The sequence below is a fragment of the Trachurus japonicus genome, chromosome 5 (genome assembly GCF_045865225.1).
Source record: "Trachurus japonicus isolate A0001 chromosome 5, Traja_1.0".
Taxonomy (NCBI): domain Eukaryota; kingdom Metazoa; phylum Chordata; class Actinopteri; order Carangiformes; family Carangidae; genus Trachurus; species Trachurus japonicus.
The window spans coordinates 19,337,686-19,481,864 of record NC_140911.1 but is presented as its reverse complement, the minus strand read 5'-3'; the positions used below and the strand labels follow the sequence as shown (position 1 = coordinate 19,481,864).

The window sequence follows — 144,179 nt, the reverse complement described above, 5'->3', positions numbered from 1 at the left end:
ATCGTATATGTTATGTAACGTTATCCACCGCTACATTTATTGATTTTTCACCGGCTTCGTATGTAAACAGATGCACATGGAGGAGAGGAGCAGAACCAAAACAGCTGAAAAGCGAGCGGACTTGCACAGTTCCCGACTGTCTTTCTGTGTAAATATCTCATGTTACAACATGAAAACCTGACGCTTATATTCAAGTGCGGCCTATATATGTATTTTCTTTTAAAATTTAGCTGGTGCGGCTTATACAGGTGCGTCTATAGTCCGGAAAGTAGCCTACATAATCTCACGGCGCACTCCTCCTCTCCCAATATTCGCAAAACAATAATGAATGGAAACGGTCATAAATTCGCATTTGCTTTTTGCGCATTTTCACAAAATCCGCTTTTGAATTCGATACGACTTGGATGGAAACCCAACTTGTGATAATGACATCATCATGGAACATGTCTGGTCAGTTGAGCTGTGAGTCTGCATCATCTGACACGTGTGTTGACCTGAACCTACACCTCACACATGGCCGTTCACTTCCTCAAGTCACCGCATGGACAATTCACGAATAAGCCCCTGACCCTTGCCCTTGGGTGGCAGCCATCTCATCTTCAGGTTGTCCATCTCCTTCTCAAGGACACGATGGCGAAATTAAACGCGGCGAACGCTGCAGAGGAGATGGATGAATAAAAGAAAATGGCATAAAAGGGCTCTCACACCATCCCAACAAATTAGAGATGGGATTTATGGCTCTTTGAGGGGAGCCGGATCTTGGTGAGCCGTTCCTTTCAAAGAGCCGTTCAAAAAACTGGCTCATATGACTGATTTTTTAAAATATTTATTAAGTTTTAAGAAGCCAGCCTGGTGGTAGCTCATTTTATCTTGGAAATAATGGGGTGAGATTTGGAACAAAATAATACAAAATTAGATATCCCACTAATATCTGAGTTTGCACGGCACTTACGTAGCCAATGGAGCAGCTTCAATTGACTGTTATGAACACACAGAGATGTAAAAAAAAAAAAAGAACGGTTCCCAGCTGTGACTCGGTTCCCATCGTTCATGTTAACGAGCCGTTCAATAGAATCGGTTCGTTCGTGAACGTCACAACACTACAACAAATAATAAGTACACTGGACTTTGCTCTCTGTCGATTGGACCATTCTGTGACTTTGTGACATGTCAGGCTACAAGATGAGACTGTTGTTCACTCAGGATGGACAAATATGGACACATGTGCAGACACACACGTAATCTGTATGTACTGTCTAGAGCTAAACTTCAGCTTTGTTTACTACCTACTGCTGTAACATGTTATGTCAAAATGTCATAAGTAAAAGAATGTTATATCAAAATGTAAAAAAAAAAAAAAAGCAAAAAGAAAAGAAAAGATTATGATAAAGATTTTTATTCTGTGGGTAATGGGGGCGGGACTAGATAAGCTTTTGCTTCTCCCGCTTTCCCTTTCGGCCATGTGTATTGTATTATTTGAACTAAGATGAAGTGTGATGATGATGATTTAAATTGACATGCCTGAAATAAACAAATTGATTGATTGATTGATTGATTGATTGATTGATTGATTGATTGATTGATTGATTGATTGATTGAATGTCTCAGTCCTTCCGTCTTCACGTCCTCGAACAAACAGTGGACTTGGACTTATGGAGTAACTGAGCAGATTTCGGAGGCTTAACGTCACTGTGGACAGTGGACGTTGTCCTCGTGTCCTCATGTTCTCTCAGCACAACCGAAAAACGAACACACATTCAAATGGGGCGGGGCACAACCAGCTTCACTGACTAATGCATCTTGGCACACTCATTGGGCACGTTTAGTGGACACGGGTCGGGTACGCTCCTCAGGCATGCCCTACACTGCACCGATGCAACATTACATCTCTGTGTGCATTTACTGTGTTACATAACATGAAAAGACACACAACGGTTGAGCTTTTAAATAGAGGCTGCGTGATATATAGTCGGACCATACACAGTCTTGCTGATTGGCTGCTGTATAAGCGGAGTGGCGCCATCGTGAGTGGACGTGGTCATTGACAGTTACAGATCACAATACTGATGCATTTCTCCGTTAAAACAAAGTAGCTTCTCTGGAAGTGTTTGATTTGTTTTACGACCAATGTAGACCACACACACACACACACACACACACACACACACACACACACACACACACACACACACACTCTCTCCCTCTCTGTGCAGACTTGTCCTGTGGTGTGAACATGTTTCCAGTCGTATGTTGTTTTAATAGAATAATAATAATAGAATAGAATAGAATTTTATTGCCTGTTGCACAAGTATGTCACATTACAGGCACCATTCTTGTGCGTCTCAGAGCTGTAAATAAACGTTTAAATAAAGTAATACAATACAATAGAGTTAAAAAACAAACAAACATTTAAAACAAGTAAAAATAAATCAAAATAAAACTTTTTTTTTAAAACACACAACTTATATGGAATTTTATTGCACATGTTGTATGGGTGTCTGTGTGTATGTAGGTATAGGATCTCCAACTCTACCTTTAAGGTAAACATCTTGCATAGTTCCTCTTTAAACCCAGGGCATCACTGACAGACTGAGCCCGTCCCTCTTCTTTTCAGAGAGTAGGTGAAATGGACAGATTCAATTCTGCCTATGACTGAGTGAGGGGTATTATTGGACCAGACCACCAGAACTGAGTAGTGATGTCACGATTATAAATTTTCTTGGTATGATTATTGTCAGAGAAATAATCACGGTATTACGATTATCACGATTATTATGCATTCATTAATTTCACAACACTATGAATGTGTAAAATCAAATACAGTCAAAATATAATTATATTACTCGTTGTTTACACAAAATATTTCAAGTATCTATTAATATAGGACCAATTATTAATCCCCAGAGGAAATGTTTGAAATATTCAGGTCATAAATTGTCATCTATACCAAATGTTTGCGTTTATTTGAATCGTTTTTAATTAAAAATGACATACTAACATTTAAATTCCTACCAATTCAATGTTACGTTAGTTAAATGGACCAGTATTGGTGCATTTTTTTTACCTTTATTTTGGTGCACATCTGCCGATACGGTTCCAACATCATTTTTTTGGGAAGTGACAGTATTTACTTTGTAGCCAACAGAGTGAACAGCGTTGTTTGACCTTCTGTCAGATCATTCTGCTGTGTGGTGAGTTTAAGGTCACTGTGTGATAAAACGCTGATATTGTCATTTACTGTGGAATGTGACTGTATGTGTTGATGTGTGATTATGTTTTATGTGCTGCTTCTGTATGTTTTCATTATGTGTTGTGTTTGCATGATTGTACTGATGTTTCACTGTTCTCTCCTACCTTCATTGATTTATCTTGTCTCCTCGCTGTCCTAACGCTCTCTTTTAATCAATGTGCTGTAATATATTGTTTTTGTTTTTCGTTTTGCTCTTTAGAATGCCTATTGTCATCTGGCTGGGGACTACAGCAGGATATTAGCCATGTTGGCTAAGCTGCCCTTTTTACTGTTATTGATACAGTTGATTAATTGGGATTGTCTTCGACATAATAAACTAATAAACTAAAACTAAAAACTAAAAACTACTCCCGTTGTGCTGCTTCTCTCAGGCTGTGCACCAGGGCCGGTTCTAGGCAGCATATATGAGGGGGCAGTCAGAAATGTGAAGGGGGCATCATGTGAACACATCAAGCTCCAGCACTTTGTTTTCTCTGTGCTCATAGTAACTTCATTGAGTTGGGTTGTTGGCTATGTGTCCAACCCCAACCTGGAGAAGTGGATTGCACTTTGTCAGGCCTCTACCTTCAGACCTGTCCAACTCGGGGCCGGGGGGCCAACCAGGGTCTTAGAGCCCAAATTTTGTATTGTCTTAATGCAAAGAGCCACATTATATGGGGGGTCAGGGGTGTATATACCTGAAGATGCATTGCAAACCCAGAGGGGGTGAAAAAGGTGAGTAGCTAAACCCCTCTCGGGGGGGTCTGGGGGCAACCCCCCCCCCCGAGAAAATTTTTTGTGATTTTAAAATGTGAGTGAAGCATTCTGGTGTACTCTGAGAAGAGGGGGGGTCTACTATGGTCAAGATTTACAAAACTGAAAGGTAGTCAGTAGGTGGATTTTTGTGCTACTGCAGATAATTTTGTCAACTTGTAATATACAATTTTTTTGAGTATATTAAAATGTGCTTTCTCAACTTCTAAAACATTTATTTGAGGGGGCGCTGCCCCCTCTTGCCCCTGCGTAGAGCCGGCCCTGCTGTGCACACAGTCTGGTGAAAGAGTTACTACTGTATGGTTTAGCTGTGTGTCAGCCGCTCTGCAACTTTCTCATAAATTCAAGATAAGGTCTTGACATTAGAGTGCTTGAAGGTGGTTGAAACTTATTCGGTCGAAAAATCTACGTGTCCCTTAATGCCGCCCCTCTAATTTTATTATTATTATTTTATTATTGTTATGCAGCTAGGATCTTCTCCTCCCACAGCTACGGGTGTTGAGAGTCGTGAGATGAGTGAGATGCAGTACGTCTCGCAGGCCAATCAGACACATGGTGCCGTCTGTCATCGCCACGTTCCTCGGGAGATTTACAGTACCAGGATCAGCTGACCTGACCCACATGCCTCAGCTCTGCAGCAGCAGCAGCAGCGACGCCTGCCTACAATGCTCATTATTAACGGTGGAGTCGAATGTCTGTGACCTCTGTGACCCGGAGAGACTAATAATATTGGGCATGCCCCCCCCCCTCCCTCTCCCCCAGCAACCTCCCTCCTTCAGACATTCTGTTTAGGGTGGAGTTTATCGTCAAAGTCCAAGAGGCTAAGTCTCTGTCCCCTTAGTCAGAGGTCAGAGGTCAGAGTGTGTGACTTAGATTATAGTCTGAACTTTTCACAATGAGAAGAATTCACACATTTTATAATGAGGAGCTGTTTTGTGACCTGTGGCTCTGAAACTTTGATCTGCATTGTTTCACACAGCCACTGGATACTGATCTGGAGGCTGTTGATGATGATGATGGTCAAACTCATTCACAGCAAATGTTCTGTATGAGCTGATTCTTGGATAATACGAGTTGAACACACACACGTAAGAGAGATATACTGTATATCGGACTGGTCCCAGCCTGGTCTGATGCTACATGAACTGATGAAGCCTCTTGGATGAGAGGTGAAACGTCTTCCTAGACAAATAACCAAGTCCAGTTGCGTTTGATTTAAATTTCTTTGGGGATAGACCTGTCACTTTTGACGAAAGGGATATTATATATCTCTCTCACGTATGCATGCACACACACGTACAAACGCACGCGCACACAAACACACACACACAAATTCCATCTCTGTTGGACACTGTCTCTACCCCCAGCTGTGACCAGTGCAGATCAGTTACGCTAATATACGTGTGAGTGTGTGAGTGTGAGTGTGTGTGTGTGTTTGATTGTCTTCCTCATGGGGACAAAGAATGGATCCCAATCTAGTACAAACACTGTAAAACATATTTTTAAATCCTAAACATAAATGAACCTTTTGCTAACCCTGCTGCTGCGTCTGTGTGTATTTACAAGCACAGGTCTCGTTGATTAACATGAATTTTTTTTCACATTTTTCTTGAGAGAGTGTGAGGGTCAGATCTCAGTAAGATGACGTCCTGCTCTTTCTTTAACTGTTTCTTCCCCTTATTTCTCATATCTTCGTATGTTACAATTTTTTATTGTTCCATCTCATTTTACATCAACATCTATGTTTTACATCATCATACATTACATGGACTTGATTTGTTTTCATATGACACCGTTAATCCAGGACTTTATAATGATTGATGATTTTATGTGTCTAATTCGACCAAGGTACGTTTTATCAGTCTGTTTTCTGGGAATAATTGACATAAGGAGAAACCAGAAACAAGCCGATTTTTCGTTTTTTCGTCAAACATCAACTAGGCTACACTGAAGTCATCATAACTTCATAAGTTCTCATTTTCATTATGAATAGCCTACTATTATTGTTATTTGAAGCCATGTCAGTCTTGACTGTGGGTGATGGGGTCCTCTATGTCTGCTAGTGTCTGTAGCCTACTAGCCTACAGTAATATTTTTTATCAAATTGAGGAACTTTTATTTTGAAGGGCACAGGGCAAGGAAGCACACTAGCCAATCAGAGGACCCTCCCACCCACGGAAACAAAATATTGAGTGGTAAATTTGTTTTGTTAAATAAGAACCAAAAATGAGAAAACAAACTGAAATTTTAATTTCCGTTTTTTTTCCAAAACGAAAAAACGAAAAAACGGCTTGTTTCTGGTTTCTCCTTATACCCAGAAAACAGACTGATAAAACGTACCTCCGTCTAATTCAACCTGTTACTATCAACATATTTTGCCATTGTGCCTGTGATTATTAATCGCATAATGACGGAAACAGAATACCTATCCCAGCCAGGGAAATAAAATAATGGATTATTGAATTTGAGAATAAAATGGAGCCTCAGTTCCTCAGCAGTATGACTGGTTTCACTGTGGATGCTTTATGTCTCCCTGAGGTTGTGAAACGAAGCTTTGATGAATAGCAAGATGCCACTAATACATGTGGGAAAGAGTGTGTGGACGCATGCCTCAGGGCTTTTACTGCTCCCTCTTAATGGAAGAAGAATCGAGTGCAACATCTTCTATAAACAGCTGAGCATCTGAAGAGTTTCACTGCAACATGAAACCACGAGGAGAGAGAGGGTGTGAACATGATCCTAAGTCAAGAGGATGAACAAAAACACACAACTGGTCATGCAAATTCACAACTGCTGCACTTTGCCAACTTATGTCACAATTCTTCAGTATCACTTATGCAAGGTCACAGTTTAATGAGCAAACAGCACTGAGTCTGGAGCTTCAGGTGCGGCTCAGGTCTCACATTACACCTTTACACCACCAACACCATCTCCGTGAACAGACACTCAACCCCAAAACCAGACAACACAACGACGTGACCTCAAAGATGAATTCACAGAGGAATTCAAACACTTGAAATGAATTCCACCATGCAGGTTTTGACCCTTAACCCGCAGGGCCGTCCCTGACCAAAATGGCCGGGGCCCTAAGCGAAAAAAATTTGTCGGGCCCTCCTATAATCAATTATAATCGACAATAATGCAAACTACAGCCACTAATACTGGCAGTTTAGCAGTTTTATACTTATACTAATATTAATTAAAAAAACTATTGCTATTGCTATCTATTATTAGGCCTACTATAGGCTACAACTACAATCCTAATAAAACATACTAATTCAGTACCAAAGAGACTGATATTTCAAACTGTAGCTAGTTCCTTCTGTCAACCAAAGTATCAAATACTCATTTCTATCAATATTTATTTCTAATATCTCCTCCAAAGCTGCCTGTCATAGATTAAATTCACCAACAGATCCTTGTGTGGAGATCAAATAGATTATAAAGTTTAGCCGAAAATACGACCAACAACTGATAAATGTACCACTGCCTTTCAACAGAGGTGAATGCATAAGCAGACAAAGGTGTTAACAAGACATTTAATAAATGGTAAGGGCCGCTGGAAAATGACTTTCATCTCCAGACCACAGTCCACATCTACTGGAGGCTAGCAGCATCTCTCCTCCTACCTGCAGCAGCAGCAGCCGTGCTGAGCATGGAGGTTTAGTGCTTATGCCACAAAGTTTTACATTTTTACTAGTGCCAGGGCCGGCTCTACGCAGGGGCAAGAGGGGGCAGCACCCCCTCAAATAAATGTCTTGCCCCCTCAAATCCAAATTTTAGAAGTTGAGAAAGCACATTTTTAATATACTCAAAAAATGTGTTTATTACAAGTTGACAAAATTATCTGCAGTAGCACAAAAATCTGCCAAAAAAGGGACACTGTTCTTTTCTAAAATGTTCTGTTCTTTTTTCTTTTTTTTTTTAGTATTCTTAAGACTACCTTTCAGTTTTGTAAATCTTGACCATAGTAGGACCCCCCCCCCCCCTCTTCTCAGAGTACACCAGAATGCTTCACTCACATTTTAAAATCACAAACATTTTCTGGGGGGGGGGTTGCCCCCAGACCCCCCGACAGGGGTTTAGCTACTCACCTTTTTCAACCCCTCTGGGTTTGCAATGCATCTTCAGGTATATACACCCCTGACCCCCCATATAATGTGGCTCTTTGCATTACGACAGTAACAAATTTGAGCTCTAAGACCCTAGTTGGCCCCCCGGCTCGTAGTTGGACAGGTCTGAAGGTAGAGGCTCTAAGACCCTGGTTGACCCCCCCAGCCCCTAGTTGGACAGGTCTGAAGGTAGAGGCCTGACAAAGTGCAATCCACTTCTCCAGGTTGGGGTTGGACACAGTCAACAACTCCAACAAGTTACTATAAGCACGGAGAAAAAAAGTGCTGGAGCATGATGTGTTCACATGATGCCCCCTTCACATTTCTGACTGCCCCCTCATATATGCTGCCTAGAACCGGCCCTGACTAGTGCTGGCGTTAACACCATTAGCAGCGTTAACGGACATTAACGGCGGTAACGGCGCCGTTAATAAATACGGCCCAGCAGCACTAACTTCAACATGTCCACCTTTGAGAGAAGCACGAGTTTACTCTTGTTTTGCCCCCCCCCCTCTTGCTTGCGCCTGAGTCGTAGGTTCTTTTCGAAGCCACGATCACGTCTTCACCTGCAGCTGCTTGACAAGTGCCTGCAGCATCTGACCAGTGATTGGTCAGATCGACGCGTGGCGGCGCGTGCGGTGTCAGATTACAAAAAAAAAGGTCTCTTCTCCCTCTTCTCCTGCCTCGCGCTGACAGCTGATCTAGTAGCGCACCACGGCCGTGCATATACGCATCCTTTGTGCAAAACGGGGCCCCTGTTGGCTCGCGGGGCCGGGGCCCTACGCACTGTGACCTGCGTGTAGGCAGGGGGCGGCCCTACAGACTCCAGGGTGCTACAGTGTCGTCTCTCTGTCAGTCACCTGTTGTCCTTCACCGTGACTGGACGAGGTGGGACAGCGACAGATACAGAGGGGGCCGCGCAGGGGAAAGTGATCCACCGCCACAGTGTAACTACATGAATAAGAGAATAAGTGCCTCAGTCAGTGAAGTGTAAGGTTATATCTGCAGGGCCGGCCCGCTGACAGGTGACAGGTGAAGGACCTGTACGACACAGACACTGACACCAGCGCCGACTGTGAGACATTCGATCTCCTGCAGAGAAAGAACTGTCTGGCGCAATTTGATTGAGTAGCTACTTGAGTAGTGATTTCACAGAGGTGGAAATGTTTAGTTTTTTTTTTTTGTCTATGAGATTCACTCCAACACAGAGGAGGAAAACAATTTAATTTAAAGCCTTAAAGAACATTTAACAATACAGTAGTGTCCCTGGATGATCAACACCATGAGCACCACTGTAGAAAGGAGCTGTGACACTGGACGTCTCTTGTGAAATAACCACCTTGGCCACAAGGAGCAGCAGCACGTTTCACCCTGTAACATCTCAGCAGGTTTTAGTACTTAACTCATTGAGTGCCATTGACATATAAATCCAACACTTGAGTGCCATTAGCTGGGTTTCCATCCAAGTCGTATCGAATTCAAAAGCGGATTTTGTGAAAATGCGCAAAAAGCAAAGCGAATTTATGACCGTTTCCATTCGTTATTGTTTTGCGATTATTGGGAGAGGAGGAGTGGTGCCGTGAGATTACGTCATAAGAGAGCGTGAATGTATCATGACAACAGTTGACACTCAGCTGACACTCAACATCATGGACAATTTACGTACTTTCCGGACTATAGACGCTCCTGTATAAGCCGCACCAGCTACATTTTAAAAGAAAATACATATATAGGCCGCACTTGAATATAAGCGTCAGGTTTTCATGTTGTAACATGAGATATTTACACAGAAAGACAGTAGGGAACTGTGCAAGTCCGCTCGCTTTTCCGCTGTTTTGGTTACGCTCCTCTCCTCCATGTGCATCTGTTTACATACGAAGCCGGTGAAAAATCAATAAATGGAGCGGTGGATAACGTTACATAACGATGTTACGGCGTGTGTTTGTGTAGTCTTAACCGTCATAAACAAAAGATTACGGGTTACGGAGCGTTTGTGTCGCGGGGTGCAGAGAGGAGAGCTGGGACACCGGGGCGTCGCTGGGTGAAGTCCAGCAGCTTCACCCACAAACTCTGGCTCAATTCGCATCATCTGTTTCCATCACAAAAAGTTGCATTTTAATTTAATCGATACGCTGACAAATCCATCCCCCCAAAGCGCAATTTTTGAAAATGCGAATAAAAAAAGGTGGATGGAAACGCAACTATTGACGTATATATACGTCAAACGCAGTTTTTTGCCGTGAGTAATTTTGGGGCTTCTGGGATGCGTAGAACATAGAAGAATGTAGATCAGAGCAAGAAGTGAAGAAGAAGAAGACTCTCAACTGCAGCAGGAGAAGTAGGAGAGCAGGCATCACTCTGCAGAGTAAGACTCCTACTTCTTGTATTTTAGTTTTTTTTTTTTTTTTTTGTACAATGAAAAAACACGTGAAATGAAATTTTCAGATGTCTTACATGTTTTTGAAGCCAAAATTAAAACGAATAAATCACTGTTTTTCTTGAGAGACTCTCTTTCACAAAAATGCATTTTTCTCAGCTTTCTAGTGGTCTTTTTGGTGCAACCAGGCTCTATTCAACTTACGATAAATCAAGAATGGAACAAGGTACAAACAAATGTTTTTTTCCCCTAGTTAAATAGAGAGTCTCCTCTTTCCTTTGAGCCATTTGGTGTTTTCAGAGTCATAGTACAAAATATTCTGTGGGTCTTGAAATATTACTCAAAATGCCCCGAAACGCTGGCACATGGCACTGACCATTTTATAAAAGGGCTGGCAGTCAATGAGTTAAAAGGTATGGAGAACACAGCCCTCGTATGTGGTAGTTCCTGCACCAATTCAACCACATTCTCCCATGATCATAATAATAATGGACATAATGATACTATGACTGTACAGCACTTTTCGATTCCAGTGTATAACATCAGTCATCAATGAAAAATTAAAAACATCAAAACAAATGAAATGAAAGGAGCGATATTGCACAATGAAAGCTTTTATGAATAGAAAAGGTGGAGGAGATGGAACTGGCCAAAAACGTGACCCAACAACTGTCTTCACCTTAGGTTCAAAAACAAAACTGTCTTACAGGTGAGACAACTTTTACTCCATTGTCTCAGCTGGTCGACGCCCTCCACCATCTGGTCACAGAGAATCAGACTGAGTCTTGGATCATCACGCTGCTGCAGGCACAACACAAACCAGTTAAGTTGTTTCTGTCTGCAGTTCCCGTCAGCGCTGCACTGTTTTACAGCCCCAACTTTACTGTTACTGTGGATACCAAACCACAGCTAAAAGTAGAGCTGACACTCACTGGACCTGTCAGGAGGAACAAGTGACTGACCGACAACAGTCTGCTAATACGCAACAAACTGACAAAACTAAAATACACAGTTTAAAACTGGATTATTAAAGGAAAAAAAAGCTAAATCTCCCCCCAGGATGCATAATAACCTTCACGTACTGTGTGTTTTATTCCTGAACTTCTCTGTCTCTCTGGACACCCTCACTACCCTTCCTGTTGAGAGCCAGATATCAAATGATTTGTTTAAACATCACACACAACAGGATGAAGAGGTCAGATCCACAAAGAGCTCTGCAGGGAAGGCCTGTCTTTATTCTGTGTGTGTGAGTGTCAGAGTGAATGTGAAAGAAAATCTTATCTCTTCAGTGACCGTAAATCTGTGCAGGTTTTTCTCAGCAGATAAGAGTTAATGGAGCCGTAAAGATAACAAATAACATATATGTTATTTATTTCATGTCTATAAAGGGTTACTGAAATGTTTTTACACACAATAAACACACGTTGAGAAATCAGTTATGAAACTATAGGTCAGGGTTTGTGCCAGGTCAAGGTTACACCACCTGAATCAGGTTGTGTGTTCAGGTTAGGTCGCCTGGTTTTATGCATCAGGGTTCCTTCTATATGTCAAACGTACAAAATGTGTTAGTTTTGCACAAGATGATGATTTTGGTGAAGGTCGAGGTCGAGGGTCGTGCTGGTCCCGAGGTGATAGGGTGCAGTCTCGGGAGACTCGACAACGGCAGGTGGACGAGCAGAGACGACGACATGACTCAGTCACACAAGCTTCACAAAGCTAACACAGCCAGGTGATGGTGGGGGGACAGCAAACATAACACGTAGGCGCTGTGGAGGTGTCGCAGACAAACACCCTGCCCCGCCCCGCCCTCTGACTCACATACTGATTTTAACCTTTTTCGTGCGAAGGGCTGAACCGAAACATGTGGTGTTGTTGGAGCTATTTGTTAATTTTGTAATATCTAATCACTAATTATTTAGTGATTAGTGATTTAGTGAGTTTGAAAGTACTCGGTAGCTAGATCGCACTGGGTGGGCTGATGGTTTTTTACCAGGGCAAGAGGCGTCAAAGGCCATTATTCTGAAACTTCAGTTTTTTGCCTGGACAATGGACTCTGTTTTCCTACGTAATTAATTCCCTCAGTGGCCGTTTGATTTGATTTTGTTTGATTTTAGTTTTTTAATATTTTTTGAGTTTTTGATCAATGAACTGTTACAGGTGTCAGTAACAAAGAATTTAAGTTGCGCAATCACTGCAACGCATTGTTAGCATCCTTGTCATTTATATGAGAAAAGATGTGACAAACTTCCTGTAAGCCGGTTAGAAATTCGTGAGAAATGAGTTTGCATGTCACAACAAAGACTGCAAGGTGCGTCACTGCTGTTGTTATCGTCAAAAACACGTGTGTTATCATCAAACACATCAGGCAGTGGACACGCCAGTCAGTAAACACATCATAACTCAGTTAACATATCAGTCAGTTAACACATCCTCAGTTCGTAAACAAATCAACCAATGAAAAACAGTCAGTAAAAACAACAGTCAGTCAACAACACATTATCAGTTAACACATCCTCAGTAAGAAAACACCAGTCAGTAGACAGATCACGTTGTGGTGGAACAACAACAGGTTTGAACATTATGGTTTTCCAGTCATAACAATATCTTCAACTGAACTTTTTTTTTTTGCAAATTCTGATAGTTGGTTTGGTGTTTTGTGAACTTTAAGGACCACCCTCACAAAGCAGTGGAAAGTTGAGATGTCAGTGGTTTTAAGTCGGAATAGCATAAGGCAGAGCTGCCCAATTTGGGGCCCGCGGGCCAACTTTGGTGTGTGAGAGGAGCAGGGAGACTGGGCACTAGCTGACTGGGCCACAGCAACAAATTCACATGCTACTCTGCTTTACTGGGGACGACACAAGTAGCAGACAATGCCCTTATCAACCAGAGTAGGCTACCAGTACCAGTAACTTTGCTTTGTTTTAACAGCAGGGCTCCACACTAACAGTCTTCACTAGGAGCACAGTGGCCCCTAACTTCAAATTTTAGGAGAGCAAGTAGAAAATTTAGGGGAACACACTTGTAAATTGATTTGCAGGGAAAGTATTCACAATACTCACACACATTGACCTGCCACCTGTAATTACAAACATCAGATTTTTTGAGTCTCCCCTTTCATGTTTCACCAGCGTTACAAAACAAAAGACAGGCAAATTCACTGGTTGCACATGTGCACAAGTAAATGAAAAATTTACTGGCACTGTCCCAAATTTTAGGGGCAAAATGCCCCCATTTAGGGGCAGTCTGGAGGCCTGTTTAACAGTGAAACACAATAATCAATATTGTTATTTAAAAAATACTTTGTATGAGTGTTTATTTTGCACAATAACCTATGTTATAGGCATATTTAATTGGAATGTTTAATTTTGGCCCGCGACCCTCCACCCCGATTCATTTTTGGCCCTTCACTGAGAAGAATTTAGGCACCCCTGGCATAAGGTCTTCAAGCTAAAACTGAATTTTCAAAACCTTTTATACAATTTTTTATTAATTTATTACAAAATAATATGTTTTACAGGGAAAATGTGTAATTTCTAGGAACACAATGATTGAGCTGGTTCTTGCTGCAGCAAAAATCAGCTGCTGCAGCAAGAACCAGCTCAATCATTTAGTAGTTCAATCAGATGACGACGATGATGATGATGATGATTGGTGACTCACCCCAGATGACCCCAGGGCCATGTATGACAGCCTGTTACTTGAATATAACATCATGGATTATGTGACATTAACTGCTCTCTGTGTGCTTGGTTTAGAGGTGTCATTTAGTTGAAACTTTACTTACGTGGTGGTGGTGGTAAAATGGGGATATTGGTGTTTTTCATCCAGCTGTGAAAGTGCTTTTGGATGTGTGTGTTTCACTCCATGTTTACAGATGGAGATTTTAAAAACAGGCCACACCCAGCTGAGGCCTCAGACAAACCGGGGAGTTTGATGTTGACCACGAACATCTCTTTCTTCTTATCTTCATCTTCGTCACCTCCTGCCTTCATCGCAACCTTGTCTTCTTTCCATCGCTCTTCTCTCTCTCTTAGGATGACACTAAAACACAGTTTGAGGTAAACAGCCGAGAGATTGTTTACATCTGGTCTGTGGCGGACCACGTCGTTAACTGCGGTCTGAGCTCAGTGACTCAGACCAAAGCCTCAAACCCTCTCGGTCAAAACAACTCCATCAACTTCATGTTCAGAAAATAGGATCAGGGCTAGAGGTTAGAAGATATGAATAAGAATATGAATACGAATACGATAGGGGAGCGCGGGGTAAGTAGTGCCAATTTTTACTTAAATTGCCTTTAAAGCAAGGGGATACTGATATATGTACATATAGTTTAGGATGTTGTGCATCCCTGGGAACAATCACTTTGAATCTTAAATTAACTGTTTCAGAAATACAGCTTTAGAAAAAAAAGTGGTTTTGTGGCACAACTTGCCCCCGGTGCGGGGTAAGTTAGAGAAAATACACTGGGGTAAATTGTGCCATTGATAATTGAAGTAAAACAGATCATTTTAATCTCACAAATGATAATGCTATATAAAAGCAAGACATTCAATACAAAATTAAAGCCAGAAGCGGCGATGATCGGGCCCTCGCTTGTCCCCATGCAGTCGCGGAGGCCTGAGCCACGCTGGGGGCCGTGGCGCAAAGAAACACAATGTTTCGTTCATCCACCAGGTGGCGCTACGAGCACAACCAGACTGGGCAGGTGTGTTCAGGGGCGGTCCCCCATCACACATGTTAAGTTTCAAGCAAATCCGTGCCCACTGCCATGTTTCTCCTATACACAGACAGCACTGCCACTGGCACAACTTAACCCAGGCCCTTTGGCACAAATTACCCCAAGCCCAGCATTTTGAGAAAAAAGGATTCCCCAGCTGTTTTGAGCTGGCATCATGCTAACTGTATAGACTCATGGTGTAGCTTAATAAAGCACTAAAACGTGTGAACTGTTTTCAAAGTTATCTATAATTGTTCAAACACGGCAATCAAAAAACCTTGAAAAACCTCGAAAAACTTCTTTTTTGAACATAAATATGCTTTCTTCTCAAGCCATGTGTCTCCCTTCTTGATAGGATGAGTGAAATGGATGTCCCTTCAAAAATATGTGGTCACATGACCAACTTCTTCTACAGGGGTGGAACTACTTGCCCCATGGCACCAATTACCCCACTCTCCCCTACTACTGATACTGTCAGCTCATCTACCATTTGCAGAAGAATGAAAAAGTCTGATGGCAGTGGCTATAAAAGATCTTCTGTATCACTGTCCTGCAGATAGAAGAAAGAGGAGCTGTCCACCACCGTTACTTCTTTGGTCCATCAAGGTGTTATGAAGTGGATGATCCATGTTGTTCAGGATAGCCTCCCTCCACCATCCTCATTGTGTATCTCTCCACCACTTCCCCCAGAGAGTCTATATACTCTAACCACAGAGCCAGCCTTTTCTCCCAAACCTCCTCCCCAGCAGACAGCAGCATAAAATAAAACACTTGCCACCACAGACGGATAAAACATTGGCAGCATCTTACTACAGATGTTTAGGGGTCTGAGTTTCCTTAGTAGAGTGCATCTTGTTATCCAGGTGTACTACACCTAGATATTTATAGGTTGTCACTCCACAAGGGTTCACTGGCCGAAGAGGGGGCTTGGACTTAACGGAAATCCATGATCATTTATTTCCTTTGTGGTGTTCAGGATGAGGAAGTTTTGTGATTTTGAGTCACTGAAGGCTTTTATCAAATCCCTGTATTCAGATTGCTGTCCATTCCTGCCACAACAGCAGTGTCATCCGAGTATTTCTCGATGTGGCAGGACTTATATTTAAAGTCCGCTCTATACAATATGAATAGGAATGGAGCCAGGACAGTCCCCTGTGGAGCCCCCGTGCTGCTCATTAAAGGACAATTCCGGGCAAATTCAACTCGGGGCTGTATTTTCCTAACATTTTCAGGTCTAAAAGAAGGAATCTGAAGATTTTCAGTTTAATTGCTCCTGTTTTGCGGTAGTTGTAGTAGTTGAATGGGAGCGGATGCAAGTTCCGCTGCTTAGGCTGTTTACATCCCTCAAAGCCGCAATTTTTTTCCACAGACAGCGTCAGATGGCGACTCATGCAAACATGCACCGAGAAGTTTGTTTACTTAAAAAAAAAAAAAAAAAGAATAGAATATGAATATAGAATGAATGCTTTTCTTTTACAGTGGCTGGTCACTGTGATGAGTTAAAGAAAGATGAAGGAAAGCTTTAAGTTGGACCACATCCTGCACTTGTTTCCTGTCTCGCTCTGAGGGTGGAGGTTGGAGGCCAAGCAAAACTCCACATCTGCACACAACCAGCTGCTGTCCAAAAAGCTCTGAGTCTGAATGTACATATTAAAATCATACAAAGAAATAATGGCATAACAAATAAACATTCATAATTATAAATGATTAATGTTATTATAAATTATTTGGTTTGTTACAAACTGCAACTCTCGTTTACTATGTTCAAAAGTAAAGTTCAAATAAATGCTCCAACTTTGAGAAGTGAGATTTGACTTGAAATGCAAATGAATGCAGCTTGTTGGAGTAGGGATTTGCTGAAGTTTTTGTTGTATAGACCTTTTCAGAGAGTATAAACAAATACAGGTGTTACCAAGAATACTAGACTCCATTCCATTTAGTGTACCAGAGCATTTTCTAATGAGCCACACCTGTCTTTGTTTAGGCTATACTCTCTGAGGGTCTATATAAAGAAATTAGCCTATTGTCAAAACATTTGACAGTGAAAATATTTGTTAGCTGTAGCACTGAAATTCACTGACAACTGTTCACCTTGGCAAAGCTACGGTCAGGCCAGACCAGGTCATGTGACATAAGAATTTTTCAGGAAGTCATGAACTGTGTGAACACGTCTTAATCCCTAACCCTCACCCAGACACAGACCCACTTCTTCATTTGTTTTATTCTGTCTTATTGGCTGAGTATCGAATCGCCTTGTTGTTTACATTCTACTTCCTGGTAGAAAACCAGCACGTAATTTGAATGAGATCAATAGTAACGAACGAGAGTTTAGCTATATATCATATTTTTCACGCCCTATCACCGTTTAGACAAATCTGAAATGATTGAAGAAACATTACTATTTCTGTGTGTGTGTTTTGTGTTGCTATGTGTTGTATTTATTCAGTTTGGGGGAATCACAGTGTCTAGAAAGCATTAGTGGCTCAGCTGACAGGGACAGCTAACGGTAGCTAAGCTAACGGTAGCTAAGCTAACGGTAGCTAAACTAACGGCAGCAGAAAAGCTAAAGGACGTTAGCTGTTAAAACCCTCCCCTCCCGTTGTGGGACACGACATGAAACTACCGTATTTCCTCTAATAGAGGCCGAGGCCTTTATTTACTTTAGCTGCCCAGGGGAACCGGCCTGTATTGGAGACCGGCTTATATTTGAGAGAGGCTATTATTTCTTCCTCTGTTTCATGCTGGTGCTCAAATTTGACAGTTACCGTGCTCAGTTTTCATTCTGCCTACAATTAATTATATTTTTTTACACATTACTGTAGCAGGTACCGCAACAGCAGCGATCAGCTGGACAGGATTAGGCTAATAAACGCTGGAGCACAAGTGACCAGTTTTGTCACAGATTGGGTAGCGTCGCAAATCGGGTAGTGACACGCCATGCTGCTAAAGCTCTCTTCGGTCGAGTTGTCAGTGACTGTTTCCTTGAAGCGTGGGTTCATGTGGCACTTCAGATCTAGCTACTGCCATCTGCTGGCACTTGTGGGTTACTGCATCCGTGTTTGGCCGCCTGAGACCAGTGCATCCACAGTGACTGAAATTCAGGTTTTTTCTGTTTGTTTGTTTTTTTCCCATTGACCCGGCCTGTATTTGGGGCCGGCCTTTATTTGTTCGTGTAAACCACGCCCCCGGCCATTATAACAGACCCGGCTATTAAATAGATACCGGCTACTATTAGAGGAAATACGGTACTCCAGTTAGCTCAGTCATGTTGGAACTCAGATAATATTTATATTTATATAATAGAAAATATTTTTTTATGGATCGTTTATTGAGTCACTGAGTTATTAAAGTTAAACATGTAGCTAACCGTTAGCCCGGCTAATCTATGATAACCATGACTAATTACAAAAATGTGCACACGTAAATAGTAATGTTTGTCCAGTCATTGGTTTTAGACTTTACAAACATCAGATTAGTCTAAACGGTGATATAGTGACATGAAAAAGTAGATATAGTGAAACTCTCGTCCGTCACTATTGTTCGAATCCTGGTTTTCTACCCGGAAGTAGTTGTAAACAACAAGGCGATTCGTCCTATTATTGACTGTTTAACCCTGACCCCAACCCAGTGTCCATGTTGACTACCTCCTTTACTTCATACTAACAAATGAGACAGAACCACAGAGTTGTCGACCTCACATACAGCGACCTCCAATGACCTCTAGTGACCTCTAGTGAGTGTTTTTTAGACCGTGTGATATGGTTGCAATACTTCAACCAGAGCTATCCTGACGATGTTTTTACACTCTGACAGTTAGAAAATGTCCACAGTCATTTGGGCTGGGCGGAGTCAGCGGGACCACTGCTGAAAACACATTTCCTGATAATCTCAGCAGACGTGAATTGATCCTGCTCACTGTCCTGTGACCGAGACAAAAGCTCAGCAGCATCTAACGATCTCCTGCAGACTCACTGTTGTTCCTGTGACCTGTGTCCGTTAAAACCTCCCACACCGCACGCTGCCGTGGCGGCGTCAGACAAGAGGCTGAAAACCCTGTAACAACATGTTGATGTGTAAGATTGATTCAAAGGGTGTGCTGCCTCCAAGCTATAAACAGGGAGCTACCGACGAAAATAAGCTCATCTCTTTTGGGCCTTAAACTTACTTAGCATCACTTTAATATAATAACTTTGAAGACTCCAATAAAACGCTGGAAAGGGATGGATCTGAAGCAGGCTCGTCTTTTATTCACTCTCAGACAAAGTAGACACTTGTTAACGCCCCGAGTCACTCTACAAGATATATGAAAAAGAAAAAGTGTCGACAGAAGGGTAGAAGTGACTGACTTTCACATCATCTGAGTGTGGCTCATGGTGTGTGTGTGTGACTTTGGGTAGGGGAGCGCCGGGTCGATTGATACACTTTTCATTTAAACGTCTTTTTCAAAGATGACGTTATGTACACAAACATTTTTATCATGTGATCAACAACTCACATGTGTATTCTCTTAGTTACAACTGTAATTTAACACATATGTTGGATGATCGCGCTGTTTTATAACTTTGAACGTAAGTTGACATTTGTCTCAAACGCCCCACCTATGCGGGTCGTTTGAGACACAGAGGAGGGACGGTTGAAACAGCATTTTAAACAGAAACTACTGACATTACTCTCGTTTTTATGCAGCATATCAGACAACATACTAGTGTACTCATCATTGCCAAAATGTCACATCATTTCTCACAATATAAATAGGTCAAATAAATATTTTTGTCCCGTGCGTAATTGTCAAGATCCGCATTTCGATTAAACTCACCTTTCTTCTTCTGTACGAGTTGTTGGACGACTGCATTTTCATTTTATTTACTTATTTCCCTGTCCTAAGTCATGTTTATGGATACACAGTTGAACATATTGTCATTTTACCCTCGGCATTTTCCCCTCACTTTGCTGAATATCTGTTGATTCATGTCATAAACACGTTTTGTTCATTAAAAATATCTGGTGTTTATTAAAAATATGTTGTTCATTCAAATCGGTTGTTGTTCATTGCAGAACAATAGGGTATTAATTCAGTGATTTATAGATATTGATCGCGCAGTGTGACCACAATCACTATGCACGGTGGCGTGAGGGACATTTGAAACAGCTGTATCAATCGTCCCTGCAGCGACTACTGACACTTCAACCTGTTTTGCCTCTAAACTTCAAAACTATGACATTGCATAGTTTAGGACCTGTTTGTGTACAAATTCATCTGTTGTTAGGTCGTATTATTATTGCATGAACCACACAATACAACTTTTGATCACAAAAAAACTACCGCACGTAACATTTTACTTTCCGTAGTAAAAAACAGGTTCGCGCTAATAACTTTTGAACGGCGTGACGTCATTTCACAAGCTTTCCCAGGATTGGTCGGTGTTGAGTGCTGAACATAGTGACAAAATCTGACGGCTCAAGCTTGTGTGGTTTTCGAGGAAATCGCTGTGTACCAATCGACCCGTGTATCAATCGATCCCCTACTTTCCCATGGCTTGACCTTATCTTCAGCTAAATCCGTGATTTTAGCTAACATGCTATCCAAATGAAGCCCTTCTCCCAATGTATTCGGAGAGGCTGCCCATAGACTTACATGGGATTTTGTGATCCCGTGTTTTAGCCTAGCATGTTAGCATTTTCACGGATTTGCACTAGCATAACAACTTTCAGCATAACACCAGGTGTTACAGGGGTCACACACAGTTCACTCTTGTCTCATGACTTTGCACTTTTGCCTTGTACTCCAAAAGGGCATGTTATGGTGTTTGTAGGCAGATAATAATGAATCAGTGATGATAAAGCCACGGTGGAGTGAAACAACATAAAACACAAGAAATAAGTATATTCTAACTATTTAAATCAACACACAGTAACATAAATGGTGATTATTAATGACATAATAACACAGTTCACACTCAGTCTTTAAAGGTGGCATAACTTTCTTTTCATTGGGCTTGTTGTTGTCAGGCTTATATGTCATTTCTCATAAAAAATGCCACCACACTACAAGGTTTTCAACTCACAGGTATGAGCAGAAAGGGTCAAGAGGACATTATCTTCTTCTCCTCAGTGTGTTTTGGGACGTCAGACTGAGGGAGAAACTACATTTTAGCTGCTGAGGAACAAACATGGAGCGTGTTAGGGTCAGTGATCCATCAGCTCTCAGGATCGGCCTTGGTTATTTATCATTTTAAGTAGTTTACTATTTACTGTTTACATTAATCTAACCCACTGAAGGGCCCATCAGTCAGCAGGCTCCATCTCATGCCATGTGCCTTTATTTTAGAGTGTATTTACAGTTTACACAGATTGTTTACTTATTACATTAACCTTAACCCAGAGCAGAGCTGAACCACATCACAATAACAAATGTTTTACTTCTTTCCATTTAAGTGTGTCTTCGATTGTTAGCGTATAGACACATTGCGTAGTTCACTAATAGACTGTGTTGTTTACGTTGTGTTGAAGCGGCGTGGTCTGCTTTTCCTGCTGCGCTGCTTCTTCAACATCATTTAGTCAAACATCATTTGTAAGCGAGTTCAGCTCAGTGTTAAACAAAATATTGACCTGTGAAAATATTCATCTGTTTCTTGATCGTCTGTGTGTGTGTGTGTGTGTGTGTGTGTGTGTGTGTGTTTGGTTAATTTGCACATCACATGTTTCCTTTTCCTGACACGTGACCTTCTGTCTCTGAGGGCCGATGCTCCGCCTGTTGCTGTGACCTCAACACACCTCCACACCTCCACACACACACACACACACACACACACACACACACACACACACACACACACACACACACACACCTGGGTCCATGTGTGATCTACAGAGAGAGATATTGTGTAGGCTATGAACCAGTTTTATAATAATAAATTCAGTCTTTCTCTTTTAAGCTGTTTCTTAAAGGTGTTTTTGAGCCCTGTGGGTCTTAACATTAATGTAATAACTCATCTATCAGACGATGTAGCCCAAACATCGAAAAATTCTATTTTCGAATAAATCCGGGATCAGAAAAAGAAGAGTTCCCGCACACATGGCCAACTTGCAGAATTTATTATGCAACGTTTCGGTACTAGACCTTTTTCAAGCAAATGTTTGCGCCACCACAGGAAGCCATCTTAAAGCAGATATCAGTGGAATGTTTTTGTTAATATAAGTCCTAAATAGTCCTATTTTCCGTCAGCAATCACTTACATGAAGTATTTCAGCCTAAACACGAGTCTCTCCGTCACTCTGCTCTGCTGTAACCCGAGGAGAAAATTTTCCTTGTGGGATACAAGTGTTATCCAATGAGGGGAGAGAACGGCATGAAGGGCTGTGTGTGCAGCCAAGGGATGCGCGTGAATGTGGTGACGTAGCACGAGGACCAATTGATGCCTGACAAGGGCGGGGGCTGCTAACTCATGGTGCGTTCAAGGAAACTCGTACTTTGTGTTTTTCCTTCCTGTGAAGTCATACCAGTTCGATCTGGTACGAGTTCACGGGTCGGAAGTTACGAGTGGCCGTTATAGGGAACTTTCACAGACAACAGGACGGTAAAAACACGAGCTACGGGTTACCTGGAACGCTACCAAGTCGTAGTTGTGACTTGAAGCTGTAACTTACGGTTTCAAAAGCCTGCCTTGAACACAGCATTAGCCGAAACGGCCGTGCCGCTGTTATCTGCTTTAAATAGGAGTGGCTGTGTGACACAAACCAATCACTTTCCCACACGTCTGGATGTGAGGAATTCAAATATTAAATATCAACATATAAACAATAGAAACAGCATCAATGTAGTACAAAGGTAAAGAACAATGAATATATAATAAATACTAAGCTGCCGTGACTGGATACATTAAGTCCTAATGGAAGGTAATAGCTAATAATCACAGTCAGAAACAATAAATACGACAGATACAATAGAAAAATAGAAGACAGAGGGACTTGCAATAAAAAGTGTGCAAGGCTACAATAGAAATCTGAAACAGTCTGAGCAAATCATGCAGAGTCTACCTACATATGTAAATGAGCACAAGACCAGAGGTCACATATAGATTCTTAAGTCTGGTGATGTGGACATAAACATACGTGGCTGCATCTTCTATAGACATAAAGAATATTATCAGTAGCAATATTAACATGAAAACTGTAAAGTCTGAGGGATCACAGGAAACATCCCGGAGTAAATCCGGGATGAAAGTGGGGTATTTTTCATCGCATTGGATAATGCAGGCACACAAATTAGCCTATATGTCACCCTGCACACGATTCATCAGCCACTGATATTGGATCTGTCATCCGTCAATCGAACGTCTGAGACACACACACACCGAGCTCGTTCTCGTCCCAAACATTAAATATCCCACCTGCTCGATAACGACCAATTAAATCCGTTTCCCTTCCTTAATCCGCTTTGAACTTGATGACTGATTAAGTAATAGAAATTGAACGCCACTCTCTTGTGTCACATTCACCACCTCCATCTCCTGCTGACATGGACGTTGTCTTGACATTTTGCTGCTGTCATAATCATTACAACCACTAGATGTTGCCTAGCAACAGAATCTAAGGATGGGTCAACCTGTGAACTTGATTATACAGAACCAATTAAAAATGTGAAACATGTTGTCAGTATTTATTTTTAAAACATTTGTTCAACCTGAGCCATGAAGCCATGAAATCACAAGCGAGTTTTTCCTTTAGTCACTATTGGCTCATAGTGAAATGACATCAGAGGAAAGCAGAGGTAAAATAACAATAGTAGACGCAGACAAAAATGTTTAAAGGATAATTACCGTTTTTTACAATCTGGACCTTATTTCTAGCATAAAATACGATCATTTTACTCACCCAGATAACTTTGGTGTCATTACAAGTCGTTCCAGCCGAGAACCACGTATATCCGTATAATGAGAGAACACGGGGCAGCGCAATGCAGCCTCTAAATAACACATTATCCACCGCAAAACTCGTTCATTTCACCAATATTTTGTTATGATACACTAGTGCTATTCCCCTCCGAGCCCGTGGTGGCATGTTATCAACATCCGGGGTCTGTAGGTTGACCTACTGACCTCTGACCTGGATGATGTCATCTCCGACCGCTGCCCGGCTCATTCTGATAATAATCATTCTGCTTTGGCATTCGGGTCCATTTTTATCTCAACTAGCCGGAGCTTTAGTGAGTCCAGGTTGAGGAGAGGAAGCCTGTGGAAGCTGAACTTCATCCAGCTGCTCATTTTGTTCTGACAAGTCAGAAACACGCAGAAACCAACCATAGCATTAGCGGTAGCAAGTTAGCCGCGCCGGGCAGCGGTCGGAGATGACATCATCCAGATAAGAGGTCAGTAGGTCAACCTACAGACCCCGGATGTTGATAACATGCCACCACGGGCTCGGAGGGGAATAGCACTAGCATATCATAACAAAATATTGGCGAAATGAACGAGTTTTGCGGTGGATAATGTGTTATTTAGAGGCTGCATTGCATGCCCCGTGTTCTCGGCTGGATCTTATTTCATCGGAACAACTTGTAATGACACCAAAGTTGTCTGGGTGAGTAAATGATCATATTTTATGCTAGAAATAAGGTCCAGATTGTAAAAAAAAAAACGGTAATTATCCTTTAAGAAATCTATGTTAAAAACACTTGACTCTCAACTAAGGAAAAAAAAAAAACTTAAGTGAAGTAGAAACTGAAATGGTTGAGCTCCGCCCTCCCTTAGCTCCGCCCCTCTGCTCCTGTGTGTTTCTGCTGTGGAGAAACAAGCAATATGTTTATTCCTCATGTCATGTGATTATATAACAACTGTAACTCAAACTGCTGCGGCTGCTTCTGGTCCTGGTTCAGCTCAGTGTTGGTAGCGTGAGACCAGGAACCAGCAAAGAAACACTTACAGACACACACACACACACACACACACTCAGAAAGAGAGAGAGAGAGAGAGTTGGCATCATAAAACGATTGTGGCCTCGTGGTATTTTCTGCTGCTTGTGTAACAGATTCCTCTGGGCTGTTGTTGTTCTCAGCTTCTACAATGGGTCACTTGTTGGAGACACACACACACACACACACAAATGATGTGTGTGTGTGGTTTTTTTTTTGCATAGTAATTTTCTTGGGTTTCTTGGTTTTGTATGTTGGCATTATGCACGGTCCCGGGTGCTTGTGCATGCGCACTCTGTGTATGTTTACTGAGCTGCAGCAGGTTATAACCACATAAACACTGTGTTGGTGTCCAGCACATAAAACACTAAGACAACAGCCACAAAAATATTCTGTTTGTCCTCTGAAGCTGAAGGTCAGAGGTCACAGGATTTATTAGATTTATTATAGCTCTAAATAGGTAAAAGGTAGATCAGGTAATGTTTATCTTTAAAGCAGAAGTAAGCAGAATGTTTGTGTTAATATAAGTCTTAAATAGTTGTATCTTCCGACGGCGATCACTTCTATAGAGTGTTTGGTCTGAAACACGGGTCTGTCAGTCACTCTGCTCTGCTCTGAGCCCAGGAGAAAACTTTCCTTGTATCCTACAACCTTTATCCAATGAGGAGAGAGAATGGCATAAAGGGGCAGTCCTCTCTGTGTGTGCAGCCAAGGGATGCGCGTGAATGTGGTGACGTAGGGACGAGGGCGGGGACTGCTAACTCCATCGGCTGACAAGAAGTTAGCCAAAACCACCGGATCGCTTACTTCTGCTTTAAGCCCCGTACAATGTTAAAGCAGAAGTAAGCGATCCGGTCGTTTTGGCTAATGCTGCGTTCCAGGCAGGCTTTTGAAACCGTAAATTACAGCTTCAAGTCACAACTTACGACTTTGTAGCGTTCCAAGCAACCCACTTGTGTTTCTCCGACCTGTTTTACCGGTGAAAGTCACTATAACGGCCACTCGTGACTTCTGACCCGTGAACTCGTACCAGATCGAACTGGTACCACTTCACAGGTCGGAAAAACACGAGTTACGAGTTGCCTTGAACGCACCATAACTTCCTGTCAGCAGATGGAGTTAGCAGCCCCCGCCCTCGTCATGGATCTATTGGTCCTCGTCCCTACGTCACCACATTCACGCGCATCCCTTGGCTGCACACACAGAGAGGACTGCCCCTTTATGCCGTTCTCTCTCCTCATTGGATAAAACTTGTAGGATACGAGAAAAGTTTTCTCCTGGGCTCAGAGCAGAGCAGAGTGACTGACAGACCCGTGTTTCAGACCAAACACTCTATGTAAGTGATTGCTGTCGGAAGATATAACTATTTAAGACTTATATTAACACAAAAATATCACTTACTTCTGCTTTAAGGTAGATGTTTATATTGCAATTCCATACAATATAATGGTAGATGTTTAAAACAGTGGCACAAATAGTGTTGTCATAGTAGTAAATTGTCGTGCTTTGCTGAAGGACAAGCTACACATTTTATTTTGAAGTAACTTTCCTTGTGTGTCTCTTTTTCTTTCTTTTAACTTTTATTCTCTTTTGAGTTTCCTCATTATCTCGTGCTGCTGTTCAGTTCTTCTCGGTAGCTATGGGAGTTTTTGTTTACTGTTTGTCAGTTTTGACATCGTCTAAATGTGAGTCTGTGTTTTTGTTGTTGTCAGAGTTTGGGTAAGGGTGTTGTTGTCTGGATTTGATCCAGATATCCTAGAATGACTTAAGTTTGGAGGCGTGATGACAAACCAGCCCATCACTATCGGGCTTTCATTCATTCATTCATTCATTTATTAATTCATTCATTCCTATTTCACTCCTGTGAGCCAGTGAGAGATCACTCCCTTAAGACACAAACCAATATCGACACAAACAACTTGATGTACTTCTAATAAAAGACACATTTAAGTATCACACGCACACGCACATGCACACTTCCTGTTACTGTTACTGAAAACAAGCAGTTGGAGCCAACGCTGCATTTAAGGACACTAGGAATTTAGGAAGAATTTAGTTTTTAGTCCAAACACACAGATGAATTACATGAGTCAAATGTGACCACTGCAGGAACAGTGAAGCCCAGTATGAAGTGGTTTTTCTCCACTGCCCAGTGTCAGATACAAAAATACAGAGACGGTGAAGTCAGTGGTGGTTCTGACACCTGCACGAGAGGAGTGTGTGTGACTGTGTGTGTGTGTGTGTGTGTGTGTGTGTGTGTGTGTGTGTGTGTGTGTGTGTGCAAGTAGCCTAGCTGAGGTAACATTTGAAGGTGCCCATCCATCCACTTGTCAGGCTGCTGCTACAGCTAAACGTTACAAACTGGTGAAACCTGACACACTGACAGTGTTTTATTTACCGTCTCATCACCTCCAGTCCCCTCAGACTGGACAAGAAGTGTCTGTTAACTGTCACCTTCCTGTCATCTCTCCACAGGTAGACATAGACCATGGGGGGCTGAGATTGGACCGCTTCAGGGACAGACAGAGACCTGAGTGCTGAAGCTTCAGGTCTTTCACGAGCTGGTATCAAACAGGGGCCGTATTCCTAAAGATTCTTAGTGCAAAGAGTTGCTCCTAGTGGCCAAATTCTAAGAAAATTCTTAGAATCATGATGTTTTCTTAGAATTTCTCCTAAAAGTTAAGAGTAGATCCTAGTAAAGATAAAAGCTATTCCTAAAGAATCCTAGCTCTTAAGAGAGCTCCTAAGGTGGGATCTGTTAGTAGGGAGGAGGACTTTTAAGTGGCTTAGGAGTTCCCTAAGCAGAGGACAAAATGGTGGACAGAAGAGGCAGGAGAGATTATTCTCCAAACACTGGATGACAGTGAATTAATGAAACGCTACAGATTGTTCCTGTTCCTCTGTCCAGTTGGGTTTCCTTGTTCTTTTCTTCTCCATTGCTGTTCACTGGTTTGTGGTAGATTTCAAAGCCAACCAACACTGCTTCTTACAGGCCGGTCAGCAATCACAGACACTGATTAAAGCTGAGCCATTTTACCCTTGTTAATACCAAATTGAGTTGGAAAGTTGAAAGTGCAAAAATGACCAGCATGGTAATTAATATAAGCAAATAAATCTAAGTTTCACTATGTGAATACTGTGCAAGTTTTCACACATTTTGTAGGATAATTTTAAAGTATAGCTTACTATTCATTTAACAGATATTTTCTTTTATGTGAAATAATTTTTACAATTACACAGTCTTCATAAGATTGGATTTTATGGTTAAATTTATCGATTTGAGGGTCCATCCTTTGCCCATTATCACCAAAAGTATATTTTTTTATCTAGCTTTTTTTTAAAGTATATTTTTTGGGCATTTTGGCCTTTAATTGACAGAACAGTTGAGAGAGAGACAGGAAATGGGAGGCAGAATGACATGCAGGATAGGACTGCTCGACACAGGATTCGAACCGGGGCCACCTGCAGTGAGGACTATAGCCTCAACACATGGGGCGGGTGCTCTTTACCTAACTTTTAGGATCAACCAATCACAGCGTTTGAAATGATGACTCATACCTAGCAACGGGGGTCAACCACACCTCCTCACTAAGATAGGAGTTTCTGTCCACTTCTTGCTCAGAGTTCTCTGAGAGTGTTGTGGAATCACTCCTAAGCCAAGACTCCTTGCTAGGAATTTTTAGGTTAAGTTAGGAGCTCTCTGAGAGGATTCATCTTTAGGAATACGGGCCCAGGTCTCCTTGGCTCTGACTGGATCAGATTTTCTTCAGGGACCTCTTTGTGTTTGTTTTATTACCAGTTCTCCTGCCCCTGCTGCTTATACTATTAGCCTATTATCATGCCTATTAGCATGATAAGTTGGCATTAGGGACCTCATTGAGTTCAGTGGTGATTTAGAGCAACATAACTTCCACATCTGCTTTAATCAGATCTGATGCTACATTATTATTATTATTTTATCACAAAATCATAAACTACAATTATATGTATAAGACACGTGTTGGTGTGGTAAAGGTAGCATCATGTCACAGAGTGCCCTTTCCTTCCCCTTTACACCATGTTGAGCCTTTGCAGTCGTTCACACTCAGTCACTGAGCAGGTGAAAGGTAATTCACTCTGTGAGGAAGCGAGCAGGCTAATGTTCAGCAGGTGTTATGTTATGTTATGTCATCTTGTTTAAGTGTGTTAGCATGTGAATTTTGCTAATTTGAAGGGAACATGTTTTTTATTGGAGGCACCTGATCGAAACCGAAAATTGAGAAATTTTGAGGGACGCTTCATTAAACATCACAAGAAGATTTATCCATGGAGCAACAGACAGACATTTCCATTCTTCTCTACGATTTGCATTAAATTCCAGTTTTTTTCATAAGAGATAACATAAGCATAACAAGCAATCTAAATTATGTCTATCAACTATTCAGACTCTGTACAAATTCTCATAAGGTATAAAAAATGTCAATAAATGTCATACTTCACTACTTTATTATTGACTTCTCGTATAAGCAGATGAATGTACTTCAGCTGCAAATAATACACCAGCAGAATATTATTCTTATGAAGACGAGCAGTCTATTCAGTTGGATGCTATAGATGGTTTATTAATGGTACACTGACATCTAGTGTTGAAAACAGAGCACTACAAGAGGTTAAAACATTTTCCTTTTCTTTTTTTTTTTTTACAGAGTATAGTGTTGAGGTATTTATATCTTTACTTGACAAATTTACTGTCATGCTTCTACAGAAAACACACAGTGTGAATATTGTACAGTTAGGTCAAAATGTTCAGGAATAGCAAAACATTTTTTCAATCTTTATGATGTTACAAGACTGAAATCATTCTGGACCATGGGTTTTCTCTGCCAGTCACCTGGAATCTGTGCTGTGTTTGGTCGGTGTCTCAGCAGTGCAACCTTAAACGGGTTTGCCAGAAGATGTTGTATTTTGGGCTCATCTGGTTTCAATAGCATGATAATGATTAAGAAATTACAAAAATAACCCTGAGGCTGCCGTTGATTTGATTCAGTTTTGTCTTGGTTTATAGTAATAAAAAGATCGTGCATGTACACAGACATGGCCTCAACAGCATGATGGCAATAAAACTGCAGCCAAGAGTGCGGCTCGGGGCCTTGGCCATAGAGCCGTGGTTAAGGATCACTAATAGGCATTGCTAACAGCGTGGGGCTGAGAGCTCAGCATAGAGAGAATTCAGTGAAGTATTGGAAAATTAAGAGCAGGGCCGTTGTATAGGGGAGAAAGGTGATGATAACTCTAGGGGCCCAGCGCCCAGTGGGGCCCATAAAAAACCCCAGTAGTCTAATCTTTGTATGACTGATTTATTCTGCGTAAGACCCTGACTAATACTCATAGTACACTGTAAAAACTCAACATCTTTCCAAGAATATTTGTCGTATTTCTTGTCCAAATGTCTCATTTCTAGTCAAAACTAATCTCTTTCCACTTCAAATAAGACTCATTACCTAAAAATTAACTTGTTTTTAGATCATTTTCACTTAAATTCACAATAAATAGAAAAATCTGCCAGTGAAAGTAAGTTTTTTTGTGTTTGTAATAAGAAAGAAAAACTTGCTCCACTATCAGATTTTTTCTACTTATTCCAAGTGAAAATCTGCTTGAAAGAAGTAAAAAGTGTCTAAAAACAAGCTACTTTTAATATGATGAGTCTTATTTTAAGTAGAATGAGATTTGTTTTGACTAGAAATTACATTGACTAGAAATAAGACAAATATTCTTGCTAAGATACTTTTGTTTTTGCAGTGTAATGCTGCATTAGCATCAAAACAAAGAAGGTTAAATAAAAAACAAAGGAGAAAAAAAGGAAAAGTTGGGGGAGGGGCCCACTTTAGTATTCTTTAAGGGGGCCCAGAATTCCTAGCAACGGCCCTGGTTAAGAGTAAGCTAAGCTGAGCAAACTACATTTCAGTGGTGATACCCTCTTCTCCTTTCCTATTCCTTTTGAAGAATGAATTATCCATTTTGAACAAGTGACACGCTTTTGCAGGTTATCCAGGTTCTAGGTTTTGCAGCCAGTTCGTACTAATTGATTAGAGAAATGCACTAACTGTTGTGCAAATGTTAATAGTGATGTGAGAAATGCACCAAAGTGACTGAGAAAAACTGTATCCTTACTCATCCTCAAACTTTCACAGGCAAAGTTTCGGCCACTGTGAGAATAGGAAGTGCTTCATTTCGAAACATCGACTGTTGATGAATGAATTTAAGACAAACTTCTCCATTAGATTAAAGAGTTCCTGTGGAGGATGTTGACTAAACACTTCTAGGTCAGTGAAATGGTTAAGCTTTAGAAGCTGTAGACATGGATTTAGATAGATAGATAGATAGATAGATAGATAGATAGATAGATAGATAGATAGATAGATAGATAGATAGATAGATAGATAGATAGATAGATAGATAGATAGATAGATAGATAGATAGATAGATAGATAGATAATGTTGGAAGTACTTCTCATTATCTCAAAGAGTTTTAAACTTTAAAGCCTCCACAGGCTGCATCCATCATGACTAGAGTCTTTGAGGCCATCTAGTGGTGATTTGATTTGATTTGATTTTTATTTGTCTCAAACAAGCACATCAAAAGACAAACAATCTATGTAACAAGAAACAAAACAATAATGATACTGTGCAAAGTTTGAGAAGGGGCTGAAGGAAGCAAAGCTGATCAAGTTCAGCCCCCCCGCCACATTGTGATTCATGTCATACATCTGTAGTTCCATACAATTCAGAAGATTAAAAACATATTGCTTTAATATGAAATAAGACCATGATTATAAATAAAAAGAGTAAAATTATCTGTCCAGTTCTTTATAGCTGTCCAAGAGTGTATGTTTGTACTTACTTTTAAATTGTTTTAAGTTATTGCACATTTTTATATCCTCATCTAGTCTATTCCACATTTTAACACCACAAAAATAGATGCTAAAACTTTTCAGGGTAGAATGGATGGTAGATTGTTTAAAGTTACAGTTCCCTCTTAAATCATATATGCTTTCTCTGACCATAAACATTTTTGGGATGTTTATTGGTAGCAACCTATTCCAGGCTTTAAACAAAATCTGACCTGTTTTGAATTTGACTAGGTCCTCAAATCTGAAAATACCCGATTTTAAAAACAACGGATTTGTATGATCAAGGTACCCAGCATGATGAACCATCCTTATGACTCTTTTTTGTAAAATGCAAATCTTTTGTAAAGTGCTTTTATATGTGTTTCCCCATACTTCAACACAGTAAGATAAGTACGGATCAATGAGTGCATAGTGCAGCATTTGAAGTGACTTCTGATCTAAAACATGTCTAGTTTTACCCAGAATTCCAATACTTCTGGATACTTTGGAGCACAAATATTTCACGTGAGATTTCCAGCAGAGCTTGTGATCTATTAAGACACCAAGGAACTTACTTTCGTAGACTCTTTCAATTTCCACATTGTGGACATTGGTGACTGCAGTGATACAGAGAAGCAGCGGTTCATTTGATTCCACTGTGAATCGATGAGTCTTTGATCAATGTTTGCTGTGTATTGAAAGATCAGGTTACTTCGCCGCACTGATGGTGTTCACCAACAACCAGGTGTTGTGAATCAGTTACTAAAACAAATCATGACACTAAATTAAGAGGCATAACAGACAAGACACAGGACAAATACTCCTGAAGAAACACCAGCTGCCAGGTTCGAGGCCTCTGACTATCTTGATTTGTTCGAAAAAGTCTTTCAGAACAGAAGTCATGTGAACTAGTTCCAGCACCAGGAGCTTTGTTGCTTGATCCCGGATGTGGATTCATGCCTTGAATCCTCAGGTGCAGTCATTTAACAAGGTTTTTCTTCTTCTGATATTTTTTTTCACAGCTTTTTAGCATCCAACCTTCTGGTTTTAGAGCACTTAAGCTCAAGTTCAAGTTTCTTGGATATGGATACATTCAGTTTATTAAAACTTTCATTCACAACCCTGGTGAAACAGCCTGAGTGTCAAACCCTGCACGGTCAAATATTCACCTGAAGTAACACATGTTTGTAATTCTTTTGTGTCTCATAGTAGCTACGATCAAATCAAAATTCACCAAGTGAGACTGACTCACTGGTGTAGGTTGGAGAACACTGGGGGACTTGAAGACACAACAACAATCACAGAGCCACCACTACACTAATTATGAAAGAATATAGTCATATTATATGTCAAATTAAACAGCAGAAGCTGGCCCACAACGTGTGAAAACCATGTTTAGCTATATGACCCAAACACAGCCCAAACACTACTCAAATAAACAACTAAACATCAAACGTCATGAAGCACCTCTGTGTGGACCCAGTCGCCACATTCCTGGCTACTGTACATTTATGCAAAACACATCAGCTACCGCTCATATGAAAGAGCTACAAAGACTGGAACGATACACGTTAGCAGCTAACACAGAAGCTACACAGAAGCTACACAGAAGCGCGGCAGAGACAGAAGCCAAAAACCAGCAATTAAAGGGATAGTAGCATTTTTTTAAAGTGGGATTGTATGATCTACAAATGGCCTCTAAGTACTTTAATTGCAGTAGAAAACTCTCTGCACTCCTCCCGTTAGCAACGCCAGCCCATAATAGCCCTGCCCAGAGATTTACAACATACAGTGTTGTGAATGGACCCAAAGAAACGGCCTATTTTCGCGGCCTAAAAGAGGTTTTACCTGGAAAAGAAATACACAGTTCCATTGTTCACTATAATATAATTTTTTCCAGCCCTTCAAAGTGCAGGAAAAACACAGTTTTTATTTGGACCTAACCAACTCACGTATCCCTCCGCCCAGGGTTAGCGCCCGCCGATCAGCAGTTGGTTAGGTCCAAATAAAAACTGTGTTTTTCCTGCACTTTGAAGGGCTGGAAAAAATTATATTATAGCGAACAATGGAACTGTGTTTTTTTTTTTCAGGTAAAACCTCTTTTAGGCCATGAAAATAGGCCGTTTCTTTGGGTCTGTTCACAACAATGTATGTTGTAAATCTCTGGGCAGGGCTATTATGGGCTGGCGTTGCTAACGGGAGGAGTGCAGAGAGTCTTCTACTGCAATTAAAGTACTTAGGGGCTATTTCTAGATCATACAACCCCACTTTAAAAAAATGCTACTATCCCTTTAAGTCCAGCAAACACAGACACTGCTTGACCAAAACATGGTTGTAAATTTCCTCTTACCTTTGCTGTTTTGCCGTGAAAAGTTTGTTTTATGGGTAAATCCCATAGACTGTATATAAAAGATAAATCCACAATCAGTTTGAACTTTGACCGGTGTTACATCTAAATCGGTCCGGACGGGATTTAGGAGCGGCGGAACCTTTGTGAGCGCCGCACACATCAGCCTGCGCGTCAGGATTTGGCTGATTCTTTCTGATTGGCTGCCAGTCAATCACGTCAACGCCTCATTCTATTGACTCGGGGTTCGTTCGAATGAGCTGTCAATCACTCGAATCAACCAATCAGCTGCAGAGATAGAGCCAGGCTAAGCACCAGAGCAGAGCCAGTCTATTGACTATCTATATACTATATATCAATATTAGAAATTCTCTGACTGCACCCAAATAAGCAGGTCCAGATCAGGGTAGAGCACTGGAAAAGAGAGTAACGACACACATTGGTCCAATGGCAGCGCCTCCTGGTGGAGGAATATGGGTGTTGCAAAAGCGCCCAAGAACTGACATCTCTGCATTGTTGGTGAATGAGCAAGTGTGGTGTTTTCAATAATTTAAGGACATGTATAGATCACCCACGTTAAGGATCCTTTACAGATAAACATTAACACATAGGCGAGTAAAAACAAAAACACAAAAAAAATAGTTGTCTACATTAATGTTTCAATCTACATTTTGTAATAAACAAATTATAAGTATAGTCTGATATGACCAAGACACCTAAAAACAAAAACACGGCCGTTTTCATCAATTTACAAGCAAGTGGGCAACACACATACATTGGAGTGAATGGGTTTTCTGGGCGCTTTTGCAATACCCAAAATCCTTACCATGGGAGTCAATGGTGGTGCCATTACTCTCTTTTCCAGTGCTCTAGGTCAGGGCAGCTTTACGCAGAGGGACACAGAGGGCCTAGAAAGTAGTTGTTATTTAGTCCTGGTGGATTATTTTTCAGTTAATTTATGCAAATTGTGTGATAATTAGATTAAACAATGGTTTGGTGGCAGGTGGTTCCAAGCTGTGCCAAAAATGGACATTTTGGAAAGCTTGCCTGAATTTGTAGTAAAATCTCAATAATTTTGTACTGCTTCACTTTATCAGAATCAACCACTGCAGAGATAATGTTCATACATTGTACAATCATTTGATAGAAGTTTTGAGCTTTATTAGCATCATTCTGAAGGACACTCATCTAAAATATGATTTTTTTTTTTTTTTTTTTTTTGTCAGCCGATGGAGTTAGCAGCCCCCGCCCTCGTCATGGATCTATAGAGGGTATGCACATGACGTCACGGTACTCTGAAGTCGATGTGGAACGTCCACTGAGTGGCAAAAAGACGAGTGGCAGAGCCGCCAAAGTTTAAAAACGAGCAAGTAACGAAGCGATTTTCTCCGAGCCCACACAAGTCTGAGATGTCTAGCTATGCCAGCATGTAAAGCAGCAGCATGACCTAACAGAGCTGCTAGACATCTAGAGGATACGTCTCACTTTGACCGAGTTACATTCAACAACCTGTTCTCAATGACGGAAAGTAAATTCACTGGAGCGGTCATTTTTTTTCGATCGATCAGCTGTGTTTACAGTTTCAGGTGTCATAGTTCTGATGTTTAGACAGATAAATTAGTCCTCTAACACATCCTACAGTTTGACTGGTCAGAGTTTTTCAGAATAAAAGCAGCTAGTGTTTTAGTGTCGGGAGTCACTGTCAGAACGACAGTAGATAACAGCTGTAATCTGGTCCCTCTGCACAGTAACAGTGAGCCTGTCAGTCACTTTGCAGGTACCGCGGTCACACTGCGTGTTACCATGGTTACAGGAAGTGTCTGTGGAGCAACGCCAGCCCATAATAGCCCTGTCCAGAGATTTACAACATACATTGTTGTGAATGGACCCAAAGAAACGGCCTATTTTCGGGGCCTAAAAGCGGTTTTACGTGGAAAAAAAATACACAGTTCCATTGTTCACTATAATATAATTTTTTCCAGCCCTTCAAAGTGCAGGAAAAACACAGTTTTTATTTGGACCTAACCAACCGCTGATCGGCGGGCGCTAACCCTGGGCGGAGGGATACGTGAGTTGGTTAGGTCCAAATAAAAACTGTGTTTTTCCTGCACTTTGAAGGGCTGGAAAAAATTATATTATAGCGAACAATGGAACTGTGTATTTTTTTTCAGGTAAAAACTCTTTTAGGCCGTGAAAATAGGCCGTTTCTTTGGGTCCATTCACAACAATGTATGTTGTAAATCTCTGGGCAGGGCTATTATGGGCTGGTGTTGCTAACGGGAGGAGTGCAGAGAGTCTTCTACTGCAATTAAAGTACACTATATTACCAAAAGTATTCGCTCACCTGCCTTTACTCATTCTATGAACTGAAGTGCCATCCCATTCCTAACTCATAGAATTCAATATGATGTTGGTCCACCTTTTGCAGCTATTACAGCTTCAACTCTTCTGGGAAGACTGTCCACAAGGTTGAGGAGAGTGTTTATAGGAATTTTTGACCATTCTTCCAAAAGCGCATTGGTGAGGTCACACACTGATGTTGGTCGAGAAGGCCTGGCTCTCAGTCTCCGCTCTAATTCATCCCAAAGGTGTTCTATCGGGTTCAGGTCAGGACTCTGTGCAGGCCAGTCAAGTTCATCCACACCAGACTCTGTCATCCACGTCTTTATGGACCTTGCTTTGTGCACTGGTGCACAGTCATGTTGGAAGAGGAAGGGGCCCGCTCCAAACTGTTCCCACAAGGTTGGGAGCATGGAATTGTCCAAAATGTTTTGGTATCCTGAAGCATTCAAAGTTCCTTTCACTGGAACTAAGGGGCCAGGCCCAGCTCCTGAAAAACAACCCCATACCATAATTCCTCCTCCACCAAATTTCACAGTCGGCCAAGTGATTAGGACACCTGATTCTGATCATTTGAATGGGTGAGCGAATACTTTTGGTAATATAGTGTACTTAGGGGCTATTTGTAGATCATACAATCCCACTTTTAAAAAATGCTATTATCCCTTTAAGGTCTGGACTCTGTGGTCACATTAGACACATCCTTGAAGATGATGGTTCACCACTATCTGGTTTCTAACCCAGTTTTAGTAGTTTGAGTGATCTCCTTAGATGTTTTATTAGCTTGATGCATGCCAATAATTTGACCCTTCTGAAACAGATTAAACGTGTTTTCCATGACCACAGGATGTATCTACTGACATGGTTGTTTGAGAAATGAGACTGCATCAGTTAAGGTAAAATAAGTTGTCGTCCGCTGAAACATAATCATCCATGCAGTAATTATCCAATGGGAGGCTCTCTCACCTATTAGCTTTGGTAAATCCAGGAGCTGACTTTTTTTTTCCCGGATGGGCAGTGCAGCTTCTATTTGTAGTTGTCTTGTTTCTGTTTGGTGACTTTCCAATGGGAAGAATTGACACTATTCAGGGTGAATGGGACAATTTTTGTAAATTCATTTTCTGAGCCAGTTTTTGTCATCAAGATGAATAAATAACCCAACAAATGAGATATGTCTGGATTCCTCTAGGTGTCTACATCCTTTATGTGAAACAATTATGTACTAATTTTCTTTTTGCAAGTTTGGTACATTGGGACAGTAAGTTTGGTAATTTGGGACACAGGCCTGTGAATGTAGGATATTGCATGGAGCTGCAATTACATAAAAAAACATTAATAGATTGCTTAATAATGTATATTACTGTAGGCCTATAGCCTATTATATTTATGTTATGTATCATATAATCTCGTTATTTGGTTACAATGTGAGCAGACTATTGACCTCAAGTGAAGCAATGTTTTGTTTTGTTTTTAAAATACATTTTTAAAATATAAATATAAAATAAAGATAACTCATAACATAAATGGGGGTGCCAGAATCTGACTGATTTTTTAACCTCACTTCACATATTCTGACTGTTAGCAACATTACCCGCTGAGTTGATATTCTGAAATGTAGGCTACAAAGTTTACCTGTTTTATGTGTGCAAATTCCTCACTTTTAAGCATGTAATACATGACTACATTGAAATATTTCAATATAAACCCAGAAACATTGTCCCAAATAACCTGAACATGCAAGAAAATGTCCAAATTAAGAAATGTAGACATCATCACAAAACAATGTTTGTTTATTCTACACCATTGCATCACAAATCTTAATATAACTTACAGTACATACCTATAGTAAATTAGTCATACAAATTTAATAGCCTTATATTAAATTCCAACAAAAGCACATGCCGTTTTCCTCCTTACCTCCAGATATTTGGGGTGAGCTTCCTGTTTGATGCTGACCACACACCCCTCTGTGATGTCACCCAAAATAATGTCATCTGACTTTTAATGTAGCTAGACATCCAAAGAAATGTATCAGCACCTTTTACTTTGTCATAGCCCATTCAAGGCAAGTGGAAGCAGTGTTTTTCCCTATCTGTCCCAAATTACCTGATGTCCCAATATAGCCTACCTGAATTCACCCTGGGAGGGCACATAGCCCATACTGCAGTTACACACCTGTAGCCTATAACCACATCAAATAACAGCAAGCAATCATTTCACACTATGGGACAATTTAAAAATAAAATCAGCAAAAGGAAATTTCCTTTTGCTGATGATTAATTGGCTGACTTGATTAGGCCTATTGATTTTGTGGGTGCTTGATCACGGTAGCTACTGACCCGCAATCATGGATGAATTAATATTTCATTTTACAAGTCTCTATTTTGTTGCTTGATTAATTCACAGAAGGTCTGATTAATCTGATGAATAAATGAATGATTGTATCTAAAAGTAGTTTTATTGGTTGACCGACACTTATTTAATGGCTCATGACTCCACAGCATTTCTATGAAGTAGGCTACCTGCACTTTGAAGCGTTTTAGTCAGAGTATTAATTCATTTTCTTTTAATTTGAAAATTTGGTCACACACTGTCACTATGCGAAAAACACATTTGAAGTTCAGTGTCGCTACATTAATTAAAGATGAGGCAGAAAATCTTCAAGCAGTTCCCTTTACTATTAAATGTTAATTTAAGAATGTGTCACTATTTGCCATCCAACTTCAGCACATTGTGGTAGGCTAAGATTCAAGTAGCCTAATTGAAATGTGAACTTTGTCCAGATTACCAGGGCAACAGTCCCAAACACAGAGACCATTTAAACACTATAGGTTATCTAAACAAATATAAAATGATATAAATGGTCACTAGCCTATGTCACTTTGACAAATTTAAGAGGGATTTTTTGCTCTAAATTTGAAACATTTCCAAAAACTTGTGAGTTGACTCTATTTGCAATTTGCTGTAGGCTAATTGTTTAACCTACTTTTTTTGTTTAACTTCATGAGTGCTATCCTATTATGCATATTTACCGCAGTCTTGTAGGCTAAGTGTAAATAACATGTAGCCTAGCTTAGAGTAGGCTATGAATTCTATGAATAGCGCATGATTTGAAAAGGACGATATGTTTTTAAAAAAAACGTTAAAACATTTAATTCATATAGCCTAGGCTAATTGTTTACGCAATGCTACTACACTTAGCCTATTTTGGACATCCGCATCAATCACAATTCATAACCAGAGATGTTCCCTAGGCTTGTAGAGGACTAGAAGGGCTTTGTCATAATCTATCCGAGTGTCGACTGATATTGAGTGTTTATTATTAGGGAAATACTAAGAAGAGCACTGTCTGTCTGTCTGTTAGTGTCTTTTTATTCTGAGATAAGATGATGATTGCTGGAGGACTAGGTTTTTACTGTCGGTGGTGGCTGTGTAGGTGTTATCAGACCTGTTTGTTATAAAGAATGAACGCTTGTAAAAAAGAAAAAAAAAGAAAAGGGAAAGAAAAATCTGTTGTAACCCCACATAAAGCTCTGTTAGCTGACATGATGGTAAACTCAGAAACGACGGCAGCGGCCTCATGGAGACAGTTGCCTCGGAGACCGACGTACGTCATCCTGTAGCGGTTGCCATGGTCCGCCTTGACGTCAAAGCCCCTCGCTTGATGCTTAGGAAACCCCCTGGCGCGGTCGTCATGGATACTGGCGGGGGGAGGGGTGGGGTTTAGAGGAAGCGGAAGTGTCAGAGCAGGCGGAAGTGGTACTGCCCTGAATACCCTGAGCAGCGAGCGGAGGACGGCTTGATAAACTCCCATCGTTCAGAGAATAAAATCGGGATTCCAAGTACACTCAAAATGTGAGTTCACTTGCATATCAGTCGATTATTGTCATGAGTACGGGATAAAGGGAGTCTTTCGGGGGGAATAGTTACCCCTGCGGTGGCCCCATTCGCTGCATCTGCGGCGGAAGGTGCCTATTGTGGTTTGGGGCTGGGTGCGAGGATTTAGGCCGAGACTTGTGGCCAAATCGCGAGAAATAACCCTAAAATTGGCCCACATAAGCGCGTATCTACCCTTTGTGTTGTCGAATATGCTACATATCATTGGTTTTCGTTTTTGATGTCCAGGCTCCGCTCCGTGCCATGCGTGGTGGTGCGCGGTGCCAGTGAAGGGAGGGAGAAGAAGTATTCAAGTTTGGCCATTTTGACAGCTTAGCAGCAGCAGCAGCAGCGGCAGCAGCGGCAGCCGTGCCCCGGCCGTCGTGAGAACAACCGAAGCATTTTAGCCGCAAGTGCTAATTACATTGCATATAATGTAAAGCAAGCACCGAGCCTAGCACGTATTAACACAAACAACCGACCTATCCGACCTCATTATTCGCACTAAAGCGAAATTGTCGATGTCTTAAGCCGAGGTCCGTCATGGCGTAGTGTAACGATATGGAAGCTAACACACCCTCCCTTCCCCGTTACCCGGGAGTTTGCCCGTTACAACGCGATTCCGTTCTTATAAACGTTGCTTTTCGACATCTAACGACCGGGGGGTGGTGGGGGGGGGAGGGGGGGGGGCAAACATGCGAAACGGAACATACGGTGTATTTTTTTTTTTTTTTACCACTGTAGCCACCCGAGCTAAATGGCTCGGTGTCGGCACGTATATCGTGTCGCCAATCAGACTGAACTGGGTCAGATCCTGTTAGCAGCTAAGCTAACCGTTAAAGTCATCGGCCGTGCCGTGACGTTCGGCTAGCATGCTAGCTAGCAGGCGGTAATCTATCTCTCCATCTTAAAATTCCGCAGGGGAATGCGACAAGGAGGGCGTAGCTGTTAGCAGGCCGACCGACCGCTACAACGGGGGCGTTAATAATTGTTGGACGTTCATTTAAATCGTTTAGATGTTTTTTAACGTCATTTAACGTTTATCGGGCTTCTATTTAAAGATTATATTTCCCCCCTTTTGTCGTCGGTGCGCAATAGCCATGATTTAACCTTAATGGTGTGTTAAGAGGTTGGATAACAGCGTTGCTAATAATGTTGAGAGATGAGGAGGTGCGGTGCCTCGCCAGATGAGTGGAGGCGACCGAGGAGGCCAAGCTGGAGCAGTATTTTATTTACCGATGTGCGGATCACTGCTGCGGTTAACTAACGCTTCATTAATGCGCTTGTAACAGCGGCAGGCGACATTTCACCCGCTGCTAAATGCTAACTCAAGGATGCTAAAAGTTGCCTAGCGGACATGGACACGCTTACATACATACAGCCCGATGATTCACTTTCTGTTTAGCCATTGTTAAAGCCTTACGTTTCCCTGGTATTAAAACTGTACTCGGCTTGCTGGGAGACTGGGAGATTGTAACACTGCAAAGAGATGTGAGTGGAGAGAGCACCGCCCACGCAGAAACACGGCAATATAATGTATTTTTTGCATAGAAATGTAATTAATTACATTCATTAACTTAATTTATCTTATCTATCTATCTTTAATGTTTATCTATCTACATACACACACTCAAAATAAGATCATAGTATGGTCTCAGTATTCTGAGTACTATAATCCATAACATTACTGTTACCCCTTTGCCATTAAATCATTATCTTTACTCCCAACCGGCACTAATGCATGCGTATGTCTCCCTTTAAAGAAATTAATGCACCAGTTGTAGTACACAAATCAATCAACCCCTGAAATGTGGCAGGGCTCCAATTATTAGATATTTTCTTGGTCAAATTATACATTTTGTAGCATAAAATGACAATCAGTTCTGATTTGATAAGAATTTGATGTATTCCGATTGTTTTACCCAGGCCAGATATTTTATATACCACCATTATTCTGATGGTAATAATGATGATGGTGGTCGTAAGCACAATAATTTTATTTATGCCGCCTATTTCAAAACGCAACGATAAATTAAGGCTTTACAGTCCAAACAAAGCTTCAAAGCAATGAAATTAATCATAAACAAGATACATGAAGCATGGAAAATAATCAAGGCAATTGAGCATGGCAAATGATCAAGGTCATGCTTTTTTTTTCCGGAAGTGACCTCAATTATTAACAGTGTGTTCAATCAATTACTCCACAAATTTTTTAAGTTTAAAATGTACGTCATTTGGATGTTTAAAGTAATATTTAGCTCATTTTAATTGTTTATTTTAGGGTTGTAAAGTCTATGAATTAAACTTAGGTGAACTCCATGACCTGAGTTTGACACAGAATAACTTCAATAACTCTCCATCTTCAGTAGTTTTTAATAATAGATTGAAAGCTACTTGTATCCAGCAACATGAAGATACAGATGCATCTTGCATAAATTTGAGACAAGATAACTGAGCAGAAGCGCAGGTAGAGGACAGCGTATCAGGGCTGCAATAATAAATCCATTAACAGTTAATTGATGTGCAACCAAGTTTAGACAATGAAATGATAATTTAAATAGCAAACATTTGATGAACTAAACATCTCAAATGTGAGAATATGTTTGTTTTTTTCTTGTCTTAGCACATGTCAGTGTGAAAAATGATATATTTGAGAACATCACAGTGAGATTCAGGAAATTCTTTTGGACATTTTTGGAGATGAAACTCCGAAGCCTGGTGCTGGCAGGTCACGCTGTGATGATGCTGCCTTTGAGCAGAGAGAAAGAGAGCCATCAATGCAATAAAACAGCATTCCTTGACTAAAACATGGATTTAGGAGATTTATTTTTCAACAAGAAAACGACTCAAACTAAAATACAAAGCCACACAGGAATGGCTTAAAAACCAGTATTGATGTCCTGGGTTAGTTACGTCAACCTGACTCGAATAATCGGTCAGTGACACTGTTCAAATCAATACACTCAACCAATATCCTACATGAAATATATTTAAGGTAAGATTGATTGTGAAAGTGAAGACAACTAAGTGTGAAGAATGATGTAAAAAAGAAGATGGATTCAAATCACACCTTTAAGTAAGGATTTAAGAAATAATCTGAGAGCAGAAACAGAATATTGGATTGTGATTAAGATTGTGGATTCTAATCAGTATGATCTTTTGGCCCATTGCCCACCTCCTAAGAGCAATAATAATACTACTATCCTGATAATACTGTCCTGATTTAAAATGCTGATAAAAATGTATTCAGGAGACAAATGGCCAAAGGTACTTTTAACCTGAGGGGATCAAATACTTAAACAATCAGCTGTTTTGTCTCATAAATTATATTTGGTTTGAATAAAAGGATCCAGGATGTAGAAAGCAGTTTTTAGGCTCTGCATTTATATTGTTTTTAATAAATGTTATGATATATTTTTCGTCTCTCACCAATTGATGGTATGAAAAAAAAAAAGCTGGGTGGCTGTTTTATTTTCCTGACATGGTGTGATCATTGATTTTCTCTTGACCAAGTAATACTTAAAGGGATACTTCACCCAAAATCGATAATTCACCAATTTTCTACTCAATGTCATGCCAAGTCATCAAAACGCTTTTGGACTTCCGGGGGCGGGGGGGGGTGGGGGGTCCGTCTGGCAATGGATTTTCATGTAATGGCGGCGGATAGTGCTCAATTTTGAATCGTCCAAAACACACACTATGAAACATCCAAATACCTCCATACTGCTCGTCCGTACTGACCCAAGTGTCCTGAAGCCGCCACATGAAAAAGTTGTTTGGGAAAAATTAATTTGATCTCTGTTTTTAGCCTCGTCGTAGTACCAGCTCCCAGTGGCTCTGTTGATGTTTGTGCTAATGCGCAAGATTTGCTGTGAGATGTTCTCACGTGTTTACATCATGCATCCAATGGTTCACAACGACGGATGAACATCTTTGGGGCGTAGTCGGGCGAAAAGGACTCTGCGGACGTACACGTTGTGTCCGCCACAAGTACGCGCGGACGTCCGCCGGACAATTTAAATGTGACACCGTACACTCGACTATGAAACCTTAAACGTCCGCGGACAGTGCGCGCGGATTTCGCACCGCTCACAGTACGCCCGACTCTATGGGGCCTTTAATGTATTTGCCCAGAACTTGGTATCTTCAGCGTTAAGCAACCATGATCATGTTCAGTGAAATACTTTGGTATCCAAATCCCCCTGGGGGAAAAAAAATTAATTTGGTTGAAAATCTACATTTAATTGATAAAGATGCAAACCGATCGAGAAATTATAATATTGATTTGTTACAACTTCTTATGCCCATTTTATGCAATGCTCATCCACTTCACTCTGCTTCCACGGGGAGGTCAAGGGTCAGGAAATCTCCAAGGGGACATGAAACACAATGTAATGGTGTTTGAGTTTCCTTCAGGTGGATGGGTGACTACCATGTGAAGCACCCGGAACTGAAACATACCAAACCTGTTAAGTGAGAAGATAGGATGGATATGAACAGTTTTCTATAGTGAATTTATTATCAAGGTATTGGTTGCCTGATTACATGTTTGTTAACTGTTCAGTTAAAAAAAAAAGGGTATTTACAAGTCATTAAGATTGATTGGATATGCCGATGTCAGTGCCTGAAGCTGGTCACAGCCAACTGTGGAGGGTTTACAGAGTGATATGTGGATATGTACTATGTGAGGATAAAGGAGCTGAGATGAGGCTGTGGCCTACTTAGACCTACAGATTCATCTGGAGAGAAGAAAGCCCTGGGGATGAAATAACTGGGAGCAGCCATTTCACTGGAACTGAAAGGGTTTTTAACATTTTATGAAGTGCTGTTATGTCTCTGCCAGTGTATTTGATGTGGTACTTTTTTGCATGGACAGCAACAGCAGGATTGGCCATATAGTGCACAAAATGCATAACACAGTTGTCCATGATTGACTGACGGAGTGATAGATTTGAGTCATCGCGTTGCATAATTAGTCAGCGGAAAGTCATGTGACTAAGTCCTAAAAGTTGCACCAATGCTTGGATGAGCATTGTGTCTACTATTGGCTGTTGCTCTTTCAAATTCACCATACAGTTTGGTGGTATTGTAGTATGGAGATTTATTTTGGTTTGCCCCAATTTGCAACTTCCTGGGATCATTTCAAATTAAAAGACATCAAACATTTCAGTGGGTAGAGACTTGGAGACCATTTTTTGCAGTACTGCAGGAAGTGTATTGGTTTCCTTTCCATTTTATTCTGTTGTTGCTTGCTCTTCAGATTGACTAGCACCTTTAGCTTAGCAGTTAATTAGCTTGTTTGGTGTGCCTTGTGTTTACTTATCCCTCTGCTTCCCTCAGTAGTGCCTATAATGTGAATTTAAAGAGTGACTGAGTGAGTGCCAATAACAATAGGCGTAGGTCTGATGCTAAAGTTCACATGGTCCAGTCATATAGACGGTTTGTTTGTAATGATATTAGGAACCATTCCGTTTATCAATTAGCTTTACCATGTTTCAGCTTTTAAGCAGTTAAACCCTTTTCGCATAGGACGTGGTGAGCGCAGGCTGCGCACAGCTTACCACTCATTGTGTATGTTGCGCGGCGCAGACACGCACCACTCTTGCACAGAGGTTGAGCGCAGCATTCTGTGACGACCTCCATGTGTCCAATAAGACGGACTTCCTCAGTTTCCTGGTAGAAACCGATCATCGTTGGGGCGGCGTTTAGCTGTGAAAAGGGCTTATGACTCAATTTGACTCATGTAAGGCTGCACAATTAATTGCAGTGTAACACGACTCACATTATGGCCTAATTCAATTTCAAACTTGCAGAAACTGCAGTTTTGTTTAATCAAGGTAATATGTTTCACAACATTGTTAAGCATGGTTAGGATTGTAAATGTTGCATTGCCACAGAGGCACCCTGGCCAACAACTCATATTTTCACACATTGTGAAGGGGCACGTCATTTGGTACAAGATTCAACCAAAATCATATAAATTTTACATTATGAAAGGAATAAACAACCTTTCTAACTTAAATTTCTTTTTTTTTTTCATCTGACCATGTAAGCACAATATGATGGTATTTATATATTGTTCTGCCCTAATGGATCCCTGACTCTTATTTCCCCCTTCACATTTGCTTTATGGGGACCCACAGATCTTACACACATACTTTTCACACTTGTTCTTCAGTTTTTGTCATTGCCTCTTCACTTTCCAGCATTGTCCTTTTTTTTTTTTGCCTTTCCCAGCTGGTGGATGAAATGTCCAAATGCTGATTTCTGTCTCCCGTTCTTCTCCTGTAGCTGAAAAGATGGATAAGAACGACCTCGTGCAGAAAGCCAAGCTGGCAGAGCAGGCCGAGCGCTATGACGACATGGCGGCTGCCATGAAGGCTGTGACGGAGCAGGGCCTGGAGCTCAGCAATGAGGAGCGCAACCTGCTCTCTGTCGCCTACAAGAACGTGGTAGGTATCTCCACAAACACCAACTGCGACAGGAATCATGATCGTTACAATGTAAATCATTCAGTTCCAAATTGGTATTTTTAGAATCTTTTGCTGGCATGTCATGTTGGGGCAAACTCTGAGGGAACAAATAAATTTGTCTTTTTTGCAGTTTTGCCCCTGTACAGATATCAGCAATGGCTGGTGAGAGGACTAATGGTGACCGGTCGGAATTAACAATAACACATAGCTCCAATATCAGACAAACTAAGTGCATGAAAAAGGAAATGATGCAAACGATCACAGATAGTGAGGTCAAGACGACTCTACGTCCATATATAATTGAATGTTTCAGCTTCAGTAACATTCTCTCTCTTACAAATATCCTTCGAGGGAATTGACCATCAACTTCACATGACTAAAAATGGACAGAAAATGTTTCCAAGGCAAACTTCTTGCTGTTAAGTGTTAGTGGTGTTGCAGGATGCACAGATTTAACAGCTACAGTGTTCACTTATGCACTTTGGACATAGGAACTCCCTATGCTGCAATTATTTTTGTTTTTTCCATGAAGACTTTATAGTTCTACTTTGAAGCACAAATTTTGTAAAAGCAGCCTCAGGTTTTCCAGCTCTGCTGCTCTATTTATCGTTGAGGTTTTACTTCATGTTTTTTTTTAGCTTGCCAGCATCAAGTACCAGTCAGTCCTTTTTTGTTGCATGTTTCAGTACTCACTGTAACCCAACCAGGAGAACAGTGAGTCACTGCTGTGGTATGTTTAGATGGGACATACAGTGGGAAAGAGCATAAGCTGTCTATGACTTGCACAATTGTGTCACATGATCTGGAAGCATTACGTGTTCTAAAGTTAGGATAGTTTGTTAGTATTTTGTTTATTCAGTTAATCTAATTCAGACTTAATCATGAATTATAATTTTCCTAAAATTCATAAAAATTTAAGATACGATCTCTCTCTCTTTTACAACAGTAGAGAAAAACTGGATTTCCAACTTCTCCATCCGTCGTGGTTTGTTGTACTGTAGCCCAGCATGCTAACATTAAGCGAAAAGTGAGCAGTTATGAATAAATTGAAAGGAAAACTTAATGTCTTGCCTGCAGCTTAATTTAAAAACCTATTATTACAGCCGCAGCCTCCAGCACCTACAGCTCAGATGATCCCTGGGGACCATTGTTTACTTCACTCAGCAAAACTCTATATGCATACCTCAGTATTTCTTTATCCCAAGTCACAATATTTCCCCTACAATTATTTATTTTTTGTCCTGGTGGCAGTCCCCTTTCAGTGGGCCAGGTCTTTTGGCTCAGTTCACCAACAACAGCCAGCTCTTTCGGCTCCCGAACGACTCTTAGTTTTTCAATTTTTCAATTTTTCGCCCCTTTTATTAGTGCTGTTTGTCTGGCATCACACGATTGGTTGTATGGCACACATGTCATTAACACAACATCCTGCCTTGGTTGGCATGAAAAAAAATCAAAAGAAAAGAAAACAAACTCTCGGACAGGAGATGGTCAGAAGATGATCACTTTATTAATTTGTGACCGAGACAGCACAAATTTGGAAAAAATCAAGCTGTTTTTGCAACTATTATGTGGATTTAAAGATTGTAATTTTGCACATTTTTTAAGATAGATGTTGTTTTGTTACAATGTTTTGTTATAATTAATAAAGGAACTGACACATTTCCCTGAAGTGTGTAAGTAAATAACACTGTCAAGAATCCATTTATCCATCAACTTGATCATATGTTGTGTATATGAAGTCAGCAGCAGGTTGACAGTGTATTTGTTGCCTTCAGGTGGGAGCCCGTCGTTCATCCTGGCGCGTCATCTCCAGTATTGAGCAGAAGACGGAGGGGAATGAGAAGAAACAGCAGATGGCCCGCGATTACCGTGTGAAGATTGAGTCTGAACTCCAAGAAATCTGCCACGACGTGCTGGTAAGGGGAGGGACGGGTAGAGGCAGGCATGGAGCAAGGCAGTGTGAAAATGGTGAGGCATGGGCAGGAGTAAATAAATGGGAGGAGTAGGACAGAAGCTATAAAGACGGAGCGATGAAGGAAGTCGGAGGAAAGAGCTGATCCCTCTTGGCTGAGGGAGGAAAAACAGTCACATGGCGTTTCTCATGGAGCCACTAATAATGTTGCTTGCAGCAGCACTGGCAGCTGTTGAAAGAGTTGTCAAACAAAGCTTTAATTTTCTTCTCAGTTTTTAGCATTGCTGCCCAACACAGGCATCTGGCTTCATGCTTCATTTTTTTATTTTTTTATTTTTTTATTTACCCGGTACAGAATCAAGAGATTCTTTGACTAAAGCGGCAACACAGGGAGTCATGAGAAAACACCTACAGTTGGTGTGAGCACAGAGGAGGTGGTGGGAGGGATGGGTACCTTCCACATTTAAACCAATACGGTACCAATACCGGGTCCCTGGAAACTGGTCCCCGTATGCCTACGCTACCTGGCCTGACCTGACCTGACCTGGGCCCAAACCGCGGTTGTTGAAGCCTGGATCAGTGAGGTTTGACTCACTAGCATTAATTCTCAACCTGAAGCCGTGACGAACCTGGCCAAAAACAAAGATGAAGGCCAAGGCCAGGTCCAACCAGACCTGAGTCATTTGTATATTGTATATTTAAGCAATATATCACTCCAGTCCGTGGTATATGTTCATTATACCACGGCTAAGGGGCGTTGTTCGGCCCGACGCGAAGCAGAGGGACGACAACCCCCTTAGAGTGGTATAATGAGCATATACCACGGACTGGAGTGATATATTGCTTTTATAAAACGGTTACGAATAAATGCAATATAAAAGAGGGATACACAATCAATTTCATGTAGTTTTATTCAACCAGAAATACATGTTATCCAATAAAATAGCCTCACTGTGAAAAAAATAGTCCCACCTCTCCAGACGTTAGCTCCAAATTAGCTCTGCATCTCGTCTTTTCCTCCGCTTTTTTTCAGGTTAATGTCACTGCTCAGTCCCCTCTACCATTGTTAACCCTCCCCGCAGGTGAAAGTTCACCTTAAACATGTGGATTCAACTACTTTAGTCTGTTTTTTAACATCGTAAAAACATCAGCTGTCTGTCCGTTGTCATGGATACATGACAACAACTTCCATTCATACCAGTCATACGTGCCTGAGGCGGAGTGATAGCCTACGCTGTGATAAGGTTTTAGAATAGTAGCCGTGGTATATGCTCAATATACCACGGCTAACAACCAATCAGATCGCCGGATTTCACCTTTCCGTTTTATAAATTGTATACACATTTTGTGTCCCCGTCAGCCAGACACTCCTCCAGTACACAAGGGTGCGTTCAGGTACCGAAATGTGGTACCATCTGATTTTAAGTGAATCAATATGTGGGAATTCTGCCGGTACCGAATTCGGTACTCATCCCGAGGTGGTGTGTGTGTGTGTAGATGTGATAAGGTGTGTGGAGACATTTTATAACTAAACAACTTTTATATTTGACCACAACAACCCTGATTGTGACAGAACATTTCTGGTCAGTTTCTCCAGTTAAGAACATCACTTAACATGAGTTAAGTTGCCGATTTAATCAGCGTCAAGAGACTAAAGTCTCGTGAAATGTCGCTGAGACAAACATCTCTAGCTGTTCAGCTTAGGCCTCATAAACAACCCCCCCGCTCTCTCAGGTCCCGAATAGGTTAGAACATAAATTGAATCAAGGTCAGAGCAGACTCAAGATTTTTCAACCCTGAGCAGACATCTAATAATATCTTCAAGGTCAAACTGGAAGCCTCTGCAGTGATGTGATGCGGTAGGAATGAAGGGAGGGAAGGACAGCTGTCTTCAGGCAGTGGGAAGCTGGGAAGGGGAAAATATGTCAGATCTTGCATGTGTGTGTGTGTGTGTATATGTAAAATATTATATGTGTGTGTTTATGGTTGAATTTGTTCACATGCCACTGCCATATATTATTATAATAGTCAGCAGATCGAGCCTCTGTGTGGTTGAACGATCTGAATGTGTAACCACCGGAGAGACAAAGCTGGTCTCAGTGAGGAGATGCTCTGTGGTAACACTGGTCCTTATCAGATGATCTGGGTAAAAGCCACTTAGCTATCAGATGAGGATAGGAGAGGACAAAGTGACACATGCTGTAAGTTAGTGATGCCCCACCACCCAGCAAATGTTATAAATTCATATAAATGGGCTGAATAATGCTTGTGTGTCATGTCTCAAAGTGACATTTATCTGTAGAAATTTATATTTGCAACAACACAGAAAAAAATACCCCTGCTATTCAAATTACTTGTGCCGAACTGGATATGACAATGACACATGTGTTGTTAACGGCCTCACTAGGGGAGATGTTCGTTAGGAATAACCACTTTGCTCTGCCAGCAGTTGGAGAAGCAAGCTACAAATTGTTCCTGTTCTTAAGACGTTGCAGCATTGCTAACCTTTTCTTTAAGGAATGCAATGCATGATATGAATAATTTCAACCTATTCTGATGACCGATAATTAACTGCTTCTTATGGTTGATAGATACGGGCCACAGTGGAAACACCCATAGAGAGGAGAAGCAGTGCAGGCAGAGGTCAGGCTAGGCTAACAGGCTAGGTAGCTGAGCTAGCTTTCATCTCCTGCTCCTCTCTGGAAGCAGCACAAGCTTTAGTGTAACAGACTGACTCTTGTCATGTTTCTGTGGAAAAACATCACAGACACAGAGACAAGAAGAATGGCAGGATGGTTTTTTTGTTGTTTTTTTTGTATTTTCCTGCCTGTTTCACAATGCATGATTGATATTTGGAAATGAATCAATATGCATTCAATCTCAATGTCAACTTTGACCATTTGATCTGTTTTTATAAGCTCTACATGACATGCAGTTTAGTGATCAGGTTGTAAACTGTTTTCAACTGGATGTGATGAACCACAGATATTCTGATTCATCGGTTTCAAGGAGGGAAACTGACGTAGTGGCCACACTGACGTCCATATGACAAGATGTCAGGTGGATCTTGGGATTAATAAAGTGATATTACCTTATTAAAACGAATAACAAGATGGGGCAGGGTTTAGCTCACTTGGTAGAGCTGCTGCCCCATGTCGAGGCACTATTTCCTGTCTCTCTCTCTCCATTGTGCTATCAATTAAAGGCAATAAAAAGCCCCAAAAATATAGGCTAAAAAAAAAAGAGGAACAAGAATCATTTGAATCTCCCCCCACTCTTTGTCTGAGTGATTGTAAAGCCTTTCGGTGGTCTTTTCTGTTTCAGAATCTGCTCGACAAATTCCTCATTCCCAATGCATCTCAGGCGGAGAGCAAGGTGTTCTACCTCAAAATGAAAGGAGACTACTTCAGATACCTGTCAGAGGTGGCCTCTGGGGACTCAAAGAAGGGTAAGTATCTGGGATTCAGTCGTGAAATACAACTCTATTTTCTCATTGATCTTTCATTCTGTGACTTTTTCTACTTGATCCCGATTTAAGAACATGCTGATCTTATCAGTGTTAATCATAATTTAGTATGAGCCCTGGAGCTTAATGGGATTCAATCTGATGTTTGATTCAGGGCCTTGATCACAGTCAACAAGATGATTCTTTCAGGGTCCCTACACAAGTATGGAAAGTATGGAATAATATGGAATTTGATTTTATACATTTCCAGGTCTTGAAAAGTATGGAAAATGGAAACTATTGTATGGAAATATATTTATCTTAATACTTATTCAGTCTTATTCACATTTTGTATGCGCTATTGTAGGCTACCTAGCTACAATCTCCTGGAAATTATTTGGTTACATAATGGCATACAAATTCGGAATAATGAAAACAAATTAATTGCATAATTTATTAGCATGAAACACATCTATTGGCTCAAATGTCACAAATTATTTGAATTTTTTTACTGAGACACTGCAAAAACTCAAAATCTTTCCAAGAATAGTTGTCTTATTTCTTGTCAAAATGTCTAATTTCTAGTCAAAACTAATCTCTTTCCACTTAAAATAAGACTCATCACCTAAAAATTAACTTGTTTTTAGATCATTTGCACTTGTTTCAAACAAATTTTCACTTAAAATAAGTAGAAAAATCTGCCAGTGAAAGCAAGATTTTTGTGCTTGTAATAAGAAAGAAAAAACTTGCTCCACTATCAGATTTTTCTACTTATTTCAAGTGAAAATCTGCTTGAAAGAAGTAAAACAAGCTACTTTTTATGTGATGAGTCTTATTTTAAGTAGAATGAGATTTGTTTTGACTAGAAATGACATTTTGACTAGAAATAAGACAAATATTCTTGGTAAGATTTTGAGTTTTTTTGCAGTGGAAGTCTGGAAATTAGGGTCTGGAAAAAGTATGGAATTTGGAAATTTAAAATGTGTAGGAACCCTGAGTCAGACTACAGATCCTCTGGTCAAAGAGAAAACTGTTTGTTTAGTACTGTCTGGTCTTTTATTTTGAAACATTATATAAGATAAGTATCCTACCGCCATGAGCAGTTTCAAAGGTTTATCTGGAGTTTAATAAACATGCTCTCAAGTTGGATGGCAGATATTAGTGGGCTGTGATGAAGTTTGGTTTAACAGCAAACAAAAGGAACCTCTTTTTTTTTTTTAACCCTAATAACAGACCTCAGATCAGATCACGATCTCTGGTAAAGAATAATCTGCCTCATCTTAATCTGACGTAGCATCATTAGGACACTGAGAAGGTTCAATTATGACTGACAGTGGAAGGCTGTGATTGTGTTCTCTCATTTATATTCATTCGTTTGACTTTGATCATCGTAAATATCGTCCCCTGGCATAAACCAAGTCATGTTATCTGATCTGCCTCTTGGCTCGGAGGAAATCAGGAGAATAGATTTCTAATTTGTTCCAAAACTGGCACGACATGTGGTTGATGACAGGACTGACCAGGGTCACTGAGACTGATGTCGAGGATCCGAGTGCAGCAGAGTAAGTGACTGGTGATTGATTGTGTCGTGCAGATACAGTGGAGAACTCTCAGCAGGCCTACCAGAACGCTTTCGACATCAGCAAGAAGGACATGCAGCCAACACACCCCATCCGGCTGGGCCTGGCACTCAACTTCTCTGTCTTCTACTATGAAATCCTCAACTCCCCTGAGCAGGCCTGCTCCCTGGCCAAGCAGGTGGGTACATCACACTGTTCATGGATCTGGTACAGACAGAGCAGACGCAATAACACGAAAAACACCCCAAGTTTCTATTTAAGTGCGGTATGCTGCAGCAGTATTAGGCTGTCTCTACACTGCATGGTTCAAGTGGCCCAATTCCCATTTTTTCCTCTCAAGTGGCACAGATCGGATCTGTAACGTGAACACAGGGACAAATACGCATGGAATCGGATGTCCCCCGTTATATGTGGAAATAAATCAGATACAAATATTGGATATCTGCCAATACGTCTGCAGTCTAAACAGACAGATCTGATCTTTCCTGGCAGTGTGCGTTGTACGTCATTAATGACAATATTAATTCCCGTGCCCACACGTTTCGCTGAACCTCTGTAGCCTGTGATTGACACGCAGGACTGACCTGAACTACCATTTTTCCTCACTAGTTCTTGTTTTCATATAACATTCATTTATATGTGGACCAAGGGCAAGCGAGCGAGGGAGTGTGAAAGAGAGCACGCGCAAGAGAAACACCAGATTTCACGTTTGCCAACCGGCAAAAACTGAAACGAGCCGATTAGAAATCAAGAGAGGAAAAACAATGTACACAGATGTGTCCAAGAGGCTTTGTCCCGTCCTCACTGAGCGACGGAGGATCGGACGGTGACACAACTGTTCATCTCACAACAGGTCCACTCCACGCAGACACTTCACTAACTTTATTTTGTAGGGACAGACTAGGTGTTCACTGAGCACCAGACTCGCCTTTGTTTATGACTATTATGGAATCATAACGTGACCTAATCAATCTTCCGTCTTTAGAAAAAACCACTACCGTATTTCCTATTCAGTGGGTTTGTTTCATGCAACCACAGCAGGTGTAAATACAGCTATCAGATATGGGTCACTTCTGATAGAACATGTAAATGGACAGTAAGAGATCGCCCATCTATGTTTAAACTAATTTTGTTATTACAGTCTGATAAAACAAAAGTTATTTATAAGCTAGGTGCCTTTCTGAAACATGTTCTTCCTCTGTTTAAGTGATAGTTTTTGCTCTGTCCTGGTCAGAGATGTATGTACAAAGCATGTACAGCCTCCACTGCCTCTTGCTATGTCTGATTATTTGTATTGTTTTATTGTTTGTGCTCCAAACCACTTGAGTGGTCGTGAGAAATAAAGTAAAGTAAAGAAATCGGATATAGGCAAGAAGTCAGAATTGGGCATCAAGCCTGTAGTGTGGTTGAGCTACGTTTTGAATGAAGGCATTTTGCCCACAGTGGAGGGGGCAACCTCATAGCTGAATAGCAGGGGAGGTGGATTTTTTATAGTGATGTGCAGATCGATACTGAAATATCGATACTTCCGATACCAGGTCTGTGTGCTCTAGAATCGATACTCAAATGAAAATATCGATACTTTTGATACTTCAGTCATTAGTAGTTATGCATATCATTAACAGGACACAGTGGAAAGTAACTAAACTATTCAGATCTTGTCTAAATGACACGCGGTTGGTAGGAACTACTTTTTCTTCCGCCTGCTCACAAAGTCAGTCTGTGTAGAGTCGATGGCGGAGCGGAAAGGAGTCAGGTGTGGAGCTATTTCAGTCAAGACGAAGTCTGTAATATCTATGGGAAAATTATAAATAATATTATAAATGAATGAATTAAAAAAATATATATGTTTGTTTATCATATTCTTATTTAATTTATGGTTTTATTATTTTACTTATGTTCTTTTTTTAGTGTTTGAAACACTATTTTCAGCTATATTCTAAACGAGGCCACTACCTCAATATAGTTCAGAGTTTAAAATAAATACGTTACTCTGAAGTCTTGTATCCTTAGGAAGCTATGACTTAAAATTACAGTACTTTTTTTTATTTTATTAGATTTACCAGGCACATTAGGTGTAGAAAGTATCGGTATCAGATCGGTATCGCCGATACCAGCCTGAATTTTACTCAGTATCGGATCGGAAAGGAAATTTGTGGTATCGAACATCACTAATTTTTTAAGTAATAAGTGATGTGGGTCAATGAGGATCGCCTGCTGCTGTTTCACGTGACCTCCTTCTCTCCCGCAGGCTTTCGACGAGGCGATCGCTGAGCTCGACACCTTAAACGAAGACTCGTACAAAGACAGCACGCTGATCATGCAGCTACTAAGGGACAACCTCACTGTGAGTAAACCCTCAGTCACTCACTCACTCACTCATAACACGAGTCGTGGGTTCACTGTCGGGTAACTTGATCGGTTAATGATCTGCGGATAGAAACCACAGTGAACGCAGCAGGAGTTCATCAGTTTGGTTTGTTCTTTTCCTCTGCACAGATCAGATCTGATCAATCACTGAAACACATTTGGGTTTTAATGTTTCATATCACTACAACGAACATCTATGAACAAGCATGAAGGTTCTCACGCTTGGCTGCCAACAAATTTGCAAGTCATCCCATAAAAACCAATGCAAAAATGACATGACAGTCAGGTCTCTAGATGATGATCTGAGAACAAGGCCTTTCCTGCTTTTGCTTTTCTCATTTCTAGATGAAAATGTTGTTAGTAGTACTAGGCCTACCCTGTAACTTCTCGCACAATCCTCAGTCAGTTGATTTACTACCACCACAACCACTTCTTTATTCTACTCAACTGGAAGAATCACAAGTCCTCTGTAGGGATAGATATCAAGATTTTAACTTGCTACTATTTTTATCAATATTGATAAAGCACTTTAACAGTTCTATAATTGGTGCATTTTGTTAAATGCAAGAGAAAATAAACAAATAAACACAATTTAGATGGCTTTTTTTTTTCTTACATCCATTCAATTAATGTTCTTTAGTGGAAAAGGAGTCAATCTTAGGTTAACCCATGTTTTAAAAAACAAAACAAAAGACACACCTGGTAATTTCAGTGGAAAAGAGGTTGATGATTCAGTGTAAGACTTTGACTTTGTATTTCTACCTGGCAGCTGTTGCTTTTTAGAGATTGAATCACATCTCCATATCTATATTGGTTATCATTTGGAGCTGATTACGTATCATTATCAGTGTTGTGCATAAAACAAACTGTATTTAAGGGGGTGGAAGAGTGAAAAGATCTGTGTTACTAATGGGTATCAGCCGTAGGTTGAGCCACATTGAGGAAAAACATTATGCAACAATAGTGGAGGAGTCGTCTCATGATGATGAAGAGCGTTTAGTAAGAAACTAGTTCGTCAGTCAACAGCTCAATTTCAGTACTTTGTTGTTTATTATTTCATTATTATTTACATTTAAAAAAACTAATAATAATTTAGTGTTGCCAGGTGTGTAAGAGTTGCCTAGCAGCAGAGGTCATTGCCTCTGAGCAGAGCCTGTTGGCCCTGATTAAGGGAAAATACTGGATGTAACAATTTAGATTTCTTATTTACACAGGGTATCCGCGGGGTCTTGAAAAGTATTAAAAGGTGATAAATCAATTTTGGGAAAATTAAGACCCTTAAAAAGTATTTTCATGACTTTATAAAGTCTTACATTTTGAAGGTATTTTTTCTGAATTAGCTGTCCAAGAGTTTGAGTCCTAAAAAACATTGCGGAAGTGTGTGAATTTATTTGGTTTATTAAAAAACAAAGATGAACTGGTTCATGAAAAAGAAAAGAAGATTGTTGTTTTTGTTTTTTTGAGAGTTGAGCAATGTTTTTTTTGATAAACTTTGCTTTGATTTATTATCCTGCAGCCTTTTTTAAATTATGTTGTATCATAGTGGTCTATAGTCTTTATCACAAAAACTAAAACTGTTCAGTTATAAGTGTCACTGATGTAAATGGTTACAGCTTGATGTGGCGGTGAGGTGTTAAAAAATGTTGAGAAGGTCTTGAAAAAGTCTTAAAAGGGTATTGAAATTAACTTCAAGATTCCTGTATATACCCTGTTATATTCATTGATCTTACTTTATAACTTTGTAACCTTCCTACCCGTTGTGTGATTTATGTATGAGATGAACATGAATAAGAGAGAAAGAAACAGGACAGTGTGTGTGTATGTGTGTGTAGATGGTGACAATGCATCAAAGTGTCGGTCAAGGCATCGGTTAATAATTGAATCCAAGGCAGCGTTATTGTGTTGAAATGACTGACAGCTCTCTCTTCTCTCTTCTCTCTACCTCCAGCTTTGGACATCAGAAAACCAGGGAGACGAGGGTGAGACCGGCGATGGAGAGAACTAGAGCGCACTTCACTGTTGACCCATCCCCACTCTCTTCCTCTTCCTTTTATCTCTCTTCCTCTTTCTTCTCTTCTTCCTCTCTTCGTACATAAACAGCCCATTCATTCCCTCGAGCCACTTGTTCCAGCCTCCGACTTCCCTTCTGTATAACCAACAGCATGAATAGCACCTGACCCTCACAATGAATTTTAAAACAGGAGGAGGGGGGGGGAGGGGGGATGGGGGGGCGGGGGGGCACAGCAGAAAATACTCCATCATTCATCCCTCCTTTCCCTCGATCATGGCACTCCACGGCTGAGACCAGCGGCCTCGCAGCAGCAGCAGGGTGGATTTTATTCAGACCACCAGATGAATCCATGTTTTTAGATGCAAATCCCCCTGTTTTTATCCTCCTCCTCCTCTAATCTCTCCTCCGTTTCCCTCCTTCCTGACATCTCAGTGCATCCTGTCCTCCTCCTCCTCCTTCCTCCTCCTCCTCCTCTCTAGTGAATTAATGCATTTCTATAGTTGTCCATCCATCCCTTCTCTTTTGGCTTTTCTTAGTGTGACCGGCTTCACGGCCGGTTTTATTCCACTTTAAACAAAACAAGAAAAGGTGATTAAACTGTCCATTTATTTTCAACAAACACTGTGATGCTTAGTTTTTCCTCCATCGGCTGGTAGGGGGCGTGTCTGAGCAGCAGTGCCTTTCTGCTGAGGCTTATACAGAAGGGTCCAACAAGGCTGCATATTATTATTATTATTATTATTAATTATTGTGACACTGACGAACCTAAAAACAAAGTGTTTCACCTGCTGCTGTTCAGTTTCTGAAAGGAGCCCACGTTTTATTCACAACGAACAAACGACAAACATTCCACCTTCGTGTTTGAGAGCCAAGACTCAGACAGGACCTGGATCCACCTCAGACCATCAGAGCTGAACTTAACCCCTTCACCTCTGTGTACATTCATCCGCCATTTCCTGTTCCTCTTCTTTTTTTTTTTTTTTTTTTAAACGTGTGTAAAAGAATTAAAACTCCTCCTTTCCATATTTTTTGAAAACTGTAAAATTGTAAAACATTTTTAGAGCTTAACTGTAAATCCATCTTAAAGGAAAAATGAAAACGGTTTGTCGATGTTGTTCGGCTCCTGGCGTATACGCTTCGGCTTTTTAGTACTCTTCCTCTTCGCCCCCCCCTCTCTGCCCGTTCACTGCTTGCTTGTACCGACGCGTCGAGAGAAGTCCTGAGTTTGCACTCGCTGCTGAACGCACGCCAGCATTTATCACCAAGTGAATCTACCACAGGCTTCATGTGGGGAGAGCTGCACTCTGTCGAGCATGAAACAGGTGAAACAGTGGTGACATGGTCTCAGACATCTGGAGTTTGAGTTGAGAAAGCATAAAGGGTTAGTTAGTTAGTTAGTTAGTTAGATTGGAGAAATAATTAGCGATTGATTAGTGATTTCGAGCGTGTTGAAGGAGCCAAAAAATCCCAGCAGCCGATCAGCCAATCATCTGTTTGTGGAAGTGAGATCACGGTTTCTGTTTTCAGGCCGGAGAGGAAACAGTCAGCAGCTCTTGGTACATTTAGCTCACCGTTTTTTCCCAGACGACAAAATATCCTGAACCTGATCCCAGACCCATCTCTCCAGTCCTGAACTCTGAGAAGCGTTTTTTAATTACGAGTCAGCCAACGGTCGAAGCTCTTCTTCTCAGTGTCACAATAACCTTGTCATGAACCATCTCGACATTCCACTCTGTAGGTGTAGAGAAAGTCATGTCTCTGTTTTTTTTTCTTTTGCCGGGGACAAATGTTTTCATGCACTGACGTTACAAAGGTTAAAAAAGAGAGAAAAAAAAACAAAAAAAAGCAAAGTTTCCTCCCTGCCACTCTTTTCTCGTTAGCTGAACAGACGAAAGTTTATCAGTTATCTCTGCTCTCTAAGGAAAAAAATGATCCCATGCAGTAGTGAATGTGGCACCGAGCCTGTCTGTATATCTGGTATCTCAAATCATTTTGTTTTTACTGACCAGTATTCTGCTTAAAATAAAAAAGGAAAAAAAAAAAAACTACCCAAAAAAAACCAACAAAAAAAAAAAAAGTTTTGCTTCTGTGACGGTTTTATTGCTTAGCGCATGTGGTTGTGAAAACTTTAGACTTTAGCTTTGGGACCCCGATTAAAAAAGAGAAAATGACAAAAAAAGGAAAAAAAAAAACAACCCTCGTCACCTCCCTCCCCCCCACCACACATTGACGTAATACTAGATTTGTGTATGTCTTTAAAAAAAAATTCCAACTCTAGTTTCACTTTACATGTCATAAACAGGACAAAATGTAAAAGACAATTTAAAATGAAATAAAGGTTTTATCAGTTCTGAACCAGCCCTGTTCTGTTTCTGTTTCACACTGAGCTCTGTGGGTGAACGTGGACGCGGAAGAGGACCGACGGGAGAACACACAACGTGACGGGTGTTGGGAAGACGGGTTGAACTTCCCCCGTAGTTCATGGGCAAGTTTAGTTCTACAGTTAAGACGAATGCAAATGTTCATCAGGCGAGAGGAAAGATTAGCATCCCTCTGCATTTCCATACAGAGAATTGAACTGTTGCTTTGAAAGAAGAGTCAGATTCAGGCCGTCTACATCCATCTGTTGCATAAAGTGCTTCTACAATGAATTCTGGGCAAATTGAGAAAAAGAAAAGCTCTGTTTATTTCACCAGCAAATGGTTTTACTACTCTAATTCAGTAGTGACAAGCAAATGTCACTTAACCCTCTATGGCACGGGTTCTCAACTAGTCTCACTCTGGGACCCACATTTTCCCATGGTCATTAAGTCGTGACCCACTTTTATAGAATTCAAACCAAGATTTATTTATTTTTTAAGCCTTTAAAAACTCATTTTGCTCTTTATTGAGCAAAGTGCATTTCAGAGCACATGAATAAAACTGAGGAGTTACCATGACAACTGCATGTACGAAAGTGAATAAAAAAATATCAAACTGCACAAAATGGAGACCAACAAAACAGTATATTTGATTTCTAATGCATCTCTGCATTCAGAGCATGTTCACAAAAGTGAATAAATATCAAATTGCACAAAATAAAGACCCACAAAACAAAACAAGATTCACTGCATCAGGCCACATTAATAAGAAACTGATATCTTTGCATTCAGAGCAAATAATCAGAAAGTGAGGAGGAGCATTACAACTGCATGTGTTCACGTGTCTCGTGCCTTTCAATATAAGTTATTTTTCAAAATAAAAGACATGTCCAACATCAGATGTGCATTAAATATTATTTACTTTTTTGATCAGCTGTCCGCGACCCATCCAGAACGGGTCCGCGACCCACTTTTGGGTCCCGACCCACCAGTTGAGAACCACTGCACTATGGTACCATGTTGCCCTCAGGCAGCAACATACCACTTTCTGGCCTGTCACATCTCCACAATTCATCCCATTTAATGCTGTAATACTTTAAAAAAGAGAAGAGACCTTAGAGAACCAATAACAATGCTTTAACAATCACATGACTTTCAAGAAGCCACTGAAACCCTTTTTTACAGACTTTTTCAAAGGAAACAGGTTTGCCATTTTGCTCCACTAAAACGGTCTGAAAACATACAGGAACTTCCTGGCCCTTTTTCATCTGGAAATTTTTTTTTTTACACTAATAGATTAGTAAAGTTTAATTTTTAATAGTTCCATGCAATTTATTTACTTATTAAATAATGGAAACTTATTAAAATGCACCTGTTGCCCGAAAGCAACAACGTACCATTATAGAAAATTGCAACGTTGCCTTGAGGCGACACTGGACCATTATGGAATCAATATTGCATTATGAGACTATGGTAGTGTGTGTTTAGATGTAAATATAATGTTCAAAAACATTTAATTCATCATCATTTTGTTTTTTATCCTTAATAAATTTGATTTTGGATGCAGTAAAGTAAACATCAGGCTATTATGAGGATGAGGCCAGTGAAGGTGAAAGTCTACAGAGACTGGTCGGTGTTTCTAATACAGTAGATGATGAACCGTAATGGTACAATGTTGCCTACAGTCAACAAATCCCCAAAACTTCCAAAAATAAATAATTTTTAAACATTTCTTTAGATTATGTTTCTTTAGTCTATTTTGAGACATAAAAACTTTTTTCCCCCACTGGTATCATCATTAAAACTGAATTTTAAAGAAAAAATCTTGTTTGGTCTCTTAAAAACACTCAACTATTTCTTTGCCCCCTCTACAACAACGTTGGCTGGGCTGAGGTAAAGACCACACTTCACCGTTATTGCCTAAACCTCAATGAACCACAGGCAAACTGACCCCCCCAAAAAAGAAGAAACTGTAAAATAAACCCAAATAACACGGCATGGACTGTAAATCAGTGGTGATTTTAGCATTCCTGATGCAAACATGGTCTGCAGTACTACAACTATCAACAATATTAACTTCTTATTAAGATTAAGATTATACTTTATTATCAGATCACTCTGAAATTTGTCTTGCGTCCCATGACGTCCAAAGTTTCACATAAATAATAACAAAATACAAAAAACATACATTTACAGAAAGCATAAATGTTACCCTCAAAGGTCACATTTAAAGAAAAACACAAACTACCTCCTAACTCCTCACAACATAAATCCAACATTACAAAGTGTCTTGGTGCAACAGCCAGTGCTCAGTCTGTACATGAACCTTAGGGTCTATAGAGACCAAACTCTGATTTAACAGTTTGACAGACTGAGGGACAAAAGAGTTCCTCAGCCTGTTCAGTCTCTAAACCTTCTGTTTGATGGCAGAAGCTGATATTCCTCGAATAACACATGAGAGGGGTCAGATGAGATATTACTTGCAAGGGACAACATTCTTTTAGTGTAGCTGCTTGAAAATGTAACTCCAAAGTTTGACCCACAATCTTTGAACAGATATGTAGCAGTCTGGTTGGTTTGGTTTTAAGTTGGACAGACAAACAACTAAACCAGGCACTAATTGCGTACTGCATAACACTCTGCACTATAGACTGAAAAAATAATAACAGGATGTGTTTGTTTGCTCCAAATGACCTCAATCTTCTCAAAAAATAAATACGTTGTTGTACTTTGCAACAAATAAAGTCTACATGTACACTCCAGGACAAAGTAGCGTCCACGTAGATGCCCAGATATTTATAGGAGGAAACTTGTTCAATCTCAGCATTATGTACAGTAACTGGTGGAGGGTATGAACCCACTGGGAAAATGATTTCTTTTGTTTTCTTTGAATTAATAATGAGTGAATTGTTTTCACACCACTTCACTAATCTGTCTGTAGCATGCTGATGAACACAAGGATCATCTTCAGGGCTCAACAAAGACAACAGTGTAGTGTCGTCTGAAAATTTCAAAATAAAAGTATTTGGACATTCTGTTTTACAATCATCAGTATAAAGTGTGAAAAGCAACGGAGAGCTCACACAGCCCTGAGGTGCTCCTGAGTTAGTAACAATAGAAGATGAGTATGTCTGGTTAACTTTAACTATCTGGTTTCTATTCGTGAAAAATGAATGGTACCAGTGAACTAGATGAGGATTAATCTCCATTTGAATCATCTTTGCCAGTAGAAGTTCTGGCTGAATTGTATTGAATGCAGATGTGCAGAGCCCTAGCTGTACATTTAGGCTTGTCTATCAGCCATCAGCTCCTAAACACCTTCTAGTTAATGGAGAGATCACTCTAACACCAGTGTACGCAGCACTGACATCTTTCAGTCTCGATGTCGATCAGTGTTTCCATCAGTTTTTACATCGGTAACTTCCACTGTGCTCCTGGTACATGAGGTAATCACAGGAAGACAGGACACTGAACTTCAAAATAAAAGAGGAACTGCACAGGGGAGGAGAGACAGATGATGACAACCTAGGTCACTTGACATGAATTTTTTCACATTAATCGCATTAACTTAACTCTGACAGCCCTACAGTAATACATACAGGTCATGACCTCATGCAATCAGTCATATTTCCTGTAATTCTATAGTAGCATTATAATTGTAACGTGAGTAAAAAATTTACACAATCATTTTCACAAATGTACGTATGTGAAAGAAGGGCCACATAAAGGCGGTGGGCTGCCTACTTAAGCTTTAGCTCCCAAGAAATGCAATATGCAGTGTAATATTCCCCAATTTTACTTTTATTTTCGTATTATAAGGATTGTTTATCATGACTATTTTAAAGTTATTTGAATATATTAGCAGCTAAGATGTATCATCTTTACATATCGACATAGATCTTTCTTACAAATGCTGCTAAATGGATGGATTGTTGCCAAATCTAAATTTTGTTGTGCAAAGACAATTGAGTGTCTCAAATCTTGAAATGAAGAGGGGAAAAGTGACATTAACTCATTCAGTCGTACTGTCTGATAGACAATGTAAAATATTCAAAATGTTAATTCAAATTTGACCGCTAAACTGTTTTTTTAACAATAAAATGAAAGCAGTATCCGATATTTAATTTTTATGGTCTGACAATAAAATACGTAACGTGAAGCAGCTTCATTTACATTTACGTCACCTTGCTACTTGCCAACATGAAAATGAAAATGCAAACTGCCAGTCCTCTTTTCTTCGTTAGTATTGATTGATCACTGTCAGACCTCTCAAAAAAACAAAAACACAAATCCTTCTGTTTATTATGGTTTATTTTAAGTGAAAACAGAAGCAGGTTGACACAAATAAAACAAGAAAAATGTGAGAAGCTGAGTCTTCAGCTGTGGTCGGTCACTCTGCAACTTCATGATGGCTCTAACTTTGCAAACATGAACACATGTTCCCTACACGATGATCCCAGAGATTTCAAAACATGAACAGGTGATTTTGACACACGCAGAACAAATTAATGTGAGCAGGCACTTAGAGCAGGTGGAGACAGAGCAGAGCTGCAGTCGTGGTTTCACAGTCACAAAGAAATAAAGAAAAGGACAAAATCAATGAAGGAAAAAAAGAAAGAAAAGAAAAAGCTTTTTAACTTGTCAGCAGAAACAACAACAAACATAAAACAAGGTGAGAGCGCATCCTGTCGTAGGCAACAGACTCCAGGTCGGATGCTGCATACAGGTCACGTCGGAGTTTCTGAGTTGTAAATCACGGGGGGGGGGAAACGTTTCTTCTACTCTCTGATGTGTCCTCACTTTTTCTTCTGCACTTCCTGCAGCAGTTTCAGGGCGGCGGTGTTCTTTGGTTCCACTCTGAGGAGGCGGTTCAGGTCGTCCACGCAGGTCGTGAAGTCCTGTGGTGCAAAGCCAGAACACGACAGAACAGTCAAGACCTGAACCTGGAAACTGAACGGCCACACGTTCTATTCTCCAATCAGCTACTGTCATGGAGTCATGGAAGAGCTCATTGAAAAATAAATGATAAAAATGACCCATTTGTGATTGTTTTGGTTTTAAAGGGATAGTAGCATTTTTTAAAAAGTGGGGTTGTATGATCTACAAATAGCCCCTAAGTACTTTAATTGCAGTAGAAGACTCTCTGCACTCCTCCCGTTAGCAACGCCAGCCCATAATAGCCCTGCCCAGAGATTTACAACATACATTGTTGTGAACAGACCCAAAGAAACGGCCTATTTTCACGGCCTAAAAGAGGTTTTACGTGGAAAAAAAATACACAGTTCCATTGTTCGCTATAATATAATTTTTTCCAGCCCTTCAAAGTGCAGGAAAAACACAGTTTTTATTTGGACCTAACCAACTGCTGATCGGCGGGCGCTAACCCTGGGCGGAGGGATACGTGAGTTGGTTAGGTCCAAATAAAAACTGTGTTTTTCCTGCACTTTGAAGGGCTGGAAAAAATTATATTATAGCGAACAATGGAACTGTGTATTTTTTTTCCAGGTAAAACCTCTTTTAGGCCGTGAAAATAGGCCGTTTCTTTGGGTCTGTTCACAACAATGTAAGTTGTAAATCTCTGGGCAGGGCTATTATGGGCTGGCGTTGCTAACGGGAGGAGTGCAGAGAGTCTTCTACTGCAATTAAAGTACTTAGGGGCTATTTGTAGATCATACAACCCCACTTTAAAAAAATGCTACTATCCCTTTAACAAAACCAGTGCTAAACTCCAAACTAAGATGATGAAGTTCTGGTCAAATCAATCACTGTTTTAATAGCACTAACGCTCAGTTGGCAGGGTGTTTGGAAAGAGGATGAGGATGGGGGACACATTGTGAAGTCATAACAAATGTGATTTATGAATTGACGTTGCTTTCCTGCACAAATTGATGGGACAGAAACCTGTAAGGATGGCTCCAATATCATTTAGTCACTGTTCAGACTGTCAAAGAGGGAAAATCAGTGCTACAACAACATGCATAACGTGTCCCAAGTGACTCCTGATTTTTCATTAAATATCAATCACGTTCAATTATCAGTAGTAATCAGAATGTATCGTATGAACAATATTTATCATAAATTTGGTATAATACAAACCAGGGGATCACATCATGTTTAGGGCTGAACAATTTATCAAAATATTACTATACAACCCAAGTCAAAGGGAAGGCAAATACAATGGTCTGAAACCCTAACCCTAAAAAGAGAGAAATGAGCAGCATACCACCCGACACAGTGCTGAGGGCAGTAAGGCCGGTAAAGCTTCACAATAAACCTTTAATCCTGGATACAATCCCATTTCAACAGTGTAATTATGACAAGAAACTGATATGGATACTTCTGGCAGCAGGTTTGAATGCTTCCACAAGGACATGGATCAAACCAGCGCTGCCCACCATTGATAAATAGACAGGAATACCGTGATACACTAAATCTATATTATGGATTATGGCTGTTATTTTCCCTCAGAGTCTAATAAATGAAATGTGCAGCATATGAATTTATTAGCACCTGATATTTGGTCACAACAACTCTACTAAACTCATTGATGTGGATTTTCCCAAGCAAATATGACATGTGAAAGATCTAATGCTGATATGTGACCCGATCCATCAAAATGAGTCACAGTGACCCAAATTTCAAAGTTGAGATTTTGGTATCAATGGAAAGATTAGAAAATAAGCTTTAAAATGATACCCTAGTCAGAGTCATACATTTGATGGTTTTCGAGATGTGGCCATTTGAATTACGATCTCCTACTCTCTTATTCCGTTCTAAAACCTGAGAAAATAGCAGTTAAAGTTTTTGCCAGTGACTCTGGCATCTGTTCCTGTACCACGTGATTACACGCTCCCTATACGGCCCCTTGTTGTCATAGAGACCATTCAATGACCCTCGGAAAGCAGGGAATCTCACAATTCAGATGCTTTTTACAGCTCGTTTCTATCATAAACGGTTCAGAAGTTGTCATGTTTTGTTGACATTTTGTAAAACATGTGCAAGCGTGTACGTTCGGTTTAGCATTGATGCTACGTTCGGTTTAGCATCGATGCTACGCTCTGTTAGCATCGATGCTACGCTCTGTTAGCGTCGATGCTACTCGGTTTAGCATCTGTTTCTGTACCCGTCCCTTCTCGTCATAGAGGCAACATTCAATGACCGTTGGAAAGCGGAGAATCCCGCGATTCAGATGCAGTTTACAGCTCGTCTCTATCATGAACGGTTCAGGAGATATTTCATGTTTTGCACCGATGCAACGCTCATTTTCAGAGGGTTTAAGTTGCAGGTCAACTTTAATAATCATTTTCGTGCCTTTTCTCAATTATCTGGACTGTGAAACTTTGGGAGATTGTTTTTGAATGTCATTGCTTTGAAATTAGGGTAAAACATTTTTTTTGATTTTCTATGGGTTTTCCATGTTATCAGCTGATTATCTAAAAATAGAACGTTGCGACTTCCGACTCATTTTGATGGAGCGGGTCACATATGATTAAACAACTTTGTTTGACTCTGGAGATTTTCTTTCTTTTCTTCCTGGTTTTCAGTCTAAACCACAGTTTAGCATGTGTGTGCAATGTGCATGGCATACTAATGAGGAGAGGCTGCCAGGGGAAACAACAGCAATTATTTTGAAGACAGGAAATGCTTGAATTCTGTCATCCGCCCCTGAGAGCCTGCAGACAGACAGAGAGACAGACAGGCAGGCAGGCAGGCAGGCAGACAGACAGACAGACAGACAGACAGACAGACAGAGAGACAGACAGACAGACAGGCAGACAGACAGACGGACTGAAGCTGGTGTGTAACGTGTGATTGCTCTGTGTGGGGGAAACGGTGACGAGGATTCACCTTGAGCTCCTTCTGAGCCTGAGCCCTCCTGTAGAGAGCCTTGATGTTGCTGCTGTCAATCATCAGCGCCGCATCACAGTCTCTGATGGCATCTGTGTACTGCTTCACTGACAGGTAGCACAGCGCTCTGCACACACACACACACATATACAAACACAAACACATAGACGCACAGACAGAGAGAGAGAGAGAGAGAGAGAGAGAGATCAAATTCAAACATCAGGAAACTCACTCGCACTGGACTGAAAAAATTGGTTCTCCAATCTTCATTTTAAAGGGGTAGTAGCATTTTTTTAAAGTGGGGTTGTATGATCTACAAATAGCCCCTAAGTACTTTAATTGCAGTAGAAGACTCTCTGCACTCCTCCCGTTAGCAACGCCAGCCCATAATAGCCCTGCCCAGAGATTTACAACATACATTGTTGTGAATGGACCCAAAGAAACGGCCTATTTTCAGGGCCTAAAAGAGGTTTTACATGAAAAAAAAATACACAGTTCCATTGTTCGCTATAATATAATTTTTTCCAGCCCCTCAAAGTGCAGGAAAAACACAGTTTTTATTTGGACCTAACCAACTCACGTATCCCTCCGCCCAGGGTTAGCGCCCGCCGATCAGCAGTTGGTTAGGTCCAAATAAAAACTGTGTTTTTCCTGCACTTTGAAGGGCTGGAAAAAATGATATTATAGCGAAAAGCCGTTTCTTTGGGTCCATTCACAGCACTGTATGTTGTAAATCTCTGGGCAGGGCTATTATGGGCTGGCGTTGCTAACGGGAGGAGTGCAGAGAGTCTTCTACTGCAATTAAAGTACTTATATTAGGGGCTATTTGTAGATCATACAAAATGATCATAAAAAATGCTACTATCCCTTTAACATAATATCTTCTCATAAAGCAGAGGGTGATGTATTTAATTTGTCTGTGTGAATCTGACACAGTGAGATCTGGTTGGGTCGGTGTAGGTGAGGAGCTGCTGGAGAACAAAGCTCTAATCATGGAGTGATAAAATAAAATATATGCGGTTCACAGAATTCAGTTGAAATGTGTAAACATTTTTAAACTCCCGAAGATCTGGTAATATAGAGATAATTAACACCAACAAAATGTATACAAACATTCATCCACTGATAGAAACAATTCAGTCTGCAGCTGGAGCATTAGTTCAGTTCCAGATCTATAAAGCACTAATAACTGAATCACTAATCAATGGCTCCATGAATCACTGTTAAACCTTTTCATTTAAGATTTATTTCATAATTTAATTTTAATAAATATCTATTCTCTTTGAAAGACTCTTAAAACAGGTGTAGGTGCGATGAGTCGGCCCACCTGTTGGTGTAGGTCGTGACCTCAGAGGGGTTGTGCTTCAGGCTCTGGCTGTACTTCTCTATAGCCTCCTTATGTTGTCCTTTCTTCACCAGGGCATTGCCTTCTTCTTTCAGGGCCTGGCCTTTTTTTATGTCTTTATCACTGGGAGCTGGCAAGAGGAGAGGACGATGGAAAGGACAAGTCAGATGGTAAAATGAGTTAAAAGGGGCACAAAAGATGTAAAATGTTGATACTCAGCAACTTAAAGGACAATTCCAGGCGAATTCAACTCGGGGGTGTATTTTCCTATCATTTTAGGTCTAAAAGAATGAATCTGAAGATTTTCAGTTTAATCGCTCCTTTTTTGTGGTAGCTGCGTCTGTCCCCGCATCGCCACGGCAGCAATGAATGGGAGTGGATGTAAGTTCTGCTGTTTAGGCTGTTTCCAGCCCTCAAAGCCACAGACAGCGTCAGATGGCGACTCAAACATGCACCGAGAAGTTTATTTACTTCAAGCAAGCCGACATGTTTGTAAAACTAGATCTAATTCAAAGTCTCCCGGAGTCTCGCACGAGACCCAGTTGCCGTGCGCGGTGTGTTCAGGTGCAGTGGGAAAAGCTACCGTTTGTGTCATAAACACAGGAATATCAACTCTTTACTTGCTTCAAGTAAAAAAAACTTCTCGGTGCATGTTTGAGTAGCCATCTGACGCTGTATGTGGAAAAAAATGTACACTTGAAGCAAGTAAAGAGTTGATATTCCTGTGTTTATGACACAAGTGGTAGCTCCCACTGCACCTGAACACACCAGCACTGCAACTTCGGGCTTGCGTGAGACTCTGGGAGACTTTGAATTAGATCTAGTTTTACAAACATGTCGGCTTGCTTGAAGTAAATAAACTTCTCGGTGCATGTTTGAGTAGCCATCTGACGCTGTCTGTGGAAAAAAATTGCGGCTTTGAGGGATGTAAACAGCCTAAACAGCAGAACTTACATCCACTCCCATTCATTGCTGCCGTGGCGATGCGGGGACAGACGCAACTACTGCAAAACAGGAGCAATTAAACTGAAAATCTTCAGATTCCTTCTTTTAGACCTAAAATGATATGAAAATACACCCCCGAGTTGAATTCGCCTGGAATTGTCCTTTAATTAAATCTGCTGAAACAAACAAGTTGGTTTCAGTAAAATAAAATCCCCCCATCCAGCTACCACGAGTCTTCTCACCTGGTTTGTTTGTTTGCGTGGTGCCGTTGTGTTGCGGCACTGGGTTTTGTTGAGCCGTGTTTGCTGTGGTTCTCTGGCTGAGTTTCTCTCTGACTGACAAAGGAACTGCGGGGATGGGGGGAAGCTTCTCTCTCCACGAGGGACCTTCTGCCTCTGTGAGCGCCTTTGTCATCCTGAGAAACAAGTGTTACAGATGTTTTCTCTATCTCTCCCATCACCACAGATGTGAATCTGCTGCTGGAGTCCCTTTTTAACATACAGGAGCTTTTGTTTTCTCTCAGAAAGTACTGTTGAGATAATAAACGTTTGTCTACATTAAACTTTTATGACAATATGAATCCAGCTGCAGATTCCCACTTGAGTTGGCCAATATCGTCTTCAAGTAATATATTGCAATATCTTTAGGATTAACCGTACAGAAGAGGATTACGGCTATATGTGATACATGTGTTATAAACAAGAGCTAAGGATTCTCATACAATCTCTTGTCTAAAAATCAGTAGCTGGGTTTCCATCCAAGTCGTATCGAATTTAAAAGCGGATTTTGTAAAAATGCGCAAAAAGCAAAGCGAATTTATGCCCGTTTCCATTCATTAGTGTTTTGCGATTAGGAGGAGTGCACTGTGAGATTACGTCATAAGAGAGCGTGACTGTATCCAACAGTTGACACTCAGCTGACACTCAACATCATGGACAATTTACTTACTTTCCGGACTATAGACGCACCTGTATAAGCCGCACCAGCTACATTTTAAAAGAAAATACTGTACATATTATATAGGCCGCACTTGAAGACGCAGGTTTTCATGTTGTAACATGAGATATTTACACAGAAAGACAGTCGGGAACTGTGCAAGTCCGCTCGCTTTTTAGCTGTTTTGTTTATGCTCCTCTCCTCCATGTGCATCTGTTTACATACGAAGCCGGTGAAAAATCAATAAATGTAGCGGTGGATAACTAACGGCGTGTGTTTGTGTAGTCTTAACCGTCATAAACAAAACATTATGGGTTACGGAGCGCGTTTGTGTTGCGGTGCAGAGAGGAGAGCTGGGAGACCGGGGCGTCGCTGGGTGAAGTCCAGCAGCTTCACCCACAAACTCTGGCTCAATTCGCATAATCTGTTTCCATCACAAAAACTTGCATTTTCCTTTAATCGATACGCTGACAAATCCACCCCCTCCAAGCGTATAAACTTTTATGCGCATTTGCTGCCTTTATTCGAATTTCTGGCGTTTCCATTCAAGTATTTATGCGCATTTTCACAAAATGCGCATAAGAAAAGGTGGATGGAAACCCAACTAGTGTTGTTTTCTTTTTGTCTGGTACCTGTACATGAATTGTTTGACCTCTACCTGTTGGTGCCGTCCTGAGCAGATGTGATGCTGCAGTCGATCTGCAGAGCGGTCTTGTAGTCCACGTAGGCCAGTCTGTACCGCTCCAGAGCTTCGTAGGCAGCAGCACGGCGCAGCAGAGACTTCACATTGAAGGGATACAACTCCAAAGACCTGGCAAATGAAAGGTCAAAGATCAGACTGGTTCTGTGCTGCAGCTAACGCTCCCACAGCCTCTGAAAATCATTTAAAAAGGGGACTCTTAAACCTCAAAAACTTTAATGAACACAAACGCATAGCTGAGAACCATGAACTAAATAATAAAACACTTACATGTTGCAGTCTTTGACGCATTCCCCACAGTTTCCATCCTTCAAGTAGCTAGCTGCTCTGTTTGAGTACAGGATTCCCAGATCCTCTGGACTCTTTTTACCTTCACAGGAAACACAAGCGTTGGTTCAGACACGTAGAGGACAGAACGGAGCGACAGCAGAGAGAGACACTCAGAGGGACAGGAAACAGTCTGCAGGGTTAACGACAGACCAGCTGAGTCTCTGGTCAGGGGCCGACAGAGGAGAGACCGCTGTGTTTCCAGGCCTACTGGAGCGCGGCTACCGTTCCCTAGCAACCTTAACAGCTGCTGATTACTCACTGGGAATTTTCCCCGGACTAAAGCGTTGCATTTATAAACAACTTAAAGGACAATTCCAGGCGAATTCAACTCGGGGGTGTATTTTCCTATCATTTTAGGTCTAAAAGAAGGAATCTGAAGATTTTCAGTTTAATGTCTCCTGTTTTGCGGTAGTTGCGTCTGTCCCCGCATCGCCACGGCAGCAATGAATGGGAGTGGATGTAAGTTCCGCTGTTTAGGCTGTTTACATCCCTCAAAGCCGCAATTTTTTTCCACAGACAGCGTCAGATGGCGACTCAAACATGCACCCAGAAGTTTATTTACTTCAAGCAAGCCGACATGTTTGTAAAACTAGATCTAATTCAAAGTCTCCCGGAGTCTCGCGCGAGCCCGAAGTTGCAGTGCTGGTGTGTTCAGGTGCAGTGGGAAAAGCTACCGCTTGTGTCATAAACACAGGAATATCAACTCTTTACTTGCTTCAAGTGTACATTTTTTTCCACAGACAGCGTCAGGTGGCGACTCAAACATGCGCCGAGAAGTTTTTTTTACTTGAAGCAAGTAAAGAGTTGATATTCCTGTGTTTATGACACAAACGGTAGCTTTTCCCACTGCACCTGAACACACCGAGCACGGCAACTGGGTCTCGCGCGAGACTCCGGGAGACTTTGAATTAGATCTAGTTTTACAAACATGTCGGCTTGTTGAAGTAAATAAACTTCTCGGTGCATGTTTGAGTAGCCATCTGACGCTGTCTGTGGAAAAAAATTGTGGCTTTGAGGGATGTAAACAGCCTAAACAGCAGAACTTACATCCACTCCCATTCATTGCTGCCGTGGCGATGCGGGGACAGACGCAACTACCGCAAAACAGGAGCGATTAAACTGAAAATCTTCAGATTCCTTCTTTTAGACCTAAAATGATATGAAAATACACCCCCGAGTTGAATTCGCCTGGAATTGTCCTTTAAATTAATACATCTACACCAGGACAGCCTTGGTTGCTGGCTGCTATAAAAAACATTTTAAAAATTTTTAGTGAATCTACTTCTGATCTGTCCTCTGAGTCTTTTCGACAGCTGTTTATTTCAACATCGTCTTCTACACGACGCTGAGGCTGCAACTGTCAAACTGAAAAATACATGTAGATTTAGTAACAAGGTGTTAAATCTAAACTGTGTATTCAGGTGCAGACTAAACCCTGCAACACGAACCAACATAGCTCGTCTCGACCACTGTCGGTCGTCAGGTTGATTGCAGGTGGTGATACTCACTGGACTTCTCCAGCTCTTTGATGGCCTGGCTGTACATGTTGGTGGCCTCTCCGTACTGACCCTTCTTGAAACATTCATTTCCAGCCTGTTTCAAATCAGCCCAGGACTGAGACTGAGACTGAGACTTCTTTTTCTGAGGCATTTTTAAGCTTCTTTGTTGTTTGATTATCTGAAAAGAGCAGCAGGAAATACTGAATTAGCAGCTGTTCATTAAGACAACATGGATGCAGATTTTCACCCAATACAGTATATTAACACCTCCTCTACACTGCAGACATGATGTTGACCTTCTGCCTTCATGGACAGTGACTGGATGAGGTGCCATGTATCATAACAAAAATTGTAGTAGTAAGGCTGATTAATTTGTCGTTTTTTTTTTTGTGTTTCTTTCTAATTTTGATTATGATTTTGAATCCCATTGATAAGGAGAACAAGCTGATTCTGTTTCACAACTAATTTCATCCCCCCTACAACTTCCTGGTTATGTTTTCGGATAAGTTAGTGTCATACATAGGCACGGTTTTCTTCTTTTTGTGCAGTTTTCCAGTTGAGAGACAATCACTATGTTTTAGTGGATCCAGTGGATTTAATTTTCTTGAATTGAGTTAAGTGAGCAAACTATGACATGTTTATGAAAATATGTTGGATATATTATTAAAGGGATAGTAGCATTTTTTTAAAGTGGGGTTGTATGATCTACAAATAGCCCCTAAATACTTTAATTGCAGTAGAAGACTCTCTGCACTCCTCCCGTTAGCAACGCCAGCCCATAATAGCCCTGCCCAGAGATTTACAACATACATTGTTGTGAATGGACCCAAAGAAACGGCCTATTTTCGTTATATTATTCACATGTTTGAAATAAAGTATTCATTCAGGAAAAACACAGTTTTTATTTGGACCTAACCAACTGCTGATCGGCGGGCGCTAACCCTGGGCGGAGGGATACGTGAGTTGGCGTGAATTGTCAAAAAATAAAAACTGTGTTTTTCCTGCACTTTGAAGGGCTGGAAAAAATTATATTATAGCGAACAATGGAACTGTGTATTTTTTTTCCAGGTAAAACCTCTTTTAGGCCGCGAAAATAGGCCGTTTCTTTGGGTCCATTCACAACACTGTATGTTGTAAATCTCTGGGCAGGGCTATTATGGGCTGGCGTTGCTAACGGGAGGAGTGCAGAGAGTCTTCTACTGCAATTAATGTACTTAGGGGCTATTTGTAGATCATACAACCCCACTTTAAAAAAAATGCTACTATCCCTTTAAGTGTTCACTGTGTTCAGTAGCACTTCAACTATCTGATTTATTTTGGTCCAGTTTATTAATGATTAAGTCATAGTAATAACACCAGTCCACACTGAAATAACTTAAGAGAGAAATACTTCACTGATACAGTTTTGCTGAGTGAAGAACTAAAAAAACAAACAAACAAACAAACAAAAAACACTGTAGATCCTGACAAGTCATCTCCATCCTCTCCTCTGTGCTGCAGGAAACACTGTGAGGTGGGTGGGGGTGAGGGGGCTGCTGTCTCAGGATGGAGCTGCAGTCTACACACACACTGACAGCTTTTCCTTTTATCTTATTTATAACAGTTCAAATACAATAGATAGACACTGCTTTGCATGCCTGGTCCCCCTCCCCAGCCCTGGGCTTGGTTGGACCCCTAAATATGGTTATGCTGCGTTCAGGATCTACTCAGTGCAGTGGTTGGTGATATTTTTAGCGCCTGTTATTTGAACTGTATTAGATAGATGTGTCTAGATTAGAATATTTATTAAACACTCTATATAATCTAATATTTCAATAAGCACAACATTTAACAACAACAAAAAAACGACCTTCACAACATCCTTAATCAAAAGCAGGATGGTTTCAGGGCTGTCATTAGGTGTTTTCGTATTAAATCGTAGGTGTCAGGAGGACAAATTATACGTATCATGTTTATAAATGTGTTAATTCACTTAATTTACCGGTGTCTTGTTACATATCAACACACCTGCTCATCCACAGTAATGTAAACGCTATGTTAGCTTAACTACTCATCTTAGCCGGGTGACCCAGCAGCTAACAGTTTCCCCCCCTAGCCGGCTTTTTATTGTTTTTTATCATGAACAGAAACCATATATAACCTGTTAACTTTCTTTTAAAAGGCGAGAGAAAACAACAGCACTGTAAAGTTATTTCCACCATGTCTTGTTTCGTTTAAATTATAATAATTCACTGCTGATTCCTTCTTGATCTTTTGCTAATAGCGGAGTTAGCTTAAGTTAGCTCGCTGGCTAAACATTGTGCTAATCCGACTGGTGTTTTAACATGAGCTAACGTTAGCAGGAGGCTAAGCTAAGCTAAGCTAGCTAGCAGCTGAAGTTACAGTACGAGGCTGCACCACCACTGCCGGTGTGAAGGAAGGAAACCACACGGCGGAAGATGTGCTCCTCTTTACGGCACTCACTGACTGAACTACCGGCTGTCCCGTCGTTAACACTGACATTTCTCTGTGGGAGAGTTCACGCTGGACCCACGACACTGTCCACTCTCTTCTCCTCTCCTCTCCTCTGCCCGCGGAGGGAGAGCTAAGCTAAGTGACTTACCTACCTACCGACCGACCGGTCCACCAGACAGACGAAGCAGAGTATTTTGAGCTCTTCTACTATATCGGTTTCGCTTCGTTTGTACGCTGCGTTCAAGGACTGAGGAAAAGTGCAGGATTTTTTAATTTTTTTTTTACAGTTTTCCTCAGTTGCTAAAACACTAAACCCTGTTGTCTGAACCAAATTCTCAGTTGCCTGAACCCACTGATTGAATCAGTCTCTTTTGGCAAAACCATCAGCACTTTTCACCTGTTTAGACTTTAACAACTCACCAACACATTTTCATTGTGATGCACCTGTGTTGCATAATGCTGAGCACAGGTGGCAAAAGTCAAACACAAGTAAAGCACAAGTTTCACCGGTTAAATCCAGTACAGAGAAATGATGCTGTGGCTGAGTTATGCACTTCTCATTTCTATATTTTTGTACTTTATTTTTACGCATTTCCTACTGCATACAAGTGCTAAATGCACAAGATTTCTGTTTGTTTTTGTACTACTTTTTTTTTACTATGTACAAGTGCTAAATGCACAGGTTTTTTGTTTTGCAAGAGGAGAAGATGAGAGACGACAGGGTGAAGGAAGAGAGGATGAGGGAGGGAAGGAGGGATGAACTGGGAAGAAAAAAGAAGAAGGAAGGAAAAGGGGATGAAATGGATGTGGAGAGGGAGGGAGGAGGGTGAAAAATTTATTTTTTTATTTAAAAAAAAATTAAGTAGGCCTATTTGATAGGCCTACTTGTTTTCATAATTTGTTCTTGTACTGAAAGACTGACTGACTTATATTAGATGACAATGGAAGAGGGATCACCTGTGAAGTTTCTGTATTTCATTTTATTTTATTGTTTTCAGTGACTGTCACAGAGCAGCAAGTAGAAGTAAATCTTTTTAGATTTACCACCTAAAACCTTCCGATAAAAGGGAATATTCCTCTTGAAATTTGTGAGCAAGAATGTGTTTTCTACCAAGTTTTCTACAGTCTTGAAGGCATCATCAATCAGAAAGCAGCAATTGTTTGGTTTCTATTTTGGGGAATCTGTAACAAACAGGTGGTCAAACTAGGTTTTGTTTGGAAGAAAGTCTAACTATCACATAACTATGTAGTAGGCCTAATAATAATGATAATGATAATAGGAACAAAACAGAGAATTCAAAGACAAATAAATAGATAAGTATTGTATATTGTATGTGTATTGTATTATTTGAACTAAGATGAAGTGTGATGATGATGATTTAATTGACATGCCCGAAATAAATAAAGTAGGCCCTAGTACATTATAAATAAATTATTTGTCATATTACTCACATTGGAAATTAAAGGTTTCCTGCTTTTCTGGTTTGTGACCCCATGAAATAAATCTTCACATGGACATGAGAGGTGAAAGACTCATTTCTCATCCTTGAACAGTCAAAGTTTTATTGATGCACTTTCCGGGTAAAGGTGTGGTGTCTCATATTTTACAAAACATGCATAAAAAATGAAAAAGTCCCTTTGACATAATATCCCTTTAATATTCCACCATAGAAACGACCTTTTCTTGAGATTAATCACATCATTACCAATAGAGACATAAAGATAAAACAGGATTTTCAATAAATATTTCATCAATAGATTAATTAAAAGCAGAAATCAGTGTAGCCTACACTACAGGACACAGCATGTAGTCCTTTATTTTTTTTTTTAACCATGTGGAGGCACCATAACACCAGCTAATTTAATCTTTCAACAGGAAACTACTTGTGCCACTCCACTGTGGAGCTACATACATAACTGGAAACCTGCCATCTGAGTCTGTTGCTCTAGAGATGTGACAGATGTTTTTGAGTTCACATTAAAACACCTGAGGAAATGTAGGGAAGAGTCTAACAGGTGTTACAGGCAGATTACACTGGTAACACTATGTCACAATGTAATGGATGCGGGATGCAACAACAGCACAGCCACTTCCTATGATTCAGGTTCATTTCTTATCCCATTAGGACGAGACCTTCCTCGAGTACAACAACACTATTACGTAGCAATGTGTTGCTCAGCTACAGTAATAGTGTCTTAAACATTGCAAAACATAGATTGATAACAAAAAAAATAATGGTCTCTCTGAATGAAGTCAAAGTAAAGTCATAATTTGCAGACTTTGCTTTCTTTAAGTGTTTTTTTTTCTTTTTTAACATACAGTTATGTTCATAATAATAGCATTTTAGCTGAACAGCCTATCATTTTCTGCACTTCTTTATAGGTTTTCCCCTCTTTTATTATTAATTTCTTAATCAAAGAATGCTCTTCTTCTGAACAGTGTCTTGAACAACCCATTTTACTCTGTTTTTCAAGGACAAATGCACAGCCAGCATATGCAGCATCAGTTGCCTTGATCCACCTGTTTAACACCGATTTTTTTTCACATAATCAATGACCTCAATAATTGAACCTGGCACTGCTATTTTTTTGAACACGCCCCTTTCACTAAATGATTCAGTTTCACAGAATCAGCAGCATGCACGTCATCCCTGTTGGGTCTGTTGGTTTTCTACACCTTTACTAAACCTTCTAGAAAAAGTTGAAATTCTAACAAAATCAGTGATTTATCTTGCAAGTGATGTCGGACTGCTATTATTTTGAACACAACTGTACATAAACAAAAGATAAATTATATTTTTTGCCTCTGAGTAAAGCTGATGACTCTTGTTCAGCGGTCCTGACTCCTGAAGACTCAGGGCAGGACGAGGACGGAGCAGCTGGCTTTGATGTTGCTGAAGGCGGAGCAGTCGAAGTCCACCACCATAGTCCTCACTCCGGTCTTGTAGGGAACGAAGCTGAACTTGACACGTACTTGTTGGTTTTTGCGCAGATTTGGAAGCCTGTGGACGGCACAGACACAGACACAGAGGGTCATCAAAAAATCAAAGTCACACAGTTGTCATCATGGTCTTATAATTGTCTGAACAGCTTTTATTTAGGATGGGTGTGATGAACCCTCTGGTAGAGGGACATCAAGTTATAAATCAGGTCCAATATTGTTTCACTGACACTGCACTGCTGGTAACCTTTGTTTTGATTGTCACAGAATGAAACAGGTTCACTTTACAAATCGGATTCACTAAGTAAAAACTTCATACCTTGGTACTTTGACAGGGTATATACAGGAATCTTGAAGTTAATTCTAATACCTTTTTAAGACATTTTCAAGACCTTCTCAATATTTTTTAATACCTCACTGCCACTATGATACAACAGAATTCAACATAGGCTGGGATAATAAATAAAAGGCAGAGTTTATCAAAAAAAACAAACAAACATTGCTCCACTCTCAAAAAACAAAAACAACAATCTTCTTTTCTTTTTTATGTACCGGTTCATCTTTGTTTTTTAATAAAATGAATAAATTCACACACTTTTACAATGTTTTTTAGGACTCAAACTCTTGGACAGCTAATTCAAAAAAATACCTTCAAAATTTAAGACTTTATAAAGTCGTGAGAAGACTTTTTAATACTTTTTAAGGGTCTTAATTTTCCCAAAATTGATTTATCACCTTTTAATACTTTTCAAGACCCCGCGGATACCCTGTTTGATACAACCTGATAACCTCTAACCCTAACCTGTACATACAGATGTAAATTTATTCTGATATTTTACTATTCTTAATGCTTTCTGTTTTCATTCACATACTGTATTATGGATCATACTGTATTTCTATTGTCTTTTTTCATCGTCCTTTTATTTGTTATTTGGTATAAGCACAGCTACATCCCTTTAGTGAAAATTGCTCTATAAATTAAGCCACTATTGCCATTGCTATTATTGTGTGCATAACAGAAACCAGACAGAACTTTCTATTTAACACATTTTAATTTAATTTGATTTTATTCTTTTATCAAGACATGTTCTCAACATTTAGCTGGTGGCAGCAGTATAGATTTTAAACTGTTCAGGCCTCAACAAAAAAAAACTGCCTGGGGGTTTAGCTGCCTGAGAGAAAGCCCAAAAAAACATTTTTTTAAATTTCAAATTTTCACTTAAATATAGAAATAAAAAGAACTAAAAAACAAAACAAAATAAATGAGAAATAATCTGAATTTTTGCACACAGTTGTAAATGATCCACATGTTTCCCTTTATCTTTCCCTACCAAGCAGTTACCCATACACAGATGTATCATGAATGGAATTTCAATATATGAAATTTCTGTATACATTACACACACACCTGAATTGAGGGTCCTCTCTTATCAGTCCACTTCCAGTCAGGGTCGCTGTGCAGCCCGTCAGGGTCTCATCAACCGGGTTCCTGAAAACCACCTCTGCGACCGCCTCCTGGTTCACTCTGATCTGACTGGCCATCTGGGACAGTAACACACACGGTTTAACACAACCAACCTGCAGAAAACTACATGACCCATCAATGCAACAATGTTCTCTCTCGTCTCATGACCGTCAACACAAAGACTTTATGTGTAACCAACAGATACATCACCTTTAAAATATACAGTTTCAAACATACAATAGAAATATTACAGTTTTTCTCAGTTGCTAAAACACTAAACCCTGTTGTCTGAACCAAATTCTCAGTTGCCTGAACCCACTGATTGAATCAGTCTCTTTTGGCAAAACCATCAGCACTTTTCACCTGTTTAGACTCAACTTACCAACACATTTTCATTGTGATGCAGCTGTGTTGCATAATGCTGAGCACAGGTGGCAAAAGTCAAACACAAGTAAAGCACAAGTTTCACCGGTTGAACACAACAACTCAAAACTGATCACACTTGTGTCCAATGATGTGAGGGCACACATAGCCTAAGCCAGTTCAGGATGAAGTCCTGTGGCCTGATCCAGTACAGAGAAATGATGCTGTGGCTGAGTTGTGCACTTCTCATTTCTATATTTCTGTACTTTATTTTTACATAGACTTTCTGCAGACAAGTGCTAAATGCACAAGATTTCTGTTTTTTGTACTCCTTTTTTTTTTACTATGTACAAGTGCTAAATGCACAGGTTTTTTGTTTTGCAAGAGGAGAAGATGAGAGACGACAGGGTGAAGGAAGAGAGGATGAGGGAGGGATGAACTGGGAAGAAAAAAGAAGAAGGAAGGAAAAGGGGATGAAATGGATGTGGGGAGGGAGGGAGGAGGGTGAAAGAAAGGGAAGGAGAGAAGTGCTACAGTAAATGCACAGGTTTTTTGTTTTGCAACATGCATTTAGCTACAGTGAACAATAAACATTTATTTCTACAGCTTCATGTGCTGAGCTTTGTGTTTTCTATTTTTCTATGTAGTGTTTAGTGGCTGCTCAGTAGTGTTTTTAATTTTGATTGACTCGGGGCACGATTTGACAACATAGTTCAGTTTTGGGCACCAGATTGAACTGTTTTGAGGTGAAAGTTTGGTTTTGCAAGAAGAGTCTGAGGTTTTGTGAATGTAGCTTGAAAATTGGGGTTTGTGTTCACAGTTTAGAGAAAAGGAGAGAAGCTTTAGAGAAATGTGTCTTAGCAATCGAGAAAAACTTAATGCCCATCATCAGGTGACAGGTGAGTATCTAACAGCTGATTATTTCTACTGACGGTGAGGGAAATGGGAGGGTCCAGCAGCACGACGTCGTCCTCTGCGAGGTATGTGCTGTCCGGGTTGTTGTTGTCTGTGACCACAGCTGAGATCTTCATGCTGTCACGCAGCAGCATGTGCCTGTGGTAGACCGAGAACGGGACCAGGACTGGGATGACCAGAGCTGGAGGAGGAGGAGGAGAAGGAATGAGAGAAGAGGTTTGAAACGGGTTCACCCTGTTTTGATGATAACAGGGTTTAAAAAAAACTCGTGGCATTTGTTCGGCCTGAGGCAGACTCACGTTTCCCAGGCAGGAGCGTCTCTTCTTTCACCTCTTTCAGGATATTGGCGGCTGGTCTGCCGTTGTACTTCATGGCCTGGACACTGATGTTGATGGACAGCGGCCTGGCGTCAACACTCTTACTGGTCAGCACCAGTTTCAGGCTCACGTCCTCACCGTTCACCGGCGTGGACACCTGCAACATCACAGAAGACATGGTTGGAGGGGTGACCTATGATATCTTACATACAATGATCAGGGCCGTTGCTAGGAATTCTGGGCCCCCTTAAAGAATACTAAAGTGGGCCCCTCCCCCTAACTTTTCCTTTTTTTTTTTCTTAGACTACGTATGTATTATCGTTTTTTATTTAGCCTTCTTTGTTTTGATGCTAATGCGGCATTACACTGCAAAAACTCAAGTATCTTACCAAGAATATTTGTCTTATTTCTAGTCAAAATGTCATTTCTAGTCAAAGCAAATCTCATTCTACTTAAAATAAGACACATCATATTAGAAGCAGCTTGTTTTTAGACACTTTTTACTCCTTTCAAGCAGATTTTCACTTGGAATAAGTAGAAAAAATCTGATAGTGGAGCAAGTTTTTCTTCCTTATTACAAGCACAAAAAACTTGCTTTCTCTGGCAGATTTTTCTATTTATTGTGAATTTCAAGTGAAAATTTGTTTGAAACAAGTGAAAATTTTTAGGTTATGAGTCTTATTTTAAGTGGAAAGAGATTAGTTTTGACTAGAAATGAGACATTTGGACAAGAAATAAGACAAATATTCTTGGAAAGATGTTGAGTTTTTACAGTGTACTATGAGTATTAGTCAGGGTCTTACACAGAATAAATCAGTCATATAAAGATTAGACTACTGGGGTCTTTTATGGGCCCCACTGGGCGCTGGGCCCCTAGAGTTATCATCACCTTTCTCCCCTATACAACGGCCCTGACAATGATATGAGCTGGTTCAATTCAGTTCAATTCAATTTTCAATTTTTATCTACAGTATATAACACCAAATCATCATAGGCTATACAAACATGTTAAATCGCATTACATGCTAGAAAACATTCCACCATAAAATTGTCTGGTAGTTTTTGGAAGGTCCTACTGCACAGTGATTTGCATGGTTAATTAGTAAAGGTAAAGGGACAGAAAACATCCCTTCATTCATCCTTCTCTCTCCTGACAGTCTCTGTATCTGTGATGCGTTGGTTTACACAGAAACAGTCAGTTCAACACTTTAACCTGTGCTGCTTCACTAGAGCTGCTGGACAAAAAAAGCTATCTTATGTTTCCATAGCCCAGCCTGTTAGCTAAGCTCTTGACCTCTTCATTTGCTCAACATTAGTCACTGAATGAAATTGTTCAAAAATACACACTTCATTCATTCATTCATTCAATTACAACCTGGCCTGCTACATCCATGGTTTGGGCTAATATTACTGAGCTGGATGTTTGTCTGATGCTGCGTCATGTTCTTAGGCTAACCGTAGTAACTGTTCAATGATCTGCAGCTCTCTAAACCAAAAGATGTGAGACTCATTTTCTCAATGTGGCAATTAAGTTAACAAGTAGCACCTGATGTATGTTTTGTAGCACAAGTTGCTGCCCCCAAATGATTTAATAACAGGGTATCCGCGGATCCTTAAAAAGTCTTAAATTCATGTATCTAAAATTAAGGCCTTAAAAAGTATTACATTTATTAGAAAATTCTAAGATGGTCTTAAATATATAATATATAATACACAGCATCATTATGTATGCACTTAAACTTTTATATGAAATAACAGGGTGTCCGCGGGGTCTTAAAAAGTCTAAACTTTGAAAATCTAAATTTTAGGCCTTAAAATGTCTTAAATTTGTTGAATTATTGTGTTCAAGTCTTAAATAATTTTAGTCTCACATTTGCCCCTTAAAAAAAATACATGTGTGAACCGGGAAAATCACAAAAAATAATTTCTTTTTGTGCCCCCAAATAGTTTACTTTAGGCGTGCTCCTTGGGAAAAATGTTATGGTAGAGCCCTCGCTACCGCAAATGCTCAATAAAATGCTCCTGCGACACTTCATTGTGCTTTATTGAATGTATTTTCAACTACAAACAAGCCTAACACACAACTTATAGCCTACATTGCAATCAATTTCTAATTTTGTGACTCCGCATTTCTTTTGTACATTTTTTATTTGTCATGATAGGTATTAAATTTCATCCATAATGGTCTTAAAAAGGTCTTAAAAAGTCTTAAATTTGAGCTGGTGAAACCTGCAGAGACCCTGAATAATATAAGCAATGAAACGCATGATCCATTGTTGTAAAGGGAAGCTCTGGGGACATACCTCCTCAAACCTCATGATCACTGGCGGCACTGGGAGGATTTCTTCATCAGTGGATTCCCCACTCTCATCCACACCGTTGCTTCCATTGTGAAGATTATCCACAGCGTTGTTAAAGACGGTCCTCTCCTTCTTTGTACCTGTAAATGACGTGAACTTGTTTATAAGTCAACCAGAAGAGGCACTAGAGGAGTTTACCACCATCTGGATTTTCACATGTGGTATTTGCTGCCTCCTGTGTAGCTACCCCAACTGGTGCATTGTGTTTTCAGGTGTTAGAGTCTGGATGGAGATTTTTTTAATTTGAAAACATTTTGATATAAAAACATCAGGGCCGGCCCCTGGCATAAACACTCTATGTGGTTGTTTAGGGCCACAGCCGTTAGGTGGGGGGCCACATGATCAGAAAGGTACCGGGGTTCATCAAGTCATTTAAACATCCTGAGGTCTGCACGTGCACGCTATGAGCTTTATATGTAATGTGAAGTCAATATTCAGCTTCTTTTATCTCACATTTGAGACATTTGGTGAAAATAGAACGGCAGAATGACAACATTTGTGCTCAAAAAGCAATCTTACAAAATTTCATTTTAGACTTGTTTTCTACACTTATCTATTACTGTATTCATATCCTATTTCAAGCACCAAAACAGTTCATTCTCATGACTGAAGGAGTGTTTTCACAAGGGATTTGAATTTTTTTCAAAAAGCAGACCTCAAATTTCCAGCATTTGTCCTAAATTATTTCTTTCTACAGTGTTCTAGGACAAACTGGCCTCAGTGTGCTTACAGCGGAGGTTCTAATATTTAGACATAAAACACTGGAGTATTGTTACATCTGCAAATATCTTAAAAAGATTTAAGAAAATATGTAAAAGTCGAGAAAATGGCCTCAAACCTCAGAGGGCATAAACACGTCTGTATTCAGTTTTAACCAGTGATTTGGTGTTTGTGCTTAGAGTGCAGGGCCACAAACAAAAACCTTGTTTAGGGGGGCCACCAACATCCTAGGGCCGGTCCTGAAAAACATCATCATGCGGGTGTAGCTTCAGGGCCGATCAGCTGGGGCGTGTGTGAGTGATGGACCTACCCTCTTTGTGCTTGTAGAGGTGGGTGACGTCCTGCCTCTTGTTGGAGTTCAAAGCCTTGGTGGAGATATTCTGGCCCACTCTCTTTGTGTCAGAGTAGATTTTCACCTTTGAGCCATTAGCTCCAATCTGGAGACCACAGGAGACCACGTGATGAGACAAAACAGGGAACACACAACATGATGTTTAACCAGCTGTAGCATAGCCTACAGCTGAATTTTTACTGTGGCTGTCCCACTGTGTGATGGTTGTATGTGCTCACTGACCAGCCAGTCCACACAGTCGGCATTGACCTCAGCGAAAACGAACGGGATGTCATATTTGAGGTTGGTGTCTCCTTTCAGGACGGCATCGACGGGGGCGGGGCCGCAGCAGTAAACACCTGCACAGGGTCAAACACCACATGTTAGCTTAGCTATGCAACAGAACAACATCGGTTTACAAACCTGCTGCACTGATGCACTCTTCTTTTGTATTCTTGTAATGAGGAAACCTGTGACCTCATTTCTTTTCTTTTTTTCTCTTTTGTTCTGGTTGATATCGGATAACATGTCTATATATTGTCAGGGAAGTTCAGTGAGCCTATTGCTCCCCAGAGGATGAACTTTCCTGTTGAGTTTTCACCAAATTTGACATGTTTAAAACCACTCCAAACCAAAACTAAATCTCTCATCTGATCTGATAAACATTTTTTGGCATCGCTGTCTACAATAAGTTCATGTTCAGTAGATGGTTCATTCTCAGACTCCACAGTACAAATGTATTTTAAATAATCTGAAACTAAAATTCCCTCCTCATAGTGACATGCCTCCTCCATAATAACATATTGTGTTGAAATCATGACCATGATTTGTGAAGTCATGACCAGGGCCGTTGTATAGGGGAGAAAGGTGATGATAATTCTAGGGGCCCAGCGCCCAGTGGGGCCCATAAAAAACCCCAGTAGTCTAATCTTTGTATGACTGAATTATTCTGTGTAAGACCCTGACTAATACTCATAGTACACTGTAAAAACATCTTTCCAAGAATATTTGTCTTATTTCTTGTCCAAATGTCTCATTTCTAGTCAAAACTAATCTTTTTCCACTTAAAATAAGACTCATTACCTAAACATTTTCACTTGTTTCAAACAAATTTTCACTTGAAATAAGTAGAAAAATCTGCCAGTGAAAACATGTTTTTTGTGCTTGTAATAAGGAAGAAAAACTTGTTTCACTATCAGATTTTTTCTACTTATTCCAAGTGAAAATCTGCTTGAAAGGAGTAAAAAAGTGTCTAAAAACAAGCTACTTTTAATATGATGAGTCTTATTTTAAGTAGAATGATATTTGTTTTGACTAGAAATGACATTTTGACTAGAAATAAGACAAATATTCTTGGTAAGATACTTGAGTTTTTGCAGTGTAATGCTGCATTAGCATCAAAACAAAGAAGGCTAAATAAAAAACGATAATACATACGTAGTCTAAGAAAAACAATTGGAAAAATTAGGGGGAGGGGCCCACTTTAGTATTCTTTAAGGGGGCCCAGAATTCCTAGCAACGGCCCTGGTCATGACCATGACCTTGCCCTTTGAATACCAAACTCTACCATACCATTTGTGCAAAATCTTCAAATGTTACTGAGATATTGTGTATGTTTGAGATATTTTCCAAAATCCCTGCTGGTCTGACACTGAAATCGCTGATCAGAGGTCAGTGTGTGATAATCATGCTCCTCAGGTGAGACCCTTGGTCCTTACCGTCGCTCGTCTCCTGAGGGGTCGGGTCCAGAACTTGCCACCCATCGTATTTCCCTTCAGCTGACAGGTCTGGACGTCTCATCCATCCCTCCACCCACACATGGTAGTTCCTACGACACAGAACAACATTCACAGTCTGAGTTAAACACTACAGAACCGATTCTGAAGAACGAACGCCAATATCTTTAAATAGAGCACCGATGCAGACACAACTAAAATGATAAAGGACAATTGTAAGAGCCGTATTGCTTACAATAGTTAGTAGTTTTCCTTTAAAATGTGGAATTGCTCCTTTAATTATGCTGCTGATGACATCACAGTAGCTTAGCTCTCAGACCAGGTTAAGCAGCCTAAGGAGCAAGACAGTTTTTTGACAGTACCTCAGAGCGAATCTTGTAACTTTGTTTTTTGCTTTTTAAGTAAAGTTATTTTTTGAACGGAGTTACAAGAGGACTGCTTAATAGCAGCGGTAAAGCAGAGTAGGCTGAGGAAGAAAGATTGCCGCTACAACAATAATACAATAATTTTGTTTGTTTGTTGAGATGCCTCCTACAAAATGAATCACTTTTACAGCGTGTCAGTCCTTTAGCCTCGAGATTCATTGTTTCTCTGTCTGTGCCTTGTAAAACTCTGAACACACCTGTCAACCAGTGCAATAAAACCAGCTGTGACAGTAATGATAGGGTAAAAGGTATTTGGTACATTCTTAAAAAGATGAATGGAGATTTCTTTCTTTGGTGGAGAAAAACCTGTTGATGATGATGGCTGCAGGCTTCTGTTGTTCAGGAACTCTTGACATTGTAGCAGAAATTATCTAAAGCATCTGAAAACTGCGCTGCACCCAAGCTATGCTGAAGGTGATGAAGTAAAACGCCGCCGGCGCCGACATGATTTATGACCTTGACTGTCATCACACCACACCTTTGATCTGACATATCAATGTGTGTTTTAATGCCAGGAAAATAATTATTTACTTGTTTTAAGTGTGAAGACACTAACACTTGGCACTGACTGATAATTAGCAGAATCAGATGTTCAATATGTAGGATATATAGGGATAGTAGCATTTTTTTAAAAGTGGGGTTGTATGATCTACAAATAGCCCCTAAGTACTTTAATTGCAGTAGAAGACTCTCTGAGCTCCTCCCGTTAGCAACGCCAGCCCATAATAGCCCTGCCCAGAGATTTACAACATACAGTGTTGTGAACAGACCCAAAGAAACGGCCTATTTTCGCGGCCTAAAAGAGGTTTTACCTGAAAAAAAAATACACAGTTCCATTGTTCGCTATAATATAATTTTTTCCAGCCCCTCAAAGTGCAGGAAAAACAGTTTTTATTTGGAGCTAACCAACTCACGTATCCCTCCGCCCAGGGTTAGTTTTTTTTTTCAAGTAAAACCTCTTTTAGGCCACGAAAATAGGCCGTTTCTTTGGGTCCATTCACAACACTGTATGTTGTAAATCTCTGGGCAGGGCTATTATGGGCTGGCGTTGCTAACGGGAGGAGTGTAGAGAGTCTTCTACTGCAATTAAAGTACTTAGGGGCTATTTGGAGATCATACAACCCCACTTTAAAAAAAATGCTACTATCCCTTTAAATGAGATGTTTCACAAGGGAAAATGGGAAGGGCTCAGGTGTGTGTGTGTGTGTGTGTGTGTGTGTGTGTGTGTGTAGCGTCTCACCAGATACTGTCCCTGGATGGCTTCTCTCTGACTCCGTAGTCAGCATGGTAAACGTCGATGAGCAGGTTCTCGTTGTTGTCGTGGGCTGATTGGAAGTTGCTGATAACACGGCAGGGGATCCCCAGCAGACGCATCACTGCAGCCGGACACACAGGTCGAAGAGTATTTAGAGTGAGTGAGTTCTTACTGCTTTTTAGGCAAATCTCACAACATATATTAAGTTTTGTTCATCTTAAATTGAAATGTTTTGTTTCTATTAGGAGAAGTTCATTTTCTCTACTTTATATTAAATGAGTCAGAGTTCTTTTCACTATTTTTGTTGCTGCTGTCAGTCAGCACCTCCCCAACGCTGGTTGTCCGCTCCCACCTGGTATCTTTTGTTTCTATTGGTAACCATGTTTCACCACCCACCCTGGTGCATGGGGTTTCTCAGGGATCCATTCTTGGACCCATTATTTTTTCTTTATATGGTTACAGAATACAATGTTTGTCCAAGTCATCATGAAAACCCAACCAGTTTGTCCAACTCAAAACAATGCCTCACTGCCAATAAATGGATGTTCAGTCAGCTTCAAACACATTTCTCAATGAACCGTCAATAAACAATGTCTCAGAACAAACATGCCATTTAACAAGCTGTAACTCTGTCAGGCTGTTATTAATAGACTTGTATTACAGGGTTCACAAAAATCACTTTATAAACAAGTGCAAAGCATTTTACTGGAGCTGCAATACCAGATAATGTGTGTATATATATTACATTATCTTTTCAATACCTTTGTGATGTGATTACTAATTACCGTCCCTCCACATGGGCTTTATTTTAATGATCCAGAGTGCACATGCAGTCTGAAGTGACACAATGACACAAGTGCACTGGGGTCATGGTCAACAGAAAAACAGTCACTGTGACAGGTTGATGTTTCAAAACGGTTAAACTTAATCACTTAAGGGAGTGTTTTGGGTGTAACTTTCAATAAATCAACCACAGCACCCATTTCCTTTAAAGCCAGGTGTGATACGCCCTTGGCATATTGATATCATAATGCTGTGATGTGTATGAGCCACCTCATTTTAAGACACCTCATTTAAAATTGTAACCGTTCCGGTCTGAAATTGGCAGATATGCATTAGTCATGCTTTTCGCAGGGCACTCATTCACTAGTCATCCATCCATTGTCTATAGGTCTTATCCATGCAGGTTCATGGGAAGGCTGGAGCCAATCCCAGATGATATAGGCTGAGGGCGGGGTAGCTAGTTACACCCTGGCAGACTGCAGCACTATCTATCTATCTATCTATCTATCTATCTATCTATCTATCTATCTATCTATCTATCTATCTATCTATCTATCTATCTATCTATCTATCTATCTATCTATCTATCTATCTATCTATCTATCTATCTATCTATCTATCTATCTATAAGAATCATCAGTAATAAACCTTTCCGTGAGCCAACCAACTCACTATTTAGTCGCCTGAACATTTTGAAATTCAGGGACTTAGTTGATTACATTACAATACAAACCATGTACAAAGCAAAAAATAAACTTCTTCCTCCAGATATCCAGAATCTGTTTAAAATGAAGGATTCCAGTTCTAACCTGAGAAGACCACTATTATTTGAGAAACCAAAGACTCGAACTACTGTAAAAAATCACTGTCTTTCTGTTAGAGGGGTTAACATCTGGAATAATTGTCCTGAAAATATTAAATGATGCTGTACTCTAGTCAGCTTTAAAAAACTTTATAAGAACAACATAATTTCTCGTTACAGTATGGAAAATTAAGTTCAATGATTTTGTACTATTTTGGGTTATGCGCTGTGTACAATTCTTTATTTTGTTGTGATCAGAAATTTAAGTGTACTGATTAACTTCAAATGTCTGTGATCTGATCCTATTGTATTAATGCATATATATATATTTTTATTTTATTTTATTTTAATTTTTTAAGGTAAAAGGGGTAGGGGTCTATAAGCTTTGGCTTCAACCTACACCCTTTCGGTTATATAAGCTTGATATACCGAAATAAATAAATTCATCTATCTATCTATCTATCTATCTATCTATCTATCTATCTATCTATCTATCTATCTATCTATCTATCTATCTATCTATCTATCTATCTATCTATCTATCTATCTATCTATCTATCTATCTATCTATCTATCTATCTATCTATCTATCAGACAGGCGACAGTGCTGCTAACCACTGCACCACCTGCACAGAAAACAAGAATAAATCAAACAATTCACTCTTACCTGAACACATGACTCCAGCGAACACCCAGCATTGCCCGTACCTGACCGGGCGGCAGTAGGTGTTATACCACCGCTGGAGGATGGCGTGGCTCCCGTTCCAGTGAGAGGGTGAAAAACCGCCTGCAAACGAGCTCCCCCAGTTCCCCTTCACGACACCCGAGTCGTCTTGACTGTTGATCTGAAAGAAAACGAGGACAAATCAATTTACCCACATCACCCTGAGAGCGATAAAAAAAACATCCAGTGTTTTCATTAACTCCCAATGGGGGTCATTCCTATGTTCCCACATTTCTAACTTTTGTTGTCACTGAAAATTAGGCCCTATGTTCCCACAGCCCTTTGGTCCCACCATTGGTTGGGTTTAGGCAATGAAGAAAGGAGTTGGTTAAAGCAGAAGTAAGTGATATATTTGTGTTAATATAAGTCTTAAATAGTTGTATCTTCCGACAGCAATCACTTACATAGAGTGTTTGGACCGAAACACGGGTCTGTCAGTCCCTCTGCTCTGCTCTGAGCCCAGGAGAAAACATTTATCGTATCCTACAAGTTTTATCCAATGAGGAGAGAGAACGGCATAAAGGGGCAGTCCTCTCTGTGTGTGCAGCCAAGGGATGCGCCTGAATGTGGTGACGTAGGGACGAGGACCAATAGATCCATGACGAGGGCGGGGACTGCTAACTCCATCGGCTGACAAGAAGTTATGGTGCGTTCAAGGCAACTCGTAACTCGTGTTTTTCCGACCTGTGAAGTCGTACCAGTTCGATCTGGTACGAGTTCACGGGTCGGAAGTTACGAGTGGCCGTTATAGTGACTTTCACAGGTAAAACAGGTCGGAGAAACACGAGTGGGTTGCCTGGAACGCTACAGAATCGTAAGTTGTGACTTGAAGCTGTAATTTACGGTTTCAAAAGCCTGCCTGGAACGCAGCATTAGCCAAAACCACCGGATCGCTTACTTCTGCTTTAAGTTTAGTAAAAAGACCAGGTAGAGGCTAGACAGGCCAGATAGATTAGAGTCCAGAGGGAACATAGGCACGCTCCTCCCAATGTATTTGACCTGTGACTGAACAGTGAAATTTGTTGACGACTCTCGAGGACAGTTCTAAATTGTGAGACATCATCAGTGCAGGATTTTGATACACAACCATCAAAAAGTTACCAAAGACTGTTACATAAAGACCATGAGGTCCTGATGTCCTACCATGGCGCTGATCACACGACCCACGTAGACGGGGTTACAGCGAGCGGACACGTCGTCAGCTGGGTCCAGCAGGTGCTTGCGATTCACGTCCAGTATCTTCAAACAAATCTTCACCATGTCGGGCTCAAACTGGATGAGGAAAAAAAAACCAGAGCTACTGATTATAATGGCAGCAGGACCGGCCCTAGGATGTTGGTGGCCCCCTAAAACAAGATTTTTGTTTGTGGCCCTGCACTCTAAACACAAACACCAAATCACTGGTTAAAACTGAATACAGACGTGTTTAAATTTGGAAATTTGAGGTCTGCTTTTGGAAAAATTTCAAATCCCTTGTGAAAACACTCCTTCAGTCATGAGAATGAACTGTTTTGGTGCTTGAAATAGGATATGAATACAGTAATAGATAAGTGTAGAAAACAAGTCTAAAATGACATTTTGTCAGATTGCTTTTTGAGCACAAATGTTGTCATTCTGCCGTTCTATTTTCACCAAATGTCTCAAATGTGAGATAAAAGAAGCTGAATATTGACTTCACATTACATATAAAGCTCATAGCTGCACGTGCAGACCTCAGGATGTTTAAATGACTTGATGAACCCCGGTACCTTTCTGATCATGTGGCCCCCCACCTAACGGCTGTGGCCCTAAACAACCACATAGAGTGTTTATGCCAGCGGCCGGTCCTGCCTGTGGTGCATGTCTGTGAGTAGGCTAGCCCCTTTGAAGACCCGAGGATAGTAAACTCAAGACATTCCCGTTCAGTCTGGTTTTTGACCATGATTGTCTGAATTGCTTACATGAAAGTAGCCTAATGGAATAACAACAGTTGGGCAAACAACATAAAAACTGGGTGATTAACAACTAAATATTGAATAATTAAGATAAATATCTTAAAGGCCTTTTTGAAAGCAAACTCATGTGATTACTGTAGCTGTAGTAGCCTAATTGGTGGAAAAGAGGATGGTGTGTGTGTGTGTGTGTGTGTGTGTGTGTGTGTGTGTGTGTGTGTGTGTGTGTGGTTGCGGGCCCGCGCACCTGTGCATAGTCCCAGGCCAAAGGAGTGATGTAATTTCCACTTCCTCTGAAGATGATTCCCTGTTCGTTCATCACATACTCTGCTCGTTCCGTCTCATCAGGCAGAAACACCCAGTCGTCTGCAGGCAGGAGGAGAAGTTCACCAGTAATTAAGATGAATGCATGAGGCATCGAACTAACAGAAAGACTGTTCCAGTTACACACATACCAGGACACCAGGGGTTGAAGAGCACCGTCATCTTCACCAACAGCTCCTCCTGCCTGTGTTTCAGAGACAGCTTGTACTCTCCTATGGGGGCGTCAGCAGGGGGGGTGATGGTCAGAACCACGGCCGTCTGTGAGAAGCTCCTTTGAAGCTCCGCCTTCCACGCGGCCTTCGCTGATGGGGGACGCCGCACAAAGTCTGGGATACCGAAGCGCGACAGTGTCCCCCGCTCCTCAGATGGAAATTCACCTTTAGAGAGGGACAGCAGCCTTTATCCATCTGTTACAGTGTGATTCCATTTCATTTTACTTAATGATCAAATCTTCCTATATAGTATCTTGATATATCATGATGATTGTGAATATTGTGAATATAGCCCTTGTAGACTTCTGGAGAGATCAGGGATTCAAATATTCAGTCGCTGCATTCTGGCTTTGTAGAGTAGCATAGTGAAAAATATTCAAATCTTACCAAGACTATTTGTCTTATTTCTAGTCAAAATGTCTCATTTCTGGTCAAAACAATCTCATATACTTAAAATAAGACTCATCACATAAAAAGCAGCTTGTTTTTAGACACTTTTTACTTCTTTCAAGCAGATTTTCACTTGAAATAAGTTGAAAAATCTGACAGTGGAACAAGTTTTTCTTTCTTATTACAAGCACAAAGAACTTCCTTTCACTGGCAGATTTTTCTACTTATTTTAAGTGAAAATTAGTTTGAAACAAGTGAAAATGATCTAAAAACAAGTAAATGTTTAGGTGATGAGTCTTATTTTAAGTGGAAAGAGATTAGTTTTGACTTGAAATGAGACATTTTGACAAGAAATAAGACAAATATTCTTGGAAAGATTTTGAGTTTTTGCAGTGAGAAAGATTTCAATTGACTGACCAGTCTCTACAGTGATTGTTATGTGGTGCAGGTCAGGATTGAAAGCCTCGGTCAGGTGAAGGGTCACGGTGAAGGGCTGGCCTCGTCTCACGATCAGCTCGTCCACTGAGATTTCACTGGTGCGATGCTCAGTGTTGTTGGTTTTACTCTGGAGGTCCAGGATCTTCAGGACTGAAGTGGTTGAAGGGAAAAACAAACAAACACAATTACATCAATGACTGAGATGAGCTGAATTAAAACAGGTTATATGTTCAGTTTTGTCCACCATCTGATCTACACAAGTATGTAAACATGGGTGAGATGTTTGCAATGTGAACTCAAGTCTCTAAAGGTCACATTTAACAGATAATTGCATGAGTGAAAGTCTGACACTGCCCTGGCACTGGGCCAGGCCTGGAAAGCTGAGCTGAGGGTGTCAACCATGGTACTTAGACTACTAGAGACTAAGGTGTGTAAAATGAAAATGTGACTGTGTCATCTAGTAATGCTGGCAGAAACTCAGGAGGGTGCGGCAAAGAAAATAAATGCCGACATGAATGTGGAGAATAAATCTGTGTCAATGGGGCAATGACAGAACATGTAGCAACACTTCAGTCCTCCACTCAGAAACACAATCACACAGCTAATGAAACCAGTTTGGGCTGCAATTAAATATATGGAATATACTGTATTACTCTTTAATCTGACACAAAATGTATCCGTCACTGGTCTGAAGCAGGGCTAGCTAAATTCACCATGTGAGGATATGCCCAAAAATACATTCAAATTCATTCCTCATTCATGCCAGCCCTTTTAACTGATGTAGGAAAAACAGACACCACAAGTCCTGCAGTCAAGTATTGCATTTGGGATGCTGACAAATCATTTGTAAAGCAGAACAACAATTTGGTGAACAAGATTTGAATTATATTCAAAAAGTATTAAAATCTTTAAATTGAAATGATCTTCATCCAGTACTTTCAGTTTTGGATTATGGAGATTTTATATATGGATGGGCAGCCAGTACAACTCTAAAAACACTCGATGCATTATATCACTCTGCCTTCAAATCCATTACAAGTACAAGACACACACACATTGTATAAAAATATGAAGCCAGCAAACCAGTTTCTGTTTTTCTTTTTTTTTTTAAGACCAAGGCTTCTTCTCCTTATCTCTAAGCCTTACTTTCTTGGATACAATACACCCACTCATGGCTCACCTGTCATATCTGTGACACATGAGTGATCTTCACAACTATGGCCCACATTTTTGAAATTCATCTAAAATGTTTTTTAGTTAACCTCTGTAGTTCCCTTCACACCATTTTAAGGTTGTATTGCAGAGCTAATTAATTTTTTGTTGTTCTTCTGGTATTGCGTATTTATTGCTTTCGCTCTGCACCTTTTTCTTTTCAAATGATTGTATTTTATAAATGTATTTTTTCTTTCTTTTTAACTGTATGATTTCTGTATGATGATGTATGTATTATTGTGAATAAGGGTTTCCTATCAGGGGTTTTTCAGAAGATTAAATAAATGATGATGATTTTGTTATTTCATGTTAAAGCTGATCACTATGGGGAGACACTGATATGAGCTCTCGTGTTATCACAGTTTAGACTATCGTGTTGACTTTGTTGCTGTCTTAGTCTGATTAAAAGATTAAAGACTAACTCCATGAATAACACTGCAGAATTAAAATGGATTACAGATGAACAACAGGAAGAAATAAGAGGAGGGAAACTCAAGACTTGTCAATCAGAAAAGAAAAAAATACAGGATGAAAAAGTTCAGTCGTGGATGTATAGGCTACTCATCATGAAAAATTGAAGGGCTCGGAAGACATGTAATTTGGCCAACATCTTTCCAAGAATATTTGTCTTATTTCTTGTCCAAATGTCTCATTTCTAGTCAAAACTAATCTCTTTCCACTTAAAATAAGACTCATTACCTCATTACCTGCTTGTAATAAGAAAGAAAAACTTGCTCCACTATCAGATTTTTTCTACTTATTCCAAGTGAAAATCTGCTTGAAAGAAGTAAAAAGTGTCTAAAAACAAGCTGCTTTTAATATGATGTGTCTTATTTTAAGTATAATGAGATTTGTTTTGACTAGAAATGACATTTTGACTAGAAATAAGACAAATATTCTTGCTAAGATACTTGAGTTTTTGCAGTGTAATGCTGCATTAGCATCGAAACAAAGAAGGCTAAATAAAAAACGATAATACATACGTAGTCTAAGAAAAAAAAAAGGAAAAGTTAGGGGGAGGGGCCCACTTTAGTATTCTTTAAGGGGGCCCAGAATTCCTAGCAACGGCCCTGGCAGCTCCACAGAAACATGCTCACTGAATGGCTGTGAATGGTGTTGGAGATCAGGTTGACATTAGTCATGCTGAATCAGAGGAGAAAACAACCTCACTTCTCTGAGACTTTCTCATCAAAACATGATTCAGTGGCTTAGAGTCAATACGTCTGCATGTAAGGCCGTCAATGCACTGCAAAAACTCAAAATCTCACCAAGAACATTTGTCTTATTTCTAGTCAAAATGTCTCATTTCTAGTCAAAACAAATCTCATTATACCTAAAATAAGAAACATCACATAAAAAGTAGCTTGTTTTTGACCGTTTTTACTTATTTCAAACATATTTTCACTTGAAATAAGTAGAAAAATCTGACAGTGGAGCAAGTTTTTCTTTCTTATTACAAGCACAAAAAAAACTTGCTTTCACTGGCAGATTTTTCTACTTATTTCAAGTGAAAATTAGTTTGAAACAAGTGAAAATGATCTAAAAACAAGTTAATTTTTAGGTGATGAGTCTTATTTTAAGTGGAAAGAGATTAGTTTTGAATAGAAATGAGACATTTTGACAAGAAATAAGACAAATATTCTTGGAAAGATTTTGAGTTTTTGCAGTGTGAGCAGGGTGAAGTACTATTAATTAATGAATCAAGGCTTTCTTTCAAACATGTGAGTACTATATAACACATAGCACTTTGGTCAATACAACAACATCATTAACATAATCACATTTATGTTCACCTGTATTGATCATTGAAATCAAACATAACTAACTTGCTTTCCTTTCTTTCTATTTTGTCTTGATTTAGCTGCTTGGCAACATCTTAATAAACCTGGTTCAGATTCTTTATTTTTGAGTTGTATGCAAACATTATTAGCCTATATATATATTAAACCAATATATCATTATTATCCTACTACAAACAGCTGGACAAGACAATGAAGATAACACAACAGTAGGTTAAGAGGGTACTCACCAGATAGGGCCATCTCTGCAGTTGTACGTAGATATAGAAACAGTAGAACAGTATCTGGTAGCTTCTCAGCTTCACACTGACAGGTTACACATCCCTGATGCCTTTTAAAGCCTCAGCAGCTCCACACCCCCGTCCACATTCAGGTGGAACTTGTCTGACTTGTGTTCACTGTTTTTTCAAGAATTTTTTCAACATAAACTCTTATATAAATACATTACATAAATACATTTTAAATAAAACATTTAAAGATTTAACCTCTTCTAATAAATGATTGTGACAATGTGATTTATTCTTGATAGATAAAGTGTATATACTGTATTTAAAACTTTATTGATCAATCTCTTCGAGAGAGTTTGGTGCCAAATCACACACTAAGTGGATCAACAGTTTGGAGGTGTGTTCTTCACCTGCGATTATAGTTTTTATTCTTTGAACTTGTTGATGAAACATTGTGGTCATAACACACTTTGATTTACTGTTCTCATTGAATGTGTCACTCTGAAGACCTACCTTTTTAGCCTTGCTTTTAACTGACTCGTACTATTTCTATTATTCTGAAACATGCATTTAAATTTAATTTATCTTATTTCCTTATTTATTTGTTTACTATTATTATCTTTTTTATTCTATTTTAATTCACCCATTCTTTTCTCTATTTTATCCCACTACATCTGCTTATTTTTACCTAGTGTCTTTCTCGTCTTCTCTTTTTATCTATTTTACCTCATTTGATATAGTATCTCTCTTATCCTCTCATTTTATCTATCTTATTTCATTTTACCTAGTGTCTTTCTCGTCTTCTCAATTTTATTTATTTTACTTCATTTTATTTAGTGTTTTCCCCACTGCAAATGAGTGAATATTATATAGCGTTTCCCCGATAAAATCCATTGTTCTAAAATTATTGTGTGAATGTGTTTGGGAATTTATGTATGTCTCCCTAACATGTGTTCCCTATGTCTCCCAATATGTGTCCCCTATGTTGCTTGTTTTTAACATGTAAAGCACTTTGAGCTGCCATGGGCATGAAAAGTGCTATACAAATAAAGCCTGATTGATTGATTGATTGATATGACGTTTATTCATTAGGTCTAGAAAAGACCGTAGACCTCCAACTGGTGCATGTAAGGTAACGTGAACAAGTGGGAATAGGGAAATGTATCAACTGAGATAAAAACTTGTTTGTTGTTAGTTATGATCAGTCCAGTGACAAATATGACTCAGCTACTTAATTTCCTTCTGCAGAAATAATGATTATGTAACAATCCAGGGAACTTCTCTCTTCTCAAATGCTCATTAAGCAATTTGTGTCTAATTGTTGGGTGGATTGTACGTCGATGTGCACGTCACGAGGCAAACACACACACAAACACACACACACACAGGTATTTTGATGTTGCAGTCAACTGTCAGACATTGTTGCAATCTTTATGCAATGTCGTCATTATGTGATCCATATGTTAATTATCTTTTCTTTTCCTTATAGGAACTAAATACTGAGGTCATGCATGACAAAAGCAGAAAAAAAGATAGATAATTAAGCACCAACAAAAAAGTTAAATGTGGGTGTGTGCTGTAAATTATACAGTAGGTAAATTGTTTCATCTTAAAGTCAGTATTGCAGTTATATATCTATCTATTTATTATTTGGATAAATATGTTCAAATGTAAATATATTGAGTCTAATAAATAAATGCTATTGAAAGAATGGGGTCAAAATATTTCGACTTATTCACACCTTTTCGCCATACTAACTGAGTGTTAGACTGATATCTGAAGTATTATTTAACTATGGATTCACTGCTATGGAATTTTAAACTGCTGGTTGTTGAGCACTGAGCAGGGAGTGTGCAGAGGGATTGGTTTCCTGATACATAATTAACACATTGAACTATTACAGCTGCACTTTTAAAAATATGATCATTCATTGCAATGACTTGTGCACAACTATCAAAGGCCTACAAAAACATAATGAGTTCTCTTCAAGGCACTGGCTTCTATAGTCATGCAGCTCAATCAGGATCAGCTATTATTTTTCTTGAAAAAACTGGATGTTTTTTTGCGATATAGTAAGTCACAGAATCGGTTGACATGCTTTCACCTAGAGACTTGATTTAAACTTTAAAATGTAGACCAAAGTCTGGTCTATTGATATGGTTTTCCATGCTCTGATTGATTCTATAGTTTTTATTGTTAATTTTATATTGTGTTACTGTTCAATTAATCATGATCATTGTTGGAGAAATTATGAGATTTTAATGGGTGTGATATATCAGCTTGCTCGGCAGGGCTGCTCTGGCCACTCATGGTCTTCTTCTTTTTCTGTACGTTTTTTATTTTTAGATTTCGGTGGCCTTTATTGTGACAGCACAGTATTAGAGACAGGAAAGGGTTAGGGTTAGGGCTGTGGCTAGGACTTTTACATGTCCTCTCACAGGTCTGGAGCTCTGGCAAGCAGCTTCTTTAGCCATCAGAGGACAGGACAGGCTTGGTTTCCTTCTGTTCTTTATTTTTCCTCAGAGGCACATTTCCTTGACATGTTGTACCTTGTTAGCTCACCTTCTGAATGGAAGCTGAGGGTAAATAAGAGATGGGCTGGATGGGCAGTGTTTTCTTCTGTGCGACATCTCTCGTTTGTCTGTTGTTTCTAAAAATGGGCTGCATGCATTTCTCATTCAAAGACCAGTTTGATGCATGGGACACGTAGTGATGTGCAGATCGATACTGAAATATCGATACTTCCGATACCAGGTCTGTGTGCTCTAGAATCGATACTCAAATGAAAATATCGATACTTTTGATACTTCAGTCATTAGTAGTTATGCATATCATTAACAGAACACAGTGGAAAGTAACTAAACTATTCAGATCTGGTCTAAATGACACGCGGTTGGTAGGAACTACTTTTTCTTCCACCTGCTCACAAAGTCAGTCTGTGTAGAGTCGATGGCGGAGCGGAAAGGAGTCAGGTGTGGAGCTATTTCAGTGCCACAAACAGTGAAGACGAAGTCTGTAATATCTGTGCAAAAATTATAAATAATATTATAAATGAATGAATTAAAAATATATATATGTTTGTTTATCATATTCTTATTTAATTTATGGTTTTATTATTTTACTTATGTTTTAGTGTTTGAAACACTATTTTCGGCTGTATTCTAAACGTGGCCACTACCTCAATATAGTTCAGAGTTTAAAATAAATACGTTACTCTGAAGTCTTGCATCCTTAGGAAGCTATGACTTGAAATACACTACTTTTTTTTATTTTATTAGATTTACCAGGCACATTAGGTGCATTTGCACAAAGTATCGGTATCGGATCGGTATCGCCGATACCAGCCTGAATTTTACTCGGTATCGGATCGGAAAGGAAATTTGTGGTATCGAACATCACTATGGGACAGCATGTACGTGGAGCTAGTAGGCTATTTAACTTTAGCCTCAAGTGATAGGCACCTGTAACTGTCACCAGCTGTTATGTCACAGAAAATCACCATGTTTGCATCACGGTTGTGAGGGTGTACAGGTGTGTGGGTGTGAGCAGTTCAGGTGTTCTCGTTAACTGTGACTCAACATAAGGAAATAAGTGTTGAACATTTTGGATTCTTATTCTGAGACACCGAGGTGTCATGCCTTGTTGAACGTCAGCGACACAATGATGCTACTAGACAGGTCACACCCTAACCAGGGTGTCTGCAGGTTTCAGCAAGTCAAATTTAAGACTTTTTAAGACCTTTTTAATGCCACCTTGAATGAAATTTAAGACCGAAAAAAAAAGAATTGAAAAATCCTATAAATATAAGCGATGGTTGGGGATCCCACTGTACTACGACCTCACTGACAATCAGTCAAGTTTATTGTCTGTTATTAATAAACAAACTGATAATCAATACAAAATTAGAAAAAGCACCAAGGAAGAAAGGAAGGAGTCTGTGCGCGACTGACAATGAAATCACTCACAACTTTTACTCAAGGACAAAAAAAATTGGAAAAATTAGCAGTTCTAAGTATTGAAATGAGTACCAGAAGGCTGAAGGAGGGCAAACAGGTGCATCTCAGTGAATTAGAATAAATGTAGACAAAATGTAGGGAAAAAAAGACCAATTTAAAAAAGCATTTTTAATATGGAAATGTTTGCTTTCTAAGTTTGTCCATCTATATGCTCTCAATACTTGGTGGGGGCTTTTGACTTGAACTACTTGAAATAGAGTTTTCCATGTTATTCTGGTGCATCTCAGTAAATTATTAGAATATATATTCTAATTTATTGAGATGCACCTGTATACCTGCAAACTCAGAAGGGGTGAAAAAGTCACCAAAAATGTGTGATTTTAACACATAAATGAAGCATTCTGGTGTATCATTTGTTTCAGATAAAAAAAAGCACATTGAGTGACTGAGGTTCCTATCATTGTAAGACAACCAGGCAAGAGTGGCTGGAGTGAAACTTAAACTGAACTCAGAGGACAGCAAAAACAAATGTCATATTTTAAATCTAGGGGTCTGGACCAGCCATTCAAGGACCCGTTTCTTCTGCTGGGAAGAATGCGGAGAACTTTAATCCATGAATTTAAGACCATTGAGTACTGTATTTAAGACCATCTTAGAAATTTCTGATAAATTTAATACTTTTTAAGGCCTTAATTTTAGATAGCCTACATGAATTTAAAACTTTGTTAGGATCTGCGGATACCCTGCTAATGATAAATCAGTTGTTTGGTGATGGAGGTAAGCCTGCCTCCACAATCACGTATGGACTCTTAATCTCTGCTGGGGCAAACATAGCTCACCTAGGTTTAATTTAACTGTGGCCACTTTTGCCATAAGTGGGTACTTTTATTTTTTACTGTCGCAGTCGCCCTATTCATGTAAGTGTTCAATTTGTATTTTTCTTCCCATTAATCTGTGCTCACCCTCTCTCTTTGTCCTTATTCTGTAGGTCTCTCTGTTTTGGAGCAAAATTATCTATATCTGCAAGTACAGCCATTACTATTATTATTATTATTATTTTTTAAAAATCATTATTTGTTATTATTACTTATTTCTACTATTCATCTACTGGTTTTGCTGTAAAACAGTAAATAAACCATTATTCATTTTTAGACATAACACAGTAACATGTGGTCAAAAGCAGACTGTTGTGTAGATGGTTTATTGATAGACTGAAAAGTTGACGTCAAGACGACACCACTTGGTTTTTGTTGCAGTCAGTCACACACTCTCTCTCTCTCTCTTACACACACACACGCACACACGCACACACACACACACACACAACACTGCAACCAATTATTAAAATGTACAACAACCAACCGCAGCAGAAACACTAGCTGTCCTGCTGGATCAAGTCTCTGGCTTTCTGCAGGTTGTGATCGATGGCTCCATCTAAAAACTGAACCCAGGTCACTTCTGACTCCCCACACACATGACTGGACCTGTGGAGACGAGGAAAAGGAGGCACAGGAGGTGTAAAAAAAACAAAACAAAACAGAGAAAGAAACTGAGATTTACTGAAGGATTTCCAAGGTACAGATCAGATTTACAGATAATCCCACCCCCACGTGTCATAAACCTGAAGATACTTGATATTTGACATTTCTCAAAGCCGATCCCTGAAACCAAACTGATCTCTTATTATCCAGGTCAGCTCATCACCCACCACCGTAGAAACTATATTATATTATACTATTATACAAACTCAATAATAAATTCTCAGCTCCTCTCACCTGATGATCTCCAGAACTTTCTTCAGTAGCGCTGCCAGTTTAGAAACCTGTAGAGAAATGCACCTTTATTTACATGATTACATTATTTACTTTTATCCTTATTTCGCATGCATGGTTAAAGGCCACCTTCAGCGATCTTAGCTTATCAACTAATACATAATATTTAATCTATCAAGTGATAGAACTTTATTAGTACAGTTCTTCTAGTTTTTTTTCTTAGGTTTTTAAGATTGGCTTTTCAGTCCATTGTAAAACATTTTTGCTAAATGTTCGTACTTTTCACTGGAAATCACATTCAGTGATTTTATTGAAGATATTTGCCAAAGGTTGACTTCAGGGTTTGTGTTGCAATCTGTTGCGTACGGGATGACATCATCTTGGTGTGTCTGTCATCACCTCTGCTGTGTTACTGGCATCATGTTGCAATTGCAGAATTTCCCTCTTTCATCATCAAAAGAAATTAACTGGTCCAACCTGATCAGGTTAAGTGGAACAGGAGTTTATTTCACCTAACCCTAATTACAAATCGGAACTTAACACAACAATGATCATAATCATTTAATTATTAAAGGAACATGGGGCAGGATTTGTGAAAGAATACATGTGCATGTTCAGGGTTCCTACAGCTTAAGCCAACTTAAATTTAAGACTTTTTAAGACGTTTTTAAAGCCACTTGAAATGAATTTTAAGACCGACTTCACAATAAACACAGATGCAAAAAAAAAACAAAAAAAACGTCACCACATCAATTACATAGGGTTAGGGACAATTTTACCCACTTTCCTATGTGATCCAAGGTAAAGTGACTGCTACATGAATGATTGGGGGAAAAAAAAACAGATTTGGGAGCTGTTAGCGGTGAGAAATTTAGCGTTAACGGCCGCCACTAACTTCTCTATGTCGAAATGTTACCAATTATTTTGAGATTCGAGACTAATTACAATCATAAAATCCCACTTACCAAGTGTTAACATTTTTAAGAGTTTTGAAAAATTGATTTAAGACATTTTAATGCCAATTAAGGCCTTGTTTTTAGATGAATGAATTCAATGCCTTTTAAGACTTTTTAAGGATCCGTAAGAACCCTGATGTTAAGTTTTTTAATGCTAATGGGTGATGAAGCGTTCAAAACCAAAAAGAATGAGCCCACCCACGTATCTCTTCATTGCCTTGAACAGGCTGTGTGCTGCATAATGTGCTGCAATTCTGGGTCCGAATTTCCAGCACAGTCCTGTGGATGCAATGTCAGATGACTCTGCATGCGCGTCCTGGAAGGCTTTGACTTGGATACGGAAGAAGACGGTGGACCCAACTAGTGTCTGGGTCAAAGAAATATACTAAAGTTACACTAAAACAAACATTTACTTAGTCGCATGACATGATGCTGTTTGCAGCTGCAGACCTCCGCGCACGCCTCTGCGGTATAAACAGTGAACGGCCGTTTGAGGTTTACTGCCGGCGGGTTAAAGGGATAGTAGCATTTTTTTAAAGTGGGGTTGTATGATCTACAAATAGCCCCTAAGTACTTTAATTGCAGTAGAAGACTCTCTGCACTCCTCCCGTTAGCAACGCCAGCCCATAATAGCCCTGCCCAGAGATTTACAACATACAGTGTTGTGAATGGACCCAAAGAAACGGCCTATTTTCACAGCCTAAAAGAGGTTTTATGTGAAAAAAAATACACAGTTCCATTGTTTGCTATAATATAATTTTTTCCAGCCCTTCAAAGTGCAGGAAAAACACAGTTTTTATTTGGACCTAACCAACTCACGTATCCCTCCGCCCAGGGTTAGTGCCCGCCGATCAGCAGTTGGTTAGGTCCAAATAAAAACTGTGTTTTTCCTGCACTTTGAAGGGCTGGAAAAAATTATATTATAGTGAACAATGGAACTGTGTATTTTTTTTTCCAGGTAAAACCTCTTTTAGGCCGCGGAAATAGGCCGTTTCTTTGGGTCCATTCACAACAATGTATATCTGTGGGCAGGGCTATTATGGGCTGGCGTTGCTAACGGAAGGAGTGTAGAGAGTCTGCTACTGCAATTAAAGTACTTAGGGGCTATTTGTACATCATACAACCCCACTTTAAAAAAATGCTACTATCCCTTTAAATTCTTTTTAGGAGATAAATGTCTAATTGATGAAATGTAACAACTGTGGCAGTCACATTTGTTTGAACGAAAGTGAAACTTAGCATGTGTGGACAGAAGAGCAGCGCTGCCTCAGGGCTCTGAACTGTATGTACAGAAATCACCACATTACATCAGTAAAGTCATATTTCACTATGAACCGATGGCGAAGCGCGCTCCAGTGCTCTGGCTGCAGTGAGGCCTCAACGGCCGTCGTGTCGCTGTTAAGTCTTATTTCTTCATCTTGCCCCAAGTTCCTTTAAGCAATTTGATAATGAGATAATGGAGCTGCTCTACTAGAAAACAACCAGCAGCAGGTTTAAACATGACTCGAAAAAAAGAAGAGTTGTATACACTGATAACACCATTAAAAGTCTGAAATAATGGAGGTATAGTTATTGTGTGCGAATGTTTATGGCTGGTTCGTGTGCAATAATAAGTCAGGGTGCGGTTGTGTAATACCTGCAGTGCTTGAGTGAGACCGGCAATAGAAACGTGAATATGGATAGAATGTTTAGTTGCTATAATATGTGGATAACATACCATGTCGTTCTTTAATTTTACTTTTACTTTAATCCGATGCGCTATTTAATGCAATACACCTGGCACTTTAAACTGAGTGCACTTTAGGGCACCGTGCAATACAACTTGGTACCCATGTACTCCTGCACTTTTGCACCTTGCACTTTATTTATCTCTCAACCTGTCCAGGTTCCACTACTGGCCTGATTATCTGACCTGTTTTTTATCTTGTTGTCTGCTTCGTCATGTCGCGTATATAACTGTGTTCTCCTGTCACTGTATTGTTTTTATGTTTTGGGACTCCGGATGGAAATTAGCATTGCTGCTATAATCCGGCACATTTACATGTTTTTATACTGTTATGTACATTGATGTGCACTGTCCCATCCAAATAAACAAATAAAGTAAAGTAAAGTAAAAGTAGTTAGGATGCTGCTCAGTTGGATGTACACCAGTAAAATATTTGTGTGTCTTACGTTGCTCTCTACTCCGCTGTAGTCCATGGGAGGGTACAGACAGAGAGCCAGATCATCAACCCTAAGGAGATAAGACACATACAATGTCATGTCTGAAAGAAGCTGTCTGAGCCATCCATCCATCCATCCATCCATCCATCCATCCATCCATCCATCCATCCATCCATCGAGCTGGATGTCTCAGCTGTTACAATCACAAGTTCAAGTTCACATTTTCAATTTAAATCAACAGGCTCCAATAAAACTCCGAGAACAAAGGGAATGGCGTGCTCGACTCTAGTGTAAAGGTAAAACTGGGTGCCGGCTCAAAAATCGAAACAATTAAAACACTGAAATGTCAGCACAAATAATACCTTGCACAAATAAACTTGAAACATTTATTTAACGCACAGCAGTGCCTGACGGACGCGTTTCAGCCCTTGGCTTTCTTCAGCGTGAGACTGCTGAATGGGTGTGACCCATATATATAACCTCCCAGACCTCCCTCGAAAACACCAGCTGATAATCAATCAATCAAACACTTAGTCAACAAATAATAATCATCACGTGACACAGAAGATTATACTACAAGTGGCCAATAGGTATTTGAAAACCTACACCATACTTAATAAGATGGCCACACTATACCACATAAAGTCACATATTCACTGGATCAATATCACGTGGTGAACAACACAAGATCAAATATCAGATCTAATACATCACATAGTGAACACTATAAGTGTCAAACATCTTAGAATAATAATTTTTAAAAAAAATCCACTGTCCACTTGGATAGTTTTTCATAGGTCACCACTAAGGATCCCTGTTTAGAGGACTCTGGTGGATTTATATATATTTTTTTTCGATTTCTTTCGTTTCTTTTAAATATTTGTATACTGTTTTTAATCGATTATTCTTATCTGATTATTATTCTAAGATGTTTGACACTTATAGTGTTCACTATGTGATGTATTAGATCTGACATATTTGATCTTGTGTTGTTCACCACGTGATATTGATCCAGTGAATATGTGACTTTATGTGGTATAGTGTGGCCATCTTATTAAGTATGGTGTTGGTTTTCAAATACCTATTGGCCACTTGTAGTATAATCTTCTGTCACGTGATGATTATTATTTTTTGACTAAGTGTTTGATTGATTGATTGATTATCAGCTGGTGTTTTCGAGGGAGGTCCGGGAGGTTATATATATGGGTCACACCCATTCAGCAGTCTTCATGCTGAAGAAAGCTAAGGGCTGAAACGCGTCCGTCGGGCACTGCTGTGCGTTAAATAAATGTTTCAAGTTTATTTTGTGAGTGCTGCCATTTCAGTGTTTTCATTGTTCCAATAAAACTCCACCAGACTGATCACAGAAACTAAAAGCTGCAGTTGATGTTCAGTTTGTATCAGAACAACCAGCATCACACTTTCATCAACTAGCAGCAGTTCTTTTCACACAGGAAACAATTTATTATAAAACAACTTAGTGACCTTTTACTACAAATGAAGGACACAGATATTGGAAAGATTAAACTAATAGTTTTTTGGTTTCCGTGTGCGTGTGCGTAGTTACCCAGGGCTGATCTCCTTGGTGATGTCAGCCAGGTCATCGAGTTGGAACAGGTTCTGGGGTGTGGTGATGTCGCCGTTGGCCTTGACGGCTGATGTCAGCTTTCTTAGGCATGCGGCCGACGCCTTCATCAACCCCTGGCATGGACCAATCACCAACCGGTCCTTGTCTGACCAGTATGTGTCCTGGTTTCCTCGAGGCTCGTCCCCTTCCTCATCGTCCAAGATGTCGCTGAATGGGTCATGGTCCTCAGACAAGGCCTTGGAATGAATACATCATCTGTTACAATGTCTGTTTATTCTATAAATTGCCTGATGGGTGGTGCTTTATTTATGAAAATACATTTTTGCAATTTTTCCAGACATGGCCTTGGGCTGTATTCAAAAGTCTTTAGTCAAAATTAGACAATGTTATTGTAACAAAACCCAGTGAATGTCTGGGACCTTAGCTGCTGACTTTATTATAAAGGCCTGGTTTATTCTATCTCTACGTGACCCTACAAATATGAAAAGGTTGTAAATCACAATCAGATGACTGGATTAACAAAAAAATCTGGTTCTGTGATCAAAGGTCATTACAAGAAAAAACTGAAATGTCAGCACTCACGATAGAAACTTGAAACATTTATTAAACGCACAGCAGTGTCAGATGGATGCGTTTCAGCCCTTGGCTTTCCTCAGGAAACCAGTCCGTCTGACACTGCTGTGCGTTTAATAAATGTTTCAAGAGTCGAGCACGCCATTTCTTTTGTTATCAAAAGTCATTACTCAGTCAGTTGAGTTTGGTAATGGGTATTTGAAGTAGGTGTGACTTAATTGCAAATAACACTCTTCTGATTAGTCAACTTCTGGACTTCTACTGTTGGACTGTGAACTGTTGCTGCAGTGGATGTTCAATAGAGTATTTAGGCAGCATTCCATTAGACCTACTGTACTGTAAAGGTCAAGATGAAGACATTTCTGAACTTGTTTTGTTTTGATCTACGGTAGAGATTCTGTTCTTCATTCATTTACCAATATCTTCCTATAATGCCCTCATCTAATAAAACAAAATCATGATTTCATCTTTGTTAAACATCCACCCATCCATTGTCTATACCACGTACCCATGTAGGGTTGTGGGGGGGCGGAGCTAATCCCTGCTGACATAGGTTGAGGGTGGGGTACACATCGGACAGGTCGCCAGTCTATCACAGGACCGACACATTAAGACAAGCAACTCACGCTCACATTTGCACACTATGGGCAATATGGACTCTCCAGTCAACCTAGTGTGCATGTTTTTGGACTTTGGGAGGAATCTGGAGAGCCTGGACATAACCCAAAAACACACAGGGGAGAATATGCAAACTCCACCCAGAAATTTCTTGTTGAGAGGCGCTAACCACCAAAACATTGGAATCACACCACCAAAATCTATTTAGTTTATCCCTGAACCCAAGCAAACGTTTGTGCCAAGTTAATGAATACACTACTCACAAAAAGTTAGGGATATTTGACAAGAATATCCCTATAAGGATATATTATTATATAGAATAAAAAGTTCATGCTACAGTGATATTCTATCATGAGGCCTTTTAAGTAGAAGGATGTAATGGTAATTTCTTTATCTCAAACAACAGCTAACAACAGTGGTGGCTATAGCACAACAAAATTCTCAATGTCTATCTATGGTACGACTCGATAAAGTTACCAAAACATGTTTATGAGTATGTTTCAAAGAGAGGCTTGGAGATAAATACAAGGCACAGACTTAATATGAGAATTCTGTGTGTGTGTGTGTGTGTGTGTGTTTATACCTGTTCAATTTCCTCTATGGCGTCTTTCACCACTCCAGTCTGAGCAGACAGATGCAGCAGCACTGCAGCTTTGTTATCTGTGAAACAGACATTGATCAACAAAGATTTGTCAATAAAAACAGGAATAGACCATTCCAGAAAAGACACCACATCAGCCCCGCCCCCGACTGGGTAGAAGTTTCAAAAAGTCAGAGAGTGAAGCTGGCTGATGAACCGACTTCACTTCGGCCACAGGTGCCAAACAACGACGTAGCACTGTGAGCTCATAAAACTGAGGAGATTGTTCCCAAACGTGACAGCGTCTACTCTGGAAGTGGTATGTCTGGTTTTAGGTTTTAAAGCAGAAGTAAGCGATATTTTTGTGTTAATATAAGTCTTAACTCATTGAGTGCCAACCACGTAATTTCTCGTTTTTCGTTCCCATGTGTTGAGTGCCAAAAACGAGATTTTTCGTTTTGCTTTTTTTTTAAATTATGAAAATAGACACTTTAATACACATTATATGTAAATTTGGGGACTCTACGACGAGCAGAACTGAAATAGATGACGATCAAAAACTCATGACAGCTCATGATCTGGAAGTTTTTATCAGAACTCGGCTTTTACAAACGGAGTTCTGCATGTGGATGCAGCAGCTGCTCCGCTGCTGCTCCGCTCTCACCCGCGAGGCTGCAGCAGCTCGGAGCAGAAACAGGAAGCTCTCAGCCGACAGTCCCGCCCGGTCTTCATCTGGAGCAACACCGTGTCCTCCCCAAGGTCCTCCCGCGGTAAAATGTGATGATCCCTCGGCCAAAGCAGACCGGCATCACCGACCCGTACCACAGAAGGACCACGACCACCGGTGGGGCCGGTGTTCCTGAGCCGCTGTGGCCGACAGACCATCACGTTCCGCAGCGAGAGGCTGTGACACGGCACGGTGTTAAATAGTTCTATCTTCCGACAGCAATCACTTACATAGAGTGTTTGGTCTGAAACACGGGTCTGTCAGTCACTCTGCTCTGCTCTGAGCCCAGGAGAAAACTTTTCTCGTATCCTACAGTTTTTATCCAATGAGGAGAGAGAACGGCATGAAGGGGCAGTCCTCTCTGTGTGTGCAGCCAAGGGATGCGCCTGAATGTGGTGACGTAGGGACGAGGACTGTTATGGTGCGTTCAAGGCAACCCGTAACTCGTGTTTTTCCGACCTGTGAAGTCGTACCTGTTCGATCTGGTACGAGTTCGCGGGTCAGAAGTTACGAGTGGCCGTTATAGTGACTTTCACAGGTAAAACAGGTCGGAGAAACACGAGTGGGTTGCCTGGAACGCTACAAAGTCGTAAGTCGTGACTTGAAGCTGTAATTTACGGTTTCAAAAGCCTGCCTGGAACGCAGCATTAGCCAAAACGACTGGATCGCTTACTTCTGCTTTAAGCATCAGGTTTTAACATTTGCCAAAACTCTGTGGTGTCTAGAAGCAGCAGGTTGACACATTTACTGAAGCGTCTCAAACAGCGACAGCGGGTCATGGGTGGCACTGATACTGTAGCAGGTTTTAAGGCTTCATGACAACACAGACGGCACCAAGTCCTACGCCACCATCGCTGAGACACAGTCACTGGTGTTACTAGACCACTGGGGAGCAGATTGACAGTAGATAGGAGTGGACACTGAGTTGGCTTTTGGTTTTTGAATACACAAATATATCTTGACACTATATATGACACTGGAGCAGAGGGTGCCTCAGTGGTTCACCTGGTAGGGCGTGCATCAATAAGGCTGCATGTTATCCCCTCTCTCTCTCACGCTGCCCAAGCCCAAAACGTTAAAAAACAGAAAAGTGAAATAATAGGGGGAGGTAATTCTAATGAAATCTGATGATGCAGCACAATCTGCTACGTGTAACAGACATGCCACGACTTGTTATGTTTCTAAAAGCATCGAAGATAAACACATTACACAAGCAGATACTGGACTTCATTTTAGAGATATTTCATACCGTCTTCAAAGCAGCGTATGTGCAAGAATATGATGTTGCGTGTGAAAACAAGCATGAATGATCTCTCAAACGGCCTACGATTGTGAAATGTTACCTTGCATGTTACTCAAGAAATGATTGACATTTGGAATCGAGTCGATACACCTTAATTTCAATATTTAATTGGCTTTACAAAATCAACACCTCAAGCGCTTTGCGCTTAGTGAAAGTGCTTCAAGACTCTTAGCAGCTGCAGGTTACATGGGAAACACTATGTGGAATGCAGCTTCACTGAGGGTGGAGCAGGTTGAAATACTGTTATTTATGTTTTCTGTTGATTCGCACTGCGCTCTCTTCTCTCTCATGGCACAGGGAAGTATCTGCGCAGAAACCAACACAGTTGATTTCTTAAACTGGTGATCTAAACTTAAATCCCCACTGTGTAACTTCTCTTGTTGTCCACAAAAATCGATTATTTCATTCTAAAGTATGTGTTTTATTAATTAGTAATTACCCCGAACAACAAACTGAAGTGTTCTAGTAGGTTTTGAATCTTCCATGCATATTATGTACATAGAGCTGGTAAGCTCAGTGCTGGCTGCCATCTTTTATGTTCAGTGGCAGCGTGACTGTACGGCCCTACAAAGCCAAAAGGCAGTAACTACGCAGATTTCCGAACTGAGAAAAATGACTTTAAAGTTATCCTGTTGTCCAGCCTCAGTAGTTGTAGGTAGATTATTGGACATGAGGCAGTTCTGTTACTTTGTATTAGCTTATCCTTTATACATATTAATTCTCATATTTGATGTGACGTTTTACCCCTATTTTGCAGTTACTGTATTCTTGCTTTGTATTACTTACCAAAAATGTGGCACCATACCAAGCAAAAAGCAGTCCCTCCAGGATTTCGCGGGCTTTTTTTGTGATTGTTGCGGCCTAAAATGCCTGAATTTGCGGCCACATTTTGAAAAAATTGCGGTGCATGTTGCGATGTTTTAAGCCCTTTTGTTGCGATTAAATTGCGGGAGACAGCGAAAGTTGCAAAAAAAAGTTGCAGTTTTGTTCTGAATAATTAAAAATCAAAGGAAAATTGAAAATTTTGAAATGTCACAAATTAATGTGATGTCATGTTATACCAGCAATTTTCCACTTGTTAAGAAAGGCACAGGAAAATTATATAGAGTTGAAAGTTGTTTTACTTTTAATTAAAATGTTTGTTTAAAAATCGTGGTAAAAGAACTGTTTTATTAAAACAGTCCAGTTTTTGAATAAAAAGGGGAGGGTGGCTACTCAAGTCCAGGGCCAGGGCTTTAGGATGGGGGAAGGGGCACCTGGCCGCCGGCTGCTCCGCTCCGGCCCTGCAGTGGCGCACTCACTGGATTCCCCCTCGGCGAGTGCTGCGGGGTTGACACAGCCTCGGGTCGTCAACCAGGACAACTCACACACTCAATACGTTCAACTCAGCTTGTGTTCCTTTACTTATCACTTTGTGCACATTGTATCAAGTTTCTTGCTGTCAGCCCAGCCACGGCCTTCCTCCGTGGACTCACTTTCAACCACCGCTCCGTCCAGACTCGCACTCTCTGCTGTGTAACTCGCGGAAAGCACCGACAATTGGTCCAATTTGCGGAAAAGTTGCGGTGATTGTACAAAATTGCAAGATCGCAAAAATTCGCGGGGATTGGCTGAATTTGCGTTAATTGTTGCGATCGCAACATCGCGAATTCCTGGAGGGACTGAAAAAGGCAGTAACTGCAGATTCTTCAAAAACTATTCTGTCACAACTTGTGCTCTAGGTGTGTTAGATACACTGTATTTGGACTAATTGGAACCATTTGTTTCCCTGAACATGGATATAGATACTTATCAGTAGGTGACGTCACGGTGCGTTCCACCTGGCCGCCGCCATGCTGGGTACCGAACACTGAGTTAACCTCTATTATACAACAAGTAGTTCCGACCAAGCAATCTGATTGGTCAATAAGACATTTAGAACGTGCTCAAATCAGCATTACAGCACGCAATATTTTTTTTCGTAGGATGAGTCCGGGAAAGTCCCGCCTTCCCCGCCTCTGATTGGCTGGATGAATTCTCCTTCGATTGACGTCATCTCACAACAGTACTGTAGTAAACTAAAATACACACAACTGAAATATGAAATGTAATCAGATGCCATGGCGTAGCGGTTTGCGTTTTCACCTGCGGTGTGGTGAATCCGAGTTCGATCCCCGCTGGTTTCACATTTAAAAAAAAAATTAAATTAATATTCCAAGTTTACATTTTGAGTTTGAGAGAAGTGTAATTGTGCCATTGGTTAGGTTTAGGCAATGAAGAAAGGAGTTGGTTAAGTTTAGTAAAAAGACCAGGTAGAGGCTAGACAGGCCAGTAGAGAGAGTCCAAATTTACATTTTGAGTTTGAGTGAGAAGTGTAATTGTGCCATTGGTTAGGTTTAGGCAATGAAGAAAGGAGTTGGTTAAGTTTAGTAAAAACACCAGGTAGAGTGTAGACAGGCCAGATAAGTAGAGAGAGTCCAAGTAGATCCAGGCACTTATCACGCTTTGCCGACAGCCTGCGTTTCACAGCCGTTACACAGCCGTTTCACAACCAAAACAAACAACCAATCAGGCGAGAGCCCTTCTAGCCAATCAGAGTCGAAAATGGAGCCCATCTAGCCAATCAGAGGCGGGAACGGCGGGAAAGGCGGGACTTTCCCGGACTCATCCTACGAAAAAAAATATCGCTTACAGCACGGCTGACTTATCACTGAAAATATTACTTCGCCATGTCATGTGTTGTTTACACATCTCCATGGCAACATGGACTTTTCCCCCTTTTATTTTGAAAAACGTAATTTATTACTCGTGAAAATAAATCACAAACTACATTGACCTCCTGTAGGTTGTTCCTGACAGCTGCCAAAGTCACATTTATAGAACAATTATGTTATTTTATTTTTTGTTAATATATTGTAAACTTCCCCGTTACAGCAGAGAGGATTGTCTCCCTCCCATGTGTGTAACGTTACAAAGTCGGAGAGACACGAGTTGTGATCGCGGTGAATATGTTTTTTAAAGGTGTACAGAAATGGCCGTTTGTCCTGTTTGTCGCGCCGAGTTGTCACGAGCTGCAACACGAGTTTACCCGAGTAAGGAAAACGAATTTGATTGGTCGTTATCGAGCGGGCGGGATATTCAAAGCTTGGGGCGAGACCGAGCTCGGTGTGTGTGTGCGTGTGTCAGACGTTTGAATGACGGATTACGGATCCAATATCAGTGGCTGGTGAATCGTGTACAGGCTGACGTATAATCCGTGCGCCTGCATTATCCAATGCGAAAAAAAAAACTACACTAAAATACACACTTTCATCCCGGATTTACTCAAAAATAGAATTTTGCACAAAGTTTGGCCTCCATCGTCTGATAGATGAGTTATTACACTAATTTTATGACCCAGAGTGGGCTTAAATTCAATTTTCTTTTCTGTACACCTTTAAATATGGCCTGGAGCTGAATATTTCATTGGATAAAACGGAGGTGATTACCTGTATGTTTCTCTCTCTCCCTCTCTCTCGCTTGCGCCTTTTGGGCTTTTAAATAATCTGGAGTAATCGTTTGGCTTCATCAGCTGTGTCGGCGACACGGCGCTATAACTTCATTTACATGCAGAGTTTGCGGTTGTAGAAGCTACATCTGTGAACGGAAAAAAACGGCATCTTTGTCATAACTTGGGCGAGTTTGTGCTGTGTTGATTTAGTTCAGGAAAGTCCGAGACCGCGTTAAAACATGAACGTCAGCTCAGAGTTCACTCATCTGGGACTAGAAAATCATTTCTGTTGCTAGGTCGTTACTAAGGTTCGGACTATTTGCTGTAGAGGTGAACTAGGTTCCATTACACATAGGAGTCTACTGACGTGACTGATTGTGTTTCAGTTATTAGTCAGACCCCATTTATTTCCATGGAAACGGGAAGCACACTCGCAAAAAACTTTAAATTTTGAGAGCAAAACGTCCATCAACATGAATATTTATTTAATTATACGCTTTATTATGTTGGTAATTGTTGTATAATCGCAATATTACCCTCGAGGGTGTGCTTAAACGTAATTTGAGCACACCCTCTCGGGTAATATTGCTTAATTCAGCTCAGTGCAGCCACATCCTCTCTGACTAGAAGACTGCTGCCTGATGTAGTTTGGATATGGATATTTCTCATTTTGATGGCCTTGCCTTGAAAGCACACACCTCCAGCACCTTTCTGCTGAGACGATCTTTGACAGCGCGGTGCGCCGCTCTCTCTCCCGTTAAAACTTAATCTAGCTCACCCAGCGGACCTCTCTCTCTCTCTCTCTCCTCGTCTCTCTCTCTCTCTCTCTCACTGTCTCTCTCCTGTTACTTATATGTGTTTAACCAAATACACGAAAAGCCAAATCAAATCAAAAATGCGTAGCCCACTTCTTTTTTCTTTTTTAACTCACAGACATTTTCATAAAGTAATAAAATATCTGGACATTTTGCCATCGTTAACATTGAGACAAAAGGCTGCAGGAATGGAAGAAGAATTCGGCAAATCATCTTATCACGCAAAAAGGCACAACAAACAGGTTTTGCACAATGGTTTGCACAAATAAGTCTTAATATGCGCAACACCGTCTCATCACAATCCACGCCATCTACACAGCTACGTTATCAGCTCAGCTGTTATTAAAACCCAACTCATCAGGACGCGATGACCACCACTCACATTAAACAAACAATTAACTATTAATCCACACTCAAACCGAGGCAACAATAGTGTTAACTGTACTCAACAAGCTATTATTACAAGGTTTACAACAGATATGACAGACAACCTGGGCCGTGTGTGTGTGTGTGTGCGCGCGTGTGCGTGTATAAGAAAGGGAGGGAGGGAGGGAGGGAGAGAGAGAAAGTAGGTAAAAGCTGCTAGCTGTTAGCTGTTAGCTACCGTAGCTCAGGCATCGGTCTCCCGTCAGGTAAAAGCTGCCGTTTATTCCTCAGATGAAGCTCATGTTGAGCCTCTCCGGTACAGTTATCCAGCCGCTAAACTGCTGGACGCTAAAACCGAGGGGGCGTCTGTGTGTTTACAATTCACGAAAGCAACGTGAACGTACGTGCCGCTCACACTCAGTAGAGTGAGGCAGCCTCCCTTGGCGTAGGCTACATGTCTCCCAAGCTGTTTAATGACGGTAAAAAATGAAACAGAAAGTAAATATCCTGCATAGTTTCTCTTTTCTGTGCTGCGCTGATCAGAGCGGCGTCCCTACCTAGTGTATTTTACTTAGCAACGATCTGTTAAACAGGAATAACAGACTGTTAAATGCAAAATCAAGATGTAAATAAATATCAGAAATATCAATAAATTATCGGAATACGACATTCAATAGAGCCATGTAATAAAAAAAGGTTTATCCACTATTTTTGTGAGATTTGAGGTCACAGCCCATAGACTGCCTTTGGAAGTCGGTACCCAAGATGGCGCTGTGACCAGCTGCGAACGCTGTGTGACGTCACGTGATATCTATCAATACCAAACCCAAAGTAATCTGACCATTTTAGGCCAATAATTTCCACCTGGAAATTCTGGTGCTGAAATTGCTGCTTAAAGTGTCTCACATTCCTAAACTGTATCAAGGCCCAAATTAGGACAATTTATTTTGAATAGTACCACATTCTTATGTGTGTATATTAGATTAATGTGTATGTGGGTGTGTTTATCTAATGTATCGCCTATATCTACAACAAATCACATTAACTTTAAAGCACTGTCAACTTCACTTTGAAGCAATATAGGCAAGTTAGGCTAACTCCAATTCAACAGGGCAGAACTAAATAATTTTGATTGAGTAATGATGAGGAGGAAATATTGGAAATCATAAATATATTTTTATATTCAGAAGAGGAAACCGGGGTATGGGAAACATGGAAACAGTAACTTCACTCTGTGGCAACACGGTTGTTTTTACGTTAAGTAAAACAAAGCAAAAGTACAGTAACTGACAGTTAGCGGTAGTTACTGTCTTCTTGCTTTGTTTCACTGGGGCTTTTTGCAGTTACTGTAAAAACGACTACTATTTTTCTCCAAAACGACACACATTTGAGATAAGATATTTTGTCACATAACAACGGATGCCTTGAATGTCATGAAAATGATAATAATCGAGGTGGTGTCTGTTTGAAAACCATCACCACGTTGTAGCGCGACAAAGGATGGAGGGTCACACACACTCATGCTGCATTCATGTGGAGTCAGGCAGATGGCAGTCGGCAAACAAACCAGATGTGATTTTAGTCGGTGAGAGAGGGCAAGGGTAAAACTTGAGTGAGGTAAACAATACGACATCGCCATGACAACATATTGTCACGTGGGTATTGTTTTGCCTCGTGCCGATGGACCACTTGTTTATCCCGTTACGTGCAGCGGCTGTCGTCAGTCTGCCGTTTGCCTGATGCCATGTGAATGCAGCATAAAGAATACAATTGAGTTGGTTGCGATATACAACCTCACCACTAGATGGGAGTCATTTCTACACAATGTCCCTTTAAGTCAGGAAAAACATAAACCAAAAAAAGGTTAAAAAAAAAAAAATACATTTTGACTTTTTAGATTATATAATATTTTGTAATTCATGAATTGTAATTCATGAAATGAATTTTGCAGCAAAAACAGAACTGCAAATCTGATTTGAAATACCCTTTTTTTTTGCCAACCCTAGAAAGTATATCATGTTCTCAGCTTTATATTCTTAGATTAAATTCCTTGAGCATCGTTAATGTGGCTTCTGGGTATATATTTTATTATGTTATTATGTAATTTATATATTGATTGTCATGTTGTTATCTAATGCATTTGTGTGTATGGATTTGCCCCTATTCTGTTTAGTTACAATATCTTTAGATACATGAAATCTAATAAATGAAAAAAAAACTCTCAGATAGTATAGATCAGTGTTTCTCAAATGGGGGTACGCATACCCCTAGGGGTACGTGAGATTTGAAATATATTAAATAATATATAAATTCCAAAATCCATTAAAATAATTATATAACAAATATACAAATAATATAAATAATTTCAATAAAATATATGTCTAAATTCATAAACTAAATCTTATATTCAGTGGGCTACATAATTAATTATCCTAAAAAAAACCTGAGTCTCCCCCACACCAGATGGTTTAACCCAACCTGGCATTTGCCGCACGGCATCGATCACCTGTCAATCAAACAACGGATGAGGCTATTTATTAGATAGCATTTTAGATTGATGATTATTCTCATGTGCAAAAATCTTTATAATGAAGTTGATTTTTTTTTTTGTCTGTATTTCTATACATTTTTATTTCCAAATAGTTCAAAAGAGGCCACTATAACCAATGTTTTACACAGTAAAAGTAAAAATAAAGCAGACACTGATGACACAGTGCTGTGTTTTATGTCTTTTGGTCCAAAAATCCTTTGCGCTGGGTAGGGGGTACTTGGCTGAAAAAATATTTCACAGGGGGTACTTCACTGAAAAAAGACTGAGAACCACTGGTATAGATAGTATGCATGCCGACAGCCTAAACTAACAAGATGTCACAAACAGAAGTACTTGGTCTGACTCTCGGTACAGCAGGGCGACAGCTGATACCTGCATCAAGAGATGACGCTGACCGGGATTTCACTAAATCTGTCTCCAGCAACAACTTTGTTCAAATGTATTCTCCTTTTTGATGCAGTGAAGTCAACTGACCGTGAGGCAACTGGACGAACTGGTCGCAGGCCGACCACACACTTCCTGTTGATGTCAACTGTTCCTGGGTCAGACTGGAGAAGGGCGGGAAGAGAGGGTTCATTAGACGGTCGGGCGAAAAGGAAAAACCAGGAAAAGAGAGGGAGCAGCAGTCCTCACAATATGATATACTACTGAAAGTGATCATGTCAGTGTAACGTCAACATGAAGTCAGATATCTAAAACTGTTAGCCTGAAAGTTTTGTGTTCAGGTTATAATGACAACAGAACACAAACTCTATAACTCTATAGATAATAATAATCTGTAACTTAAAGCAGAAGTAAGTGATATTTTTGTGTTAATCTAAGTCTTAAATAGTTCTATCTTCCGACAGCAATCACTTCTATAGAGTGTTTGGACCGAAACACGGGTCTGTCAGTCACTCTGCTCTGCTCTGAGCCCAGGAGAAAACTTTTCTTGTATCCTACAAGTTTTATCCAATGAGGAGAGAGAACGGCATAAAGGGGCAGTCCTCTCTGTGTGTGCAGCCAAGGGATGCGCCTGAATGTGGTGACGTAGGGACGAGGACCAATAGATCCATGACGAGGGCGGGGGCTGCTAACTCCATCGGCTGACAAGATGTTATGGTGCGTTCAAGGCAACTCGTAACTCGTGTTTTTCTGACCTGTGAAGTCGTACCAGTTCGATCTGGTACGAGTTCACGGGTCAGAAGTTACGAGTGGCCGTTATAGTGACTTTCACAGGTAAAGCCTGCCACACACATAAAGATAATCGGGCTGATTTTGCCCCGATTTTCCCCCTTCCGACCACGGACAGACACCGCCCGATTATCTTAAGGTCTTAAGATTATCTTATAAGATTCTCTTGTAGTGTGTGGTGTGTTAAGAGTCAAAATTCCCCCGACAATCGGCTCGGAAAATGTTCGGCGCCGATAATCGTAAGTATTAAACATGTTCAATATTTACGATTATCGGGGCCGACTTCGGTGGCCGTTTCAATCAAAAGTCATCTTGTGTGTGGAGAGCCGGTGTTGTGCTGAGAAGTGCCTGCTTGCTGAGCTCTGCTGGCCGAGCTCTGCATGCTGCTGCTCGCGGCAACAAGCCACTTCTCCACACAGCACCGGCAAACTCACAGAGCCACGGTGCAGCCCTGGTGTTACATGAGGTTCACACACACATTCACACACACACAGGAGATTTGATAGCCGATAGCAAAGACGGTAGCGCTCGTAGCCGGCAACAGCCGGAGCAGCCATGTTTAAACGATCATGTGACCGCCGCTCACAGCCCGTCATGTGACAGCACGGCTCCCTATTGGACAGCCGCTTGACTGCTCGGTGTCCGGAGCCACAGACACACAGACACACACAGGTGGGATCGTTGTAAAGGCTGAAGTGTCCCGCTTTCATTAAAAAAAAAATTACGTCGCTCTCATTGTCCATTCCGGAAATAGACCTGAAAGAGTAGCTACAACGACACCCCTGGTATCGCTGCTGATGCCGAATTGTTTTCTGACCAGAGGGTCAAGATTCTGAAAAATCTTAATGTGTGTGGTGAGCTGTGTTTGGAATATCGCAGCACACCACACACAATACGATCAAAACTGTTCAATCACAGATTTTTTATCTTCATGTGTGGGGTCTCTCACAGATAATAAATCGGTTGAGATTTATAAAATCTTTATGTGTGTGGCAGGCTTAAAACAGGTCGGAAAAACACGAGTGGGTTGCCTGGAACGCTACAAAGTCATAAAGGGATAGTAGCATTTTTTTAAAGTGGGGTTGTATGATCTACAAATAGTCCCTAAGTATTTTAATTGCAGTAGAAGACTCTCTGCACTCCTCCGGTTAGCAACGCCAGCCTATAATAGCCCTGCCCAGAGATTTACAACATACTGTGTTGTGAATGGACCCAAAGAAACGGCCTATTTTCGTGGCCTAAAAGAGGTTTTACCTGCGAACAATGGAACTGTGTATTTTTTTCAGGTAAAACCTCTTTTAGGCCGCGAAAATAGGCCGTTTCTTTGGGTCCATTCACAACAATGTATGTTGTAAATCTCTGGGCAGGGCTATTATGGGCTGGAGTTGCTAACGGGAGGAGTGCAGAGAGTCTTCTACTGCAATTAAGGTACTTAGGGGCTATTTGTAGATCATACAACCCCACGTTAAAAAAATGCTACTATCCCTTTAAGTCGTGACTTGAAGCTGTAATTTACGGTTTCAAAAGCCTGCCTGGAACGCAGCATTAGCCAAAACGACCGGATCGCTTACTTCTGCTTTAAGATATTTTATATCAACTATGTATTAATGATTATGACTGTATCTTTGTGTGATTGTATGACTGTGTGTACCTCTGTTGCGGTGAATTCAGTATCACCTCCACCAGCTGAGCGACTCCCTCCAGTACCTCGATCGTGCCGTCTCTAATATGTCGCCGCAGACTGATGCCTGAGACAAGACAACAGAAACACAAGCTGACCTTAAGACGCCGACTCAGACCTGAGCTGACAAACCTGCGCTTATGAAACTATAGATATAAATTAGTCCTTTGGCAATGTTTTATAACCATGAAAACTGGAAATTTTAAGTTGACAGGGTGGATTGTGGCTGCTCTGGACTATTAGTTTTTATCGGATGCAGCTGAATCATCAGTAAATAGAATCAAAATTGATCTTTGAAAATATTATCAGAGCTGATCAGTTCTTGAGGTGAGGTTGTTGTTGTTGTTTTTTTACCTTGGCTCTTAGGGAACCAGTAATAGACTGTGGACAGGGTGAGGACACTCTTCAGAAGGGAATCTGACAACTTTTCAACATCCTGCAGAGAATGGAGGAGAGAAACAAAGATGTCATAATTACAGTACTACAAGTAGTGGGTCAACCAGCAGCTTTCTTAAAGGACAATTCCAGGCGAATTCAACTCAGGGGTGTATTTTCATATCATTTTAGGTCTAAAAGAAGGAATCTGAAGATTTTCAGTTTAATTGCTCCTGTTTTGCGGTAGTTGTGTCTGTCCCCGCATCGCCACGGCAGCAATGAATGTGAGTGGATGTAAGTTCTGCTGTTTAGGCTGTTTCCAGCCCTCAAAGCCGCAATTTTTTTCCACAGACAGCGTCAGATAGCGACTCAAACATGCACCCAGAAGTTTATTTACTTCAAGCAAGCCGACATGTTTGTAAAACTAGATCTAATTCAAAGTCTCCTGGAGTCTCGCGCGAGACCCAAGTTGCAGTGCTGGTGTGTTCAGGTGCAGTAGGAGCTACCGCTTGTGTCATAAACACAGGAATATCAACTCTTTACTTGCTTCAAGTGTACATTTTTATCCACAGACAGCGTCAGGTGGCTACTCAAACATGCACCGAGAAGTTTATTTTACTTGAAGCAAGTAAAGAGTTGATATTCCTGTGTTTATGACACAAACGGGAGCTTTCCCACTGTTCCTGAACACACCGCGCACGGCAACTGGGTCTCGCGCGAGACTCCGGGAGACTTTGAATTAGATCTAGTTTTACAAACATGTCGTCTTGCTTGAAGTAAATAAACTTCTCGGTGCATGTTTGAGTCTCCATCTGACGCTGTCTGTGGCTTTGAGGGCTGTAAACAGCCTAAACAGCTGAACTTACATCCACTCCCATTCATTGCTGCCGTGGCGATGCGGGGACAGACGCAACTACCGCAAAACAGGAGCAATTAAACTGAAAATCTTCAAATAATGAATAGGAAAATACACCCCCGAGTTGAATTCACCTGGAATTGTCCTTTAACACTTTCCAGTCCAACTATATAAACATTAGGCACAATATTAGATCGGAGTAGGAAGTGATAGTTCGATAAAAAAGGCAAATTTGAATGTTCTCATGCTTATTAGCTGAAGCCTCCACACAGAGCAGAATCACAGTGTGTGTAGATTAGCCGTTTGCTTCTATGTGGTGAATATTTACAACAGTAACCTGACCTGTCCTGATGGCAGCGGAGGTTTGGAGAAGGCCAAACTGTATTTCGTGGCTTCCTGAGACACGGCCTTCACTGCCTGGTCTGAGGACATAAGAGACATTTATACATCATTTTCACATGGCGATTTTAATTTATGGAGAATGTACAGTATGTGTTCAGGTGGAACAAGATATTGCATTATGATGACAAACCAAACTCAACTCAGAGTGTCCCAGAAGTTGGAGAGGTTGAATGCACCGGCTGACTCATTGGATTCTCCTTCTGTAGGAAATGAAACGTTGCTTTAGAAAAGTGCCTTATATTTAAAGTCAGATTGACACAGAAACTAAACTTTGATCTCTTTAAAAGAAAAACTTTAATAACATTGTGGTTAAGCTTGCTGCAACTAATTTTATAATATTATTCTTTTGATTAATTACTTTGTGTGCATAGTAGAGGTGGTGAAAAAATGATGATGATTGATTAATCACGATTATTGTATTGTATTGTATATTATACACACACAATACAATATGCAGTATATAGTCTAATTTTACTGTTACTTCTTAGTGAAATGTTTCTATCTTTATTTGCTTGATATTTCTTCATATTTTTTGGTTTGTCTTGTATTTGCCTCAGACATTACACAATAACAGACATTTACTCTTGGTGACTTGGTCTGGTACAGTCACATATTTATTTTGTTGATATAATATTCTGACAAAGGGTCATATAGCCTACATAGCGCTTGAAATTTACAGTTTATAAACAGTTTGTGTCATTAAGTTATAATTTCAGAGGAGTGGATTCAGCTCAATGTCAGTTTGAGTTGAACTCAACTATGTTTTGAAATGTTGTTGTGCGCGGGACCGATGTTTTATCCTCGCCAGCGCTCACAAAGACGATATGATTAAACCCACACGTCTCTGAAACAATGTCCACAAACCCTGAGCATTACAGTTTTCCTCAGTTGCTAAAACACTAAACCCTGTTGTCTGAACCAAATTCTCAGTTGTCTGAACCCACTGATTGAATCAGTCTCTTCTGGCAAAACCATCAGCACTTTTCACCTGTTTAGACACATCTCACCAACACATTTTCATTGTGATGCACCTGTGTTGCATAATGCTGAGCACAGGTGGCAGAAGTCAAACACAAGTAAAGCACAAGTTTCACCGGTTGAACACAACAACTCAAAATTTATAACACTTGTGTCCAATGATGTGAGGGCACATATACTGTAAGTAGTTCAGGATGAAGTCCTGTGGCCTGACCCAGTACAGAGAAATGATGCTGTGGCTGAGTTGTGCACTTCTCATTTCTATATTTTTGTACATTATTTTTACGCAGGCTTACTGTATACAAGTACTAGGCTAAATGCACAAGATTTCTGTTTGTTTTTGTACTGTACAAGTGCTACGTGTAAAATGCGCAGGATTTCTGTTTTGCAAGAGGAGAAGATGAGAGACGACAGGGTGAAGGAAGAAAGGATGAGGGAGGGAGGGATGAACTGGGAAGAAAAAAGAAGAAGGAAGGAAAAGGGGATGAAATGGATGTGGGGAGGGAGGGAGGAGGGTGAAAGAAAGGGAAGGAGAGAAGTGCTACAGTGTAAATGCACAGGTTTTTTGTTTTGCAACATGCATTTAGCTACAGTGAACAATAAACATTTATTTCTACAGCTTCATGTGCTGAGCTTTGTGTTTTCTATTTGTCTATGTAGTGTTTAGTGGCTGCTCAGTAGTGGTTTTAATTTTGATTTGACAACATAGTTCAGTTTTGAGAACAGATTGAACTGTTTTGAGGTGAAAGTTTGGTTTTGCAAGAAGAGTCTGAGGTTTTGTGAATGTAGCTTGAAAATTGGGGTTTGTGTTCACAGTTTAGAGAAAATGAGAGAAGCTTTCGAGAAATGTGTCTTAGCAATCGAGAAGAACTGTAACTAAAGCATCCATGGAAGCGTTTTTGATAGAAGTAAGTTACGTCAGACTAGCTCGATCAGCTGCAGACAGACAGACACCTGTCCGCGAGGCCTCACAGGTGAGTTTAACGGCTGTTACTAACAGTTCAGCTCACAACATGAAAATCATCTACGGAGAGAAACGGTTATGGTATTAAAGACCGAAAAAAGCCTAAAGTCTAAGTGACATTAAAACAAAAAAGTGGCTTCATCAGTTCATGCTAACATGACAAGCTAACTTAGCATGCGTGTAGCTGCGTCATCTACCTGCGTTGCGTCACACGTCTACTCGTCATATTTACCTCTGACGCGGTCTCTGACGCACTGGACGGAGTTCAGCAGGTTGCGTAGCGACACCGACACGTTTCCACCGCTGTTTTCAACATCCATCATGACCTCGGAGTGGAGCTGACACCACAGACTGTACACACACAGACACACACCACGCTATTCACGCGTGTTGTGGAACCATAGGAAGGACAGGATGTAGAGAGGGGGACAGTATTTAAGGAGCACCGGTCCGCCAGTGCTGTCGGACAAGATAAAGTGCGACACATTCAACTACTTTGGCGACACCTCGTGGTTTAATATGAATACTGCAAGTAAAAAAGAAAGTTCAGGGTAAAGACACCTCGTTTTTTTTTCAAATGCAGTAAAAAAAAAAAAACACCATGACAATCTGTTATGTTTTGTTGTTTTTGTTGTTGTTTTTCTATTGCAATAAAACAAAATACATCCTCAACAAATACTCATTACATTTATTGTATCGAACATTTGTTGAGCCATACATTACTTATTGCATAGAGGTCTGGAGGCATGCGTATAAAACAATTACAAAACCAATTTTCATATTACAAAAGAGAGCAATAAGGATAATCAACAGGGCCGATTATCGAGACTCAACAAACACATTTTTCATAAACCTACAGATCTTGAAATTTAGTGATCTTGTGGACTATAAAACTGCTCAAATTATGTATAAAGTAAATACTAATCTGCTTCCAGATGGTGTCCAGAGGATGTTTCAGACCCGAACCAGTAGATATGAACTAAGAGGGACTCATGTGTATACAAAAGCAAAAGTACGAACAAATGTGAAACAAAGATGTATTAATCAATTACAGGAGTCAATCAATGGAATAATCTAGAATTAGAAATCAAACTGTGCAACACACTTAATAGATTCAAAAAGTTATTTAAAAATAATATTATTAATAAATATAAAACTGATTTATAAATACCAGTGTGCTTATAAACTGCTGTATGTAGAATATGCAGGGGTTTTTTCTTTTTGTTGTTGCTCTGTAAATTTTTTTTAAATTGAGTGAACGGAAAATGTTAATTTAAGAAGGGTAGGCAAAATAGATTTGTTTAGTTTTGTATTCATACCTTTATATTTGTCTATTGTATTTGTTTTTATGAGACCGAAATAAACATACTAAACTTGTTTTCCTCTTAGATTGTGTCAGTGACAGCAGTGTTGTTGGTTTGCATTTGAAAGTGTTTGTGCAGTGGGATCCAAAGACCAGTAGGGGGCAGTATTTACCTGCAACCAATTATTCACGTTGCCTCCCACCTGAGGGTGATGACACAGTCGGAGTCATCAGTTTCACAGTATCACTATGATGTGGGCAAGTTGAGTCAACAGAAAAAAATGTGTTGGGGGGGAAATGGGAAAAGAGAAGGACAGAAGACATAAAGAGTGAAACTGCTGCTCTGTAGACGCTGCACTTCACTTCACGTTGTTTCCTCAGTTTTTTAACAACTTTTATGCATTGTCATAGTTGTTGCGTCTGTCAATAAGATACCAGCAGTTTAGAGACTCATTCAAACTGATTATGAAACATTGTTTTATAAAACTATAGCCTACTTTAAATGTTCTAAAATCAGTTTTCATAATCATATAGGCGGTAGGCCTGTTTCATGTTGTGCTTTAGGGAGAGGATAGACCAAATTTTAGGACCTAGCTACCGTGAGAGTGGAGACGAGTCTCTCATGAGCATCACACACTTTCCTGCACCGTTTGTTTTTGCTACTGCTGCATTGCATACTAGGCCTACTGTAGCTGACATTAGCATCAGCATACTGGGAGAAGAAATGCAGTGGGTTCAGCATAAACTTTCATACGCACGGCCCCGGCCAAAAGAGAGTGCAGAGTTGAAAAAAACAAACAAACAAACAAAAAAAGAACAATGTTTACTCTTGTCTTTGTCTGCAAACTATCAGATCGGAGGCTATGGCTGTGTTTTAATCTGCCTAAAGAACAATTTGAAATTGCGAAACTCAAACTGAGTAATGGAAACATTTTGTGAATCCATTCAGATATGTCAAAAAATAGGTATATACTCACATGAGGTGCATGTTTTTTCAGGTTAACTGACACTTATCTACTTAACTTTCATTCAACCAGATTGATAAATGGTCAGATAATCTTGAAGGTGAGTGCAGCGGCAGCCCACACTGGAAACACTCTTTCAACAAAACAGTTGACTGGTTTGTGCAAACATTAAAGCAGAAGTAAGTGATATTTTTGTGTTAATATAAGTCTTAAATAGTTCTATCTTCCGACAGCAATCACTTACATAGAGTGTTTGGTCTGAAACACGGGTCTGTCAGTCACTCTGCTCTGAGCCCAGGAGAAAACTTTTCTCGTATCCTACAAGTTTTTATCCAATGAGGAGAGAGAACGGCATAAAGGGGCAGTCCTCTCTGTGTGTGCAGCCAAGGGATGCGCCTGAATGTGGTGACGTAGGGACGAGGACCAATAGATCCATGACGAGGGCGGGGGCTGCTAACTCCATCGGCTGACAAGACGTTATGGTGTGTTCAAGGCAACTCGTAACTCGTGTTTTTCCGACCTGTGAAGTCGTACCAGTTCGATCTGGTACGAGTTCACGGGTCAGAAGTTACGAGTGGCCGTTATAGTGACTTTCACAGGTAAAACAGGTCGGAGAAACACGAGTGGGTTGCCTGGAACGCTACAAAGTCGTAAGTCGTGACTTGAAGCTGTGATTTACGGTTTCAAAAGCCGGCCTGGAACGCAGCATTAGCCAAAACCACCGGATCGCTTACATCTGCTTTAACTGACACTTATCTACTTAACTTTCATTCAACCAGATTGATAAATGTCAATGTCAATGTCAATGTCAATTTATTTGTATAGCACATTTTATATGGCAAGCTTAAACTCAATGTGCTTCACGATAAAAGCAAGATGCAATACATGTTGAGTACATATTAAAACAAACAAAAAGTTAGTGCATATTAAAACAGAAGCCAATGTGTTAAGACAAACAAACAAACAAAAAACTAATTAAAAGCTTGCGAGAACAGGTATGTTTTAAGATTGCGCTTAAAAGAAGATGTTGTTGGAGATGAGCGGAGTTCAATGGGCAGAGAGTTCCATAGTGTTGGACCATAAAAACTGAAAGCACCTTGAGCTGATTTTGAATGTATACGTGGTATATTGAGAAGAGATTTACATGAGGATCTGAGGTATCTGTCAGGTGTATACTGGGTGAGCATGTCAGAAACATAGGGGGGGGGCAGCACTGTTAAGAGATTTAAAAACAATAAGTAAAATTTTAAAATCAATTCTGTATTTGACTGGGAGCCAGTGGAGAGACTTTAAAACCGGAGTGATGTGATCGTACCTGTGTGTTTTTGATAGAATTCTGGCTGCAGCATTTTGAATGAGTTGAAGTTTATTAAGTGATTGGTTTGTTAATCCGGGGAAAAGAGCGTTACAGTAGTCTAAGCGGCTAGAAATGAATGCATGAACCAGTTTTTCCGAGTCTGATACAGATAAAAGTGATCTAACTTTAGAAATGTTACGTAGATGATAAAAGGCAGTTTTGGAAATAAAAGAGATGTGCTTTTGGAAGTTAAGGTCTTCGTCGAAAATCACACCTAGGTTTCTGACGTGTTCACTGGATTTCACAGAAGAAAAAAAATGGTCAGATAATGTTGAAGGTGAGCGCATGCAGCCCACACTCTTTCAACAAAATAGTTGACTGGTTTGTGCAAACATTAACCATCAACTAATGTCATCCAGTTTCATGATCAACTTGTAGGCTATCAGTGACAGTATAGAGGCTAAAATAACAGTGGAGCAAGTGCATCACTGCTATGAGGGAAAAGGCTTGATAGAGACGACCTCCTGAACATCATAACCTTTCTTCTACCCCCACACACGCTCACACACACGCACACAATCAGCCAGTCTAGACTGTGCTGAACAAAAATAATGAATATATTTGATTTTGTCAAGCTGCAGTTTCTCTATGGGCTGTGTATGTGTGTGTGAGTGTGAGTGTGAGTGTGTGTGTGTGTGTGTGTGCGGGCAAACAACAAAGGCAAACCGTTTTATCACTTCACTTCTTCTTTTCTGTCTCATTTCCTACTGTCTCTTTTTTCCCTGCTCCCTCCATCGCGCTCTCTCAGGTGTGATCTGTGTGGGGAGTCGCTGTCTAGACAACTGATTATACCGAATAATGAGGGAGGGGAGAGGGATAAAGCATCAAAAGGGTAAAAGAGGAAGGGGGTGTGAAGGAAAGAGAGGTGTAGCATCAGACAGAGAGAGAGAGAGAGGGGAGGAGAAGAAGGGGGAAAGCAATGAGCTGGGGATTAAAGATGAGGGAGGAAAAAGTGACAGAAGGGGGTGGGAAAAACAGGAGAGAAAAAACAAGAAGGAATAAATATGAGAAATATGAAGCAGCGTGAAAACATGGAGAAGAAAGAAAGAAAGAAAGACTTTTTCCCTCTACTGTTCAGGATAAAAGAAAATTCTCTATCTGCCAAAACAATATTGATTTTTAAGGAAAGCTTTTTGAACAGATATTTTGTTTGTATTCAAATATGAAACCAGGAGTGAGAGAGATTAGCTGCTGGTCAAAAAGATGATGACAGACACAGAGAGAAAGAGAAAGAGAAAGAGAAAGAGAAAGAGAAAGAGAAAGAGAAAGAGAAAGGGAGGGAGACAGACAGAGGAACAGAGTGTGGGCAAGAAAGATGCCCAGGCATTGTTATATCAACCTCAGAGGCTGAAAAATGAAGCCAACGCTAATATAGAGAGCCGAAGCTGCAGTTCCTCTACTGACCACTAGAGTGTGTCTCCTACAGTGAGTCAGTCCCCATAGACTCCCACGTTAAAATGTCAAAATTAACATCCAAAATAAACATGTTTACAGCCTGGTACAAACACAGTCATGGTCCCCACAGTTAATTTCCTCCTTTATGAGAACTCATCTGTTCACACAGCCTCTTTAAATGAGCAACATAGCAATCTGTAAGTTGAGTGTGAGATGGCGGTCAGTCACCATTAAAGCAGAAGTAAGCGATCCGGTCGTTTTGGCTAATGCTGCGTTCCAGGCAGGCTTTTGAAACCGTAAATTACAGCTTCAAGTCACAACTTACGACTTTGTAGCGTTCCAGGCAACCCACTCGTGTTTTTCTGACCTGTTTTACCTGTGAAAGTCACTATAACGGCCACTCGTAACTTCTGACCTGTGAAGTCGTACCAGATCGAACTGGTACGACTTCACAGGTCGGAAAAACACGAGTTACGGGCTGCCTTGAACGCACCATAACTTCCTGTCAGCCGATGGAGTTAGCAGCCCCCGCCCTCGTCATGGATCTATTGGTCCTCGTCTCTACGTCACCACATTCAGGCGCATCCCTTGGCTGCACACACAGAGAGGACTGCCCCTTTATGCCGTTCTCTCTCCTCATTGGATAAAACTTGTAGGATACAAGAAAAGTTTTCTCCTGGGCTCAGAGCAGAGCAGAGTGACTGACAGACCCGTGTTTCAGACCAAACACTCTATAGAAGTGATTGCTGTCGGAAGATACAACTATTTAAGACTTAGATTAACACAAAAATATCGCTTACTTCTGCTTTAATTTTGACGACAAATGAGCAGAGCAGCCGTCAGGTGGGTGACCTGTCACCTGTTTTGCTTTCCATAGAGCTGTAACTGTTTCAACCAAGAACCTTAGTTAAAACATCAAGTTTTTGTTGGTGCCAGGTTGCTAGATGACAGGAGCTGGACACCCAACAGTAACAGCAGGCAAAGCTGGTGACACACAGAATAAATTGTCCATATAGACCAAACTGTTTCATTTTGGAGTGGCCTGAAAGGCAACACCTACATAGAGTAGGCTACTGTACGTCCATCATAGAATAAACAGTCAATGGCTGCAGAAAAGTCTAAATAAATAACCCTCTGTCCCAAGCACCTCTTTTCTACCTTGATGGAAAACATCATTAGTTTGAGGACAGACGTGTGGGATTCATGAGGAGTCACAAAAACAATCTTGATGAGAGAATCCAACTTTTTAAAGGGACAACGAGGAGTTTCTATTTGGTTATAAAAAAGTCTCACATTAATGTGGATGTATCTCTGCTACCCACACTTGTTAATGGGCCCATTTTCGATAAATATATCGTTTTGTCTCTATCGTTATTTCGTTATTATTAGTGGTGGTGGAGATGCTGGTCGAGCCGACCAGCGTTTCCTTACTTTCGGTTTCGCAACGAGTCATGCAAATAACGCTGCCAAACCGCCGTTTATGGTCGGAACTACGACGGTATGTGAACCTCTTTGAACCTCTGACTTTAATTATTGATGAATGAAAATATGAGTCCATCTTGCGCCGGTCAAAGAATTTTACGGTGCGGAGAGGCTCATAAATGTAGTGTGAAAACGCTTCGCTTTTCCAAAACTCCTCGTTGTCCCTTTAAATAGCCTAAACTTTATTTATAACACAGATAAATTCTCCTCTACTACCAATAAACAAAACAAAACAAAATTTAAACGTAATAAAGAAATAAAAATGAAGTAAGCTCTCATAGAGAAATTGCCATTAAAATAACAACTTATTCTGATCAGGAAAATATATGTATTGGGACATTTATTATGGGTGCTTCTGACTTTACACAATGGTGGGGATCGAGTGAAACACATTGATGTTTAGTTTATAATACTTTGTTGTGTTGATGTTACGTTAAGTAGCTTATAAAATCTAATGCTGCTTGTTCTTACTGCTCACTGGACAGATTTAAAAGGGAAGAAATCAGTATTCATGCATTTGGGCCTCAGTCAATCAGATGAGGATTTCTATCACTTCACTCAGCGAGTCCGCTGCTGTGTGGAGGTCAGACGCTTTGAATTTCATTTTTCACCTCCAACTGTAACTACTGTCGCTGTGTGAGTATCTGTCTGGAGACTGTCTGAAGTTGATATCCTCTTATTTAAAGATGATGACAGGCTCTTCACCCCTGCTGTAAACTGTTGTACCTCAGTGTGGTCGAACCAAAGATGAGAGGCAGGAAGACAGAATCCAGACAAAGCAGCAAATCTGTCACACTCTGTAATCAGTTTAGTCTGATTATACAATGACATCATTAAATCCAACACACACACAAACAGATAAAGTCTCTTCAGCTGGTCGGTACAGTATGACCGTCTTTCCTACAAAAAAAATCGTAAGACATTTTAGCTTCAGCCTTTTACAGTAAAGGTTCTTCCTGTAAGTTTGCTCTGCTGAACATGGTTTATCTTCATAATACAGCTTTTGAGCTGCATCTTCAGGACAGATGGGACGCTCTTCTTGGATAATCAGCCAATGATTCAACATTTTTGAGAAAGTTACAAATCAAACGTTTGTGGATCTGGGGCCTCATGTATCAATGTTGCGTACGCACAAAAAAGTGGCGTACGTCATTTTCCACGCCAACGTTCAGATGTATCAAAAGTGAAATGACCGTGGAAAAGTGCGGTGGCCCACGCCAACTCCATAGCTGGCGTACGCACGTTTCTACTGCTGTTGTTCCTTTGGCGACACTTAGAGGTGAAGCTGGGAAACTGTTAATAATGTGAAAACAATTAGTCCTCAGAGTAATGTGCACATCAGAGACACATTTATGAACAACTAACCCATCCACATGTTGCAATTAGATAAGTGGATAGAAAAGCATGCGCAAAGTGGTGCAGAAAATAGCATCAGCTTTAGTCTTAAGATATTGCAGATGCTGCAGTGCGAAGTGCACACGAGTCCCGGAGTTTTTTTTTTTTTGCACATGATGACTCCGAGGGCAATTCTCTTGGAACTGAGCGCAGTGCGCTGCAACCGGCCTGAGAGCGCGACACGTCGGGGAGCCATCGCCTCCATTCAGGTGCTGACCACACTGTGAACAGGAAGCATTTTTATACTATAAATGTACAGATCATATGTGATGCGTAAATGCATCACATATTAACAAACATTGTGGCGAGATGGCTGGTTCAGCGCACGATTCATTCATTCAGCATAGTTGGGGACAGATTACAGCCTGGGACTGTATGCGCGCAAAGTAAATGTATTTGTTTAATTGTCCTACGTAACCCCCCGATGCACATTGAGCATGTCTGCCGAAATATCACGCTGTCAGTGACTTTCTTTTTGCTGGTTAAACTACACAGACTGTGTGAAGTAGCCTACTTAATGTCAATAAACACATGCGTAAAGTTGGACATGTGTCTTTATCAGCCTCCCTGGCGCACTTCTGCATTTATTTACTACGCGATCTGTGTATAAAAAAAGGCAAATAAAATTTTAAATCCATTTCACATAATTTAATTCATTTGGGATGACAGCGGTCCTCCGCCTCACGTTCACCTTTATATAACACACACACTCTCCCACCCCCTTTGTGATGGTGCCGGAGGACGGCAAAAAAAAAAAAAAAAGATGTTTACACGGCTCAACTTTATCGAGGAGCACCTTCCACTCAAATTTGGTTAAATTGCTGTTCCTCACAGTTTCTCATGGTGTTATCTGACCGTAAAGAGAAGGGAATCTTTGGTGCAGGCCTTATTTACATTGATTTGCATATTTAAATGGAGGCGTGGACAGGGAGGAGATTACCACTTCGGCATGTGCGCTCAATTCCACGTTGATTGGGATGTACAAAGGAAAAGTGCTTGGATCCATGCGTACGCACACTTTGATACATCAGATTTTCTTTGTGCGTACGACAGTTTCTGGATTTTGGCGTACGCCATGTTTCAGTATGAAATCCACGCAAGTATTGATACATGAGGCCCCTGGTCTTCACCCCGGATTTGACCCTCACTTAACTTACACGTGATGTCTCAATCTTGAAACTGCTGAGACTTGGACCTCGATTGGACTTAAAGCAGAAGTAAGCGATCCGGTCGTTTTGGCTAATGCTGCGTTCCAGGCAGGCTTTTGAAACCGTAAATTACAGCTTCAAGTCACGACTTACGACTTTGTAGCGTTCCAGGCAACCCACTCGTGTTTTTCCGACCTGTTTTACCTGTGAAAGTCACTATAACGGCCACTCGTAACTTCTGACCCGTGAACTCGTACCAGATCGAACTGGTACGACTTCACAGGTCGGAAAAACACGAGTTACGGGCTGCCTTGAACGCACCATAACGTCCTGTAAGCCGATGGAGTTAGCAGCCCCCGCCCTCGTCATGGATCTATTGGTCCTCGTCCCTGCACACACAGAGAGGACTGCCCCTTTATGCCGTTCTCTCTCCTCATTGGATAAAGGTTGTAGGATACGAGAAATGTTTTCTCCTCGGCTCAGAGCAGAGCAGAGTGACTGACAGACCCGTGTTTCAGACCAAACACTCTATAGAAGTGATTGCTGTCGGAAGATACAACTATTTAAGACTTATATTAACACAAACATTCTGCTTACTTCTGCTTTAAGTGGTCTTGAGCTTGTCTGAGGGAACCATCTCTGAATGAAGCAGATGCACATTCTCCATCATGTAGCTCACAGCAGTCTAGAGTGAACACTGTGACCTTGCAGTGTTTGGGTTCAGTAGGTGAATGAATAGTTTGACTCTTTCCTTCTCTTTGTTCTTCTCTGTATCCCCTCTCTCTCTCTCTGTCTCTCTCTCTCTCTCTCTCTCTCTCGCATCCTTCTTTGTTTACAACACAAACTCCACAATCCTCTTGACAGAGGACATTTCTGATCTAACCTCAACCACAAGTGGGGGACTCAGGGGTGGGGTTAGGGGAGCAAGGAAAAGATGAGCGCAGAGTGGAGGGGGGGTGGGGGGCAGACAGAAAGAGACTGGGTGAGATAATGTGATGTGAGAGAGAAGAGAGGAGAGAGGGGGGGGGGGGGGGGGGAGAGTTGGATTTGTTATTGTTGCAGGGTGTTGCACAGACACAGACAGACATTACCTCACACAGCTGCTGCAGCAAGAGGAGAGGGGGACAGTGTGTGTGTATGTATGTCTGTGTGTGTGTGTGTGTGTGTGTGTGTGTGTGTGTGTGTGTGTGTGTGTGTGTGTGTGTGTGTGTGTGTGTGTGTGTGTGTGTGTGTGTGTGTGTGTGTAGCCAGGCATGAACCTGTTTAAAACATCCTGATGCACAGATTTCAGTCAAATGTCAAGCTTTTATTAGAGAACAAAGTTTATTCTCTGTAGAATCTTAACTCTGAAACTTAACATACAATGTCATAAATAATTCTTCTGTCAAATGTCACTGGGAAGGTGGATTGAATATCATCATCTTACTGTTTGTCTCTCTTCAAAATAGGGTTGAATGAACCAGTATCTGTTTACCGTATGTTCCTGATTTAATAAATACATGTAGAACTTTCTCCTGCATCCCGGTTCTTTTCTTTGTTACCTCTCCCACTCCCCCAGTCGAGCGATGTCAGCACCTCAGCAGCCTACCTGTGTTGAATGGATGAGGATGGACACCTGTCATTCAAAATGGATATACTCATAGAGGAGTGGTTTCCATGGTGCAAGGTCGGGTGGGGGTAAAGATCTCACAACCTAAGAAAAAAAAATCCTGGTTGGCGAAACTCAACTATGCATCAAAAATGCACAACTCAAGAGTTTCAGGCCGTCATTTTTTCAGGCTGTCATTTTCCCCCTCCAGTGCCCATGTTGGACTAGCAGATACACTCACACTGTGATCGAAAAGGGCAGTGGTACACTACGCAGATTGCAGATTATCGAGAGAGTAAGTAATATGTCATATGCCAAAGACCAAAACTGATTTTGTACCGGTTGTACTGTAGGAGACACACTCTAGTAGTCTACTTGCCAGCCCATAGGGCCCCATTGTGAACCCGGAAATGTTGAGTACCCCAAAGTTTTATGTTAGAAATATATAGTATGGGTCCCCAGTATTCAGAAACTGCCGGATGCTAATTTATATATATTGGACAATTAGCATAATTGACATAATTAGCATACATTAGCATAATTGCGTATGTGGGCAATATTTCAACAAAATTGACTTGGCTGATCTGGGCAATGTTGGAGTGGTTTTAGGGGTTATTGATGATGCTGAATCCATTTCTGACATTTTCAATATTCAAAATGGCTGTCTAAACCGGAAGTGACCAGATTTAACCGCCAGTGGGCCGATTTTGATGGATTTCAAAATCTGGTCACTTCCGGTTTAGACAGCCATTTTGAATTTTGAAAATGTCAGAAATGGATTCAGCATCATCAATAACCCCTAAAACCACTCCAACATTGCCCAGATCAGCCAAGTCAATTTTGTTTACTGTAAATATTGCCCATATAGGCAATTATGCTAATTTATGCTAATTATGTCAATTATGCTAATTGCCCAATATATATAAGTTAGCATCCGGCAGTTTCTGAATACTGGGGACCCATACTATCTATTTTTAACTTAAAACTTTGGGGTACTCAACATTTCCAGGTACTCATTGTTGGCAAGTAGACTAGTGGTCAGTAGAGGAACTGCAGCTTCAGCTACATCAGTGTTGGCTTCATGGCTCCACCCACTGAGGTAGATACTTGGGCCTCATGTATCAATGTTGCGTACGCACAAAAAAGTGGCGTACGTCATTTTCCACGCCAACGTTCAGGGGCCTCATTTATCAAAGAGCGTGTAAAAGTCCTCTTAAATTTTCAGTACGACGGAAAGGCTAAATGTGCGTACGACCAAAAAATATACACTCTTTTCAGATCTATCAAACTCCGCGTACACACGGCTGCACGGTATTTCCCTTGATAGATCACACCGGACCTGAGAAAAGCGTGGATGAGAACACGCCTCATACCCAGCCCCCTAAACAGCCCCACACAACCATATGTGGTCAATGCAAATCAGTTACGTGCATATTAAGTAGCCATGTGCACTCTGGAAACGTGTGGAATGACGTCAGTGGAAGACGGTGAAGACAACAGACGGACGGAGAGCGGAGAAAGGAGCGGAATTTCTCTGAAAGCGAGATACACGGTAACACGGCAATATCAGTCAGAAACATCATCTTGCATTGAAAGGCTACAATAAAAACAAAAAACTCCCAAATCTAAATGAAACAGAACAGAAAGAAGAAGAATCATATTTATTCTGCCTCTTATTTTAGATTATGTCATAATAATTTAAAGCAGGGTTTCCACTGCCAGTCAGTACTTTGCACCCCTTTCCACTAACCCCCAACTTCCATTCACTGGAAGATTTGATTTTCATTTGTGCATAGCTATATATTAAAAAAACAAAAACAAACAAACATTGAAGTCCACCAGTCTGTGACTTTTCCTGATGTTGGGCAGCTAGCACCCATTTTTGTTAAATACAATAAATATTATTCACACAAAAAATATCGATCATGTTTTCTCATTTGCTTTGATTTGCGCCGACATTATTGGGCTTGCTGCTTGCTTGTGTGTGTCCAGTCTGGCTACGTAACACACGCACGTCGCAGAAATTATTTTCCAGACTGGACAGACTGGTTGTGGAAGAGGTGTAGCCTACATGCAAGGGAAAAATATCAATATGATATCAAAAGAAAACGAAATTCGTTTTATAAAGCCAGTATTTAGGAGCAAACTAGTGTAAATGCACAGGGGAAAAATCTGAGTCGCTGTGCTTTTCATGTAAAGTGCCGACGTCAACACGTGTGCGGTGGTGGTGGTGGTGGTGGGGGGGGGGGGTCATCATCACCACCACTTGCTACTTCAAACAGTGTCCGCGCTCCTCTCTCCCTCTCATACTGCAGTTCTCTGACTCTGCAGCGGCGTCGCCAATTCCTCCTGTTCTTCAAAAAGCGTGTAAATGCCGGTACGCCATGGTCGGACTGGTCGTAAATTTTTGCACTTACTCCCGACAAGTTTTGGTTTGATAGATCCCAAATTAGGCGGAGAAAAGTGCGTACGCACAAAATGGGGGAAAGAGCGTGTAAAAAAGCGTGTATCCACAATGATAAATGAGGCCCCAGATGTATCAAAAGTGAAATGACCGTGGAAAAGTGCGGTGGCCCACGCCAACTCCATAGCTGGCGTACGCACGTTTCTACTGCTGTTGTTCCTTTGGCGACACTTAGAGGTGAAGCTGTGAAACTGTTAATAATGTGAAAACAATTAGTCCTCAGAGTAATGTGCACATCAGAGACACATTTATGAACAACTAACCCATCCACATGTTGCAATTAGATAGGTGGATAGAAAAGCATGTGCAAAGTGGTGCAGGAAATATGTCAGCTTTAGTCTTAAGATATTGCAGATGCTGCAGTGCGAAGTGCACACGAGTCCCGGAGTTTTTTTTTTTTTTTTGTACATGATGACTCCGAGGGCAATTCTCTTGGAACTGAGCGCAGTGCGCTGCAACCGGCCTGAGAGCGCGACACGGCGGGGAGCCATCGCCTCCATTCAGGTGCTGACCACACTGTGAACAGGAAGCATTTTTATACTATAAATGTACAGATCATATGTGATGCGTAAATGCATCACATATTAACAAACATTGTGGCGAGATGGCTGGTTCAGCGCACGATTCATTCATTCAGCATAGCTGGGGACAGATTACAGGCTGGGACTGTATGCGCGCAAAGTAAATGTATTTGTTTAATTGTCCTATGTAACCCCCCGCCCCGATGCACATTGAGCATGTCTGCCGAAATATCACGCTGTCAGTGACTTTCTTTTTGCTGGTTAAACTACACAGACTGAGTGAAGTACTTCATGTCAATAAACACATGCGTAAAGTTGGACATGTGTCTTTATCAGCCTCCCTGGCGCACTTCTGCATTTATTTACTACGCGATCTGTGTATAAAAGAAGGCAAATAAAATTGTAAATCCATTTCACATAATTTAATTAGAGTACATTGTCTGCTTTCATTTGGGATGACAGCGGTCCTCCGCCTCACGTCCACCTTTATATAACACACACACTCTCCCATCCCCTTTGTGATGGTGCCGGAGGACGGCAAAAAAAAAAAAAAAAAAGATGTTTACACGGCTCAACTTTATCGAGGAGCACCTTCCACTCAAATTTGGTTAAATTGCTGTTCCTCACAGTTTTTCATGGTGTTTTCTGACCGTAAAAAGAAGGGAATCTTTGGTGCAGGCCTTATTTACATTGATTTGCATATTTAAATGGGGGCGTGGACAGGGAGGAGATTACCACTTCTACATGTGCGCTCAATTCCACGTTGATTGGGATGTACAAAGGAAAAGTGCTTGGATCCATGCGTACGCACACTTTGATACATCAGATTTTCTTTGTGCGTATGACAGTTTCTGGATTCTGGCGTACGCCATGTTTCAGTATGAAATCCACGCAAGTATTGATACATGAGGCCCTTGGTCTCCACCCACAGTTCTCACTGGTGTGTTTCTTGCAACATGCTTTCATGCACATTTTAAATGTTCACATAAAAAATTCATACCACATTTAGAATTTTTTTTTTATATTTTCAAACACATCTGTAAACTCCTTTTTTTTTTTTTAATTGCAGCCTTTCCCGCTACTGGTTTCAGCTCAGTGCACATTGAACCTCTCTTAGAAACTTTGCGTGCAACATTTAATCACTATAAACAATCAGTTAGTTCTCTTTTCAGAAACTTTTCTTTGTGTTTGAGGAATGCCCGCCATCATCCAAGAGACAGCTGGGGATGTTAAGCATTTTAGCCATAATGGTAAACCCATCTGAGCCCTAATCCTACCTGTGGTCTTAACACTAAACCCCAATGCTAAACTAAACCCTTGTAGATGTCAAGACCCGCGACACAGTCATTTTCTTCCCTCACCTTTCTGCTCTTTTGAGGACATTTGGTGGTTCCCATAAAGGTAGAAGTACAAGAAACATACACACACTGCACACACACATAGGCCTACTGTACACAAACTGCAGTCATGGAAGAGTGGGATTGCTCAAGCCTATCGTTTTTCTGCACAGGGCTAAAGTCAGATTAGTGCTAGTCTGTCTGTCTGCTTTCACAGAGAAACATGCTTAATCCCTGTTTAATCCCACCTGCAACGGGATTGGCCACCACCTAAGACTCGGACGGCTATTACCCCGAATGCAGGAATTAGAGACTACCACACACCTTGGCCAAGAAAACAAAGACAGACACAAGGAGAGAGAGAGAGAGAGAGTGAGAGAGAGAGAGATTGTTTTGGCAAATCAGCATCTGTCTCGCTCACTAATAATGCATGTCGAAATGGACTGAATTGAAAAACGGGGAAACAGGCAGCAGGATAAGCGGAGGAAAAAATTACAAAGCAAGGCCAGGGACTTGACGAGGATGGAGAAAAAGTGAGAGAGAAAATGGAAAAGATGAGAGAAACCAAGAGAGAGAAGATGAGACAGAGAGAGACAGAGTGGCACCAACTGACTGAAAAGCAGAAACCTTGGAGAGGTTAATGAACATGTGCATGAAAAGACTGGAACAACAAAAAAAATAGATGACAAAAAAATGAGAATAATAGAAAGAAAGAAAGAGACAGTCATGGAAGAAAAACTGAGACCTCATCACCTCAAGATGTGAACGATAACACAGAGCTCCAAACAAATGCACTTACACGTTGATGTGTCACAGGAAGAAAGTTCAGATCTGAATGATACAGTGAGTGATTAGTGAACTGCAGTTTCACATTCAGCATCCTGTGACCGTGCATCATTGTAATGGTCCAGTGGGTGCTCTGGAATGTGCAAAGAAACACTTCCCCATGAGGACCTAATATTCATCACACAATGTCCATGATTTGAGCCCTGTTACATTTCCCTCTCACATTCCTTAAAATCAAAGACTGTCAAATTAAAGCCATAAAACCATCTTACATCAATAATACATCAGATCACCAATGCGTTCCTGTTTCTTCTAGAGGATCCCAAAGCCAGATGTGTAATTAGCTCTTAGGAGAAGAAATTATTTTTCAACAAAGTAAAGATAGATGGGCATTAGATACTTGGGGTAAACCAAAACTGCGTACTTACTGCAAAATAAAACAGGTATTTGGCCCAGAAAACTATGTTTTGTATAATTTGTCTAAAAAGAAAAGATCCCTGTGTGCTCAATTGAGAGCTGGTATTCTTGGTCTTCATATGGAGACAGGCAGATATGTTGGCACAGCAGAAGATGATAGAATTTGTAGCTTATGTGACATCCAAGAGGTGGAGAATAAAATGCATTTTGTGTTCTACTGTCCTTTCTATGACTCTATAAGACAAAAATTATTTAGTAAAGTAGATCCAAATAACGAATTTGTGTGGTTGGATGATGCTGAGAAGCTAAAACTTCTTTTTTATTTGAATATTTTTGCATTTTCTTTATTTCTTGAAAAGGCTTGGGCAATGAGACGAAGAACGATATATAGTTGAGTACTGAAAGTAATCTGAAGTTGTTTATTTATGTCACACCTGTGTGGCAGGTAACACCAACAGGAAGGACTGTCTAGTTTTTGTTTTTTTGTATTTGTTATTGTGTCTTGTAATCCCATATGGGACGGGCCACAGTGGTGGCATGACACGAAAATAAAACATTCATTCATTCATTCATTCATATGAGCTCTGGGTAGCCCAAGCGGGTCTCCTCCCAGTTGGCTGAGACTGGAGAGAACATCCAAAGGAAGACACTCAGGAGGCGTAATGAGCTCGTGAACAGAGGCTCAATCGCCTGGTAAATCAAGAGTTTTGTCTCACGGCTCTCTTTTCACCCTGATAGTCCAGTACAAGGTCTGATGCTGCTCCTGTCAATCTCCTGCTCCAACCTACCCTCACTTGTGAACAAGACCCTGAGATGATTAAAGCAGAAGTAAGCGATATTTTTGTGTTAATATAAGTCTTAAATAGTTGTATCTTCCGACAGCAATCACTTCTATAGAGTGTTTGGTCTGAAACACGGGTCTGTCAGTCCCTCTGCTCTGCTCTGAGCCCAGGAGAAAACTTTCCTTGTATCCTACAAGTTTTATCCAATGAGGAGAGAGAACGGCATAAAGGGGCAGTCCTCTCTGTGTGTGCAGCCAAGGGATGCGCCTGAATGTGGTGACGTAGGGACGAGGACCAATAGATCCATGACGAGGGCGGGGGCTGCTAACTCCATCGGCTGACAAGACGTTATGGTGCGTTCAAGGCAACTCGTAACTCGTGTTTTTCCGACCTGTGAAGTCGTACCAGTTCGATCTGGTACGAGTTCACGGGTCAGAAGTTACGAGTGGCCGTTATAGTGACTTTCACAGGTAAAACAGGTCGGAGAAACACGAGTGTGTTGCCTGGAACGCTACAAAGTCGTAAGTCGTGACTTGAAGCTGTAATTTACGGTTTCAAAAGCCTGCCTGGAACGCAGCATTAGCCAAAACGACCGGATCGCTTACTTCTGCTTTAAACTTTGGTGCAACAGCTCCTTTAAACCCAGAGGCATCAGTCCACTGCTTACTGCTGAGAACCGTGGCCTCAGACCTAAAGGTGCTGACTCTCATCTTGGCTTCTTCACAGACTGCCCCTATGAAATCTGGAGGTTACGCTCTGATGAAGCCAACAAAACCAAACAACCAAGCAAAAAACAGAAACACACCCCTGATATTGACTGCACTACTGTGTGGTTATGGATAAGGAATTTGCTGAAGGTTGGACTAAGGTTGTGGTCAACTATAGAAAAATAACAAGATACAGTATATCGACAGAGACATAAAAAAAACTCAGGATAATAGGAG

The 144,179-nt window shown here is 40.5% G+C and overlaps 4 protein-coding genes across 7 annotated transcripts; 1 reads left to right on the top strand and 3 right to left on the bottom strand.

The window, feature by feature from the left end:
* Positions 1-40,418: 40,418 nt before the first annotated feature.
* ywhaba (tyrosine 3-monooxygenase/tryptophan 5-monooxygenase activation protein, beta polypeptide a) lies at positions 40,419-60,697 on the top strand. 2 transcript variants are annotated; one of them, XR_015035847.1, is made up of 8 exons: positions 40,419-40,530; positions 46,843-47,003; positions 48,800-48,940; positions 52,261-52,384; positions 53,976-54,139; positions 56,213-56,308; positions 58,280-59,735; positions 59,766-60,697. XR_015035847.1 is itself a non-coding variant. In XM_085776707.1 (7 exons), the coding sequence occupies exons 2-7, from the start codon at positions 46,851-46,853 to the stop codon at positions 58,334-58,336; spliced, it is 735 nt and encodes a 244-aa protein (XP_085632833.1). In that variant the 5' UTR covers positions 40,419-40,530; positions 46,843-46,850; the 3' UTR covers positions 58,337-60,697. The 2 variants fall into 2 exon arrangements, 1 of the variants encoding a protein (XP_085632833.1); XM_085776707.1 differs by having other exon boundaries at positions 58,280-60,697.
* A 4,298-nt stretch (positions 60,698-64,995) lies between these two features.
* tomm34 (translocase of outer mitochondrial membrane 34) lies at positions 64,996-76,958 on the bottom strand. 3 transcript variants are annotated; one of them, XM_085776676.1, is made up of 8 exons: positions 76,908-76,958; positions 74,315-74,483; positions 72,747-72,846; positions 72,435-72,587; positions 71,083-71,255; positions 69,878-70,025; positions 68,551-68,677; positions 64,996-65,600 (listed from the first exon to the last, which is right to left on the bottom strand). In XM_085776676.1, exons 2-8 carry the CDS (start codon positions 74,454-74,456, stop codon positions 65,499-65,501), a joined length of 945 nt encoding a protein of 314 aa, XP_085632802.1. In that variant the 5' UTR covers positions 74,457-74,483; positions 76,908-76,958; the 3' UTR covers positions 64,996-65,498. The 3 variants fall into 3 exon arrangements, with proteins under 3 accessions (XP_085632802.1, XP_085632801.1, XP_085632803.1); XM_085776675.1 differs by lacking the exon at positions 76,908-76,958 and adding an exon at positions 76,769-76,844; XM_085776677.1 differs by lacking the exon at positions 76,908-76,958 and adding an exon at positions 76,773-76,844.
* Positions 76,959-79,526: 2,568 nt separating this feature from the next.
* Positions 79,527-98,504, bottom strand: tgm8 (transglutaminase 8). Its single transcript, XM_085778045.1, has 15 exons — positions 98,433-98,504; positions 95,171-95,341; positions 94,283-94,528; positions 94,075-94,193; positions 93,040-93,168; positions 91,840-92,017; positions 89,573-89,708; positions 87,890-87,999; positions 86,415-86,530; positions 86,151-86,277; positions 85,064-85,200; positions 82,743-82,917; positions 82,461-82,624; positions 81,109-81,242; positions 79,527-79,761 (listed from the first exon to the last, which is right to left on the bottom strand). The coding sequence occupies exons 1-15, from the start codon at positions 98,443-98,445 to the stop codon at positions 79,614-79,616; spliced, it is 2,103 nt and encodes a 700-aa protein (XP_085634171.1). The 5' UTR covers positions 98,446-98,504; the 3' UTR covers positions 79,527-79,613.
* Positions 98,505-103,570: 5,066 nt separating this feature from the next.
* ccndbp1 (cyclin D-type binding-protein 1) lies at positions 103,571-126,773 on the bottom strand. The gene is made up of 11 exons (XM_085776674.1): positions 126,528-126,773; positions 124,494-124,553; positions 124,294-124,373; positions 123,075-123,156; positions 122,691-122,787; positions 120,341-120,414; positions 110,639-110,715; positions 108,844-109,100; positions 107,286-107,346; positions 104,161-104,207; positions 103,571-103,869 (listed from the first exon to the last, which is right to left on the bottom strand). The coding sequence occupies exons 1-11, from the start codon at positions 126,616-126,618 to the stop codon at positions 103,761-103,763; spliced, it is 1,035 nt and encodes a 344-aa protein (XP_085632800.1). The 5' UTR covers positions 126,619-126,773; the 3' UTR covers positions 103,571-103,760.
* Between the last annotated feature and the right edge of the window lie 17,406 nt (positions 126,774-144,179).

What these genes read in the sequence shown, in the direction of transcription:
- ywhaba (XM_085776707.1), top strand. Translation starts at nt 46,851, where the DNA reads ATGGATAAGAACGACCTCGTGCAGAAAGCCAAGCTGGCAGAGCAGGCC. An exon ending in CTGTCGCCTACAAGAACGTG is followed by an intron (nt 47,004 to 48,799) that starts GTAGGTATCTCC and finishes TGTTGCCTTCAG; the next exon opens with GTGGGAGCCCGTCGTTCATC. An exon ending in TACTAAGGGACAACCTCACT is followed by an intron (nt 56,309 to 58,279) that starts GTGAGTAAACCC and finishes CTCTACCTCCAG; the next exon opens with CTTTGGACATCAGAAAACCA.
- tomm34 (XM_085776675.1), bottom strand. Translation starts at nt 76,807, where the DNA reads ATGTCAGTGTTAACGACGGGACAGCCGGTAGTTCAGTCA. An exon ending in TGCGTCAAAGACTGCAACAT is followed by an intron (nt 72,588 to 72,746) that starts GTAAGTGTTTTA and finishes TTCATTTGCCAG; the next exon opens with GTCTTTGGAGTTGTATCCCT. An exon ending in CACGCAAACAAACAAACCAG is followed by an intron (nt 70,026 to 71,082) that starts GTGAGAAGACTC and finishes TCCTCTTGCCAG; the next exon opens with CTCCCAGTGATAAAGACATA.
- tgm8 (XM_085778045.1), bottom strand. An exon ending in CCATCCAGGGACAGTATCTG is followed by an intron (nt 88,000 to 89,572) that starts GTGAGACGCTAC and finishes TCTGTGTCGTAG; the next exon opens with GAACTACCATGTGTGGGTGG. An exon ending in TGATCATGAGGTTTGAGGAG is followed by an intron (nt 82,918 to 85,063) that starts GTATGTCCCCAG and finishes GTGATGTTGCAG; the next exon opens with GTGTCCACGCCGGTGAACGG.
- ccndbp1 (XM_085776674.1), bottom strand. Translation starts at nt 126,618, where the DNA reads ATGATGGATGTTGAAAACAGCGGTGGAAACGTGTCGGTGTCGCTACGC. An exon ending in CTGAATTCACCGCAACAGAG is followed by an intron (nt 120,415 to 122,690) that starts GTACACACAGTC and finishes GCCCTTCTCCAG; the next exon opens with TCTGACCCAGGAACAGTTGA. An exon ending in GTTCGTCCAGTTGCCTCACG is followed by an intron (nt 110,716 to 120,340) that starts GTCAGTTGACTT and finishes TCTGTTTCACAG; the next exon opens with ATAACAAAGCTGCAGTGCTG.